Consider the following 144,179-nt stretch of genomic DNA (forward strand, 5'->3'; position numbering starts at 1 on the left):
AGTGGAAGAGGATATAAGAGGATATAATGTAATATAATATAATAAATCTACCCTACTGCCTACTGGTGTTGGCCAGAGGGGCCGATGGCGCGATATGGCAGCCTGGCTTCTGTCAGTCTGCCGCAGGGCAGCTGTGGCTACAACCGTAGCTGCCTCCACCAGTGTGTGAATGTGAGAGTGAATGAATAGTGGTATTGTAAAGCGCTTTGGGTGCCTTGAAAAGCGCTATATAAATCCAATCCATTATTATTATTATTATTATTATTATTATTATTATTATTATTATTATTATTAAATTACTTATGAGTTTAATTTGTCAGCAACTTTCTGCCAGCCCTCTCGCCTTGCTTTTGCAGCCTTTGCAGTGTTCCCTTGCGTTTTAATTAAACTCTGAAACTCCTGAAATCCCTCAATCAAGAGTTCTTGCTCTGCTGCCGAAGAATACCGAGCGCGCTCCTTCGACATTTTCGCCGACCAATCAAAGGGTTGCCGATCAATGTTTCTACTATCGATGCGTAGCCCCTGTTAAGCCACCCAGTGATCTCACATTACTTCATCCAGCTATACTAATCGTCAACAACAGGTGTGTTCGGAGAACCGGAATAGCGAGCTCAAAGTTAGCGCGATGATTTGATCTTGGATGTAGTAAGCGAGGTACGAAGAACGGACCCCGTAGCACAAGGAAGGGGGAGGGTGCAGCCAACCTCCTCGGCTTTAATTGGTCCAGGCCAGAGTCGACCATGACCAATTGGCCAATCCACTACCTTTCATTGTTTATACCGCTACAAAAAACAAACAAACAAAACAACAACAACCACAACAAAGCAAACATCTGCCCATCTGCCAACGGAAAATCACCATCGGCCCACACATCTGTTTGACCGTCCCCAGTTAATTCACAACGCCAGATAATCCAGAACACTGGCGCCACAGAACACCTGTCGCACCTCCATCAGCGGGCACTCCCGCATCAGGTGTACCAGCAGCCCACACTTCTAGCGGTACTCCTGCCCCAGTTTCTCGGGTACAGTACCGGTCACTTCCAAGTCCTGGGGAGGCAGAATGGAGGGAAACGGGTTAGTCGACTGCAACGGCGGTGTCCGCTCCACCAGAGCGGTGCCAGGGGGCTTCCTTCTTGAGTCCCCTTTAAAGTAATGATAGCCTACTTGAAAATAGGTTAGGTGCTGCATTGCTTCAGCCGAAGCCTGTTCGGTCAGCACACGCAGTCTGTGTAATATTTAAATAAAGGTTTTGACCTTCAGCTTAAAGGAGCTTCGGGTTTTGTTTGTTTGTTTGTTTGTTTTAATATCTTGCACACTGTAGTACACTGTACAGTGTAATTACTGTACTTTTATTTTCTGAAAAGCTACTCTAAAGCTTCAAAACCTTTTTGGACAGAACTGAAGTATAAAAGTACGCGTTCCAAGGTTTATGTCGGGGCCCATGGGGTCAGGGGTCAGGCGTAAATTCAATTTCCTCAGTGTCTTTGGCAAATAAATTTAACTTACTAATATGTATTTTGAAGATGTTCAGCTACTTTCCAACCTTGAACCTTCTTTTCGGTGTGAACTTCAGCTTTCAGGTGAATGATTCGGTGTATTTCAGTTAAATTTAACAAGTTTCCCAAATATTTTAGCAATTACAGTATTTCAGCTAAAAAATATTCGCGTATCAGCTTTCGCACTGCATTTTCTTCAGGGAACGCATTCTCTAGTTATGATGATGATGATGATGATGATGATTTCTCCAGCACGCAACAATGTGTTACCGATTGTTTGAAGTAAAATTAAATAGCTAAAAAGCTGTAAATAAATAGCTTAACCTTTTTGTAGGTCTGTGTCCCGGAGCTCACATGCTGCATTGCAAAAATTGAACAAATATATATCTAAACGTTTTCCTTATATTAAGAATGAACATAACGGCTTATGTTAAGTTCTAAATAAAGTTTTGTGAGAGTAAAAAAAAAAGAATAATCACTCAGGCACCTCTGCAGACAACTACAACCGGCTAGTGAGGGTCCTTTTCCTCCACATAGCTGGTGACGATTAGCAGCGAACATGCCGACTGTCGGAGTTAAACGGGATCTTCTATTCAAAGCTTTGGGTAGAAGTTACAGTAAGTCATATTTACTGTATTTTCCGGTAACCTTTAATCTGCTCGTCTGTTTTCTCTTTTTTTTTAATTTTTGCTCCTAAACGACAGAGTTAGGTCAGTACGTTGTGAACTCGCTGTCTGATTGTTAGCAATGTAGCAGCTGCTCATGAACTGTAGAGCTAATTTTAACTGCCTTCATTTCTAATTATTAAAGAAAGTACCACTTATTTGATGGCGAGTTTATTTTGGTTTATTTGTTAACTTATGTATTTTTTGCGATAAGGAAATAGTACTAGTTCATTTCTATCTGCCTGTTGACTGACAGCGTGATTGCATCATTTCCTCCGCTTCCTCCTGTCATTTAAGCCTCTGGGTTTGTTCAGAATCACTATCCTGTCAGCTTGTTCGTTGCCAAAAGTGTCCACCAACAGATTAAGTCTGCAGTTTTTATTATTTTTATGTTTTGTTGCTATTTTTACTGCATAAAGTCTTTAACATCAGTTTTTATCATCTTTTTTTATAAATATAAAATGGTCATCACGTTCGTTTGTACAATGCACTTGTTGGAGGACAACATCAAAAATGACCATTTCATATATTTGCAGTGCTGCTTGATTTTCTTGTATTGTTAATGGAGTCTGGGACATGTAATCGATTAGATAAACATTGTCATGAATTCCCTCTTACTTTCGCTGTTTTGCTTCCACCACGATAAAATCACACTTCCTGCACAGCTCTCTCACCGCGGTAAAGTGAGCCGTCATTTGTGAGCCGCGGTCAAGCCAGCCGCCTACTATCCGCCGCATAAATTTCCTTGCGCTTTTACACCAGTCTTTACGGTAGCGCCTTTTCGCTTTATATCCTGATTGAAAGCCTAGACTCGCACACACGTGCGCGCGCGCGAACAGTCACACGCGCGCGCGCACACACAAATTACAATGTAACAGCCCAATACAGCCATCGTGACAGTCTGGTTGCATATTCAAAAATTCATTAAAAATCATTCTTAAAAGTTGATGCCAAGCTTTCAACACAATCCTCTTCTCGGACACCTACTTTACCTCTGGGCCAGGTTTTACCCAGATTTACTGTAATATTACTCAGAAATCACAGTAAACTCATATTCAGTGCAATACAGTCAATACACTACAATTATGTTTATTTCAAAAATTCATTAAAAGTCCTCCTGAGTAGTTGATGTCCAACTTTCAACACATCGCTCCTCTGGGACACCTACTGTACCCGTGTGCCAAGTTTCAGCCAGATTTACTGTAGAATTTCTCAGAAATTAAAGTGTACTTGTATCTAATGCAGTCAGCCAATACAATATAATTATGTCAATTTTCAAAAATTCATTAAAAATCATCCTGAGTAGTTGAGGTCCAACTTTCAACAGATTCCTCCTCTGGGGCACCTACTGTACCTGTGTGCCAAGTTTCATCCAGATTTACTGTAGAATTCCTCTGAAATTAAAGGAAACTTATATTCAATTCAATACAGTCAATACAATATAATTATGTCAATTTTCAAAAATTCATTAAAAATCATCCTGAGTAGTTGATGTCCAACTTTCAACACATCCCTCCTCTGGGACACCTACTGTACCTGTGTGCCAAGTTTCATCCAGATTTACTGTAGAATTCCTCAGAAATTAAAGGAAACTTATATTCAATTCAATACAGTCAATACAATATAATTATGTCAATTTTCAAAAATTCATTAAAAATCATCCTGAGTAGTTGATGTCCAACTTTCAACACATCCCTCCTCTGGGACACCTACTGTACCTGTGTGCCAAGTTTCATCCAGATTTACTGTAGAATTCCTCAGAAATTAGAGGAAACTTATAATCAATTCAATACAGTCAATACAATATAATTATGTAAATTTTCAAAAATTCATTAAAAATCATCCTGAGTAGTTGATGTCCAACTTTCAACACATCCCTCCTCTGGGACACCTACTGTACCTGTGTGCCAAGTTTCATCCAGATTTACTGTAGAATTCCTCAGTAATTAGAGGAAACTTATAATCAATTCAATACAGTCAATACAATATAATTATGTAAATTTTCAAAAATTCATTAAAAATCATCCTGAGTAGTTGATGTCCAACTTTCAACACATCCCTCCTCTGGGACACCTACTGTACCTGTGTGCCAAGTTTCATCCAGATTTACTGTAGAATTCCTCAGAAATTAAAGGAAACTTATATTCAATTCAATACAGTCAATACAATATAATTATGTCAATTTTCAAAAATTCATTAAAAATCATCCTGAGTAGTTGATGTCCAACTTTCAACAGATTCCTTCTCTGGGACACCTACTGTACCTGTGTGCCAAGTTTCATCCAGATTTACTGTAGAATTCCTCAGAAATTAGAGGAAACTTATAATCAATTCAATACAGTCAATACAATAGAATTATGTCAATTTTCAAAAATTCATTAAAAATCATCCATAATAGTTGAGGTCCAACTTTCAACACTTTCTTACTCTGGGCGTCCTACCGTACCTCTGGGCCAAGTTACATCTCAATTCACTGTAATCTTTATCAAAAATTGAAAGAACAATTATATGTCAATGCTGGATGTGTGTCCTTTCAAAGTGACACTAAATAACAGAACTCAGGCACATCAGGGAATAATCCAAAAGGCGGATTTATTAAACAAAAACAACATACAAAATATCTCTAACCCATACTACATAACCTAAAAAGAAACAAAGGGACACTTAGAAGCACAAGAATACAATACTGAAAGGGCAAGAGACACAGCCCAAACATAATCCACAACTAAAATGCCCAAAGAACAAGTCATCCCACATAGCAGACGGGTCTTGCCTGGGTCTGGTGTCAAGCCGGCACTGCTGGCTGACTTCTGGCATGGTAAGATGGCACTGTTTATGTGATGGCATGCCACATTTGGCCTGATTGGGTGAATGTGACATGTTGTATAGAGCACTTTGAGTAATATGGGTGAGTAAAAAAGTGCTGTATAAGAATCAGTCCATTCACTGTCTGAACAGAGTTTCGTCATGTTACTTTTGCACTATTATGTTCCAGCACATGTTGTTATTACATGGCTTACATGGCTAAGGTACACATTAGGCTGACATCTGGGGCCAGAGCTGAAACTGTTCTGGGCCAGCACAGGGCCAGCAGTGTGTCTGCAACTGGCCTTGTGCTGGCTCATGTGTGGGCCACCTCTGGTAAACCAGATCTGGGCCACCATGGGGCCGTCATTCTTTGCGGTACGCAGGCCATGTGTAAGCACATTGTGTGGGACAGATCCAGGCCATACCAATTTTGCTATGTGGGAGGAATTGTGTAAAAATAGAAACATCATAAAAATGAAAATACCATACCACCTTTATTTATAAAGCACTTTAACATAAAACCAGAGTTCACAAAGTGCTGTACATGCTAAAAGCATAAGTAAAGAAAATTAAAATGAGATAAGATAAAATAAATAACTAAAAAGTAAAATAAATTGAAACATGTCAAAACAAATTGAGTCAACCCCTCTAATCAATGCCAAAGGCTTCAGCGAATAAATATGTTTTAAGAAGACTTTTAAATTCAGAGAGAGAAGAGGCCTGCCTAACATTCAAGGGTAGATCATTCCACAACTTTGGAGCAACTACAGCAAAAGCACGATCACCTTTAGATTTATACTTAGTTTTTGGTACCTTAAGGAGCTGCTGATTGGCGGACCTAAGGGAACGGGGAGGTGTATATGGTTGTAGTAGCTCCGAGAGGTAGGGGGGGGGCAGGCCATTAAGAGATTTAAAAGCAAATAAGAGAATTTTAAAAACAATCCTAAAATATACAGGTAGCCAGTGGAGTGAAATTAAAATTGGGGTAATGTGCTCAAACCTTTTTGTTCCAGTTAAGAGACGTGCTGCAGCATTTTGCACAACCTGCAGGCGCCTAATGGACGCATCACTAACCCCAAAATAAAGTGCGTTACAATAATCCAGCCTAGAAGTAACAAAGGCATGGATTACTGTCTCAAAATGCTGTTTCGATAAGATAGGCTTTATTTTGGCTAATTCCCTCAAATGAAAAAAGCTAGATCTTACAACAGCTCTGACCTGGCTTTCAAGTTTAAGATTTGCCTCTATTTTAACTCCCAGATTAGTGATGACTGGTTTAACATACTGTGCCAGTGAACCAAGATCTATAATAGTGGCCTCAGAAGCACCACCAAAAACCATCACTTCTGTTTTCTGTTCATTAAAATGTAAAAAGTTCAAAGCCATCCAGGCCCTTATATCATCAAGGCATCTGAGCAGCGGGTCTACTGAGAAGCCATTTATCTTTTTAAGTGGGAAATAAATCTGGGAGTCATCAGCGTAGCAGTGGAAAGAAATCCCATGTTTCCTGAAAATAGACCGAAGGGGTAGGAGATATAGAGAGAAAAGAAGCGGGCCTAAAACTGAACCCTGTGGGACCCCACATTGAAGAGAAGCAACAGAGGATACAAACTCCCCGAGTTTCACAGAGAAAGTTCGCTCTGCCAAATAGGATCTGAGCCACTGCAGTGCGGTACTCCGCATACCCACCAACTGCTCTAAACGGGAAATTAAAATATTATGATCCACTGTATCAAAAGCAGCAGTTAAATCTAACAGCACAATAATAACACAGTCACCTGAGTCATTTGCCAAAAACACATCATTAAAAACTCTTAAAAGGGCAGATTCGGTACTATGTAAAGCTTTAAAACCAGATTGGAAAACTTCTCAAATACCGTGTTCTTCTAGGAAGGACATTAATTGCTTGTAAACTACTTTTTCAAGAATCTTTGAGATAAAAGGCAGTTTGGAAATAGGTCTGTAATTCGCAATAATATCAGGATCAAGAGCAGGTTTCTTGAGTAGAGGCTGAATCACCGCATGTTTGAGATTGACAGGTACAACACCAGAGGACAAACTACTATTTACAATGGATTGTACAGCTGATGCTATAGTGAGAAAAACCTCTTTGAAAAATCGAGGAGGGAGAGCATCATAAGGGGAGCCTGAGGGCTTCATGTGAGCAATGAACTCCTGCAGGCAGAGCAAGGAAACTGGCTTGAACCTGTCAAAGACAGCAGAACTAGGGACAGGGGTAGAAGGGTCGAGAACGGACTGGGAAGTCTGCGCTTTGACAGATAGCACTTTATCAATAAAAAAGTGTAGGAAGTTTTCACAAATTTCCTGAGAAGACTCGACACCAGCAGTCTGTGGAGCGTGAAGGACCATGTCAATAGTCTTGAATAAGACATGAGGCTTACGACAATTTGCCTGAATAATAGCAGCAAAATGTTTCCTCTTAGCATCTTTTACAGTTTTCTGGTAAGAATTCCAGTAGTCTTGTAACATTTGATATGACACCTGAAGTTGATCCTTCTTCCATTTACGTTCAGCTCTCCTACACTTTCTTCTGGCAGCCCGGGTGTCTTCATTCAGCCAGGGTTCAGATTTGGCTTTTACTTGCCAAAGCTTAAAGGGGGCCACTGAATCTAAAGCAGTTTGGCAGACAGAGTAAAACCACGTACTCAGCTCTTCTGTATCATTGCATATGAAATCAGGAAGGCCGCCGTTCTGATTAAAAGCAATAGAGAACTGTCCAGGAGAGGAAGGGTTAAATATACGACAGCTCCTAGCAGCAACAGGAGGAAGATTAACTTTGGTACAAGGAAGGAAAACCTCAAACAAGACAGACCTATGGTCTGACCATACAACATCACAAACCTCTAAGTTAGAGACAGGTAAATTGTGAGTTAAAACAAGATCCAACCTGTGCCCATATTTTTGTGTAGGCACAAACACAGGTTGCACAAGATCAAAAGAGTCAATAAGATTTAAAAAGTCCTTTGCCATTGGCTTGTCAGGGCAGCACACATGAATATTGAAGTCCCCAATAATAAGGACATGATCATATTTTGGCATAATTTCAGCCAACAGATCAGAAAAGTCATTTAAGAAGTTCTTATTGTATTTTGGGGGTCTGTAAACCACAGCACAGAGCACTGTGTGAGAGCGACCTAGCTCAAACATGCTCAGTTCAAAGCTACTAGGTGAGGTTGATAATGGCAGTGGTTTACATTTATACTGCTTCTTAAAAACAATCGCTAGTCCTCCTCCTCTGCCTGATATTCGAGGAGAGTTTAAAAAGCAGCAGCCATCAGGTAAGAGATCTGTGAAAGCGCTGGACTCACCGGCCCTCAACCATGTCTCAGTTATACAGAGGAAATCCAGTCCTTGGGTCATAAATAAATCCCTTAAAATAAAAGTTTTATTACTGAGCGATCTAGTGTTCACCAATCCAAACCTGGTGGAGGTCAGCGTGTTCGTGGCTGACAGCGAGACCCGACGCAGCGGCCGTAGGTTCTGTAGGTTCGCACCGCGCCGACGAAGATGAGGGGAAATCTTTCGTGGCTGGGACATCTGATCCGAGCCAACAACGGGCACCAGCCAGGCATCGATGGGCTCCAGAGAGCACGGAGAAAAGGCATGACAAGGTACAGATCCACGTTCGTTCCACGGAGCCGGGGAAGAGCGCGCCAAGTACGCCTTAAGTTTCACGAGTAGACCGCTACGTTTGCCCCGGCGTCTGAAACGCTTTCGCCGTGAGGCTGGGGCCAGGGTCCGACAAAGGTTAGCTGGTATCCCAGACAGGAATGGAGGTAACGCCTTATGTCCATTATAAGTTGCATTGGTAAGATCACTGGCAACTCGGAGGTCCAACAGTTTTTGGCGATTGTACATTAAAAGAGAGTTGACTCTAGCAATAAAAAACAACATAAGCAAACACAACAGAGGAAGAGCCAGACGGCGAGCCACACACACTGGCGCCATCTTGACAGGCCTGAACAATACCTTCAGCAGAGAAAATGAACATAAAGTAAAATGTACTGAAAAGAACATCAGTATGGCCATCATTATTTGCTTGGAAAGTCTAAAGTTCCATGGCTTTGAACAGCCAGAGAATGCAATGCCCAGCTTAGAATGACTAAAAGTAACTTCTTTTAACATTCTGTCATTCTGCTTCTATATCAAAAATCCACTAAAAATAGTCATTTGAAAAAAAATATTCGCCACTTTTCATCAGTTTGGGTTCCTCTGTTTATAGCAATTTTTAGAAAAGAACCCAATACCTTTGTCACTATACAGTTGTACAGTGAGATACAGAGCATCTCCTACTCATTGCAAACATGCTGGGAGGGTGGCTCTATCCGCCTTAGTGCAGCTGCTGTACCATACTGTGATGCAGTAAGTTAGTAGGCTCTCAATGGGCGAGTGGTGGAAGGGTGAGCTGTAGTACACAAAGAGCATTCTGGCGTAGCTCTGCCGCTGTTCTAGGTGACTCAGCACCGAGTGGAGGGTGATGGCATCTTCTGTGAATCTGTTTGCACGGTATGCAAACTGGTGGGGGTCGAATTCTGGGGGGAGGTAATCCTTGGTGTGCTGAAGGACTAGTCTCTCAAAGCATTTCATGATTACCGGTGTGAGGGCCACAGGGCAATAATAGTTCAGGCTGGTGATGGGAGACTTCTTTGGTACTGGGATGATTGTGGCTGATTTTAGACAGGATGGGATGGCTGCTTCATCCAGTGAGAGGTTGAAGATTCTGGTGGAGATGAGGGTGAGCTGGTGGGCACATGGTCTTAGCACTTTACCACGTATTCCGTCTGGACCGGCCGCCTTCCTGGGGTTCACTGCTAGGAACACACATCTGACATCGTGCTCCGTTACAGTGAATGGAGCGGTGCAGGAACCAGGTGAGGATGAGGATGGGAGCAGGGCTGAAGCAGATGAATGCTGCTGTTGTGGTGTTTCAAAGCGGGCGAAGAAGCTGTTTATTTCCTCTGCTAGCTGCACACTCAGGTTTTCTGTTTTCACAGTTCTGCCTCTGTGGTTTATGATGTCTATTATTCCATGCCATGTGTTGTTGCTGGACAGGTGGGACCCCTTTTCAGGTCAGCTCGAGCAGACCTGTACAGAGCTCTGTCAACAGACCTACAGGGAGTGCAGAATTATTAGGCAAGTTGTATTTTTGAGGAATAATTTTATTATTGAACAACAACCATGTTCTCAATGAACCCAAAAAACTCATTAATATCAAAGCTGAATGTTTTTGGAAGTAGTTTTTAGTTTGTTTTTAGTTTTAGCTATTTTAGGGGGATATCTGTGTGTGCAGGTGACTATTACTGTGCATAATTATTAGGCAACTTAACAAAAAACAAATATATACCCATTTCAATTATTTATTTTTACCAGTGAAACCAATATAACATCTCCACATTCACAAATATACATTTCTGACATTCAAAAACAAAACAAAAACAAATCAGCGACCAATATAGCCACCTTTCTTTGCAAGGACACTCAAAAGCCTGCCATCCATGGATTCTGTCGGTGTTTTGATCTGTTCACCATCAACATTGCGTGCAGCAGCAACCACAGCCTCCCAGACACTGTTCAGAGAGGTGTACTGTTTTCCCTCCTTGTAAATCTCACATTGGATGATGGACCACAGGTTCTCAATGGGGTTCAGATCAGGTGAACAAGGAGGCCATGTCATTAGTTTTTCTTCTTTTATACCCTTTCTTGCCAGCCACGCTGTGGAGTACTTGGACGCGTGTGATGGAGCATTGTCCTGCATGAAAATCATGTTTTTCTTGAAGGATGCAGACCTCTTCCTGTACCACTGCTTGAAGAAGGTGTCTTCCAGAAACTGGCAGTAGGACTGGGAGTTGAGCTTGACTCCATCCTCAACCCAAAAAGGCCCCACAAGCTCATCTTTGATGATACCAGCCCAAACCAGTACTCCACCTCCACCTTGCTGGCATCTGAGTCAGACTGGAGCTCTCTGCCCTTTACCAATCCAGCCACGGGCCCATCCATCTGGCCCATCAAGACTCACTCTCATTTCATCAGTCCATAAAACCTTAGAAAAAACAGTCTTGAGATATTTCTTGGCCCAGTCTTGACGTTTCAGCTTGTGTGTCTTGTTCAGTGGTGGTCGTCTTTCAGCCTTTCTTGCACTGAACATAAGTTCCCTGCAATTTCTGAAGAATATTACAGTAAATCTGGCTGAAACTTGGCACACGGGTACAGTAGGTGTCCCAGAGGGGGGATGTGTTGAAAATTGGACATCAACTACTCAGGATGATTTTTAATGAATTTTTGAAAATTGACATAATTCTACTGTATTGGCCGACTGCATTGGATACAAGTACCCTTTAATTTCTGAGGAATTCTACAGTAAATCTGGATGAAACTTGGCACACAGGTACAGTAGGTGTCCCAGAGGGGGGATGTGTTGAAAGTTGGACATCAACTACTCAGGATGATTTTTAATGAATTTTTGAAAATTGACATAATTGTAGTGTATTGGCTGTATTGCATTGAATACAAGTACACTTTAATTTCTGAGGAATTCTACAGTAAATCTGGCTGAAACCTGGCACACAGGTACAGTAAGGTGTCCCAGAGGGGGGATGTGTTGAAAGTTGGACCTCAACTACTCATGATGATTTTTAATGAATTTCTGACATTTCCATAATTGTATTGACTGTATCGGGCTGTTTCATTGTAATTTGTGCTCGCGCATGCGCGTGCGACTGTTCGCGCGCGCGCACGTGTGCGCGGGTATAGGCTTTCAATCGGCACATAAAGCGAAAAGGCGCTACCGTAAAGACTGGTGTAAAAGCGCAAGGAAATTTATGCGGCGGATAGGAGGCGGCTGGCTTGACCGCGGCTCACAAATGACGGCTCACTTTACCGCGGTGCTCTACCCTCAGTGTACTTCATGACCAGTATCTCAAATCTGTTTTCTGCATTATTCGCTTTATTTGTTTATTATTCGCTTATTACGCACAAGTCATGTACAGTGCTGTCGGCCGCTGTTTTTTGTTTCCAAAAATGACCTCCGACAAGAAAGCATAATTTCTGCTGTTTAATACTGAAGAAATTAAAACTTTTTAAAATTATGCCAAATTGAAAAATGCTTGGCTGTGTCTCAAATAAAACCTCTAACTTTGCTGTGCTTCACTTCAGCAGCATCGGGTAATGTTCATATGTTGATTCATGGTTTTCTTCAGTTTTTGATCTACTGCAGAATATTTTTAAGGCAGTTATCTGCGATAAAAAGCCAGGCCAGGAAAATCTTCGCTGTGTTTAATCAGTGACAATACCCACCTCTAGTGAGTAGCCTAGGCCTGACAGAAGTGGACGTAGCTGTGGATAATGAGAAAAGATATAAAGAACGTTTGATTACTTTTTCGTTAAGGCCTGAGCCATCTGAAATTCATAGCTAGTGCTCTGACACGGAGCCATCAACCTCTCAGGTTATGTCTAACATTGGTCCGGAGACAGAATCAGATAATGAGCCTCATACGATCGACTCCGAGCCAGAGCCCACTGAAAGTAAAAGGGGGAAAGTGTATACAAAGTATTTCAAAGAGAGTGGCTTGACCAGTTTCCGTGGCTAAGATACTGTAAAGCTGACAACATGATGCACTGCATTTACTGTCGTGAGTGTGGAAAGACCATGGCCGGCAATACTGCATTTGTGACTGGTGCTAATACATTTCAAATTGAAATGCTGAAAAAGCACAGTGTATCCAGAAAAAACATTATATGCCGCGATAAATGCACTGCTCAAGTATCCCCTCTCCCCGCTGCCTTTCAGCGGCAGGCAGCAGCAAACAGGTCATCAGAGGAGGCTGAGAGGATGATTAAGTTTTAACATTATCTACGTTATTGGAATTTTACCTAAATTACTTGATTTAGTCAGTAACAAGGAATTAAAAAATGGGTTTCAGTTGGCCAAAAGTGGCCACCATAGAGCCAACAGGAATAACTGCATGTGTAGTGTATATTATTGATATAATTAAGGAGCTGAAGTTGGAAAATTAAAAAAATAGTGAAAAATTGAAGAAATTGAAGTGTACACAAATGGCCAGCATAGAGCCCAGAGGGTTAAATGTGAGCAGGCTGCTCTGCCATGTGCCAGTAAATATCTTCTAATGTCTGTCTGCCTTTTGTTTTAGCTGATGAGGAGTTTGACGAGCTTTGCTTTGAGTTTGGGCTGGAGCTGGATGAAATTGTAAGTACATGACATCAAATACGAACAGCTCGCTATTTGTGGTTAATAAAGTAATGCAGTAATGCTCTGTTATTGCAGAGATGTAAGTACAGTTCTTTGATTTGTCTACATTTGTGTCTGAATTCTGGCATGCTGAAGTTCCTCTTCCCCATCTGCTTTACAGACCTCTGAGAAAGAGATAATCAGCAGAGAGCAGGGTGACACTAAGGCCTCAGGATCATCTGATGTGATCCTGTATAAGATCGATGTACCAGCTAACCGCTATGATCTGCTATGTCTGGAAGGACTGGTTCGTGGACTGCAGGTCTTCAAGAATAAGTGCGTTTCTGCAATTTTTAACAGGCTTAACCTGAAATAAATGACAAGAGATTTATTTATATATCAAGTTTTGTTGCCGTGATTGACCAGGGCCCTGTGCTTCGTACGTCGCTTACTACATCCAAGATCAAATGAAACATCCAAGATCAAATCACCGCGCTAACCGTGAGCTCGCTAATCCGGTTCTCCGAACACACCTGCTGTTGACGATTAGTACAGCTGGATGAAGTAATGTGCGATCACTGGGTGCCGTAAAAGGGGATACGCATCGATAGCAGAAACAGTGATCGGCAACCCGCTGATTGGTTGGCGAAAATGGCGAAGGAGCGCGCTCGGTATTTTTCGGCAGCAGAGCAAGAACTCTTGAGTGAGGGATTTCAGGAGTTTCAGAGTTTAATTAAAACGCAAGGGAACACTGCAAAGGCTGCAAAAGCAAGGAGAGAGGGCTGGCAGAAAGTTGCTGACAAATCAAACTCGTAAGTAATCCAATAATAACAATAATAATGGAGTGGATTTATATAGCACTTTTCAAGGCACCCAAAGCGCTTTACAATGCCACTATTCATTCACTCTCACATTCACACACTGGTGGAGGCAAGCTACGGTTGTAGCCACAGCTGCCCTGGGGCAGACTGACAGAAGCCAGGCTGCCATATTGCGCCATCGGCCCCTCTGGCCAACACCAGTAGGCGGTAGGGTAGATTTATCATATCACACCATATTATCCAATATTATATTACATTATATTATAATATGTTATATTATATCCCCTTTCACATTAGAGCCACAACAGGACCCACTAGAACATGGGAACAAGTAAAAGTGAAATATAAGAATATTCTACAGAATGGTAATATTTATCACTTATATTGCTTGTCGTCTCTTGGAAAGAGACCCTGGAATACTCTGTTTGTTTGTTTATAACAGCAACCAAGAAAAGGGCAGAGCAAAAAAAAAGACAGGTGGTGGTCCTGCACCCCCTCGTCAACAAGTTGGTTAAGTGAATAATACCCTCACGGGAAAATCGATATCTCTCTATGAGCACACTGTCGCGCTGAGCTAAAGGATCCTGTCTGTCCCGCAATATACGCTGAATTCTGAGGACTCTCCTTATCAATCTTGCACCTTCCGCAATGGGTGGCTCGCGTAAACGGACAGGACATGGCTGCGACAGACTTCCCAAATCCACCTTCGCTTTTATAGCCGTGGTCTCTCATCTTGATTACACGAAGTAATCTGCAATTACTACTCTGAAATATGAATTACATCTGTAATAATCACATACATGTAATAGAATGTTAATAGTACATTTCCCTTTTTTAGGGAATGACCTGTATGTATCTGTGTGAAATCAATAAAAGGATCAAGTGCTGCATTATCTTTAGTTACATTGATGTTATTTATTTATGGTGAAACAGTGGTGGAATATCGCTGTTGCTTTCGTATGAATGACGCGGACATACCTGCGTGGCCACGATCTAATCCTGTTTACATAAAGTAAACCTGCTCCCCAGCAGGTTTACGCTTACGGCTCTGTTGCTATGACAGCAAGTCCCGGATGGGCTTCGGGGAACCGAACGATCCAGGATCACGCGAAATCGTCAACAATCTAATCCAGCTAACTCACTTAGCGCGGTACGAAGCACAGGCCCCAGCACTTTGTTTTGTGTACCGTATTTTCTGCACCAAAAGGCGCACTTATAATCCTTTAATTTTCTCAAAAATCAACAGTGCGCCTTATAATCCAGTGCGCCTTATGTATGAATTCTGGTTGTGCTTTCTAACCTTGAACCAATTTTATGTGGTACATGGCGCTCATAAATCTGTAAAAAAATGTTTTAGTACGACTTGTGTAAGCTACGAAGTGCTTGATGGATTGTCAGATGGATTGTTGGAGCATTACAGCTACCGTAGTCAGGAGCCTCGCAGAGTAATCTAGGTCCAAAACTCTGTCCGCTTCAGGTCCCAAAGTCAAACGAACACTGCGGCATCACTGAGAGTTAAAACTGTTCTTCCCTCTAACCGCAGAGATTGTTTTTGTTTTAGGTTGGAGGTGCCCCGATACAAACGTGTTAGCCCACTCAGTGGGGAGCCTCAGAAGCTGATCATCACTAAGGAGGTGTGTGGAGATGTTCACAATTATAAAATGTTTAACAAGAAAAAAAATAGTTTGTAACCTAGAACAGGTATCAGTGCGATTTGCCTGTTGACCCTATGTTTGCGGCGCTTCACTCCCCTCAGACGGAAGCAGTGCGACCCCACGCTGTGGCAGCAGTCTTGAGGAACATCACTTTCACACAGGAGCGCTATGACAGTTTCATTGAGCTGCAGGAGAAACTACATCAGAACATTTGCAGGTGAGAGCACATCAACCACCTACTATATATAACATGAATGTGTTTCCTTTAAAAATTTGAGTCTAAATGGCTAGCTGCAGCTACTTACAATGAAAAGACCAACACGATGCTGCCATTACCTCTGACACTTGTTACTGTCCTAAGTCACCTAGTTAGGTAACTAAAGACATAATATACTTATTTAAAAGTACTAAGAATGTTTTTGATTAGACCCAGTAATAAATCTTGCAGAACAACACTTATGTTTTGTGATGATAGTTTTACTCTCATGAAACTCACTGCAGAGCCAAAAATCATCAGGGCCTACGTTGCCTAAGATTGATTTTGCACATGCCTAAGGATGAATTTCGTAAGAACTTAATTGTTTACTTTTTATTGATACTAGATGCTGGATGCTATTTTTTTTTTTTACTTTGATGCTTTATTTACAAAACAGTGCTGTGGCGTTCTGTAGCCTTCATGGCAAGTGGTCCACATACATTTGCCAGTGAAACGGCACCTTGAGCAAAAACATCTAGGAGCAAGCTTGTCAATAAAAAGTGTGACAACATTAAGCCCAGGGAGCCCCCACTTTTCAAGAAAAAGACCGATAACACAACAACAACAGTGACAAATTTGCTGTCATAATTTAACATAGAGCTTTTCTGTACACATACAGGAATGAGCGAAAAGGCGGTGCTGTTAATGAGATGGTGAGCTCAAATAGATTTATTATAGTAACCACTATTAAACCCCTTTACTGTGAAAAAGTTGGCAGGAATCATTCATCAAACCACCTGATTACCAATCTCCAACATGAAGTAAAGCTAATTTTGTAGCTGCTCCCATTTCGTTGCAATTTGTTTTGGCAGAAAGCTACAGAAGTTCAAATAAAATATGCAGAGCTGTTAACCTTGTCTGATACCATGTTTTAATCAAGCAGCTCACTGAGGGCTGTCACAGTGACACCTGCAGCAAGCAGGAGTGAGCCTACAGGGTACAAGACTACATTTATTTAAAGGCTTTTGTGACATTTTATTTTGCAGATGTAGATTAATCTAAAATATGAATACTATATTGTAATAATAAAATTGTATTAACCTTTAAAAATAAACTAGGGTTTGGGTTTTTTTGCATTTCAGGAAAAACAGTAAAACTGAGCCACTGACCTGTGGCTGAGTTAATTATTCACATTATTAACATCTATACCATCATAACAGAAAACATTTCGTAGAATACTGATATGCTCTGTTTTCTTCATTGCAGCCACCACATGCTCCTATGAAGGCTTAGAGACGCACACAGTTATTTGCAAGCATGCTTAAATACGCAGACACACACACAAACAGAATCTAACTGAGTGTTTACCGAGTCACGGCACATATATCACATTAGAAAAATCACACGGCACACAACGAAACAGAAATGTCACAAAAAGCATATTGATAACTTTTCTCCGCGCACCAGGTATACTGGAATTGGCTCAGTTTGTCCCCAATATATCATTTTTGCTTTCTTCTGAATCAGAATACTTTATTGATGCCTAGGGGAAATTATTTTTCATTACAGTGCTTTATTATAAACAAACATTAACAAGGACAGACAATACACTAACTAAGAATAGCACAATATATATATATATATATATATATATATATATATATATATATATATATATATATATACACACACATAAAAGTCACTTATTAATAAATAGCTGAAAAAGGAAGAACATGTGCAAGAAGGGTGTAGCTGTTGCAGTAAACTGTGTGTTAAGTGGATGCGTTGTACAGGGAGATGGCCACAGGCAGGAATGATTTCCTGTGTTGTTCAGTGGTGCTTCTCGGTAATCTCAGTCTTTCACTGAACGTGCTCCTGTGACTGACCAGCATGTCATGGAGTGGGTGGGAGGTGTTCTCGAACATTGTCTTTATCTTGGACAACATCCGCCTCTCCGACACCACCTTGAGGGAGTCCAGATCCATCCTCACAACATTACTGGCCTTACGAATCAGTTTATCGAGTCTGTTGGCATCTACGACCCTCAGCCTGCTCCCCCAGCATGCAACAGCACAGAGGATCGCACTGGCCACAACAGACTCATAGAAAATCCTGAGCATTTTCTGGCAGATGTTGAAGGACCTCGGTGTCCTCAAAAAATAGAGACGACTCTGGCCCTTTCTGTAAAGTGCTGTGGTGTTTGTAGCCCAGTCCAGTTTATTGTCAATGTGAACTCCAAGGTATTTATAGTCCTCCACAATGTCAACACTGACCCCCTGGATTGAAACAGGGGTCAAGTGTTTCCTGGTCTTCCTGAAGTCCAGGAAACACTTGACCCCTTCTAACCACTACTTCATGCTAGGGCCTTCATCTGGGTCGGGATTTTCTCCAGGACCCAGGTTAGATTGACTACTTTTTCTTTTCAAATATTTATCTATTGCTATTACGTGCTGCGTTGTCTCACTCACAGCATGACTATTATGTACTTTCTTCAACCCATTTAATTAGAGCAGAGTAGTTATACTGCCCTCTAGTGGAAGAGAATGTAATTGTTCTGCCTGTTACTCACTGATCGCTTGGAATACTAATCAGGTTGAACCAGATAATCTTCCACGGCACACCTGATCATTTCTCATGGCACACCTATGTGCCGTGGAAGATTATCACAGTGGCACAGTGGTAGGGAAACACTGATCTAACTCATCCAGGCCTGGTTGTCTCGAACACGCCACATGGGCATCCACCCAACTGATTTTCAGCCTTTTTGTTGGAGATGAAAATAGAGGCTCCTTTGATGCCTAGGGTTTTTTTTTTCTTTTTTTTTTCTTTTTAACATTTATTCCTAACCATGTGTTACACTTCACATCACATCAGCTTTTGATTGCAAATGAGAGCAAAGTCCTTTCACAATCAGAACATTTGAAAACATTGGTAGTATTAATAAATGTTACATAAATACCAATTCAGCTCAGGTATCAATTTAATACTAGTTTTTTAATATCCTATCTTGTCCTGGGCTGTGGAACTCTACTGTCTAGTAGTTATTGAAACAAAGGAAATTGTTGTCTCGGGGCCATTTGTTGTTGTTTAATACTAGAGATGGCACAATATCACTTTTTTATATCTGATACCAATATCATAAATTTGGATATCTGCCGATACCGATATGAATCCGATTGTGTATTTTATCATCAATAAAACTGTTTTTTTAAAAATATTTTGCTGCATTTTGTAGAAGTTCATACTCAAGTATTAAAAGCAAAACATTAAAGCTATTCTGTTATACCTGTATGCAAAAAATACACTGCACACAAAATATTTCATAGTTCAGCAACACTGATCAATCTAATAAACTTAAACCTACTCCATCCTCACTATTCCTCCCTATTTTAGAGAGTACTTAGGTTGTTTAATATTTCCCCTAACTAATAGGGTTGCCAACTCCCAGCAAAAAAACATAGGGAACCACCGCCCACCCTCTGACTCATGATGCTTAATCGACGTAATCGACTTTAATTTAATGCACATGTAAAAAAATAAAATAAAAAATGCACAGAAATCAATTCTTTTTCTACAATAATTAAATAGATTCAACATCTTTCTTCAACAGAATTGCAGACTGCATAGATGGTACCTTCCTAAAGGAAAAGTACTATAACCTACTAACTATTAGACTTAATAGTTACTATATACAATAATGGACTTGCAGTTTACATCAGATGAAAACTTTGGTTGTAAGATTCAGATAATGATTTATTAAAAACTAGACATTTTAAATGAGAATAAGAAAGAAAAGTATTTCTTTGTACCCCCCTGTCTCTGTTAATGCCTTACCTGGCCCCCCTAACAAATTTTTTGCTAGACCCGCCCCTGCACAGTTACCTGCACTCAGCTATGTAAAAAAGGATCCTGATGCAGAAAGTAATATTAAATAAATTCTAACAACAGCTTATCAAGCTTAAATGTGCTGCTGTTGTTTATCCGCTCGTTTCCACTTTCTGGCCCAAAGTGGGCGATAAACCAACAAGAGAGACAGAAGGGCCAGTCAGCCGATCATTGATCAGTTTCGTGATTTCAAGTAGCAACAGGAGAGGGAAGAAGAGGCAGTCGCTCTATATATCGGTTGTTAAGCTTAACGTGAGAATGCTTTACAAACATTCAGAGATGAACTTACACACTTGCTTTACTTCTCTGGGATAGCTTTCTCAGAGATGAAATGCCGGTTTGGAAGCACATAGCGAGGCTCCAAATGCTCCACCAGACAGCCGACAGCTCTCGCACAACACAGCCACTCGATCATATGACGCATACTTCTCCGACATTCTAAGGTCATGAGCTGGGTTACACCATGTCGCAAGTTTTGTGAGATGCTTTTATGATATTTAATAGATTAATGGATTACATTTTTAATTTCTCTCCAATATCCGATCCAGTAATTTAGGTTTGTATCGGACCGATACGTAATATCGGATTGGTATGTTTGTGCAGAAAGAGGAGCCTGGTGGCGATTGGGACCCATGACCTGGACACCATCTCTGGTCCTTTCACGTACACAGCCAAACGTCCAGGAGACATCTCCTTCAAGCCCCTCAATCAGACCAAAGAGTACACGGCCACCCAGCTCATGAGCCTCTATAAGGTGAGCAGGTGAATGACTCATTGTGGGTCACACAGGCAGTTTGTAGTTTTGGCTAACTCACTGATGTTCTGCTGATTCCTACAGACCGATAGCCACTTGAGGCATTATCTTCACATTATTGAAGACAAACCTTTGTACCCCGTCATCTACGACAGCAACGGCGTTGTTCTGTCTATGCCTCCTATTATCAACGGTGAGCGCTGTGACCTCGCTCTGCTTTCATTTTCTTTTTTTTTATTGGAAAATTTGTGTTAGATTAGATTACACAGTATACAATTAATATATTTAGTTCAGAAATGCTCAGGGTCTATAGTTAGAGAAGATTAAAATCGGAAAGTAGTAACGCTTCTTAAAATGTTTCCAGTAAAATGAAGTGCCGTTTGTTTCAGGGGACCATTCAAAAATCTCCCTGAAGACTAAAAATGTCTTCATTGAGTGCACAGCGACAGACCAGACCAAGGTACAGTTGAGAGAAGAAAACAATAAATCTGTCACTTATCACCACTGTCATGAGAAACTGACTTTAACTTGATCACGTTTCCTACAGGCGAAGACTGTGTTGGACATGATGGTGACCATGTTCAGCGAGTATTGTGCTCAGCCTTTCACGTATGTCACGTCTTCCTGAAATGCTGGCTTTGCTGTTTGCAGGCAGACAGTAAATGGGATGTCAGGTCACTTATGCTGGTTCAGGATGGAAGTGGACATGTTGTTGACTGTGTAGTATAGTGTTGTAGAGGTTTACATTAGCAGTGAGTCATATTTTCACTTTTTACCATGCTCTGCTGTGTGATGTGACAGCAGCTGTTTGCCAACAGCTGTCACAGTTTACTGGATATCATTTTAAAAGCCCGTCTACAAGCTGTACTTTATTTCACCGACTTCTTGTCTGTCTGTGTTGTTAAATTCAGCCCGGCTTTGACTTCATTGAATATTACAATTAGTGTGATGTTTTCTTCTTTCTCCCTCAGGGTAGAGGAGGCTGAAGTGGTGTACCCAGATGGCAAGACCTGCATATACCCAGTACTGTATCACCCACAGTTATCCGAAATGTGACACATGTGACACTAATTTCTTGGAATGGCTCTTAATTCTTGTCTCTTGATTTTTGGTTTACACTTTAGGAGCTGGCTTACAGGAAGGAGAAGCTGTCTGGTAAATTCATTAACCAGAAAGTTGGCATCAAGTAAGTCATTTATGTATAAGTGTAATTATCAGAGTTTGAGATGCATATGAAACGCATGGATAAAATGCTTTTTAAAAAAAGGGGAAAAAAGCCTTTTTTAAAACTAATAATAAAGCTTCAAAATAAATATCACGTTTACATGTTTCAGATTAACAAAAATTTACGTAAAACAATGATAATCTGAATTTACATTCAGTTCTCGACCTTTACGGCCAATATAGGCCGGTACAGATAAACAGAAAGAAACCCCTCTTTAAAATTCTTTCTGATTTCTTTTCACACTTGCATGTTTCATATTGTCAGATAAATCTTGATATTAAACAACGATTTTTAAAGTGATGATTTCCTTAAGTAAGAGAAAAAAGCTTCCCAAACCTACCTTGTTGAATCACAAAAGTTTAGTTCAATTTCAGTAGTCACACCGAGGCCTGATTACTGCCAGATGTGTTGATGCAAACACTTTTTCACAGCACTGTATATTTTTAACTGATATATGGAGAGCAGTTACCTAAAACTGAACAATAGCTGCTGATTGGTCAGTTTTAGGTAACTCATCTTTGAGCAACTTTCCCAAGTTTAAATACTGTAATTTTTAGGTTTAATAGATTTAATAAAAATTAAAAATTGTCAGACATGTCACTCTGATCGCTAAAATGTTTAATACAGTGAGGCGGTGTTCCTGTAGCCCCTGTCCATTTAGTAAATATGTCTGGTGTACATTTATTACAATGGTTTAACTTGGCAGATTTACATATGTTCACATTAACCAAGTACAGTGTGTTAGTCTGAGCTGTATGTTCAGTGTGTTTTGTTTTTTTTTTACTCAGGATAAGTTTGATTTGAATTTTAAAGTAGTTTAATGCCTCAGAAGATGCTAAGATCAGTGTTTGAAGGAGACCGATTTGGAAAATTTTCATGACCGAAGCTCAAATGTAGCATCTCCCTTTCCTGGTATGATAAGTTGGTTAACCCTTGTGGGGCTGAGTTCAAAGATCTTATCAGTGATTTATCACATCGTACCAAATTTCAAACATATGTTTAACTATTGATGAACAGATTTGTTCCACTCTGTCAGACTATAAATCCATGTTGGGACCAGTGGGAACTGTCTGTAGCCACGTTTTTACTTTCCATTGAAAAGTTTCAGATCAGTTTATTAGTATATGTTCTTAAAATGATACTCACACTCTGCATTTGAGTCTTGGTACTAAAGCATTTCATGCTTTGTGTCAGCGGACGTTCAGTAACATGAAAAGGCTCACTTTTTTTTTCCCCCCTCTCCTGACAGTGAATCGACAGAGAAAATTGCTCACCTGCTGACCAGGATGTGCCTGCTCTCCCAGGCTACCGGCGCCGGTGATGAGATTGAGGTCGAGATCCCACCCACTCGCTCGGACATCATCCACGCCTGCGATATCATGGAGGACGCCGCCATTGCCTACGGTTTCAACAACATTACCCGCACCACCCCACGCACCTACACTGTAGCCAACCAGGTAGCTGCCTTTGCTTGTTTTCTATACATGGTGCATTACTGTAAGCAAATGCTGAGTTAATTAAACAATCAAGTGTGTCTAATCAAGCATGTGCATTCTTATGTATTTGTTCACAGTTCCCACTTAATAAACTGACAGAGCTGCTGAGGCAAGACCTGGCAGCCGCTGGATTTACAGAGGCCCTCAACTTTGCCCTGGTAAAAAAAAAAATCATATAACTTTTGTCTTGGTTTGGGTTTTTTTTGTTTGTTCAGGGTGTTTTTTTTTGTCTCTCTTTAAAAAAAATCCTCAAATTTTTTCATCTTCTCTTTCTTTAGTGTTCTCAAGAAGATATTGCAGAAAAGCTTGGGAAGAAGATCTCGGAGATGAGGGCAGTTCATATCTCCAACCCCAAGACTGCTGAGTTCCAGGTAATATACAGTCAAACAAAGAGACAGAAATGAAATGAAGTGTTTTGGGCCTTTAAAAAAGACAAGAGAGAGTCACATTTTTATCCTCAAAGTAACTTAAAGAGTAGATTTTTTATTTATTTTATTTTTTTTAGCATTAATTGGTCTTTTTAGATTATTATGTGATTGGATATTTACACTGTACAGTAAACTGCAAACAACAGGCTGCAGTGAAATTCGTAAATGTTCAGCATGTCATCTGCAGGTGTTCATTTCACTGTCTGTGTAATGATCTGTAAAAATGTTTCAACTCCAAATAATGTTTATAGGTGCATTTTAAAATGTATCTCCTTAAGTTTAAAATGAAGAAGGTAAAGACTTTTAATGCTGGGATGATTTTGAGAAGTTGAGAACTAATCAGAAGCACAATGTTGTACTGTGATTGTTCCATAAGAGGGCGCCCTCTTCCTCCATAAGGAACTGCAGGCCTGTTTCCAGCTTGACCCGTTTTTTTTTTTTCCCCACCAGGTGGCGCGCACCACCTTGCTGCCAGGTCTGTTGAAAACCATAGCAGCCAACAGGAAGATGCCACTTCCCCTTAAACTGTTTGAGATATCAGACGTGGTGCTAAAGGATGAGACCAAAGGTAGGCGTCAACAAATCTGAAGTGATGGAGACAAATTTATTACATGTAGAGCTGTACAGTTTTGGAAAGATGAAAACTTTCTTAAACATTACAAATTAGATCAAGTCGAATCGTAGTTGAAGTTGATAGATTTAATTAAAGAAGGGTCAATGAATGTTTTAATAAATATACAGGATTAAAAAAAACCTAAAATGTGGCATACTGAATTGTGTGTATTAGCTTTATTGTAGAAACTGTTACTTATGTCTCTCATCCTTCCACCCAGATGTTGGGGCGAGAAACAGCCGACGTTTCTGTGCTGTTTACTGCAACAAGAGTCCGGGTTTTGAGGTCATCCACGGCCTACTGGACCGAACCATGCAGCTGTTGGAGGTGAAGCCAGCCCGAGGAGAAGGCTACCACATCCAGACTGCAGATGGTAAGAAGCGTGGAGATGAAGGGGGGTGTGGGCCTATAGGAACGTATGTACTGCCTAGCTTTGTTGGTAAATAACTAAAGACTGGATTTGTAGAAGGCAGAGAAATCCCAGCCACAGATTTCAAACCACGTGATCTTTTGTTTCTGTACAAGCTGTTGAATGAATTAATCTACCTCGTGATGATAAAAGGCAGGTTTTGTTGACATTATGTAAATCCAGTCTTTGACTAGCAGCAACTGCATTGTTGTGTTTGCTATGAGAGCAGCATGTACATGCTTTATTGTGAGGGAACATTTATCATCGCAGTGAGCTACACAGTTCTGGTTCAACTCCACACTGGCTTGCATCATCAGTGGTGAGGGTAACTCCACAGGAAGGATATACAGGAGCTTGTGTATGTATACACAAGGTATAGGGGTGATGTAGTGATTGGCATGGATATGAAAATGGATTGATGGCTTTTTTTTTTTTTGAAGTTAGAGTTATGGATTGTGAATAATCGGTAGTTGCTTGGGCTGTTTAAATCAAAAAACACGTCAGGAGTTGCAATCATAGACGGATAACCACGGAGTAATAAATCAGAAGTTATGCTGTAACTTCAGCACATTGTAGGGTCTCTCTGTTTTTATCTTATGTTGTATGATGTTGCATTTTTGAGCACACCATCTGATTACTTGGAAGTCGTGGCCCAAAACTAACATTTAGATCTTTGAGTTATCATTGACAACATGGTTGCCACACATGTCGTCAGACAGGGTTAGGATCCTTTATTTTCCCCATTCTTCATGCTGTAGTGCCTGAGCAGGAAGAACAGGTCTTTGTGTGTGTAAAACTGACCACACACTTTTTTTTTTTCTCTTTTGCTAGCACACAGAATTGTCAAGTAGCCACCTTCGCTCAATAAAAAGTTAATGGAGAGCATGACCGGGTTTCCCCTCTGGTCTGGGTAGGACTGATCGTGGACAGTTGCTACAGTAGCTTATATTTTCAGTCTCTTCTGGAATAGACTGACCGGCTTCTATTTTCTTTTTCTTTTTTTAAAATGTATTTATTTTGGGACATAAAGAACTGGAGTGAAGGTCAACCCCCGCTTCCTTCCTCACCTCCAGATTGCTCACCAATTCCTGTAAGAAGAGGTTATGACTTGTGTTTTATTGTTTGTTTTAGAAAGCTGCAGAGTGAGTTGCATCCAAAAATCTGAAAGATGTGTGGGAAGGATTTTAGAGCTTCCTCACTTAAACATTCTGCTACAGCTGAAAATATGAACAGTGACCGATAATCATCAGATATTTTTATGTTTAGAAATCCTATGTTATTTCAGCTCTGTTATTGATAGTAGACTATTTAGTGAGAAGGACTTGGCTAACATTGTGAAGAGCAGCACTACAGCACATTTAGCCAATGATAACAGTAAAATTTTAACAATGTGGTAATATTAAGGGTCAATTGCTGAATTAAGTCACCCTCACAATTAGTTTTCTCCAGATCCAAAGTCTTACAAGCCCAGTGGCCTGCTGTTTTTGTGCGAAACTACAACTGTTAAGTTGGCTAATGCATCTCATTAGCCTACTTTTACCTTGTGTGTTTAACTCTACATGTGTAATATGTGTTTAAGATATGTAAACGTAACCATCCACAATGATGAGGTAGTTGTTACAGGACAACAATGTAACGGCAAAATGACATCATGATCGACAGCCTTGCTTTTATACAGGAGTGGAACCAGTTGAGTCGAGTCCCCTATTGTCTGTATTATAGAAACACTGCAGATGGGTGGTGCTCCTCTGTAAACCTTTGCCAAACTGTCTGAGAGTAACTGTTTGCAATTGTTTGCAGACAGGTGGCCTTCCACCTGGCCTCCTGTGCAGTCACCCAGAGGTGGAGGTGTGTTGCATCAAATGTGAAAAAATCTAATGAAATCATCAGGCAAGGATTCAGTATCTCTCTCCTTGTGTGTGCAGAGATGGATCTAACACACCACAGCTTCACTTTTTAATCTGTGCCGCATAATTAATGGTATAGTGACTAAAACATTAAAACAACAACGATTCTTTGTTAAGGATATCACTTTTGAAGTTGACTGCATGTAAATCATTCTAATGCACACCATCCAGACCTGGCTCAAATCCACCAGGATGTTTAAGCTGCAGTGCTGCCAATGCATCTACACTTGATGCCAACATTTGACATGTTGGTGTCATCCAGTGTCTCTAACACCTGGAAAATACCAGATACCATTTTAGTGGGAACTCATAACGTGTCATCACTTAAATGACAGTTTTTGTGACACCCTTATTTTTAACACGTGTTATATTACATTCCTTGGTCTACCTGCAAGTCCAGCAATCACATCCCATCACCCTAATAAATCAGTCTAACCCTCTTTCTCTTACATTCATATACATATGGCATTGAACTGTTCCTGTCATCTCTTTGCTCAATAAAAATAAAAGGTGTCACATCAGCGTTGGTTTTTCGGGGTCATGGACCCAGAACACCACTTCACTTCACTCTAATGATGAAATGCATCTGAGCACATTTTCATAGGGATTCTTTCTTAAGTCACTGTGAATGAAATTAGTCATATTGCATCAGCACTTGAAGCCTGTTGAGAATTCTGCTGACCTTTTATTCTGAAAGGTTCTTTTAATCACAGAGAGCTTGAAAGCAGTAAACTGTACAGTGTGAATGCATTTTCTTCTTCACAGTCCGCTGATATTAACATGTGGTGACACGTGACCAGCTTTGTCAAATTTACTGTAAAGCTAAGTTTGAATGGCAGGTGTGACTCAGTTTCTGATGCAGTTGCTCTGTTCCTATGAGATTGTTAATCAGAAATGTTCGACTGCAGGCCAATCTGTATGCATCTGAGCTGCCCCAAGTTTCCCAGAGGGATTCTCATCCATTCATTTCAGTTTTAGATTCCTCGCCTCTTTCCATTTCCCCCACCCCCAGACCCATATTTTCCTACCTATTTACCTCTCCACCCACCACTTCCGCCCCACCTCTCCTTTGGGCTTTGCAAGGTCACGCTGTAGGATATCTGCCTGTACTGGCCCATTCAGACTGCAAATCAATGGGCTCAAGTATCGGTGGATGAGAGATGAGTGCAGAGAGAGGAGTGGGGAGGATTGAAGGCAGACATGGGAGAGGAACAATGGGGGGGAAACTACAGGGTACAGATAAAAACTTGGGGGTGGGGGGCAGACGAAAGAAGCTAGGTATGAGAGCGTGCATAGGCTGCAGTGTGGAGAGGAGCACAGGAGTCACGTCACCCACTGCAGTGCCGAGCAACGAGACAGACTGGCACATACAGCACCCACCCACGGGTGCTTAGACTGGCCATCTGACAGGCATAAAGTAACACACATACTTCAAACAGGAGCTGAAATTGACATCCTCACAGTTTGCTCTCATGCACAACATACTGGAACACACACTCCCACTCACTCTACCTTCTCCATTTGTTTTTTCCTCTAGTCTCTATGCACCATTAGCCCCACACATGTCAGCATGTCCTTAAACCCATTACAAGGTCGTGACCCAGTCTCATAGCCCACCTGATGCAGACACATGTCCTCAGGATGTGTCCATCAGCAGCTCTGCTGCTCCCTCAGCATCGCTCCCCAGGAATACATGTCAGTCGTGTTTCCACCACTCAGTGCAGAAAGGCGATGAAATGACGAGTCAGGGGAACAGAGGTAGAGCAGAAAACACTTAAATGACAGATGCCCACGTTTCACTTAACAACTGTGTCCAATGCGAGGTCTCGGCCCATTTGTTAGTATCATGTCTTCTATGTTTGTTCGCTTTTTCACCTAGAGCGATCAGTCTGTGTGTGTGTGCTTCACAGGATGAAGGCTCAGTTTAATGACACTAAAGGACTTATTTTCAATCTGTCCTTTGGTTATTGTTCCTGTTTATATGTGGTAATGACACCTCTTACAAAGGTCCTGAGATTTAGGTGACGTAACTCGGTGTTCCAACACAGAAACAAGTGATCAGGTCTGCTTTATATGAAGCAATACATTATACAAAATTACTTGGGCGAAAACGGTGAGCAGTACTAAAAATAACCAAGTAAGCTGTTGTAAATGTGCAACATTTTACAAACCAGGCTCTTCTGTCTATACATACACAGCCTAATATTTTTCCCTCTGTGCTGTAGAGATTTGTCATTGGCATGAGCAAAACACATTATGCATCTGCTATTGACATTAGTTTTAATGGTGATAACAAAACTGTAGACCATCCCCAGCTGTAACTAAGCAATCTCTTACCTAGATTGAATTCATTTTAAGGGTAGAACTATATCATATCTCAGGAATACACACTGTTTATCATAATTAGCAGAAATGACGGCTGAAGCTATAAAAGCAAGACCTGGAATAAGATTCGGTGGATTTTTAACTCATTCACAAGTTCTCCTAAAATGTGGAATTAAAAGCAGGGAAAAGCCTCAAAGAACATAAAAGTGATTACTGAAATTCATTTGATGAAAGTTATATTGGTACTAATTTCAGATGTGCACCTGCTCACACAGTGAGGCATTCATTGCAGTTTGCTGCTCATTAAATTGATTAAGAACTTCTCTCTAAATAAAATAATGGTGATAAATTGTCCAGTTGGACTTGTTGATGATGCGCCGATCTAACCGCAGCTTCCGCTGAAAGCTCCACTGCAAGTTGGAGGAGAGGGGGCGGAAAGTGGCGGGGCTCAAGTGTGGGGTTTTCATTGACTGATTGGTTATTTAAGATGTACCCGAGCTATTTATGTAGTTGCCATGGCATCCTGTTCACGGTGCAAGAAGATGACGTGTGAACTGACGCAAGCACATTCCACTAATTTAACAGGCACTGAAATAACTGCTCGACGTTTTCTGCTCTAGCAGCCCAACACGTGTTTGAAAGCTCATGCATTTCTGTCGTAAGCCTTCGTCCACAGCAGTGATGGAAGATCTAAGCGGTGGGCTCTGGAACCCATTAGCAAGGCAGCGTGGGAAGAAGCGGTGCACGATGGGAGAATGCCGTGTCTGTGTGAGAGTGTGTGGGGCTGTAGTCATAGCAACCCCTGTATCTTGTTATCTCCTGACAAGTCCGTCTTTCAGTCAGTGTTTTTTTTTTTTTTTTTTTTTTTTTAACAAAGTGAGCAAACGCCTCTCACACAAACAAAAGTGTTTTCATATTTGTGTTGATGGCGAATTTTTCTTCCCATCTGGAGCAAAGTGACCTTTTTTTTTTTTTATTTTTTTTTATTTTTTGGTGAGTCCAGATGCTGACACACTTTCCGCATCATGTCTGAGGGAGACTAAGCCAATTATGGTCAAATGGCCTCCAGTGGTGGTTGTTTCAGAGTAATGACCCATCACATTTTCACATAAATGGTGTTCCTTTCTGTGCTTTATCATTGATCAGTAATAAACGGTAAGAGTCAAGCTCATACTCAGTCCAGAGGGCTGTTTTCAGTTTTTGAAGTGTTTTTTTTTTTTTTTTTTTTTTTTTTTTTCTTCTTCTCAAGGGAAAAAAAAGATGCACAGGAAGTAAAGCCCTTCGAGGTTTTGGCTTTATTCTTATCAGCTAACCAGTGATAATGAACGTGGGTGAACAAATTATGATCAAGGAACAAGAAAAGCTGCACAGTGTTGCCCACATGCTGCACTTGACTCATGATCATTGTAATGTAAAGCAGGAGAGACACAAAGCATGTCCAAGGAGCTGGCAAAATGCCTCATTTGGAGATGTTGCAACTATGGCACAAACAGGATCCAAGAAACACCTAAATCATCACAGTTGGGTGTTTAGATAGTAATACAGGTGGGGGGGACAAACAAAAAAACAACTGCTTCACAGTAAGGTACGAAAAGCTTGTGGAGGTGATAATTGTCCAACAAAAGAAGTTGCTCTCGCGGGAGCTCAAGAGTCTGGACTGTGGCAAGAGTATAAGTTGGTGCCAGGTGTAGGTGTTAGTAGCCAAGACCTGGGAGTCTAATTTAAGCTGTTTTATTTGTGAGCAGAATCCAATCAGGGCAGTGGACCTTCAAATCAGTTTTATTTATCTAACCCCACTTCAATCATTTTATATATTGTAATGTAACAAATGTTTCAAAAATACAAAGACGAGACAGAAGAAAGGAAAAAGTTTGACCATCTTTAAAAAATTTACCCAAGGGTAAAACCAGTGAGAGACTGGGACTAGGTGGAGGGCCACACTGATGAGCTTTCTTTAGAAGCTGCTTGGTACCGCCCTTCACAACAGTCCCAGTTGTGGCCCCTTGGGTAGATTAGTTGGCCACCCCTGCCCTTTAGGATGTTTCAGTAATTGTAGCTGGTTCGTTGTCTTGGGCTAAAAGATCAGATGCTCCATATGCTTCATTTTTCCAAGTTTTTTTTTTTTTTTTGTCATTGGACACAATCCTGCTTCATTGCTGCCCCCGGCCTCACATTTTTAACCATTGTCACATCTTAAGAGACGAGGTAGCCATTCTGGCCTAAACTCTGACCATTATTCTTAAAGCTTCCTTATGTGGAAATTCTCCTGCTTTTTACTTTGGCAGCTATAATTCAGAATTACTGTGTCATGAATGTCATGAACATTCACACTGTATTATGAACAAAATTGGCCATTACTAAAGAACACGTGTATATTCATGATGGCAAAGAGGGCCATTGTCTGTATTGAACACGTGGTCTGACTGTTAGAATCAGTCCGTTGGTTTTTATTAGGAGAAAGCTAAGCTGCCTTTTTCTAAAAGAAAAAGATAACTGTTGCAATGTTTTCTTCTAAAATAGCTTTAACAAGAAGGAAGTGGGGCCAAACTGTTAACTTTATTTATTTTTTCCCCCTTTCAGATTCCACCTTTTTCCCCGGTCGCTGTGCTGATATCTTTGTCCGTGGAAAGAACGTCGGGCGTCTCGGAGTGCTTCATCCAGATGTCATCAATCGCTTCGAGCTGACAATGCCCTGCTCCGCCCTGGAGATGGACATCGAACCCTTCCTGTGATTTTACCTTCCTAAACCTAAAACCATATATAGCTGTTTGTTTGGTGTATGTTACGGGGGTGTGCTGCCGATGATTGTTTTAGTTGGTTAATCAGGAGACAATACTGTGCGGAACTGTGTGGAAACATTGTTTTATATAAGAGTAACAGGGCTGTTTTTACTGAAGTCAGAATAATTAAAAATTAACAACACTCCACTGTGTTTGTAGCATGTGTTTGTGCGTCTGTGTGTGGGCTTGCGCATGCATGCCTGATCTTAATTTAGCCTATTTGTGCCTTGGGGTTAGTGCATGGTAATTAAACTGAGTGACTCATTACCTGTTGCTCTGTTGCCTTGGTTCTTCCAGTGGCCACACCGCTGAAACTCCCCTCACACGCGACGTTCCCATGAAAGAAGTCATCAAGCACAGGTTCCCCACACGAGATGAATCCCAGCAGAGCGCCCACTCCCGCCTGACTTCCACAAAAACTGTGTTTGGTGACGTGAGCACACAAGTGGGCCTCGAAGCTCTCAGTGATTTTCTGGCTGACAAAAGCTACATCGAGGGCTTTGTGGCATCCCAAGCTGACATGATCGTGTTTGACGCCATCCCCTCTCCTCCCTCACCGACGCTCTGCCACCTCTGGCGCTGGTACAACCACATAAACTCTTTCCAGACAGACAGAGCTCGTCTTCCATCAGCCAAGAGTCGGTATGTCCTCCCAGCTACTCCCCTGGCCACGCCAAATGATGCCAGCGACGAGGAAGACATCGACCTTTTTGGGTCGGACGATGAGGCAGAGAGCGCAGAAGTGGCCAGAATCAAGGAGCAGCGTCTTGCCGAGTACGCCGCCAAGAAATCCAAGAAGCCAGCTCTCATTGCCAAGTCCTCCATCCTGCTTGACGTCAAGCCCTGGGACGACGAGACGGACATGTCCAAGCTGGAGGAGTGCGTCCGCAGCGTCAGTATGGACGGGCTGCTGTGGGGGCAGTCCAAACTGGTGCCAGTGGGTTACGGCATCAAGAAGCTCCAGATAGGATGTGTGGTGGAGGACGATAAAGTGGGCACTGATATGTTGGAGGAAGCCATCACTGCCTTCGAGGAATATGTTCAGTCTGTGGATGTGGCTGCTTTCAATAAGATCTGAATCACTGAGACAGAACAGTGCCATCTGAGATTTTGTGGACTTGGTGTAAGCTGGGCGATAAATGCAATGTTCAGTTAATATTCCAGCATCACTGTATTAAAGAGGCTAATGCTCAGGTGCTTCATTTCTTTATCCTTTGATACAAGTCCAAAAGGGTTTTGCCTTCAGACACAATTAAAGCCATTCAAACTTGTGACTTGAGTGCTCTGAATCTTTGTTTTTTCCACATGTCATCTGCACCTGTTTATACATTACTAACAAATAAAAGAAATTTGTGAAGCCAGTGGACTCCTGTAAGAAAACAAGTCATGCAGACATCAATCTGCACTGTACATGAAGTCTGACAGGTGCTCTCACATTCTTTTAAACTCTACTGTAGCAAAGGGAGCTTAACTGCTTCATTCCTGCACTAGACAAAGTAACCAGGCCAGCATGGTGTAACAGATTGCATGCTCTAACCTGCTGAGAGGACAAAGGTGGGTTCGGCTGAAATTAACTTGTCAGGATTCAGTTATACTGGATTTGGTATGAGCAAATCAGGTTTAAGGTGTGGTTCTCCCAATTGCAAAAGTAACAAGAAACTTGGACCTGTGTGCTCTGAAATGGAAACGACGTGTTCAGCATGTGAAACAAAGCTTTTAAACACGAAATTTTATTTAAGCAAAATGTTTTATTTTCTTTCAACTCAGTTACAGGTCAGTCACAAGTACACAGTTGTGAATCATTCCCTCTGAGAACTTTTTCTGAAAATCTTGCAACGTATTACAAAAAAATGATCATTTTAAGAACACTGAGATAAATATGAGGTTCGGTTTTGTTCAGATCATATTGATCAGTCAGGTCATAACAGTCCCAAAAAAAGGAAAATTCTGTTGGCCAGTATAGAATTAACCAGCCCAACAGATGTATATGTGGCAAACTTAGAAGGCACTTCAATCTCTTTCCTCCTCCTGGCATTGTTGTCACTTTTCGGTACTTTGTACCATGAATACAACATGTGCAGGCTCACCGTTTTCACTATCTGCCGAGTTGCCAGCAGTATTACAGCCCCCACCAAGAAGCGGCCAGTGCCTAACGCTAGTGCGCTCGCTGTCAGTGTGGGCAAAGGTACAGGCAACATGCCCTCAGGCTCAAACGTCTGCCCCAGCTGCTGATTCACCCAGTACCCCGCTGAGGCCCCGGCACACGTTCCCAGAATGGTGGTCGTATCCCCCCGTGTGGTGCTGTAATGGTCCAGCTCTGGGTATATGTAGCAGAGGAAGTAGAACAGTACCAGCACTACAATGGGGGAGATGGGGTTGTTGAGCTGGAAGTGGTCCATTGTTTCCCAGTAGGGATAGGTGCCCCCTAACAGCACGGCAGAGATCAAGATCCCACAGATAACATCCTGGAGGCAGAAAAAGAAGAATCACTTATAAACCAAATTCCTAAAAAAAAAAAAGGGATGCTGCAATGCATCTGCATATGTCATCTACCTGCATTTTATTCACAAAAGACCATAGGAAACATATCAAATGTTTGAACTGTGACATTTCACTATTTCAAGAAAATACTAGCTCATGTTGAATTGGGGATAAAATGAAACAGCTTGCAACTAATTAGGTTACTTGGAAACTGCTCAGTAACGTGATTGGTTATAAGAAGAGCGGCTTAGAGAGACAGAGTTTCACCAATCTACAGAAAACTACAAATTTCAGAATACTGTTCATCAGACTTTAAATATCTCATCATTTACAGTCATAAAATCATCAAAAAATTCTGGAGAAATCTCTGTGCAAGGGACAAGGTGGAAAATCAATATTGGCTGCCTGTTTTCATCAGGCATGCATCATCCTCACACAGCACTGCACTAAAAACAGTCAAGATTCTGTCATAGAAATCAATGCATGCGCTCTGGAATACAACAAGTCTTCTCTGGATGAAAACATTATTTAAAATAGATTGAGGCAAAGAGGAAAACTGCTCTGTGGTCAGAGAAATTGAAATGTGATATTCTTTTTTGGAAAACACAGGATCATCTGGCTCGTTATCAGCACTCAGTTAAAAAGCTCTGATCGGATGGATGTGCATTACTGCCTATAGAAGTGGCAGCTTGCACGTCTGGAAAGGCACCATCAGTCTTCAAAGGTAAATGTAGGTTTTAGAGCAGCGCATCCTCCCATCCAGACAATGTTTTTTTCAGAAAGGGTCTTGCATATTTCAGCAAGACAATGATAAATCATATGCTGCATCTATTATAACAGCATGGCTTTGTTTTAGAGTGTGTGTGCATAATTGACTTGCCTGTAACATTTGGCATCAATCCATATGAAATGAGAAATGCAACCCAGGACTGTTGCACTATGCGAACACAGTCCCTGCCCTAACTTGAGATGTCTTGGTGCCATTAAATTCAAAGTGAACCACTATTTTTCACATTTTCCTCAGTTTAAACATTTGAAATGCTTTTTGCGTTCTCTTGTGAAGGAAATATGAGTTCATGAGGTCTGTAAATCATTGCATGTTTGTATTTACATTTTACACAGTGTTCCACCAATTTTTTTTTAAAGTTTTGGCGTTGTACAACGAATGCATCAGGAATAAAACAGAAAGGTACTGGTATTTTTTATCTTGACAAAACTCAGATAAGAAGACTTATCACCTTTGTGTCTACTCTGAAAATTTGACCCATTGTTAGCGCTCAGTTAGCTCTCCTGATGTGTTTCAAACAGGAACACAACAGGATAACAATGTACCACTACAGGCCGGTTTTGGTCATTTTGGATAAAAATCTGTTTATGTTGATTTACTGTAGCCATTCACGTGCACTACAGGGATACAATATAACAATATTTACTTTGAATTTATGCAGAAAAATGACAGGAAAATCCAAACTTTAGTGAACACAGACTTTTACCAACACTAAAATCAACATGTCTGACAGCTTTAAAGGAGTCCAGGTCTCAGTCTGAGGAAAGCTCCTGTATAACAACTCGTCTGTCTGAGGTGGAGAAAAATACACACTGTAATACACCAGTTCCTCCTGATCTGACCTGGTAATTAATAATAGACTTTAATATCAAATGAAGGCACCTTTTGTCCTCTCGTGTGTGTTAATATTTGTTGAATCCTGTGATTTGTTCTGCTATGGGCTATGAGTCTCATTCATAACCTCTCATTCAAGACTTTATGTACACTTCTTACAACCTAAGCAAGTAAACCTCTGTTTGTGTCCTCTGTGATGTTTCAGAGGACAGAATTGTGGAGACAGGTCTGATTCAGAGTAAATCTGACTGTGTGCACACCGATGCTTTTTCATTCAGGAATGTCTGGAATGAGATGTGTTTGGGCAGAAAGTGTGTGCTATACCCTGCAAAGAGTTGCAAAGGAATTATTAAAGATTTATGGATTGCAGGCATAAGTTAGATCATATAAAAACTGACCAGGCGTATATATTATTTATGATTTACAAGGTGCATTTATGAGGAGGTATGGTGTTGTAACAGTGGACGATGGGTAGTTTAACCTTCTTGTACTCCACTGTAAATAAAGATCAAATTTTACTATGGTGCTGTGCACAAATCTGAATAGTGTGGCCTCTGTGTGGCTGACCAGCGTGACATACGCCACTCGAAACCATAAAAGACGTCAACTACCATTCAGTCTCAGCGTGACTGGATATTAGGGTCAGATGTTTTGGGAATTTTCTCGCAAGCAAGAAAGCAGATGAGCATATTTCCCGTAATCCCACATTTTAAATGGCTATGGTCTTAATAAACGTGATAAAAAAATAACTGCATGAGTCATAAGTGCTGATGCTTCCCATTTAAACGAAGGCAGCATGAAGTGCCTGCTGAATTTTGAGTCTTGGATCAAAGCCTCAGATAGACAACTTAACCAGACACAATGAATAATGAATCCCATGTTGAGCTTTAATGTTTTATACTGTACTATGTGTGCATGTGTGTGTGTGCAAGTTGAGAGAATAGCTCACCAAAACCGAGTGCATGCCAGTGTAGAGGCGGCTCAGAGACACCAAGGTCGCCAGTGTCACTGCGATGGTCAGGCCCACCCCGAACTGGAACTGAGGCACAAAAATACCCACGTTATCAGCAGACATCACGGCGACCGTGGAGCAAAAAGCACACGCACATGATTACATGATAAAAGATTAAATCCATCAGCAGGCTCAGGCATGTCTGCAATTCTTCCTTGTGCAGTCATCTTTCAAGATAAAAACCCAAGAATTGTTTTTATTTGGTGCTTTTTTTTCTTTCCACTTTGCCTTCAAATCATCCATTCATCAATGCTCCTCATTTGGGCGTTTAGCTCGTCTCTGCCAGTTATATAGCCTGCCTAGTTGATGTACTGCCTGTCGCTGCTCCTTTATTCCTCTACAGCAGGGATGTCAAACTCATTTTACATTCTGGGCCACATACAGCTCACTTTAATCTTCAGTGGGCTGGATGGGCAAAGCTTCCCTGTCTGTCAATGAAAAGAAGTTTTTACTGCACAATTAATTCTTGAGATATTTTAATACAAGAAAAAGAAGTGCAATTCCAACAGCACTTCTCACTTTTTACACACGATAACGAAATCCTGGTGTAGAAAATGAAGGCCTCTCAGAACGACTGTTTGAGCTTAAAATTACTTTGGTGTAGTGTAAATGGGCATAGAGGAGGTCTTTATCAGTAGAAAAAGCTGTGGCACTTATGAGAGTACAGTTTAAAGTCCAAAATCTCCATCCTTCTTCAAAGCCATCCAGTGGGCCGAATTGGAGTCTTTGCCAGGCCGATTCTGACCCCCAGGCCTTATGTTTGACAACCCTGCTCTACTGTCTCTCCATCTTTTACCTATAGTGGCAGGTTTTGTTTCCTTCGTCCATTTCAATAACAGTGAGAAGAGAGGCCTCCCTCCACTCCTGAGCCCCCTCTTATCCTGCCCTCTGCCTTTTTTCCTGTCTGTTCCTGTCCTCTGCAGCTGGAAGCCTATTCACTGCTAGTTCATGAAGAGAGTTTTTTTTATGAATGGCCACAAAGGATGTCAGAGAAAGGAGGGGGGAAAGAGTCACTCTGTGATTGACTGTCGTGACCTCTGACCTGCTTGGGGAGAAGTTGCCCCAAGGCCTTGTGGCTATTCAGTGGCCTCTGCAACAGCCTGCTACTCATCTATAGTGATACATGCTCTTTTCTTTCAGGGGATTCCTTGAGGAATTTCGGGACACGTTTAAGGGCTCTACTGTACATGCACGTCCCTGGGGTGCTGATCTGATTTCTCTGACCCTGAGAACAGCCACTGCAACAAAGTGTGACACAGAGCTAGCCTAAACGATCCAACCACAAATCAGTCTGACAGCTCCGGAGACTGTAAACTACTAAACTGAAGGGTTTAGCATTCATTCAGCTCCTCAGTCAAACACACTGCTTGACTAAGATAGTCTATGATTGAGCCCCTGATTGCTTTATTGACTCGACAGAGGAGTGGGAAAGATAAAGAGAGGAAGAGTCAGGAGGAGGAGGGAGGTGGAGACGTGGACTGACAGTCATTGACTCAGCGGAGTCCATCAGAAGACCAAACAGCAGCTCGACGGGTGTGGCTGATGGTGACTGATGGTGACTGATGGCCCCGCCCTTCCCCACCCATTGTCCAACAGCTCAGGCACGACTCTGTGATGGACAGCTGGGCCACTCCCTTCATCCCAAACCGCCATCCTCAGGATCCCAGTGACGACACTTGGATCTGAGAGAAAATGATCATTTAGCTGGGATAACTCAACACCCAATCTTACTGCGGTCCATAAAATCCAATGGCAGTTTAATAGCACATCTAATTAGAAACCTAGTGTCTGAATTACAGTTCAACATCCACTTAGCCAACACTTCCCAGCTCTGATAGCAGCTGAATTACATCATCTCTGGTAGGCAATGGTAATGAACCATGGCTATTCAGTTTCAGTAATATTATTTCAGTAGCAAATCAAGAAACAGTTTGTAGAACCACATGGAAAATGTCTGATTGATGTTATATCCTGATCATCTTATTGTGTTAGCCCTGGGATGCCCTGTCAGGGGCGTAGCCTGTGACCCCAAGCTTGATAAACATTTAAGAAAAGAGATAAATGTTAGAGCCTGAAGTTATTTAAGTTGATATTTGTCAGGCTTTTCAGCATTGCAGAGTAAGTGTAGAATATCATAGTAAAATGCTGTTTCATTTTCCTCTTTCTCATAAGTCCACATGTACAAGGCCTTGAATAATCAGGCCACACAGACCTCATAGTCCTGTATCACTCCATTAGAACACTTCGCGCTTAGACTGCAGGTTTATTTGTGGTGCCCAGGATATTTAAAAGTAGAACGGGAGGCAAAGCCTTCAGCTTTTCGGCTCCACTTCTGTGGAACCAGCTCCCAGTTTGCATTCTAGAGACAGACAAGCTCTTTACTTTTAAGATTCAGCTTAAAGATGTCCTTTTTAATAAAGCATATATTTAGAGCTGGATCAGGTGACCCTGAATCCTCCCTTAATTATACTGCAATACGCCTAGGTTGCTGGGGGCTTACCACGATCCACTGAGTGTTTCTTCTTCACTCACCTTTTTCCCTTTCTACGTGTTTACACATCACTCGGTATCAATTGCCACATCATTCTTAATCTTTAGTTATTATTAATCTCTGGCTCTCTACCACATCATATGTTTTATCCTGCCTCCCTCCCCTCAATCCCACCTGTCACAGATGGCCGCCTCTCCCATCGTTCGGCTGGAAGTTTCTTCCCATTAAAAGAGAGGTTTTTTTTCTTTCCACTGTCGCCAAATGCTTGCTTAATCCTCTGATTGTTTGGGTCTTATCTGTATCTTATAATATAAAGCACCTGAGGCAACTGTTGTTATAATTTGTTTGGTATATAAATAAAATTGAATTGAACTGAACTAGAAGAAATATTTAGAAAAAGTCCACATCATGTCAGCCATGAAGCTGATTATGATTTGTTTATATTCCTAATGTTAAGCCACACTGAACTTAATGCTGACATTATTATGCTAACAGTTTGAATATTCGGAGTTTATAAATATGTCCACTAGTCACCTGACATTCTTACAGTGGAATTTCTTTTTTTAAAAATGGCAATTTAATGTCAATTTTTACTGATCCTAAGTGACCTATCTACAGCTCTCACTGAAGCCAAATTATAAAAACAGGCAAGTGGTTAAATAAAACCAGTGATGGAAATATCGAAGTTTAAGTTACAGTTTATCACAGACATACACTGTAGTGGCTAAAGTCTTATCTCTGAATTCAGGTGTTTAGTCTCACTGACACATTTGTGAAAAAAATTCACGCATGAATTCAATTCAAGCATGAACTGTAATAGGATACCAGCATTAAAACAAGTCAGTTTGTGAAATTTCTGCTCTCCTAGATATTCCTCAATCAACTGCTAGCAGGATAACTGCAACTTCAGAGCTCCAAACCTCCTCTACTGTTAATACCAGCACAAAAAACTGTGTGCTGGGAGCTTCATGGCATGGATATCTATGACCGAGCAGCTCCTGTAGGTGTAATGTGTAGTAGTTCAATCCTTTTGTCTAAATAGTGTAATTTTAGGTAGCAAATTTTATGGCAATCCATCCAGCAGATTTTGATATATTCCCCTTAAAGCTGCAGTGTCATGAAAACCCAACAAATTGTATGTGACGTACTTCAGTTTTATACAGACAGACACTGTAATGAAGTTCCAGATGGACATGGCTGAAGTGTAATGTGCAAGGAGGGTACAACTGGTGTGGTTGCAAAATGAAGACCTGTTGTATACAAGTCTATGTAAAAACACGGCGTAATTGCAGGTTTGAACACTTATTGAACAGAACATGATATTATTTTGTAATTATGGTCCCCATAGTGCTCATAGTGTGATAACGAGGGTGAAATTTTCTGGTTGATAGCTTTTTCCTTACTGTTGCTGTGACTCATTTTGGATGTAAGCCAGCTTCATTTACTGGTGGAAATTCTGGGATGATGTTGAAAACTCCGGAAAGTGAATCTGAGCCAGTTTGGAACAGATATCATTAAGCTTGCTTGCTGTGTTTCATGTTTCTCCTAAATGCTCACCTGTATTCTGGAGGTGGCGCTTAGTAAAAGTGTGAAGGAGATGGCAGTTGCTGCCATAGCGTGGGTGGAGGGCAGTCCGTATTCTGCGTCTACACGTGTCTCCAGCTTGACAACAGGGGGAGAGAAAGGGCGAGGCAGCTTCAGGACGTCCTTCATCACCTGGCCGACGTACATCACTAACTGCAAACGATAGAAAAGCACAGCTTTAGTAGTGCATTATGGTACCGTGTTGTTAGCTTCAAATGGTATATATCTGCCATCCCTTCCACTATGGCGTATTATTACAATAAAGCAATAAGAAATGCTGCAGGAGTGTAGTAAAGTATGCTGGCCACAAAAGCAAAAATTAGATGATAAAATAATGCAAAGAGGAAGCAAGGATCCCACTTTAAAGCTAATCACACAATCTCATAAATAAGTAATCATCGTCCCCACTCAAAAAAGAAAAACTGCCCAAGAGCAGAGACTCACACTTGTATAAAGTGCAGATGCTGCAGTAGTATGGTAACAAAATCTACTACAAGGAACAGACGACTGAAGAAAGTGGAGTTTGCTGATGCAGCGTCTCCAGCTGGTATAGTGAGACAGAGGGGTTCTGACACAATGACACAGTCGGCGCAAGGTGTGCACGCTAGCTGTACCGATGTGTGTATCCTGCCAAATGTGCTGCCTATTCTTTTTCATGAGATCCCCAGTGGCCCTCGATGGGGCAGCCTGCTCCAGCTCCGGGTTTATTTAAAGCTCTGCCTTGTATATTTAATGAATGGCTGTCTTGGCAAGAAGCAGGGAGGCTAGTTCATGGAGAGAGAGATAGGATACTAATGTGTGTGTTTAAGGGAGAGAATAGAGAGGTTGTTATTACCGTCTCCACTGACACTGTAATCAGGAAACGCTTGTAACCATGGCAAATGATATAAGAGGACATCTTCTGACCCGCTGTTAGTGCAGCAACTATTTAGAGAAACGGATGCAGATAGACATTGAGAAAAATGATAGGACCAATTGTGTGAGGACACTGAACATCCGTCTCAAACAATATAAATTAATATGCTGGATGAGGCTGAAGTCAGAGCTCGGACTGATAAAACCTCTTCTTGAGGGTTGCTGTGTTCATAGGTGGGATAGAAAGAGTCTTTCCTACAGAGATAGCCCATCATTGTCTGGTTCATCATTGCTACACAGACTAGAATTAACACATGCACACTTTAACCGAGAGTTAGATGAGACGATTGATACTGTCATTTCTGTCTTTTAGGCACAAATCTGAACCAGTAGATTTAATTGAGGTTTAAGACTGGAAGAAATAATTACTCAGACTTTAAAAAAATACCTAAAAGCACAAATGAGCTTGTGAATATGTTTAAAAATCGCCAATTCATTTAATGCAATGTTATGAAACAAACATTGCTAATTTGTGTGAGGATAACTATACATGTAAAGCTAGTGTGGTTTGAGTAACATGTTCAGCTAAGTAAAAGATCCCCAGGTTGATCTTTGGAGGAGACACAAATCCCTCTGGGTTGAATCATGGAGGACATTTGGTGCCCAAATCCAATAAAATCAAATATGTGAGCTGCCCGCTGTTGTGACCCTTTGTGCCATTCCTAGACTGTATGTATATATATATATATATATATATATCTATATATATATATATATATATATATATATAACATAGTGTTAAGTTTGACTTAGCGAAAAGTAGTGAATAAAGAACAAACCTATTAGGCCTAGAGGCCAGTTTGGGACCCCTCTGGGAACATCCAGTCTTATTCTGCAACCAGTTGCGCAGTGGTTGCTGGGGGCTGTTGCTAGGTAAAATTGGTTGCAAAGATAGTGCTGGTCACTAAAACATTCTAGCAGTCACCCATAGTCAATGTGTCTGCAAACACTCACTAACTAATTTTGAGTGGCAGTGAAACTTGGGAAAGGCAAATGGAAACCAGAAACGAAGAAATTCCGCCTTTAAGGTACACATTGTACTTAACTGCCAAACCAACCAGTTCCTAGAAATTGGCACTGGGGAATTAGGTAAGTGTGTACTGACATCACAAATCAAGTGATTAATAGAGACCTTTTTTCCTAGACTTTTATATAAACCCCTTAAAGGCCAGAAGAAAGATTTAAGGCACTTCTGCAATGGAGAATTGCATTGGATATGGACAGTATCTCTCACTGTGAGCTCTGGTGGTAAACCAGAGCTCCCAAACCTCTTTGTTTTCCTCATCCAAAACTACACTGTCCCTTCTCTCCCTATCCCTACCCTCTGGTCATGACTGAATATGAAGTGTGTTATTGCAATATTTGCGTCTACACTGACTGTACCCACACAAACTGAGACAGACAGAATAATTGGCTCCAGGAGGTGAACAATAAACTGAGGTCAGACAATGGCAAACCCGACCCCTTTCGTACGTCACAACTGTGTATTCAAGCAATAATCCATACTAGTGTGCACCCCCACCGTCTGCCTTCACACAATGGATCTGCATACCAGTTCAAGTGCTTGCATGATATGATACCCCTCCACCACGCTCTGAACTCACCATCCACACAAACATCACATTCAGCTGCCTCCAGTGAAGCTGTCACCCCAGTGTCTCATCGTAACGGTCACATCAAACGGGTTGACCCAGGGACAGTCTGGCCACATTAGGGGAAGAGTTAAAGATAGCTCACACATGCTCTGAGTGATCCTGTGAATAAGTATATTGATCGAGGCCAGAGCAGCTTTGGACTTTGATCTGTCAACATGTAGATGAGACTCTGTGCAAGCGTGCGTGCATATGTATGTGTCGGTGTGAGTACTTGTTTAGACATCTTTGTGAGGACAGAAAATTGACATGTCACTAGACTTGTGGGGACCAACAGTCACTTATGGGGACAAAATGCCCATCCCCACAAGTTTAAAGGTATTTTTGAGGCTCAAAATGTGGTTTAGTGTTATTGTTACAATTAGGCTATGGTTAGATTTAGCCTAAGGGTTTGGGTTAGGCATTCATTTTTGATTGTTAGGGTTAGTGTAAGCGGCTAGGAGAAGCATTATGTCAATTAGATGTCCTCACTAAGATATGAAAATGAGTGTGTGTGTGTGTGTGTGTGTGTGTGTGTGTGGAGGAGGTCCCACAGGCTACTGTTTATAAGTCAAAAACACAAGAATGTTAGTTCATGGTGACATGCTAAGCGGGCTTAGCTTAGCTTAGCTCAAAACTGGGTGGCTAGCTCATATATTTTTCTAATATATGACCTCCAAGGTGCTGTAAAATACATGTGTCATCAGAATTATTGTGATAAATCATGGTAGGACCCTAACCCTGTTAATGAATACACACAACAAAGTGAAGTATCAGTGAATATAACCACCGATATCACAGCTTCAAGAGGTTCTATCATGGATTTCCTTAAAACTGAGCTTATACACCAACATAATGTTCAGATAACATGCAGAATCATTAAAACACTGTGCGGTGCCTTTTTCCTATAATAATAACTTTTTGGATAATTTTATGTTTGAATTTACGTTATTATTTTGTCTTTTTAAAGTGTACCTATCATTCTTTATTTTATTTTCTCTCATAGTGGCTGCCACTATTAAACATGACCAAAGTTTCAAAGGTCAGTGTATGTACAAATAATCTCTCTGATCCAGCTCTGACTGCTCGGAGTCTGACAGTTTTTATATAGTGTTGGCTCTACATGATGTCATATAAAATGGTCATCACAAACAAAGTCCCCACCCACCTATTACTTAGATCACTTTGCTCCTCTAGTAGAGTCCAGGATAAAAAAAACCTTTGTGTTCAGATTGAACATCACATGATTCCTTTTACAATAAAGCCTTGAAACGTTTTTTTTTTCCTGACTTCATGACTCCTTAACTACAAATAATAGGGGCTGGGTTTGTACAATGGGCATTCTGGGAGTCACGTTCCTCCATAATATGGCTGTGGAGCCAATATGCCAGGTCCCCACAGCATGGTTTCTGCAATTTACTGCAATAGCTTTAATAAGGAAGTGGAAACTGTTATTCTTCTGGGCACAGTTTTAAGCAGTTCTTTTAACTTTTATGATTTAGAGTACGATCCTCTGGCGCTCCTTTGTAAGTTTCTATAGAATTGTCTTTGCTGAGCGGGCCTTTACTTTTCCATTTGAGAATAATCTTATTTGTATCAAATGGTTTGTTCTAACATTTCGTTAGAAGTGGCTTTTTCTGGGAATAAAATTACTTTTTATCACTATGTAGGAACATCATATTAGAACACCTCATGTGGTTAAAAAAACAAAAACCATGCAATTGTGCGGATGTAAACCTGAAATTTTTGATATTCTAAACAGCACATGTGATTTGCATAACGCTATGTTACAATGACACCTGTGTAATTCATGACCATATGGTGAGGCACAGTAACTGTTTTCTAAGTCAACCAAAGTCATTGTTTAAGTAAAGCCAAGAGCGAGCAGTGAAGGACACAAGGGTGCATGTGGCATCCGTGCTGCCAGCGCGAAGATTTGCTGTTTATGTGCGCGACAGAAGAGAGGACGGGGGGTGCAAAGCCCTGCATTAACCTCAGATAACTCCACCAACACAATGGCGGGGCGCTTTGAGAAGTTAGAGGTGCGGGTTGACACGCCCCGAGGGCTGACAGACCAAATGGTAGGTCCAGAGAGAGAGAACACTCAAATGCACCGACGAGGCCAATAAAACACTCTGCTGGTAGAGCAGGGCACACAGCAACGCTGGTAATGTCTAACTAGAGGGAGGGCAATGAGTGTGTTTAGCAAGTGAGATGGGGACTGCGAGTGTGTGTGTAGCTGTTTATGCGTGTGTTTGAAAGTTCACACAGGGGCATGGTGCAGCCAGGATTCCAGAAGAATGATATCTATTCCACCCCGCCCCCAAAAAACACAGAGTTCAGATACAGGGCATCCACCCAGCATTCGGGGCAGGGACACAAAGGGCATGAAAACACACTGCCCATCACACACACTGCAAAGAGTGAGGCCGTCTGTGTGTGTCTACATCTAGACTCCTTCTGGGGTTTGACATGTTTTCAGGGTCATCATGCGCTCGATTCTGCCAGAATACACATCTGAAGGGGAGCTCCTAACAGTACTTTCCCACTGATGTGTCCTCATGTGTGGCCTTTCACCATGTCAGGGGTCCTGGTCAGGCTGGCCCCTGTGCCCCCCACCCCAAGGCCTGGGGATATATGTACATGATGGTGTCAGAGACAGGTCACTGGAGAGGGGGGGGGCAAGGATGAAAGGAGGTTGAAAGGTGAAGAGAGAAGAAGGCAGAGAAGCAGAGAGAAGAGATGTGGCATTGTGAAGGAAAAAGACATCAGACTGGAGGCTTGTGCACGCTAATGCAGTCTGACTGACATATACACACACACTCACACACAAAGACACACTCTCTCCAGCTGCGACTTACGGCCCACATGTTGAGAAGGCGGCGGCACAGGAAAGGGTCCACGCTCCAATGTATGTTGGGCAGACAGGTGATGTAGAAGATTTCATGCCCGAGGCTGGCCGACAGCAAGAAGAGGAAGTGCAACGGCCAGTTCCTCACCTCGTAACGAGGCCTACCACAGTCCTGCACATGAAATGCAAACATCATGGAACAAGCTGCCTACAGATAATGCCTGGCTGTCTGTCAGATCAGATCAGACCAGACACACCTTTTGTTTGCGGCATATCACTTTTCTTTTAAAGCTTCCTCATTTAAAAAGCAGGCAGTTTGAAGCCTATAGGATTCCTTTAATCAAGCATGACTATCATGAAACCAGTGGATTCACAGAGACACCTAAATTGCAGTTTTAATCTCATGGGTCCAACATCTCCCATAATGCAACTGCTTAGACTCTCCTATTAAACCTCACATTGCCTAGTAAATCCCCACTGCTTTCAAACCCGGCACTTCCACTTTATGTTATAAACATTTCCAAGACACACTTACAACATCACTGTGGCATAATGGGGGGAAATTAACCTGGCAAAGGTCCTCTAGAGTCACAGAGGACATCACAGCCTTTTCTGTCGGTATATAAGTCTCATAGAAGGAGATATACTGCAGTTACTGAGGTTTAGCCTTTAAAAACATCCATATCGCTTTGTGCTGATCCGTTTATCAAGAAATCTTTCATTCTTAAGTCAGAATGTAACCTGACTACATCTTCACTCAGTGACGTTACTTAGAAAAACAACAAGGCCACTGTTACATGTGAGTGTGTGACCCAACTTGTTATAGTGCACATGGCTATCTGCTGGCTGCCAGAAGCAGCCAGTCAAACGGGAAAAGCCAGACAGCTTGTTTTGCATAATCTCAAATAAATCTAATGAACCCGAAAGTGAATTCTCAGAGATTCGACACCAACTGTGCTTTATCCTACAGAATTTAATGCCACACAGCAGGACTGAAATAAATAAATAAATAAAAATGAACACTTTGCTTTGATTGAACTAAAGGAGAAACCTTACACGTGAAGCGTATCCATTCTCCTTGTATTTATAGTTGGAATTGCGGTCCTGGTGGTCCAATCTGTCCCTCACCAGCTGCCCACGTGGTCTCTCGGGCTTGAGATGCGCGCTTTCGACGAGGAAAAGTCCGCATCGCCGCTGGAACCGGGCCACGAGCTCTGAATCGTGGAGGTAAGTCAGGAGCTCCATGCAGCGCGACAGGTGAACCGACATACACACTCACACAAAGACGCACACACACACAGACACACACACACAAACTACGGAAAGGAAGTAGATGATGAGGATGTTCCGGACAAGAGGAGTAGTGGAAAGTGATATGAGCCCAAGCAGGGGCGCATCCCAGGGGGCAGGTTGTAGAAGGGCGGACAGGTGCGGCTCGCCGTGCGTCACAGGTGTGCGAAGCGAGGCGGGGCTAACTACAAAAGGAAGGTTGACCCGGTAGTCTTTAGTTGCTCACCAGTAGCTAAAAGTTAGTGCGACCTTTATACCGGGCTGGTTCAGGTGTTATCATCAAGTATTTATAGCAAGCACGAGGAAGATTTATGGCATGTCCATGATAGCAGGGCTTTTGATGGGGCTGTATCTTCATGTTGCTGACAACCGCACAACAGAAGTTCAGTGGTCGAAGGCTGCGCTCATAGAAGGTTTTAAGTTAAATCAGCATGTCACGGGGATTCTTACTGAGCTATTACTAAGGAGTGTCTGAAGAGTCAAACTGTGTGGCTTTTTGCAGTAAACTGCCATAACTGTGAGCATTTGTCTCAAAACACAAGTTTCCCTTTTCCACTAATTGGTTTATCAGATTCAGTGATGTGCTTCTCCCACAGGCTCAGACCACACGCCTGCTCTAAGAGGTTTAACAGGCTTTTCTGAAACTTTATGTTTTCTTGTAATGACTTGTCTTTTCTCCCGAGCTTAAAATACAGGCAGGATTTACCCCATCAGACTTCAGTCTATAATATTCAATTTATTTCTAATTTTTCTGGTTTTTTAAGCTTAAGATTTATTTTATGATTTCAATGCTTTGTTTATTTGTGTCATGTGTCAGGTCCCTAAGTGGAAACCTTTGCCAGGGTCACATTTCTACATCATATTCTGCAGGCTATAGGTATTTTCTTAATAATAACTATTTGTTTTTCTATCAATAATTAATTGATCATTGATTTAAAATAATAATAAACATTATTCCACGAAGCCCAAGTGCACATGTTCAATTCACCCTCAAAAAATGTTTATTACGTAAATCAACATTTTATGGTCATGAGGTGGTTATCCACAAAATTAATCTGCCTGTGATTTTTCACCACAGCAGAGACTTAACTGTACAGTACAGCAGTGAGCTTTGATTGGGAACAGCTCTGATGTGGATACAGGTCAGTTGTGACCATTCTGTAGACATTATCATGTTCACTTTTATATGTGCAAAACCTAAACTCATTGTTGGTGCTCATTTTCTCATATCATTGAATAACCAAACAGTAAACTAACTTACCCGTGGTTACTTGGGACCTAATACAAAAATCGGTTATATCATCCTGTTAGAGTGCAAAGTAAATTGTGATTACAAACAGAATGCAGTGATTCAGACATAATTTAACCTCTTCAGATGGAAAGGGTACAATGAAAACTGACATGTTCAAATATTTGCCCATTTTAAATATGATAACACAGTGCTTATTACTGTGTTGCATCACCTCTTCTTTGTGCTTATGCTGACATCACTAATATTGCAGGTTTTTGGGAACTCAGGAGGTCAGTTGCTGTAGTTTTGGAATAAAACTTTTTCCATCTTGCTCAATCATATAATAGGAGGTTGGCTTCTTAACAGTCCGAGGGTGTTCTTTGCTGTGTTTTTCACTGCTTATTGTTCTGACTCTTTTCAGTTGATCTGGGCAGCAGTTAATCCACACTATTCGTCTATGGAACCATCCTGCTATAATGGAAGGTACCGGCTTTCTGAAATACGCAACACCTTCTTTGAAAAAGACGACTCTGCGTGGCAAAACCTGTGTATGACATTCAGCATTCATGGTGCTCTCACACATTCTGCAAATGCACCATGGATGCTTCTGGGCAGTTGGTCCCTTGCACAAATAAACCAGAGTTTGGGCCACTGTGGACCAGGTTTACTAAACAGGGTGAAATAGCGTGTGAGTGCTTATAAGTGTGGTTAGTTCTACAGGTGTTTACAAAAGTTCCACAGTTTTCTAAACACAGGTGCAGTCAGTTCATTTCAATATTAAATGCAAAAATAAGACACACTTAGGCCAATTAGCAGTAAATTGCGTGCTGCAAAATGTTAATGAGTCAGTTTGGCCTTCCTGTATTTTGCGGTGTGAGAGAGGAACTACTAGAAATATATATGTATCAGGGTAGGTCATAAAAAATCTCTGAGTTTTCACCTTTTATGCCTGATTTAGACTTTTGTGGGAAATCTGCACTGTAACGACATAACTGGAAACTCTAACTCTACAAAGTGACTTTCTACTTAACCTGAAGTGCAGCTCCCTAGAAATGTCAGGCTGACACAGCCCACAGCGACTTGATGGAATGGAAGGTTCCGACATCAGGTGAAAAGGGGTGTAGGATGCATTTGATTGCATTAGTATTTGCCTGCCCTACAGCAACTAAAACTCTGTATGAATTAATGCGTTCTTTCCTTTCACGTTTGAGGGACTGCATAAGATTCTAGAGAGGAGGCGTCACTGGCCTGCGAGCTGCATGTTGAGAACCCTGGCCTTAGGTCAAACCAAATGTGTGTCTCAGATGATTCCAATTCTGCTCATTCTTTAAAATACCTCTCCAAAGGGTTCTCATTTGAGAGCTCATGTTCATACTTTAGAGTTTAATTTGATAACCCAACGGCTAATTGGATTTGCCCTAAATGTTCAGATGTTATGCTTCAGCTTTAGTCCCTCACTTCCTCTGGGGCAGGTATGAAGTTCGAAACGACTATGACCATGATTGTTGTCTGTCCTCCATCTACAGCCTACACCAGCTATGTATTTTTCAGACTACAGGTGTAAATGATTCTGAAGAGCCTCCTTGGTTCACGTGAAACTTGTTGATGCTCACTGTCGCTCTGCACTGTCACACACCGCGTTCTGTCTGCCAGAACACCGTGTGAGTTTTGATGTTTCGTGTTACAGGAAACAGAGAATTGACGCCCCCAGTTGACCAAATAAGCGCATCCTATTGTGAGCCAGGGTCTACGTAATTCCCAGCCAGCATGGCTGTCATCATAGGCAGCCTGCTGCACTACCACAGCGGAAACAGCAACAGCAGCTCTCTAACAGGACTCTAAGACGCAGAGTCCCCTCTCTCTCTCTCTCGCTCTCTCTCTCTCTGTTTTGTGGGATTCTCGGACTCTCTGGATGGATGAGCCCCCCCCCACCTTCCCACCGGAGTCACCACCATTACATCATCTATTCCCACACAGGCGAACAGGAAACGAAGGCTTCTTTTGAAATATTTTACCTGGATCCCGAACTGCGTCCGTGCGGCTCCACATGAAAAGGACGCAGAGGGAGGATTATTATTATTATTTTTTTTTAAAGAACCAAAAACAACATTAAAAAAAAGAAAACACATGAGCGGTGATGTCTGCACACGGATGATGGCGTTTCAATGAAAGGGGAGAGGAGAGGAGGGGGCAGAGAAGGAGAGACGTGCACCGTCATCAGCATCTGTCCGCCAGCTCCCTTTGTGTTCACCGGAGAATGTGAATGGCGAAAGATGACATGGCAGAGGTAGATCTGGCATCGAGTGGAGCGGAACCCCCCGGCGAGGCCTCCTCGGCGTTTCCCTACGAGGAGTACGAGTGCAAAATCTGCTACAATTATTTCGACCTTGACCGCCGGGCTCCCAAGATCCTAGAGTGCCTGCACACGTTTTGCGAGGAGTGCCTGAACACGCTTCACCTTCGGGAGGAGCGGCCATGGCGCATCAGCTGCCCCGTCTGTCGCCACCGGACCCCGGTTCCGGATTATCGGATACAGAACCTCCCCAACAACACGAAGGTGACGGAGGATTTCCCGCTCTACATCGACTCGGACCCCCTGCCTCAGGACGCTTTGCCGCCGTACCCTCCCCCGCTGCACCCGGCTCTCGTCGCCCTCCGCCGGGAGGAGGCGTCGGGGGCGTCCAGCGCCAGTCAGGCGACCCCGTCCACCACCGTGTCCGCGGCCACAACCCTCTCCCAGGACTCGGTGCGCTACGACAGCTGTCAGAGCTGCAAGAGGGTGGCGCTGACCACCGGCTGCGTGTGCGTGATCTTCTCCTTCCTCTCCATGCTGGTGCTGCTGTTCATGGGCCTGATCTTTGTGCACAGCCACAGCATTCCTCCCTCGCCGGCGGGACCCATTTGCCTGTCGGTAGCCAGCATCTTGGCCATGTTCTCGGTCGTCGTCACATGGCTCATCTGCTGGCTCAAATACAGACCGGACCATGAGACAGGCCGCTCATCCGCCACCAGTAACTCCCGGAGAAACGCCTGATAGGCTGCCGCCTCTGACTTTCGATGGAGATGTTGCAGGCTGCTGTGGGTGTGTGGGTGGTGATGTACATAGTACTGGCAACTCCTGCTCCCTTTACTTTTCTAGGAATAAATCTCGCCCAAAATGGCCTTTTACGAGTATAGCAAACACCCGAAGGCCTTCATGTTGTTGGAGCAATAGGCCGACATGATCCTTGATATGTTGTTTTTTCTTCCCTTAAGTTATGCACTTGAATTTGCAGTCTGGGCATCTCCATGAGTGAACTCCAAGTCTTAGACCCTCTGCCTGGGCCTAAGTCTGTATTTGGTTTGTATATGGCTGAATGTTGAAGTGCTTATTTCCAAGGTTTGACACCCTCACCACCTTACCCTGCTGAATAATATGCATATCCCACTATGCCAATCACTGTATGATAACTGTCCACGATCGTTCACTCATATCTCAACAAAGCACTATTGTAATGTACTGATATTTGCTGATATCTCATCTCAGTTATGAGATTAACTGAGTTTCCAGGGTTCTTATGAAGGGTTGCTTGTATATGTTTGCATGGAGAGCCTCTAAGATGCAGATGCAGGTACAGTAGAAGATGCATCCACAATCTAACCTTGTAAATAGTTGACAGGTGCAGAGATGTGGGAGTGATCAGCCTTTCTTAAGGACACTTCATGAACCTTGTGCTTTAACCTCGCCCTGCAGGGTACCACTGCAGGAAAACTGCAAAGCTTGTGATTTTGAACCTGTGTTTTGCCTCATTTGTGCATGTTTGGCTACTGAAAGGTCAAGGCTTTTTTAATAGGTTTATTTTATTTTTTTTCTTTTTAATTGGAAGAGACGGTGCGTCTCCTGACTCGTGTGCCTCACCTTGTTGCTGAATGAAGCAAAACGTCACTGTTATAATAATGGAAATCTTGCACGGGCCTCCTGCTGCAGACAGCACCCAGCTGTGGGTGCTGGAAGGGATTTCCCTCTCCCATCACATCAATGAGAAACAGGGTTTCCAATGTTTAGCACACTTGCTCATGAAAAATGTGTGGTTTTGAAGAAGGAAGCAACCTGCCCTTGTTTGCTAAATGATCCAGGCTCCACTCCCAGCTGCTTCCAAACCCGCCCGTTTTCTTCCTTTAAAGCCATGTGTGAAAAGCCAGTGATACATCTTTAAAGCTATGAAGGAAAACTCCTAAAAGGATACATTTGGTGTCATTCTGGCTCCTGAGACATCCTGTGAGTCATAATTACCTCTGGATACATAAAGAGCCCCGTGAGCTGTGTGTGGCTGGGATTAGGAAGAGGCATTCAAGAGAGAAAAACAGTACAATATGGTCTGAGAGGGTTTGTGCTATTCCGGTGCCTGGAGTAAACTAAAGCATAATATAATTTAGATGATGTAATTTATAGCTCTGAAAGGCATTGCGGGTCTGCATGTAATGCACTAGGATGAAAGAGGCTGAAGCTCACAGGCTTTATCATGAGTCAGTGGTAAAGTCTGTGAATGTTGCTGTTGCTATAACCTATACGGTTATTTATTAGGGGTGCAGTGTGAGACCTTTACACTGCCAAATGTGCTCCATGACAAATGTGAATTTGAATACTGTGATATCTTCTAACTCCGTGACAGCATTTAATATAGAATTTGAATTCAATCTGGACACCAAAGTGTTTTTTTCTTTCTTTTTAAAAAATTTATAAGCACTAGTATCCCTACCTCACTGCAGGGGGAAAGAGCAAAGCAATTTAACCTGATTATTAAACACCCCCCCCTCCCCTTCTAAATCTGATGTCGCTTTCAATCATCCTGCTTGACCTTTTCCCAACTTGTATTTGATGCACTTTCACCCTCTTATTTGACACAAGTAAAGGGGTTTACCTTTGACAGATGTACGCATATTGTATTTACTTCAGAGGACCTAGAAAAACGTTTTTCTTTTTTTTTTCTGAGATTCTGTGGTTGTTGTTGAAGTACCAAATGTATTTGCACAGAGAAATGTTCTTTATGTGCTGTTTTACATACATAAACACATTTCAGTAATAAAGGAAACATGAGCATCTGCTCCATTTTTCATTTTCCTCACTAGGCTGAAGACAATGGTCTCTTCTTCTCGCTTACATAATGAGTGGTCATACACTGAATGCTGTATGATCCAACTTGACACATTTAGCTCCCTGCTGTGCGTCAAACATGCCCCCTGCTGGACAAAGGATGCTACACGCAATAAAGAAAAAAAAGAGTACAAATTTCATCCCTTAGTGTCAACATGGTTGCACTTCTCATGTAGGTCTAGTTATGCAAACGTTCAGCGGCTAAACGCTGATTAAAAGTAAATACATTTTTGAAGTATGAGTTGGATGCTGATGTGCGCGTTAATATCACAGCCTGAGATTTGTCATGCGTGTTTACCTACTCATACAAGGCTTCCTTTTAGTTCACATAAATTAAGCCATTGAGCATCAAGATTTTTCCCTTATAACATAAACCCAGCAGAACAGATTAAAAATAAAAACAACAGTGTTGACTGTTCACCGTCTAATTGCTGGTTAGATTCAGCTCGTGCATTCTTCCGATCACGTGTTGACCAGAAGTTCCACACCCCATAAATTGATGTTCTTACACAGCGGATTTCTTCGAGGAATACGCACCTCTTTTGCTATCATTAGAGCAGCATGCAAACGAGCGGGGGTTCACAGGTTTGAGTGTGCACCGGCCCCCTAAGTGCAGTTACAAAGATTTCTGGTAAATAGTTTGAGGCACATTTACAAACATTTACAAACGATATGTTCTTTTAGCAATGCTAACCTTACGAAATTTAATGCTTGCATGTATGTCGCTTTACATAGTTTCTTTTTATTTATCTTTAGTTTCCACCCATTGCCTATACATATATAATGCAGCGCATGCCCAGCTTACTAGTTTTATTAGCTTAAAATACAGACCAGCTTACATGTTCTTTGTTTCCATTAGTCATTGTAGACTAAACATCATTTTGGCAGAGCACAGTGACATCCTATGTTTCTTCATTTAGTTCTCATTGAACAATACAATATAGAATAGGATGCTTTCAAACACTCATCGAAAATGAAAGTGTCTGGCAACAGCAAGGTAAATGCATATATATATATATATATATATATATATATATATATATATATATATATATATATATATATGGGTCTTATATATATATAAAACCCATGCAGTCGAGTAGAAGTAAAGATAAATACAGATACACAATTAAACAATTAAACCATAGCTACATCGTAAATGGTATTGTTCCATAAAGCACTGAAGCAACAACTTTTAAATAACAAAAAAGCAGCAAATTATACAATAAAGCCTTATTGTATAATCATACACTTCCTTGTGTGTGTGTTGCTCTTAAAAGTGATGGATACAGAGATGGACGAAAAAATTTAAAAATAAAACTACAGTAAACAGAAAAACTAAAACAAAACGTCAGCTGAATCAAAGACGGTAGGCAACTTTAGTGAAACATAAGTAAGAAATGTTAGTGTAAGAAGTAAAAGAGTGGTCTATAAAGTTATTAGGCAATATCTCAACAACGGAGAAAATGTTGCTTTATATGCCATTAAAATATACAGGCTATAGTGGTAAAAATATATCCGCAAAAGAAACAATTACACAGTTTAACTTAAAAAGTGGTCCACAACTTTAGCCTACTAAAAATAGCCGGCCTAATAAACTTGAAGAAATAAAAGGACCCTACAGTCAACATGTAACAAGGCCAAATATAAATTATTACTATTTATGGTGTGTGTTAATGTATTGTCATGTTTTAATTTATTTTGAACAACTTTCATACAGTTGTGTGTGGTTTGTGTAAAGCACCGAGCTTTGTGAAGTTGAACTTTCTTTCACCTGAAAAACTCAATCCTATCTCAAATCAAATAATTAGCCCGCTCCTCTAATACACTGATGGAAAAGTGTCCTGATTGATGTGACAAATATACGTGTTTGTGAATGCCGTCCACGCATGATGCAACTAATTTATTTCTCATCGGGAAAGATTTCTGACTTTGAATCTCATCCCCCGGTAATGGATTGGACACGGAGATTCGATGTCGCTTTAAAAGAAAAGGGTCGAGGTATGCATCATGCCTCACTTTCTGTTTTCCATTTGCCCCTCTGTGGCTTTTTAAAAAATTCGATAATATCCAATTTCAACGGGATCTATCCCAAATCGTCACATCCGTCATCGAAAAGAGTGATGGTTCAAACTTTAGAAGAAACGAAAACACAACGCAGTTTAACTCCCAGCTTCTTCTACACTTTATTGTACTACTCAGATGGGGTAAAACATTCATTTGCATAGTAACACTGTTCCCTACAACCTGAAAAATCCCTGACCTTACTACTCATGATTAATTTGGCTTTAATGGCTGAAATAACGCTCTGCCACAGCATAGAAATGAAATCACTCTTTACGCGTTTTCGGTGGAAAATAAACAGTTTTCTCCTCTCTTTGAAGCCGCCTTATGAAAACCCGCAGGATTCATTGGCTGATGATAATAAGCTTCAGCCCGCAGATAATGACACCCTCATTAGCAGGTGAAAGACCCCCGTTAGTCCTGCTTATTTTAAAGCCAGCTTCTATCTTTTGTCTTGGCGCGTTTTTGACAGTAAGGACAACATTTGAAGCGACCCCCCCCCCCTTTTTTTTTTTTTTTTAAAGACGAGTGCTAATTGAAACCTACTAAGCCTGTGGGGTATCTCTTCCCTGCGTACATGAAGGTGAATGACAGTGACCCCCTCTGTCGAAGTCCCTATTGCTCAGTGGAAAGCCCATAGGTGAGTGGACTGAGACGTTAAAGGGATGATCAGGTGCTGCAGGGCTTTTCAGTTTTAGTTTTGCGCGAGTCACACGAAGATTTCAGGACTTTCGGTCCAGGCTTTAGACAGTGTACATCTCCAGCTGGCGTATTCATCCATGTAGGCCCACCACTCATATTTGTCGCTTTGATTTGGTCCAAACTCAAGGATGTAATAATATTAATGAGAAATGCATCAGTGCCACTAAAAAGTCAGTGAATTGTAACCGCAATTTATGATATTTTCCAAAGTCAAATATTGATAAGTTCATCTGATGCACCAGTCCGAATATCCACTTCGATTGTCACTTAGGTGATGATGGCGTCGCCTTTCTTCATCTAGACAGTGAAGGAAAGCGAACCTTCGCTCACAATTGAGTCTCTGCCTTCAGTGACTGATCACAGGCTAAAGGATGCTATGGCCCACGACACCCTGAAAAAGGAGAATGGATGCTGAATATTTACAGAGTCAACTCGTCTCCCCCCATCGTCTTTACTGAGTGGTGGACAATATTGGACAATAACCTCTGTGGTGGTGGTGGTGGTGGTGGTGGTGTGTGTGTGTGTGTGTGTGTGTGTGTGTGGGGGGGGGGGGGGGGGGTATACAGCTCTAAAGTGCCTCAGAGCTAGACTAGCTTTACGGCCGCCCTGGCGTCGTATCCTGCTGTGGCGCACGTCCCCTTTCAGACTGTTCTCTGCTGGTCGGTGCTGCAGTCTGAAAACCACAGTAAATTCCTAGAGGTGCACACTTTTTTAGCACCATTTGAGTCATATGTGAGGGCATGGGGTGGGAACAAATTGGAGGTCATGAGCCATGACGTGCGTAAAACACACTGGAGACGATATTACGCACAGTTGTCTTGTAGCTTTGCTTTAATAACTGGTACTCAAAGTTCTGAAAACGCTGAACTCATATGTTTTGCGTCAGACTGAAGCTTTTTCTGAAGCAAAATTCACCATAAAATGTAGTCGAAAACAGAGATGACAGAAAAATGTATGTCTGGACAGACCCAGTATACAGACCCTGTTATTTATCATTAAAACTGGGTCGAGAAAAAAAATTATTATGTTTTTGGTGCCAAACCAGTTAAATCAGAAGAATCTTTCTACAATGCAACACATCAGGCTGTCAGGAATTTGTGGAGTAATCGTTAGGACGCAAATGTTTCACAAGAAAAGCTTACACATATCTGAGATTCAGCGGGCTAAGCTGCAGTGGGGGGCCTTATGATTTTAGTGCAGTCCTAAATATTAAAGTTTGTAGCACATCAAGTCTTTATTATTAATTTTTGGCATTAAAATAATGTTTGGATATTTTTTACTTGACAAGGCAAAAAAAAATTAATAGACGCACTTTTTTCAGGACCGAGTGTGTAGTTCTGTGAAAAATAGTTCTGTGACCTGCTAATTTTAACAAAAATAATTATTCCTCGTCAATCATCTTTTGTTGCCTCACTTTTCACTCAGCAGTTCACTCAACACAAGAGTGAATCTGGAGATGTTTCTGTCGTAGCTTTGGATTTGGTGAATTGAAGCCCTGTCCTGTCCAGTCCGAGTGGAATTGTGACAGTCTGTGATAGGACGAAAGTTTTCAGTCTCAGCCAATCCGCGCGCCTCGCTGCCTACTGAGTGCAGACGCTCTACCAATCAAAGCCGGGAGCGCTGACCAGGGGAGACAGAAGAGCTCCGCTACTTTTGACGGGCTGCTCTCACTTTGAACCGGTGTCAACAAACAACAACAACATATTTCTCCCGGGCTACACCGCCTTAGCACCCGCGTTTCTCAGAAAACCTCAATACCGGCGATTAAAACCAACAGAATGAGAAACATACTCTTTTAACGACCCCCAAATCACGCTCTGCCTTTTTTCCTCGTCAAATTTGCCTCATCAGAGGCTCGTGGTTGTCCCGGGACGGTGCTTGGCTTTAGCACGAGCACGGCTAACTTTTCTCCGAAGCTACACAGGATAAATTTCGGGGAAAATTCTCACAGTCGACGGGGAAACCTTTGTAACAACGTCCACCTGCCGCTCGGTCGGTGCTAGAGCAGCTGGAGGAGGAGGTTCCTGCAGTCGTTGGGGTGTCGGTGGTATGACTGCGTTGGCGGGGTCAATACCCAGGATGATGCGACCCTCGCTGACCCAGAACTATCCCCGCAGCGGCTTCCCTCTGGAAGGTAAAAGGACGCATTAGTGGCTGAAGATTTTCTGCGTTTGAGAGCTAGTTAGCAAAAAGGCACTATTGTTTTTATACAGTCATGTCCCAAAGCTCAGCTCCAAGACAGGAATTAGAGGTTATATACCTATAAAATAGCCCCACATCTCAATTGACAGATATTTAACATTTGTATTAGGTTTTATTAATTATTTTTAACAATGTTTTCACATTTTTGTACTTTTTTGTTCAAATTTATCCTTTAAAAAACTTTAGGCCATTTTAATTTTCATAAATATTTGCCCCACTCCGATAACATAATCAGCTCTATTCTTTGTCAAGTGGAGCATTTGTCGCCTCCCCTTTTTTTTTTGCTGTTTATAGCCTATATAATTAATGCTATATTATATATTATTTATATATTATTTTTGCGTCTTTGCTAAACTTGCCCTCTCTGTGGTGACCAGTTCTCGTAATATTTTGATTCAATCCAGTGTCTACACCGCTGGGTCAAGGCCGAGTCAACCAGCTCGGAGGAGTTTTCATAAATGGCAGACCTTTGCCCAACCACATCCGCCATAAGATCGTAGAGATGGCCCACCATGGAATCAGGCCGTGTGTCATCTCCCGACAGCTCCGTGTCTCCCACGGCTGCGTGTCCAAAATCCTCTGCCGGTACCAGGAGACCGGCTCCATCAGACCCGGGGCCATCGGAGGCAGCAAACCCAAGGTAGGGACCGGAGTCTCTTTGATCCAAATTCGTGTAAGGGTGTTTGACGTAGATTCATTTTAGTAACCTGTTGATTTTTAGTGATAATAGAGTCATGTGCCTTGTGCCCCAAGGGCCACAACAAGTGAATAAACACAGCGACTTTTCTGACCTTTGAAGCAGGGGACATCGCCGGACGTAGAGAGGAGAATAGAAGAATACAAGCGGGAAAACCCGGGTATGTTTAGCTGGGAGATTCGGGATAAATTACTGAAGGATGGGATTTGTGACCGCAACAACGTTCCGTCAGGTAAAAAATAAAAATAAAAAGTCAGAAAAGAACAGAGTGTGCCTACTAGCTACACTTTTTCAAAAATTTTACTTTATTATTATCAGTTGTTTTTATTTGTATTTTCCCCCAACATTTAATTACTAAATCTACATCCTGATAAAAATATTTTGAATTTGGAAAATAAAACAATAAATAAACGGCAACTTTTCAACTTTTTAAGATTTCTGACAAACCAATTTATTCCAGATTGTTGTTTTTGATACTTTAACTATTAGTTATTCATTTATTCCACTTCTTAAAACAATTCATATCATACATTAATTTTACTTCCAGACTTAAAAATATTTACTGTAATTATTTAATTATTTTTACTAACTGCTTTCCTTTATCTTAACGTACTTTCACAGTGAGCGCCATCAGTCGCATAATGCGGAGTAAGTTTGGGGGAAAAGGCGACGAAGAAGAGGATGAAGATGAAATTGAGAAGAAAGAGTTGGAGGACAACGAGCGGAGGGCCAAACACAGCATTGAAGGCATCTTAGGAGACAGATGTGAGTGAACTCTCCCAGCTGTTATTGTTTTTGTTCTTGCGAAAGAAAATAAGTGAAACGACTTATCTTTTTTCATATCAGTGAGCTCGATTAGAAACATTAGAGCTCAGCAGAATCCCGTTTGATCAGATACGGTCTCAGTTTGCTGCAGTCATTTCAAGATGGGAAGTTGCCTATCAGTGTAGTGAAAGTGGAAACACCCGCCTATATTCTGTGTTGTTGTAATTAAAGGGGGCATACGCTATCATGATCTCCACAACAGCCTCCACACCTCCAACCTGTTGAGCTGTGTGTAAAATAACATTGCTTCATTTGGTGGTGAACTGGCCTTGTCTGTGAAGCTGCTGCTTGCTGTAAAGTTGCTGTGTGTGGGTGGAGAAAGTGTGTGCGTGGAGCTTTGTTAGGAATTCTTTATCGACCATATCTCTTCGCTAATGCTTTTCCTATGAGGCCGTACCGTAAATCAAACAGCAGGTGATGGCTCTGTGCGGGAAAAAAGTAAGAATGTGTGTGTGTGTGTGTGTGTGGTTTAAAAGCAATGTGGGGCTCAATAGCCGCGTTACAGTAACTGCATATTATTATGCACATATTTCAAAAACTCCTGTGTACTTATGGAGCGTCATAAATCCACGCAGCACTTGTAAGAGCAGTGTCTTCATGCAATATAGAAACATAATTGGAGTTATGCAGTAATTTGATCTTTTTTTTAATAATGTAACCAATCGATCTTTATTGGTGCTGCAAAATGCTGTCGACTATAAACATTAAATAAATAAAGAAGAAAAGTAAGCACCTGTTGGAAAAGTCTCACAATCTGCGGAGAAATTCGAGTGTTATGAAAATAATTAATAAATAGATAGTTTTTTTTCTTTTTGAATTTTTTTTTTTAAAATTGGAAGTTAATTACTTTTATTACTTTTTTTAAGTAGTTGTTAAGTGAATGAAACATGGCATATTCCCCTGCCTGCAGTCGCACTCAGACAGAAGCCTAATTGGAGATTAGTGACGTTTGAAGTTTGGGGTATCATTACTTCATAGCTGCATAAGGTCCAGTTAACTACCTCATTTGCAATGTCATCACTTTACCTTTAAGCTGCGTCATTAGAGTGGAAATTCGTTTTATTTGGTACCTTCCCAACTATTACTGCGCATATGCAGCTTCACTCCTAAAAAGGCCTGTAATGTGGTAATGTGCGTGTCAGCCTTTACTCGGTGAAATCACTTTAAACATTTTCTTCCTGGAAAAATTCATTATAATTTTAACTATCGCTCAGAGGGTCGGTTAAATTGAAACGAGGCATATAATTCTGGAGAGAAACACTACGAATGATGGATGTCCGCTCCATTTATCCCCATCTTTCTATGGAACTGGCGGCATTATAACGAAACCTTTATTTACCGGCTGCTTTCATAATCAAGCTATTACTATCTATCAGCCGTTTGGCACCAAATGCTAGAATGCGTTGCTTATTACAAAAGTACGACAGTTTCCATTGCCTTTCCTACCACTTATTAAATCAGTTTAAGCCGCCAAATGTCAACATTTAACCCACTGTTTCCCTCTAAGCACTCGCTCGCTGTCTGCGTCGGGGGAGGACAGATAAAGGTCTCTGGTTTGAGGAGACAAAATGTCCCCCAGATGAGTTGATCAAACATTTGTTCAACGGTTTCCATCTCCTCACAAAGGCACGCCTCGCGCGCACAACGGGACGCTCAGGGATGAACTTGGGAGACAAAGGCGTGAGAGTCTATTTGGGGCTCACGCTTGGGCTGCACGAGGACAAAAGGCCAGCTTGGAAACAGCTTTGGCCGGCGCAAAAGAAGTAGAAGGCAACCTGCTTATAATTCAGCCCGAGAAAGAAAAAAAATGTGGGGGGAGAGAGGAGAGCTTCTGCACAGAAAAGCCCAACGACGCACATTATGAGGCCGCAATGAAGGATGAATTATTCAGGGAGCGCTCCGGCGCGGTTTAGAGGGCCCGTTCACCGAGAGAAAATGGCCGTTTTCACCTACAAAATGTTTCCTTTTGGGGTCGGCTAAAAGGAGCCGGCTGCCATTCAGAATGACAATTAAGGCCTCTGAAATCCGCTCACGTATCGCCCGAAGTTGCGCGCTCGCTCCCAGAACCCGCGCGCGCACGCTGCCGCTCGCGTGTGCGCTGAAAGTGTACATTAAACATTTACAGTCGGTTAGCCACTTTGAAAGTAAGCTAACAAGTGGCACGCAGCAAGATGGAGCTAGTAAACCCGTAAACCAAAATAAAAGCGCATTAAAAATGAAGACGTAAAGATGCTTAGTTACAATTTTTGTGTTTAAATTATTTCTTTAAACTTTTGTTTCTTTTGGTCTGACTACAGTAAACTTTGAAGAAGTTTCTTGCTGTGTGCAACCCCACGCGCTTAAAGCAACATTGTCCCATTAAGCAGTATTTGATGAAGCGTAATCACCGCGTTTGTCATAATGTTCAGAATGTAATTGGTCAACAGTACAAAGTGGCCTTCTCCTCCTCGACGCATGAATTCCGTGTCCAGCCTGTAATACGCCATCCATTATCGATTCTTTGAGGAGTGCCGGCCTTGCCCCCTCGAACATCAATAATGTCTTCTAAATGATGTCGATATTGTGCTATGTCACATTTAATGATGGAGGGAGTGTATTAAAGAGTGTTTGCGGTGAATGGGGACCAATGTTCTCCCCGGAGAACCCCGATCTGGCCCGGAGCGCAGCTTCACAATGGTGCACCCCCCGGCCACCCGTCCTGCTCTGCGCACAGCTCCGAAAACCCTCCGCACCCCACTCCCCACCGCCCCCACCTCCTCTTCTACCCCCACTTGCTCCCCAAATCTCTTCAAGCAGATTAAATCGACCCTTTTATTTCATCTCACTTTCATCTGGAGAGCAACACCGCCCCTCTCCCTCTGTTTCCTACTCCTCTCTGTCTCTGTCCCTCAGCCCGCGGCGCTGAGCTCGTTTCATATCTGAGCCGCATCCTCCGGAGCGCACAAAGGAAAGTCAGTCCACTCTCTAAAGTTTTCTAATCAAGCTCTGTATTAACCGTTTGTGGGGTGATTGTGTATGGATTTATTGCAATTTCAAGCCTGATTTTAAAAGTTCCCATTTGTAAATGTCGCGGCTGCCCAGCTGTTTAAACTGGAGCAGCACATAGTGTCTTCGATCTCAGTGAACTGACATAAAGCGGTGGCAATAACACCATCACTGCCAACCGCGTTTTGTCCTTTAAAAAAAACCCCATGTTTCAACAAAAAGTCACATTTGTTGAAAAAGGTAGCTTTATTGCGTTAATCCCCTATTGGTAGTCATAGTCACAATGAAGGATTTAGACCTAATTTTAAAAGGTGAAATATATAAGCAGCCTGGTTCTAAACTAATTATATAAGGGCTTAAACACTAAGGTAAACATTTTCTTCCAAATTCCCATGCAACAAGGAAATTGAAACTAAAAGAAAGGTTCCCCGAAATCATAATGCCTCTTCTCTTTCAGAATAAATACATCCTTGATAGTAAAGTTGGCCATGCAGACCTGTCACTGGGCTGCACCAACCTCTCAGCCTCATAGTAATTAACCCTGGAGACAAAGTTAATGATTAAAACAGTCACAGTGCCCCCACCTCCTCCCTCCCCTGCTGCACATTTTCACAGTATATCTTTTGGAGTCCATACTTAGTTAGGTGAAATTAGCCAGATAATACAGTGGAGCCTTGTTGAGGGCCAATACATTTCCATTTAGGCTGGCCGTGTGTGCGCGTACACAACATGCATGCATACACACACACATTCCACTCTGCAATGCAAACAGTCAAAGGGATAACTTTATTTGGTGAAAGGGGATCCTGGAAAGGGCTAATTGAATAAGCCCGGGATCTTTGAAAAACCCCTACCATGGTGAGCGCAGTCATCATGTCATAATTAGGTTTATTGAGGCGCATTCCTTCAATCTGCCTCCATTCTGCCGGCCTCATTGTATCCGTGGCCTGGGCCAATGGCCGAGGGACAAAAGAGAACCGTGAGCAGACAATACATGAAAGAGCCATAAAGATTTAGCTGGCTTTGTCACAGAAACGGAGCAGGACTTTGTTTGTGTAAATAATGCGGGTGAAGGAGGGACTCGGGGTTTCTCTGCCACTTGGGGTGAAGATGGCGTGCTGCAAATGTGATACATGGGCAGACCCTGGACCAATGCCATGACTGGAGAAAACAACAGATCGAGGGGGAAGGAGTGAAGGAAAAAAGTGAAGGAGCTGAAGGGGAGGCAGAGGATGGGTCGAGAGGACATAAGCCTAAGGCTTTAGCTCAGGCAGACTTTTAACTTGAACTTTTGTATATAAACTATAGTTATTATCTAAAGATTATTTAAACTATCTATTTCAGTTCATGCCTATGCACGTCAGAACACTTAAGGCAGTGGGTGTGTGCTACCTTACGTAATAGACTAATTTCTTTCTTATTTCTGGCTGTTACAAAAAGGGTCAAACAACAAGCCAGTCAGTCTGTAAACATACCTCAGATTCTCTCTTTTTAGCTTCACCGATGTGAGCGTCTGATGCTTTCCTCTATTTTGTTTAACTGTATATTAAACATATTTGTGTGTCTGGGTATAGATACAAATAAGACAGATGTGACCTTGGATTTTTCTAAAATTTGTAACGCACATGTTCTGATATTTCACAGACCAAAGTCATTAATCATAACTGCGAAATAATCAGTAAATGAAATTGTAGTTGTGAAATGTTAAAAACAAATAAAGACTTCAATTATAAAAAAAAGTAAATGAAATTGTAATTAAAGTAACTGCCCTAATAACTTACCAGTTGCTGTTTTGTCATCAGATCTGACAAAAGCAGAACCAATAAGATCTCGATAGATCCTGTAGCTATTAGCTGTTAGTGGCCTGAGCCAAGTGTCTGGTGAAGAGGGCTCTGTCTGTCCACTGAAAGAATGAATGTGTCACTCAGTGAGTCCCTGGGCACGAGGGCAAAGGGGGGCACGAGGGCCAAGTGGTCGAGCACCAAATCACTCTCTTCTGCCCCGGGGCTCTCTCTGTCTCTCTTCTCCTCTCTTCTCCTTGCCCCGTACTCCTCCCTCTCTCGTGAGTTTTTTCTAATAAGCCCATGCATGATGACTATCCAAGCATGAAAACATAGTTATCTGCAAATGAATGGCCGCTCTATGCTTCATTAAAGCCTCTTTTTCCTTTCACACTCTTATTGTGACACTCTGATATCAATTCAAAGGGCAATTAATGAATGCACACCAACTTTGAAGTCAGGGTGATTTCTTAAAAGGGCGGGGCTTTTGAGTGTGTGCGCATGTATGTGTATAAGGGGGAAGGGGCAGTGGTGTGTGATGGGGTTTATTTGGGGTATTCCCCCTTCAAGACCCGCGGTAGCGCCCCAGCCTTCACCCGTGATGGACTAGCCACATTGAGCTGAGAGTGAGCAAGCCCCAAAGACGATTTGAAGGGAGTGAAAGAGTGAAAAGGCCCAGCGAAGGTCAAGTAGAATGGCTCGCCTTAGAATAAGGCCCCTCTTTATCTGCTGCAAGTATGCACTATAGGCACAACAGCTGGGGGGGTGAAAGGGGTAGAGAGGTTGTTTTTTAATGTGCATGAGTGTGTTAGTGTGCATCTCTGAGAAAATAAGGAGGAATGTGAGTGCATGTCTGTCCCTCTCATATATATATCTGTCTGTTTGGGAGATTGGATGTTTTTTAATGTGTGTGAGTCTGTGCATGTGCGCGTTATGGGGTTAAGGGTTGAGTGTCAAAGATGGCAGAGGCCAGTATATGCTGCTGATGGAGGGACAGGCAGCTGTCAATCACCTGACTGATGAAGCTTGACTTCTTCTTCACAGCTTTGTTAACTAATTAGCCCATGAGCTTTTGTGTTTGTGTTGGAAAAGAGGCTTTAAAATTGTGTTAAGGCTGCGGTCGTGCCCTGTGGGAATATGTTTTAGGAAAACTCTTAAACTTGAACAACTCGACACAGAATCGTTGAACAGATTTATCAGTATTGTCCCGTATACGCCCTGTGGCCTGCTTCGGGCCTGTCAGGGATTTAGTTTCATCACTTTGTATCTTTGAATCTTTGCCTGTTCAAAGAGTATGAGGAAGGCTTTAAAAACTTCAGTTATTTATGTAGAATCAAGATTTTGTTATTTTCCTGATTCAAATGGGTTAAAAATTAACTGCGTTTTCATTTTAAACATTAATATCAGTGTAGAATTTCATAATCAGTATTTTCCTAAAAAGCTATTTTGACTATAGAATTCTGTGTTTATGATAACTTCTAAATTCTTGGGATATAGCCAAAGAAAAAACACATTTTTGCTCTGCATCAAATGCCAATATTATTTCAGAAAATCAACTTAATTGAGAAAAAACTTTTAAACTCTTTTTTCTTTTTGTTTAGCTCTTCATGACACTATTCAGGGTTTCTGGAAGCAAAGTTGTTAGACTCGGCAGTGGTAACCAGCATGAGAGACATAATTTATTTAACACTCTATCTTATTCATCTTATTTACCCTCTATCACACACATTGCTAACTGTGTGGTGGCTCAGATAGGACAGCGGGGCTGTGTCAGGCTTAGAGGGAGACAGAGAGATAAAAGAGGTTTTATTTGTCCTTTCCAGCACGAAGAGAAGATGTGTAAATACATTTACTTAACCCTTGTTCACGTACAGCCGTGAATGAATTAGCCTACCTTAATTAGTGGACAGTGATGTCAGCTAAACAGGTCAAACAGAAGTCATAACATCTACCTGGGTCTTTATTCCTGTTGTTGTTTATGTGAGAGACAATAGTTTAATAAGGTACACTAGCTAACTGAACGGCTGTAACTTTTTCTTAATTATAAAATTGTAAAACACTGGCAGACACTCTTTGAGCACAAATTCGGCACTATCGAATCTACCGATAGACCAGACGGTAAGACATCATCTAACAAGGCCGATACTGGCCAGTACTGGTTTTAAATATGCAAATATCAGTGCATTTCTACAGACCGTTGTAGAACGTGTTGATTTCCAGCACAAGTTGCATTTGAGCAACATTTATGATGAAAAGAAATTAACCATATATAAGCTGTCTGAGTGAATGTACCACTGTGTAGAACCTGATTACAGGTATGTCCTTGTTCATACAGGGATTCACTGCCAAACCCAGAGTTCCTCTGTAATATTTACTATCTGAGGTAAAAAGTTGGAAACTCATGTCCACGTTCTCCCATAAAAAATGAATCAGTGCACAATTATGCAGCCTGTTGCTTCTAATCCATAATCTCACTAGATTTTATTATTCATGTTTTTTATACTTGAATTAAAATACAAAAACAACAGTAACACATGTCCATGGATTGTTTCTTTGCCTAATTTCTGTAGAAGAAAAATAGTTCTTGTGGTCTGCTTGTGCAGCGATGAAGATACTTCCTTGTCAGCAAAACAAAATTAATAAAAAAAAATTGCATATGGCTGTGAGGCCAGCTTACGTCCCCATTGACTGGAGCTGAGAGACATTTTCAAAAGTTAAAAGACAGAGAAGGAACTGCAGGGTCAGCGGGCTGTGGAGGGTCGCTCCCCCCTAACGTTACACAGGAAACGGGGTTAGAAACACATTTAGCCATAAATGACAGGTAGCCACTTCCTGATCCCCCCCTTGACATCCACAACAGCTCCCGTAAGTGTTGACTGACAGCATCTCCCTTTATTCCATTTTTCTGCACATAACAAGGCAGTGATTGATGACTGTTTGTCCTCGTGTGCCATTTATCTGTATATTCACATTTTAGCCAACACACACACACACACACACACACACACACACACACACACACACACACACACACACACACACACACACACACACACACACACACACACACACACAGAGCTCTGGCTCATTTACAGGGCATCTGTGAAGGTTGAAACCTCCTCTTAGCAAGTCAAGTGAGATCATTCTCCTGCCACCCCTCCCTCTTGACTACCCGCATACAAAAAATACACACATGCACACATGCACAGTTTTTCTCAACCCATCAGAAAGAGTCGCAGATGGGTCCATAAGCTGTCAGTAAAGCCATTATCCATCCCAGCATCTGCCTGCCTTGACTTCTATATACTGTTTAATGCAGTCGGCCAGTCACTTAGTCCCCCTGCCGCTGAATAGGAGCAGCATGGTCGGCCCGCCCAAATAAATGCTGCGTTTGTCTCCTCTGCCTTTTGTTTTGTGGGTTTTTTTTTTTTTTTGGTGAGGGTGATGGGTGGGGGGTGCAATGTGTCAGAAGCTCAATTTACCCTCACTGTTAACCAAAGCCCCAGAAGAGCTATTGGGATGTCCAAAGAGGGGTGTAAATAGCCCACATATGGTCAGTCAAATCCCCCAAGTCCCAAAATCCACATTGGACACATCCCCATCAGCTCCTTCTCTCTCCGTCTCTCACGCACACAGGCGTGTATGCTCAGTGTGTACTGTGTGATGTCTCTGTGGACATATTTAAGCCTTTGTGTCCCCATCTGACTATCCCCCCTCCCTCCTAGAAATCCAGCAATGCTGAAGTCTTTCCAGTAGTGTGTTTCAGCTAAATCCCTCTCTTCTCCTCCTTTTTCTCCTCTTCTCTGGGATGGCGTTGCACGATGGGAGCCATTTTGGGGGGTTTTTTCCTTCTTTTTTTGGCTCTGAAAAAGTTGTTTTGGCCCGGAGTGCTGTGCCCCGTGTGCCTCTCAGGGCTTCAGTTTGGTTAAATTAAACAGTTTTCTTTTCTCCTCTAACCCCTTCCCACCCACACTCCCTCCCACTCCAACTGCTCCTCTCTTATTTTGCAGCTTAATGCTCCCCAGCTCCCAGACAAGCTCGCAGAGGCTACTTTTCCAGGCCTTCTACTGCTCAGATAATTTTACCCTTTTAAGGCTCGTATTTTCTCAGATTTTGATGAACTGACAAGAGCTGGGACCGCATGCCTGTAGCCTTTAAGCCGAGGTGGAGCAAAAGTATACAGAGAGAAGTCAAGTGTTTACAGGGGCTATAAATACTGCATTTCAAGATATAGCATATGCATATGTACAGGGAGTGATATGAGAGTTAGAGTGGATAATTTGATTGGCTAAGGCTATTTGACGGTGCCAAAGCGATATGATCAGATCTTAGGGATAGCGAGGCGATGACGGCAAATGGGGCACTCCAAAACCACAGGTTTACAAGGTTGGAAAAGATCCGGGAAGCAGGGGAAAGGTTTCTCACCATCTAACCTTTCCTTGCTTCCTCCGTGAGTAGGAAAGGTAGGGTACACTATGTAGTGATGTTGCTCCGGTATTTTATTTTGTAATTACAAAGATCATGGTGGACTTGATCGGCTCTTTTAAGCCATGTGAGAAGGGCGAGTAATACTGGACACTGGATTAGGGACGCCTCAGGGCTGACAAGCTTGATTAACGTAGCTTTAAAAGCTTAGAATGAGGAGCGTACATGTGTGTGTGTGTGTGTGTGTATGTATGTGTGTGTTTAAGAGCTCTTTAACCGAGCTGCAGGGTGTAGAGAGCTTTAGTGGTGGTTGGGTGACTGGCATCGTTCTTGGCACAGCTCTGCCTACAACAACACATGAACTGCCATCACCTGCCACTTTAATTTGCATGACATTACATTTTTAGCATTTAAGGGATGTGTTTGATTTCAGATCGTAAAAAGTGCCAAGAAATACATTTTAAATTTGAGATTTTTTCTTTCTTTTATGACGAACACGTCTCTCACAGTCAGCCTTTATCACCTAGGTGTTGTGGGTTTTATGACAATTATAGAATTGGTATATTTAACATGAAGTATACCTTAAGTAAAAAACAAAAAATGCAGGAATTCAAATCTGCTTTTGGAAACCGTTTTAATTATTTGAAAGGCAAACTAAAAGATAATGTAATACTGACTTCTGATTCTTTAAATTATTGTTGTAAATATATATTTACATGCAAAACATTTGTAATAATTGATTGCCACAAAGACTTTATTTCTAGACACAAAAGTCGATTTGCACTAACCATCCCAAATAACAGTATAAAAGGCACTGACTGTCGTTCATTAAATTTATAACGTTAATGCAAATTTTATTGCTAACAAAACGTAGCAAAGTTTACAAACTGTAGTAATTATGTCATTGTCAGATGTCATTAGTGTGTGAAAAAAATTTGCTTTATGAATTTTATCACAGATGATACGCATCAAGAACAATTACATTCTGATGACATCGGCAAACATAACATTTTAGATACACTATGCCTATAACCAAATGTTGTAGTTTTGTTATAAAGGATTTATTACTGGTCAGTGAGCCCGTCCTCTTTCCCTGTGCATCTAATACTACCTGATGGTGTTTTAATGGGACCAGTCTTAGGCTTAAATCCTCATATGTAAGTGCAGCAGGAAACCTTGGTGTCATATTTTAATATGATGAGTGTCCTGGTAATTTTTTAGCCTGCAGAGTTAATGTTTGGAATGGGCTTTTTAACACCCCAACCTGACCAAAATGATTAAATACATAAATAAATAACAGTTACAATGACAGCAGAGCGGCCATAACTGACATTTTACTGTAAATAGATATCTAATGTTTAATGTTTGTTTACAAAAAAAATCCGTTTTAACTTGACAATAACCATCCAGACAATGCAAACCATTTATTTACCAGTCAGAAAACATTTATACATATAATGTTATTGTGAAAGAAACAGCAATCAAGTAAAGTTTAAGTTCACAATGACAATATGCCACGAGTGTCTTCTCCCAAATGTGTTCACATTGTTGTTTTTCACCACTAACATTCACAGTAAACTCAGTTTAAAGTCTTTTCCAAAGACATGTCATAAACAAACCTCACACAGTTGATTTCCATCTTAAGAGAGAGGCTCCATTTTGATTTCAAATGACATCTGACAACCAGCTGCACTGTTGCTTAAAACAAAGGAGACCTGTGGGAAGAGACAGAAGAGGTTTGGATCTTTTAGAACACATAAAAATAAAATCTGGGGAAATTGTTCGAAAGGGCACACCGTATTAAAAGACAAAACTGTGGATGTACTTTGCGTCTACCAACAACAACCAAGCAAACACAGATGCCCAGACAGACTATCCCCATGGGTACATTTACAAGCACAGCAACAGCCCCTGTTGCCTCCACTTCCCTTCTCACCCCCTCAGGTGCTCTTACAGTTCCCTCTGGAAGAAGGGGTGTTCTTTGGGGGGTGGGGGGGTTAGAATGCCCCCGGCTATACCCCCATCTATCCCACCCCAACCCCTCCAGCCCTCTGAGAAGCCTTTTCATGCCCCTCCCCAGCCCTTTCCAAGCTCCCCCGTGGGGCAGGTGACAGCCCTCCACTGTGAAGGGCTGAGGGAGCCATGACGGATTCCACAGATGGAGCGTGGAAATTGCCGGCAAAGACCTCAACTCTGTGGAGCAACAAAGAGCCCGAGAGTCAGAGGGAGAAATATGGGTGGAAAAGACAGAGAGAGAGAGAGAGATGGGAGACAAAGAGAGGGTGCGAGAGAGGGTGAGAAGGAGGGAGAGCGACTGAGAGAGAAGAGGGAGGAGAAGGTGGTGCTTGTTTAAGGAGGTCCGAAAAAGTGTGTGTTACGCTGCTGTGAAAAATGCTCAAGTCCGATGTTTTCTCAGCACTTTTTTTCACCTGTCACTACATGGTGCTGCTATTGTTTTGTTGCACTGACCAACACAGTTATCTCGTTGGATCTTAAGATCAACTGATACTACAATCCAACGAATCGAAATGAAACGAGCCAGCTTTGGTCCTCTCTGCAGGATTGTATCTCGACTAGATTCCCGAGACTTAAGAGGTGCCACACTGTCGCTTCTTTTGAAAAGTTCTTGAAACCCCGGTAGCGCTCATAACCGATAGGTAATTCCAAAGTGATTAAGGATTTTCCCGGGCTGCCTCAGCTTTCCCAAAACCCAAATCCCTGTGAAATGCCGAGGAACGTGCATGCTGGGGTGGAGTGGGGGAGGTGGTGGTGTTGGGGGCATTCCTTGTGGCCCTCCTCCACGCAAGAACTGGAGGGGGGAGGCTAAAAGAAGGCCTCGTCTCTTGTTTTTCAGCCGTCCTGTCCAAAAAAACTCCAAAGTGCCACATACCCCACACCCCGAATTCCTTCCTCGCCATCTGAAGCACAAAGTCCTCTAGTCATATAAAAAAGTTGGCCCTCAAATCCAGAGAGGTTTCGCCTCCAAAACTGTGACGAGCAAATGTAAGAAGTTCCAAAAACGGCTGTTATCTGAAACCACAGTTGCCGCAGTTTCGAACGATCGTGTCTTTGAGAAGTGCTGCAGTCTTTTTACGATGGCGAATTTCTAAACTCACAGGCAGACTGAAGAAGAGCTGGAAATCATAGAGAACAAAATTGCAGAAATATTCAGCAGCAGCTTAAGGCAATGTCTCCATTTCTCTTGCTGCCTCTTTGAAAATATTTTACTTATTGCCTCCCTCATGCTTGAATGTTTCTTTACCAATTTGCTCCTAATGCATGTTAAGTTGACTCCCACTGCTATTGGTGTTGTGAAGAGAAAATCGCCAAAGGGGGGCAGAGAGGATCAGTTTCACATGAGGGGCCCTGAGCTATTTGGATTCTCTTGTATTTTATTGTTGCTTCTGAGGGGGGAACTAATACAGTGTTGCACACAAAACTTCCCCTGTGCTGAGGGGGAATTAATTAAGTGTAACACAAAAAGTGGGCGCTTTGGCCTTGGTGAACTTAGAAGGGAGCCAATGAAGTGTTTGAAGTAAGTGTGTTAAAAAAACCCCAAACTGCTGGCTTATAGAGCGCAGCTCACAATGGAATTAATACTAATCTGAGACAGTGAGGAAAAGTAAAAACACACAAAAGCTGTCAAGTCACATGATATCACCAGGCTCAGTCAGCCTGAAGATCACAGTGGGTGAAAAAGCAAAAATTTGCGTACATTTTTAGAAATAAAATTGTGTAACATATTAAGCAGGAATGGCAAACAGTTCAGTGATCAGAGCTTCTCTAATGGGAGGATTTGCAGTTCATAAGGTTTAATGTTTGTTTTCGATCAACAGTGCTGGGCAGGATTACTTAAAAAAAACCAAACAACTAAAAACACCTGTTGAATTCAATGATTTTGTTAAAAAGTATTGAGGAAAGTAACCCTTTGCATTCAGTTTTGTCCAAAGAACGTGTACCCTGTAGTCGATTTACCTCTGAGTTTATTGATTTGATCTAATTCCATAGTGAGTTAATTTTGGTAGCGTCTCCTCGATCCCAGAATGAGAGCTTTAGCTAAAAGCTACCTGTTGTATTTCCAGGACTCTGCTTCTCTGCTAAAGAATATGAAGTAGAGCTAATTAGCAACTAACAATATTATTATCAAAAAGTAATCTGAATACTTTGACAGTGTGACGCCCATCTTCTCTGCTCTCTTACTGGCTGACCTGACTGACACAACTGTATGATTGGATACATTTAACTAGTTTCCAGCTGCGGACCAAGCAGTCAGATGAAGACAGAAATACTTCCACACAGTCTATAGTCTTTTTGCCACAACAAAAATAACAAGGAAACGTGATAGTATATTTAAAGTAAATGATTAATTTTGAAAAAGTTCTCCAACATGTTTAGTCAAGGAGTAACTTTATTTATAAAAGAATTATCTGGTCCCATTTTTCACAGGTTGGCATGTTGACTTAATAAGACACCTGCTACTACAGTGAGTAAAACTGATGTTAGATTTATCGTGCTTCATTTCCAACTGCATTAACTTCGATAGATTGTGACTCACACGGTCATTGTTATATATGCTCACTCTTCTCTTTTCATTCATAAAATTGTTACTTTTGACCGATGAAAACTGGATTCTCTAAATGTTTCTCATCCATTTTGACTTTGTAGTCATGAAGCTTTTACTGAAAAAAATCTGGGGATGCTTTTGCAATAATACATTTCAAACAGGCAGATTATTCATTGAATGAGTCAGTGAGTAATCTATCTGTTGTTCAGTGAATTACGTCACACAACCAGGCATGATACACATTCACATTTTCCTCCCAATATCAGTGTTATAAGTGCTATATCCAGCCCTGTTCTAATTATAAGTCTTTTTATGGGTTAGTTTTAATCAAATCAACACATGTCATCCAATGTTTTGTCACCATTATAAAATCACACAGCCTAGTTTACAGCAGGCACTTCACTGACTTGTATCTGAGGGACTTGTGGAATTGTAGTTTTGTGCATGTCGACTGACAGGAAAAAGGAGACATTGTTAACAGCAGTTGCTGCATAGCGTCCCTTTGGATCATAAAGCGGCAATCACCTGACTGAAAAGACAGTTTGCCTTTCATCGAGTCAGCTTGCTTCTGGCCATTCAGGCTACTGTCCATACACTCACACCCTCACACACTCGAAGAATGGCCCCTGGATCCAAATTAGCCTTTTGTGTGGCTTTTAGTACACCGGTCCCCCTGTGGTGCTCTGGGAATCATGTCCGATGGGATTATTCCTTAGGCTTGGAATATTCCTTCTGAATGGAGGTCTGTTTGGCTGTTTGTGTGTGTGATTGTGTGGGTGTGTAAAGAAGTTGAACCCCCCCAACACACACACACACACATTTTCTATAAGCAACATAAACAAAGGACAACAGATGGCAAATAAGTGAGCATTTCCCAATCCTGCTGAAGGTGATATCTCTTCCTTATCATAAATAAAGGTTTTTAGACTTTAATCTCAGTTGGTTTGTGCAGCAACAGGAATTCAGGTGTTCACTTTATGTTTTCTAGAGAGACCATAATTCAGCTTTCAATGTGTCATAAGGTAAGACTAATGGACCTGTTCTTAAGGCTGTCTTCTTTTATTTTCTCCTATGTCTGAGCAGCCAGTCACTCAGATGAGGGTTCAGATGTAGAGTCAGAGCCTGATCTGCCGCTGAAAAGGAAGCAGCGGCGCAGTCGGACCACCTTCACTGCAGAGCAACTGGAAGAGCTGGAGCGGGCCTTTGAAAGAACACACTACCCTGACATCTACACCAGAGAGGAGCTCGCTCAGAGGGCCAAGCTCACGGAGGCCAGGGTGCAGGTATGAGCAGGCACATGCGTGCACGGTCAGGATCTACAAAAAAAAAATTCTCTCTCTTTTTCAGCTTTTCAACCCTACAGAACCATGAAAGCCACGACCTAACATTGCCATACATTAAACATCCCTCTGAAACAGACGTAAACTTTGTGGCTTTATGCACTCTAACCATTTAAAGGCAACCTGCTGATCTCTCTTTGCTCCATACAATAGCACAAACTTACCCTTTGCTCCCAGGGGCCCAATCTGTACTTTCCTATTTCTAATGTGAAGTCCAGTAAATTCTCCTCCATGGGCTCCATATGTGAAGTGTAAACACTCCCAGCATGAGCTCCGTCCATATGGGCACAGTATGTCAGCTCAACCAGCCGTGTTATACACGCACACACAGACTTTTTCTCTCACATTGCTTCCCACCTTCGTTTTCAACTTCACACCCTGAAAATGTTTCTCCGTGTATTTGTGAATATGTTTGTGTTTGTACCATTCAAAATATTTGTAATCATCACAACAGCTTGTAAAGGTGTTACATTATTACCTTTATAAGGTAGATTCTACTGTAGTAGATGGGTTGTGTAAGATTGCAGGGCTAAATACCAAACTGCAATCATTAGGGAAGACACACACACACACACACACACACACACACACACACACACACTGACTGAACATCATCATTGTGATGTCTTCTAGGTGTGGTTCAGCAACAGGCGAGCAAGATGGAGGAAACAAGCTGGAGCCAATCAACTGATGGCATTTAATCACCTCATTCCAGGGGGTTTCCCACCATCAGCCATGTCCAGCATCCAGCCCTACCAGCTCTCTGACAGCAGCTACCCCCCCTCATCCATAGCCCAAGGTATTGTTAAATTTTGAATGCAGTGCTCTTGGTGTTGGGTTGTTCTTTTGCAAATTAATATATAAAAAATGTTGTTTTCCAAAATTCCTATATATTATGTTGGTATTAAAAACATACTTTACATATCTTTTATTCTGGCATTTTTCACGTGGAAGGTTATATTGACAGCATCAGTTTTGCTTTTACTTAAGTGAAAATTCAGTATAGATCTCTGAAGTCTGCCTGGAGGATATGTTATAGTTTTAATTTCACTTTCAGGCATCCAAATCACTTCTCCCAAACAATGTTTACTCTAACTCCATCTTTCCTGCTTCCAGTAGTGTCAGAGCCACCCAGCACGGTGCACCGCCCCCAGCCTCTGCCTCCCTCCTCGGGCCACCAGGCCTCCGGCGGACAAGGAGAAGGAGGCTCTGCTTACTGCCTCGCCTCCGGACGCCACTCCTTCTCAGGCTACTCAGACAGCTTTGTGAGCCCTGGAGCACCAAACAATCCCATGAATGCTTCCATAGGGAATGGGCTCTCTCCACAGGTGAGACACAAGGTAGAAATATTTGGAGGTATGTGTGGTGATTAATTACTGACATTAAACAAGAACTTATATCAAGCAGTGTAAAAAGCACCGACGTTCTTGGATTCCTGATTTTGTTTTTAGAGAATAAGGAACAAACTAATCAGTGAGGTAAGACTGCTTCACTCGTGCTCATTATACTTTATCATATTTAGGGAAAATAAAAACCTTGACTCTTATATTAAATTACACATAGTGACATTTAGTTTGGGATTAAATTAACCCATAAGAACCCACGGTGTCACCGCCCCTTTACACATTGAAAAAAGTTCCTGTTAAAGTTTGAACTTTGACCCTCCATAGTTTTCCTGACAGTAAAAATGGGTCTGCGCTGTCATGGGTTAGTTCAAGGGAAACAGCATAATTAAGAAGGTGCTTCTTCTGACTTGATGTTTTTAGGTTGGGAGATGGAGATCGTGTTACATACTGTATCTGGGGAGAATTAAATCTGAACATGACTTCAAAGAGTTGAACTCAAGTTGAGAAGCATGTGACGTGAGCTTTAAAAGTCTCAACCAAGTTGCAAAAACATAAAAAAGCAGCGTTACTTCTTTCTGATTCCAGTTTGCACCATAGCTTCAAGGCTCTCCGCTCAGTGGCTGATGGGTCACTTGCTGCTGAGGGAGATAAGTGCGAAGACTCAAGAAGCACAGAGGACAAGTGAACGTGTGACAAATGAGAAGTGAAAAGACAATTACAGTCAATTATCGGGCATGAAGTCCCAAGGTCTCTGCATCTAGACAGAGGGCGCAGCAGAGGAGACAGAGGAGTCAGAGAGCCTAACAGGCATAAAATGAGATTTTAGCCTGGTGGAGGCTCAGAGAACAGGCCACAGCAGTGTGAAGATGGAGACACTCGCAAAGATATACACGCAGATTCACATAATTACACACACACACACACACACACACACACACACACACACACACACACGGTGTAGATAATTGATCAACTCCATAACATTCAGAGGATCACTTAAGGATTTTGCAACATCTTTTACACAAATATTACATGTCATGGTCAAGTGGCATGTCTAAGTTAACTCTTCAATCTTGTGTTTAGATTGGAGGATTTATTACTGCATTTTTTAGGATTTTCAAATACATCATGCAAGGAACTAAAGCCAATTTATTCGCAAATGACTCACAGTAATTTTGCTAGGAATGCACAAATTATGTAATTCTGGGCTGACACGGACACCAATGTTCAAAATAATCATTTGGCCGTTATTTTATCTTTTAGTTTAGATTATATTTATTATTATTATAATTTCCAGCTCCGTGCCAAGGAAACAAAGACACGTCAACCGTTAAAGAATACTGAACTTTTTAAAACTTTTTAGCTCTTGATTCTAATATATTTTAACATTTAGCCAGAACAAGAAGGATGCGATACAGCAAAGAAATATCAGCCACTGACATCAGTAAATAGATCAGTGCTAATATTTGGCTGATCTCAGCATTGATAGTAAAATGATCTGAATATACGCAGGTAAACTGAGGGAGCATGTGGAAGAGCTTTTAGTTTTGCATACATCACACATACTTTTAGATGTTTAGCCGTTCTCCTGCGTAGATAAGACGTGCACAAAATAAAATACTGTGCACACGTAGACAGCGTGGTCATGTGTGCATGTGCACGCACCGAACCTTAAACTACAGCTGCAAGGAAGCCTTCTCATGATTGCATTCTTAAAATGTTTGCTTCAACATTCTTCCGCGCGAAAGCAAAGGTTCTAATTTTATTTGTATATATTTCGTACGGACGGGAAGGAATGCCCCATCTTAGACATTTCCCCCATCCTGACATTCTTCCCTACTAAACCCTGATTTAGGCCGCTGGCAACGGCAGCGCTCCAAAATAAAACACCCTGGATGGGGCAGCCCCCTAGTGAGGTAGGGAGAAAGGGGAAGGATGGTAGCTAGAAGTTTGGTTAAAACAGCAAAAGCATGAAAGTCATCAGAGTAGAATTCATTCACTCACCGGGCAGGTATTCCTGCTCGTTGTGGTTTGATTTGGCCGTGTTGTCTCCCCGATCTCTGTGTGCTTAAATCGAACTTTTCAAATGCAGGTTAATTCTTTAGGAAAATGTTACCAGGCACAGGAGGAAACACAACTCCCCTCTCAAAATCAACTTGGACTCCTCCACTCACCTCCCCTACTTGGGAAATGATTTAAGCAGGACCATGTGTGTATGTGAATGTAGAATAATATGTCACTTAGAGGACCAGGAGGACGCAGAGTGGTGTACCTGCTTCTGATTAGGACAACTGGAAGAGCCTTGAGGCCTTTGCGTGGTTGAGAAGGAGGTGGGATATGATACATTTAGAGGTAGCAGGTTCAGTTAGAGTTAATTTCATAAGTGATAAGGTCAGTCTATTCCTTATTTATGGTTTACCATGGATTTTGTTAACAAACAGGTAAATTCAAAGAGTGAGCGAAGAGAGTCGTGATATCAGGTCTGTTTTGAAGCCAGTTGAAACACTTCGCCCCGCAGCTCTTTTCCATTCTTTGCTGGCCAAGGACTATTCCCCCCAAATTTGATTATCTGGTCGCTAATAAAGACCAGGTCAAGAGCTAACGGAGATCTGAACCTGGAAATCTATTCGGAGGGTTTGAACGGAGCTGAGCTCACACAGACCTTTCTTTTGTGTTGTCTTTGTCAGCATATCTCTCTTGGAGATAAGTTGTTATCTTATGCCATGGGTTTTGGAGCAGTGTCAAAAAGGAATTTTAGAATAAGTAGAGCCAAAGATCAGAAACAAATTGCTTAATTCTTCCTTTCTGGTGCTATCTCAGTATGAGACAGGCTCGCTGGCAGCCTTTTGATGTATGCGACAGGGGGATTTCCTTACTTTGGGTTGGTGTTGGTCTTAGTGTCTGTGGTGTTTTGTACTCGAGAAACTACAGATATTTAAGCTGTTATAGTGGTTTATCAGAAACAATAAAAGAAAAAGAAAACATGTCTTCCACCCCTTTGGTATTAGAAAATAGGGGTTAAGGTGCTAATCACTGAAAGTTTGAAAATCACTTTGACATTTTAAAGTTTGCCATGCTGATAACGCATTATGTTCCAATGATTACACCTATCTGAGCAAACCACTGGGAGGTGACACATATATGGTCTTCCGCTTATTACCAAGATGAATAATCTGCCACACTAACATTTCATTATGGCCGCCCCTCCCTGAGCCTGGTTCTGCTGGCGGTTTCTTCCTGTTAAAAGGGAGTTTTTTTCCCCCACTGTCGCCTAAGTGCTTCCTCGTAGGGGGTGATATGATTGTTGGGTTTTTCTCTGTATGTATTATTGTAGGGTCTACCTTCCAATATAAAGTGCCTTGAGATGACTGTTGTTGTGATTTGGCGCTATATAAATAAAATTGAATTGAATTGAATTCAGATCCTACCAACGTTAGAGGCGGTCTCAGTACTCGTATTTAAAAATGAACACATAACTAATCTGATTTTCATTCCTCTCCTCTTCTTTGCATTTTTCTAATCAGGTGATGGGTCTTCTGAACCCAGGCGGTGTGCCGCATCAGCCCCAAAGTGACTACGCCATCTCTCCACTGACAGGCGGCCTCGAGCCGCCGGCCGGCATGGCTGCCAGCTGCAGCCAGCGGATGGATCACATCAAGGGCTTGGAGGGTCTCACCAGCGTTCCCTCCATGTCAGCTCTGCCCTCACTGCCAAGCTCCCAGTCCTACTGCCCCCCATCCTACAGCTCACCGGGCTACACCGTCGACCATGTGGCATCCTACCAGTACAGCCAGTACGGACAAAGTAAGGTCAATAAACTTCACCTTTTTTATTCCTACCTTTTAGTTAATAATGCATTAAAATGCCATTATTTAGACATGGTTCCTGTTTTTGCAGTTTTTTTTAATGCAATTGCGTAAAAAAAAAAGATAACAATAACACAAAGACAGACACACTTATGTGTTATGGAAAAAGTATTCAGTCTTGACTCTATTACAAGTAAAAAGCCTGTATTTCCAAAACCCTGATTGTGAGCACCGGTGCAGCAGTCTTTTCTTCCCTGCTTAATTGTCTAATAAAGGCGTAAAAGTAAGCAGTATTTTAAGATTATAGATGCATACATTGACAGATCAGACTTTAAATACTTTGTAAAATCTTAGAAATTAGTTGTATTTTATAAAGTGATTTTGTGTTTCGTGTGTACAGCATTAAAACATGCAGAGTCAGAAAAGTATGAATAAATAAATACAGAGGAATGAAAAATACAGTATCCTGCAGTAAAATATGGTGTATTTTCATGTCTATGCTTTTCTTAGGACTTTGAGATCATGTAACTAAAGAACAACAAAAACCACAGAGTTGTGTTTATTTTGAATCTAGCGTATGGCTTTCAGTAACTCTCCAGTTTTCTTGTCCAAACTGCTGACTGGTTTTATTGTGGCCTTTTACTTACATATGAAAACATTTGAGCCAAATCAGGCGTTACAGTGTATGATTATGGAGCACGCTGGTAGTTCAGTGGTCTCAGGTCTACCCTGTAACCACAGATTGGTTCCTTTCCTTCCACAAATGGAAAAAAAACGCTCTTGTACATACAGGACGCAGGTAGCTGTAGCACTGCTTGTTAACATTTTGCGGGTCCAGTTATGCAGTTTCAAGTGTTGAGGTTAATTGTGCAGATCTGATTCCATCTAAGAGGAGATTGGGCCGGTGCTGAGACTGAACTCTGCGGTGAAGTACACTGCAGAGTCAGCTTGCATCAGGGTAAAGGACAGCAGCAGCGGAGCCCTCCTCAGACTGTTAGTCCTCAGAGAATACCTGGAGTGAGGGTCTTTTCACTTCGCATTACTGTTACCTGAAGGGTTAAAATCAACTTCAAACACATCTCCCTCTAACTTTGGAAGGCAACATCGTTTTCCGTCACAGCGTGATTACAGCGGCCGCCGTTTCCAATTTTGCTCCACAGGGGGTTGACCAATCAGATTCATCCATTGACCTTGTGGCAACCTCAATACAACTGGGTCCTTCAAAGAGCATGGCAACGGTCCAACAAGTCTGACTCTGTGTAGCTCTGTGGGGCGGCGGGTATCAAATGAATATCTAACTTAATATCCGATAGCAGCAAATGTCTAATGAAATATCTCGGTCTGATATCTTAAAGCGGACAGAATAAAGAATTAGTGCGACACACATGATGAACTGCTAACATGTAGCTCTGTGCGCTTACATACACACAGACCTCCAAATGCAACCCCCCCCCCCACACACACACACACGCACCTCGGCAGCGATACAAGGCTGAGCAGTCCATCTTGATGTGATTAATCAGTGTGACTGGATAGCCGGTGTGTGGTTGGGTTTGGATCTGCAGAGGAAAGGTCCTTTCTGGGGGTGGACGGATCCTAATAGCCTCTGGCAGGGCGGCGATTAGAAACAGGTGCTAGGACTGAGGTCAGCTGGGGAAGCAGTGTTGAACAGTGCTGCTCCAGGTTCCAGAGCAGTATGAAAAAACTGGTCCACACACTGTTGCACATTTTGACAACACGTTAGCTCTCACTGGACCGCCTCACGGAAATTACAGCGGTAATCCATGAAGCACTTGTTTGGTTTTATTTATGTAATGTCTCTGTTGCTAAGCAGACATTTCTGTGGTGCTTTTTGCAAAGGTCACCTGTCATTTTCTTTACCTGTTAGGCTGTGGTGCCAGTTACAGCTCACTTTGGGAAAAAATGGACACATCTCACATAAAACATCTCTTCCTGTGTATTAGGAAAGGCCTCCAATCAGAATTAGTCTGAAAACTGTTCCATAACAAACAAGTCACGGAGACCCAGGGCGCTCATCGACCCATAAAAACGTCTTTGTTTGTTGAACCGATGACATTTCTCAAAAATCTTCAGAGCTACTGTTTTCTGTGCTCTGTTCATTAAGTCTTATTTCCATTATATCTTTCATATGTAATCGGCCCTCAAAAACAAAGCCAGTTTGTTCCTTAGCGTTTGGTTTTTAACATACATACTCGGTTATAGAGGAGCCTATACACACAGGTGGTAATCAATGACAAAAATTAATGATAAAATTCTATTATAACAAAAAGCTGCGGCCAATTAGACATTTTTGATTTTCATATAGATACATATAATGCTGAAATACTGGTATTGCAACATAGCTACCTGATTCCGCTGGCGGCACATATCAGTGTTTTCAATGAAACTTGCAGCGGCTCTAAATAGCCTCTCCAAACAATTCGACTTATCAGAATCACTACTTTATAATTCTCTGTGGGCACGCTCGTCCGATGAGTGAGTGTGAGTGAATGGCAAGGACAGTTGACAGGCTTACAGAAGAAAAGAAAAAACTACTAAAAAGATCAGAACACTGGAAAAATAATCTGAGAGCTAATAAATGGACCATTTGGTTTATGTATGTATACAAAATTAAAGACATTAAAGTGACAATTCTAAGGCCTTTTTTATAGTTTCTAAGATATTGGGATATATATTTAATAAGTCTTGTAGTGTATTGAGTATTACAACGTCTCTGTGTCACATTGATAACCACATATTGTAACATTATTGCGAGGTGCTCTGGGATTCTCTGCCCTGTTTGTACATCACACTCAATAAATAAGTGCAACACAAATAAAAAAAAATTCTGCTAATTATAAAATGTCGTTTCTGGGAGTCGGAAGAAGAATTTAAACCAGCATGCTATTATTATTATTATTATTATTATTATTATTATTATTATTATTATTATTATTATAATAATTATATTATTATTCGCCTCTGTCAGTGTGCCCCAGGGCGGCTGTGGCTACAATGTAGCTTGCCATCACCAGTGTGTGAATGGGTGCGTGAATGGGTGGATGACTGAATGTGTAAAGTGCTTTGGGGTCCTTAGGGATTAGAAAAGCGCTATACAAATACAGGCCATTTATTATTATTATTATTATTATTAATAATAATAATAATAATAATAATAATAATAATAATAATAATATTGGTGCTTAAATACATGATCTACATGTAAATTCTTCCATTAAATTTCACTTTAATAATTAGTTTATAGTTTAGTTTCCCTCTGCACATACCTACACTTCTCACATCTCTCTGCGCTGACCCAACACCACAAACCACTGTTGTCACATGCGATGCTAACAACAGCCATATGTTGGCAGAACTGGACGTAAAAACACATGCCCAAAATTTATTGCAGCCATATATCTCTTTTATTGTATTTCCACTTCATTTGTTTTTTTAAATTCACTTTTTCCAGGTAATAATTCAACAACTGTTTCATCCTTTGTTTCTTTTCTTTTCTTTTACAGGTACCCTTCCTTATCTGAGGCCTGAAATCACCTGATGAGCAGCTTCAAGATTCACTGAAGGCCCCACAAGAGTGTGTGTGTGTGTGTGCGTGCGTGTGTGTGTGTGTGTGTGAGGGAGAGAGAGAGAGTGTACGTAGTGACAGAAATATTTGAATATCTGGACCAAATTTGTTTTACCATTTACTGTCTACTACAGGATGTTACTTAATTCTCTTTGGAGGATGAATGGACAAAAAAACAAAAAGAAGGGACCACAAGAAAGAATACGGGAGCAAAAACTCTTTATGAACCACAAACATTGCTATTTTAGATGAACGGCGGAGCCTCCAGTGCTCGCTGAGTTCGGACCATTTGCTGTGTTACGAGGATGAAGTTGTACGGCCAGCTCTGCCTGTAAAGACAGAGAACCTCGACCTATCATCACAGACTACCATGTTTACGTATCTGCACCACATGAGCGCCTAGAAGATTCCCAAATTAATCCTTAAATTGTATGGGGGAAGAAAATGGCTTTGTTGATTTTGTTGCATTTATTTGACATCTCAGCATCCCACGCATGGAAAGAAATTCCAGAGAGAAGGAAAACAAACTCGAACTAACGAATCCGTGGGTTTTTATTGTGTCAGAAAGTCTAATGTACACCACAGCTGTACGGCAGAGAAAGTTAATTCAAACATTCCTCCCGCCTCCCTCCCCCTCTGCCTTCTCTCCCTCCTTTCTGTCTCATTGATGTCTCAGACGGTGAGGCCTTTTGTCGTTTTAAAGAGAAACTTTAAAGAGGTCAAAGGGTGACTTTAAGGAAAGTGACAGATGAGAGCGCAGTAGAAGAGGGTGGCAGAGAAGTGGCTTTAAAAAAAGGCGTGCGGAACGGGAGGGGGGACGACAAGCTAGATCGATCACAGTGTTAAAAAAAAACCTCTAAAGATCTTCTCCTGGCAAGAAAAATCCAGCGGGTCACAAGTCACGACCAGGAGACACTTGAGAAAGCAAGAAAGCAAAAGAGTTTAGACTAAAGACAGCCACTCTCCCAGCTGACCAGAAGTGCAATATCACATAACTTAGAGTCAACCTCAGCATTAAAACAATAAGAAAATCAAATGTGCCTCTTGAAGTCATTCTCTGGATCGAGTTTGGGACTCTGCAAAGGAGCAACACATGTGCCTTTGAAGGCTTTCGGGTCCAAAACAAATAGGAAACACTGCTAATATAGCTAAAAGAGCACTCTGAGGGGACCACATTTGTTAGGGCTTCAGGGCCTTGAAAGGACTGAGTGAAGGGAAAGCCAGTATATAGAGCAAACGAAGGAATGACAAAGCCAAAATTGTATTTTTTTATTACTTTGTGTTGTTTGAAACGTTTTTTTTTAAACTTCCGTCTTACAAAAGCAGGAAATGCTGATTAGTTTTCCGATGCATTCCAGACATATTTATTGTCACGAGCGTCCTGTGTGTCAGCAACGTCATTAAAAAAAAAGCAAAAGAACTAAAATCCTTTATCCGTGAAATTGTGAATAGCAGAGTGTCGTCACGAGCACTCCTGCTTTGTCCTTCTGTCTATATTAGAATGAAGCAGTCCTTTCATTCATTTGATATATTTTTTTTGTATTATTTGACAAAGCGATATGACATAATGTCATGTGTACGAGCGCATTATCACTCCTATTTATAATGAAATAAAACTTCCAAAAATAGCTGCTTGTTTTCGTCTCTTTTTTGTTGTTCTGCTAAATGGGAGTCTTTGTGTTTATTTTTTGCCACAGCTATAAAAAAAAAAGAGAGTGACTGTAATTCACTGGCGGAAGAATACTAGCGCACTCGGAGACAAATGTGTACTTTTCAAGGGGGCTCATGTGAACCCTCCAACCAAAATAGGCCCGGCCAAATGGGGATCACCAGACATTGGATTTGACACTGAACACAACAGGCTTTCTCACGGATGGCTGTAAATGCTCAGACATCTGCATTGGTGTGTATTAATACCCCCCCGCTGGCCCCCCGCTACTGTAACAAACTCACTTTTGTTTAACAACCTCTCCGATGAAGAGAACAAGCCTCAAAGCGTTTCTGGACAAACAGCACGCCGGCCCAGCCGCTCCGAAAACCTCTGCAACCCATCCGGCCTGCTTACATACACAGGGCCCCCTCTGTGTATGTGTGCGTGTGTATATGTGTGTGTTTGTGGACCACATGCATTCATACATTATGTTCATGTTCACTTATAGTGTTGTTTCTGTGTGTGCGTGTGTTTTCATGCAGCCTGAGGGTATTAACCCTAATTATAACATTCTTCTGATTAATCGTGTCTGCTCGCGGGCCTCGGAGGGGCGGCGCTGTGTGCAGCTCATGCAGCAGGACCACACACTCTATAAATAAAGTCTGAGTCAATAACAACGTTAAGGATCACTCATAGTCTTGTCAGCTCTGTTTGCCAACACACTGAGACCCACACAGAAACACAACCATACACACATATTCTGGAAAAGGGTCTAATCACCTGCGGCGCGCACCAACACTACTGCGGGTACACACAGATGCGCGTGCATGCGTGTAGCCACATTTGGACTCTCTCTCACACGCACACACTGTTTGCTTTCTTAATCAGTGCGTACCATTAAAGATGAAGACAAATCACACCTGCACAGTTCCTAAACTAAGACATTACTTTTATTAATGAACTGCTGCCCCCTGCTCTGAAAAGGCTATTATTTCTTTAATACACCCCAGAGTGTAGTTACATGGAACTATTTTAATGACATTTCATACTGCCAGATAATGATAAATTTTTGGACGGGTCTTTTTTGCTCGACACAAGCTGCCGTATTCAAAGAAATCCAAATGAAATAACCTGATTTTTCCCCTCAAATTATTATTTTTTTCCGTCTTCTTTTTAATGCTCCTTTCTTTTCCACAGCGTGAAACTGGTTAGTGCTGCAAGTGTATTTATCGTACCACAGACACATTTTATGATGATCTTATTGTTCTCACTGACTCCTGGCCTGGATTGTTTTCTCTTGGTTGCAGCACAGTTATCTATAGTGCTAAAATCTTTCCTGGTGCCGTCCTTCAGATAAAACTTTTTACTAAACCCAATCACACACACTCTCTTTCGTTGTTACTCTCAAAGAGACCCACAAACTGAGGCAAACACTTGCAGCGTTGTATCACCATGTGATCCAGTAACTCAGATCTGAGACAACCCCCCCGGGTTAAAGAATTTGTTTTTTACCTCAGTGTTGTGATCTAACATGACCTCCAGATCATGCCAGCAGCTGCTTCTGTCATTCTCACTATGTTAAGCGTGTGTGTGTGTGTGTGTGTGTGTGTGTGTGTGTGTGTGTTGGTGTGTGGACACTTTCTGATTGTCTCTACCATGTGTTTCGTGGTTCTTGAGTAACTTTTAAAGGATCATATAGTCAAAGAGAAAGCTGTTGGCACACTAGCTCAGTGGTTAGCACAGAGGGGTTTTGGTTTGAATGTGATCACCAGCTGGCTGGTGTTAGCATGGCCTCCTTCTGTCTGTGTGGGTTTAGACCAGATGTACTGAGGCCAGTTTCACACAGAAAGACTTTGACTATGGCTTAGGTAAAAGAAACAGTCAAACCTTCGATAGATGTATAAATTAATCAGTGGCACAAGTGGCACCACTAGAAAAAAATCTGTCAATTCAAGTATAATGATAACACTCTCGCAGCTTATCTGTTCTCTGACTCCTCTTAGACACGTTAATCTGTTGATCAATCTGAACGAAACTTCCTATGTAAACTGTCTATGGTACCAGGATCATATATACAACATCTATATAACTTCTGGGAATTATATTTACAACACTCAAATCCTTACAAGTATATTTTATATGTATCTGATCTCAGAATGAATGGCATGTTATATAACGTGTACGACATTGCCTGTATTATGTGTATGTTGCTGTTTGTAAATAACATTTTTAGTGCAGTTTATCACTGTGCATATCTGTAAATAAATGTTCAGAACACAATTGAGCTTGAAAACAACAAGAGCAATACATATATGTTTTATTAAAAGTGCGAGACCCAATGGCCTTGAAAAAATACTAAGAATTGCTAGTAATAATAATAAAAAATGAAATTACTAGTAATATTTGTGGGGAAGAGGAAGCACCAGTTAACAATGCAGTTCATTAGTGCTGGGAACAAGTCCTGATATCTGCCACAGACAGTAACCTTCTCTGTCTCCCTCTGATATTTGTCAAAAACAGGCATTGTAGACTTTGTACACATTTGTACACATATCTAGACATTGAGAGTTCTTTTAGCTACAACAATCTCGGCCAGTCTTTTACTGTAACGATTTAATGTTTTTGCTTTTTCAAATGGTAACTGAACTAATCACACTGGCACTTGTATTTTGTCTGAAACATCATTGAAACTCTTGCTTAGCAAACACATGAGCAGCTGTCAGTAATGTTAGACCTTCAGCTTCCTTTGTAAGTGATTGATTAACAGTTTCTTGGTGGTGCTTTTATTTGTGAATTGTTTGATATTTTCCTTTATGGATTACGTTGTCAATTGCTAGCTGATCATGCAGCTATAGCTGATTTAGACTTCTAGAGTGAAAGTCTATGATGTAACCTATGCAAGTGGACAGCATTTATAGTTGTGCTGGTGCATTACCTTTAAGTTAAACGTGTGGTCGTGTGCCGGTTTGCACGTCAGGTTATTTAAACTGGCTCTGGTAATGTGGTAAAGGTGTCTGTTCAAATCCATTTAGAAATTTATCAGTCATACTACAGTAAAAACAGGATGACATTGTTCGTTTAACAGGTAAAATCTGTGATTGTTCAGTGAATGCAATGAATTTTCTTTTTTTTTTTTGCATTTGGTGACACATTCTCAGTCATTGGTGATTTCCCAGAGGTTGAGGGTGTTGCATGCTCAACACCCTAAGGATGGCCAATGCTAAGCGATTGCACAGGTCACCTGGTGGGAGCCAAACGGTTTCCAAACAATTGTTTCCAAATAATCGTTGTCTAATTCATAAGTGCAGACTGATTGGCAACATGTTGCAATCAGTCGGAGTCAGTCTGCACTGAGAAGCACAACTTGTCTGTGTGTCTCTTTACAAAAGGCGACCCAACTCATCTGATTGTATTGCTTTTTTTAAAGTAACTATGCAATTATTTGTGGGGAACTTTCTGAATTTCTGTTTCACATCTATGAGGTTCTGGCCATTTAATCTTGCAAAGGCAACTTTATTGCTCAAAGTAGAAATTATTTATTTATTTATTTGGCATTTTTGCATTTTTTTGATAGTGACAGGAAAGGAGTGAGAGACAGAGGGGGAAAACATGTGGCTGGGTCGCACTCGAACCCGGGCCACTGAAAATCAATACTGGATACCTGTAATTGAATACAGTCATGATTCTGTTGTGGAAATCACTGCATGGGCTCAGGAACACTTAGATAAATCACTATCTGTGAACAAAGTTTACTATTTTTATCCACAAATGCTGTATCGTGCAAAAATGAAGCCAACATGATCCAGAAACACCATTTTTTGAGGCCATTTTGAATGAGTCATTGAGCTTATTTAAAATTTTTATTGAGCCATTGAGCTCATTTAAATGGACTAGGGCAAATTGGAAAAATTATTGGACAACATGGACACCACATCCTCTGGACTAAAGAGGATAGGGAGTATCCGGCTTGTTATCTGCACTCAGTTCAAAGGCCTGCATCTCCGATTGCATGGAAATGTGCCATCCAGGATGACTTTTTCAAGGTAGGCCTTGCATATTTCAGCAAGACAGGAGTAAACTGCATGCTGCATCTATTATAACAGCATGTGTGAGCATAGTGTAGTTGCTGAATTGGCCTGCTTGCAGTTAAGAATTAAAAAGAGGACCCCGGAATATTGAGCAGCTACTATGCTATACCTGAAAACAGTGGAACAACATTCCTCTTCCAACAGTCAACTCACTTCCCAGACATTTATGGACTGTTGTTAAAATATAAGGAAATGCTACATAGTGGTAAACATGATTCTGTCCCAACTTTTTTTTAAAGACATGTCACTGCTGTTCAGTGTTCAGTTGTTTTTCCCTTCTCTTCTATGTTGTTTTGTGAATAAAATATGTTTTAGGAGATTTGCAAATCATTGCTTTCTGTTTTTATTACATTCTACACCAGCGGGTCCCAACCTTTTTTTGGAAATTCAATATGATAAATTTCATCAGTAAAGAGTTGCTGTATTCTTGGCATTTGCATTAAAAGGGCTTCAATCTATTTGTGCTATAAACCATAGATGTTTGTAGCATTTGTTCAATATAAATATTGTATTTGAAGGGAAGCACTCAGAATCCAGACTACAGTTAGCCAAAATATGAATTACACCACAGATTAGGTTAGCTGCAGTGGACTAACAGAAATTACAAACTGACATTAAATCTACATGAAAGGTTGTAAATTGTTAGAAATTCCAGAAGTCAGGAAAAATCAGGTATCTTAAATCCTCTAATTAGATCATTCTTAACTTCGATTCAAATTTTGTTCATATGTAAACTCGTTAAAACCTGTTATCAACCCTGTCCTGTCTGAACACCAGGTGAAAAGAAGTATTTTGGGGTGTATACCCCAGCTCGCCATGCAACCTGTACACACACTTAACCCCTGACACTCCCCAGCGTTCACACACTCTGTCATCACAGGTTTTGACTGTTGCTGACCTGAGTGCTAACACATGCTGGGGACAACTTAACCTATGAACCTCCGGATGGAAAAACACATCGACACAGGAGAAGGAAGGCATCTGAGAAGGAGGAGGAGATGACGGGAATAGGAGGATGAAAGATCACTGTGTGTGCAGATTATTATTTATTGAATGTTGTCTCCGCCCCCCCCCCCCCCCCCCCCCCCGCCCCCCTTTTAGCATCCTTGTTCCTATTGAATGTATCTACTTAATCTTGCCTGGCTATCTTAGGCTCACTGTATGACTCCAGGACTTTGGAGCACTTTTCAAAACCCAAGAGTTGAAAAGAAAAGAAAGCCATAAACAGCTGTTTTTACGCTTGAAAAAGCTGACATGATGGTACAAATTTTATCTCCTTGATTTGTCTCATTTCCTATGTAAAATATCCAACACATCTAAAATTGTGCATCGGTTGGTTTGGTTTGTTGAGTACTTGCAAATCCAATCATTGCACAGTGACAATCTTATTTTGTGTGATTTAACAAACTTTCTATAATTATTACTTTTTAAAGTCAGAATGTTCTTAGATTTTTCAGCAAAACACAAAGCGCCAGTGTTGTAAACATGTATAAGCCTCTGTTAAACAATCCACTCTGTTTCCTTCATCTTCAACAGTTGACTATTGATTTTCTTAATGGCTGACTTTGTTAACGAAACTGTCCAAAGTCAGAATCCCTAGTTTAACAATTGCTAGTTATTTTAGTCACAGATCTTACTTGGTAAGGGTTAAACCAATCATGGCTTGTGTTAAACACACCCTCTGTTACATGCACCACATGTTCGAGAGCGCCATTAGGGTTGTGCTGATGGACGGTAATCTCGGGGGAAGGTCGGAGTGAGCCAGTAACTTGACAGTCAAGGTGATATTTAGCTTGTTTCCTTTCAAATGTTTTTTTTTAATTATACTAGCTTCATATTAAATCTCATCTCCCTTGTTATGATGTTATTGCAGAATTTCCGCATTATGATGACACCTGTCATCCGTCTAGCTTCTTTCAAACAAATGTGCATGTGACAAACAGATCCATCATCACCTCAAGATAAGAGAAAACAGAAGGAGGACGTTTCTCTGTGAGACAAATTGGACCACTACCATTTTTACTGTGCCCATCCAAGCTGGGCGAGTGTTCTTCTACTGTTCATTCATATATATGCGTTCTTACACCAACTTAGAAACCTTGCAGGCTGCCTGCTGTTTAACTTCTAACTCGTAGGAAATAGCATAGAACAGAATAGCCCTTTGTTGTCATTATACATGTACAACAAAATTATGGAGCCTTTCACCTGCCAAATGCTAATAAGCTAACCCACTTATTGCTAATCCTACTTGAAGTTTAAGAAAAATAATGTACAGTTGCCTTTAAGAGCTTTTGTAGCTTTAAGCTGCTGTTGGTATAAACCATGCTAATGAGTGGGTAGAGAATAAACCCAAAAGGGCATATAAAACCCAAATAAAAGAGGTTAAAGGATAGAGATGAGAAGACTTTAAGAGTCTGTAAAAACTGTATACACTGTTTCAATAGTTTGCCACTGTTTGAATGAGCTGGCATGACTGCATTGCAGTAGTGGGAAAGTTTGCCTTCAGGGCTTTCCGCCAGAAAGGCTTGCTTGCAATCACGAGTTTCATAGGGTTTAGGCACCAAAGCTACATGGAGGAGTTTAGAAAAATGGCTTTGGTTAGGGTTAAAGTAGACCATTTAGCAAAATTAACTACATGTCAGACCGCCCCTTTGCCCACGTGCCCCATTTGGTTAATAAATGCTGTTTAATACAGAGGATGAAACTATAAACCTCTAACAGCTACTTTTTAAGACAACAGCTGGTGAATATTGGACACCCAAATGACCCATTTTGTGTGCAGTATCACAGCAGCCAAGAGACTGTTTTGATAGTGAGGGAGAACAGCAAAAATTGGGACTGTATTGACCCGTTTATAGAATCACATAATTATGTTGGGGAAAGAGAGAGTGTGTGGGTGTCTAGTACCACTTGTGTGTCAGTGGAAGCTAGGTGCAGTATGTACGCTGTAGCTTACATGTGTTTCTCTGTAAAAGCAAAAGACAACTGGCAGACACAAATCAAAGAGGAAGAGCTAGGGGAATGAAGTCAGGCAGGAATTTCTAGGAAATGACGGCTAGCAAAACAAGATCAACGTGACTGCATCAATAATGGTGCTGTTCTACTCTTTAGCTATGCACTAGCGCTGCTTTTAGGGCCTTGCTTTGCCCAGAGAAAATGTCACGTCTTCTGTGTGTGTGTGTGTGTGTGTGTGTGTGTGTGTGTGTGTGTGTGTGTGTATTGTTTTGGATGAAGAAGCTGTTGGAAACTGGGCAGTAACGTGAAGATCTATTCTGTGTCAGAGAGAGCGTTAATATCATGATATAATAACATGCCACAAACGATTTTAGTGCAGCTAGATAATGTTATTTAGCACAAACATTCAAGCTCTAAAAAACACTCGAAGTTAATATGGGCTCTCTGGCAGGACTTATTTCTGTCTAATCTCTCTTGACAGTCATCTGGACTACAAGGAAGACATCTGTGTTGGCAAACCCTGTCCTCATGTGGACTTTCTTATTTTACTCATCTTAAAAGCTGTTCATCATTTTTTTTCGAACGCACTTCTCACTGATATCGTTTCCTTACCCGTTTGTCAGTTGTTAGGTCAATCCTGAGGAAAAGGAAAACATCTAGGAAACAGATGGAAGAAAATTAAAATAATGGCATAAAAACTATGTTGGAGAAAGAAAAACTTGCGTCTTTCTAGAGTCTTGAGATCAACTTTTTCACCATTGCCCGCTTAGTTTAAAAAAAAACAAAAATATATGACATGTGATATGACAAGGAGGTGGTGGCCTGAGTGTTAAACCAGTTGGTCATTAGTTTACAATTTGTCAATAACAAGTTGATACCGTGAATAAAACTATTTTGGCAAATGGACTGGTGACTGACTGAGACCATGAAATCACCAGGAAAGTGTTATCAGAGGTCAACCATCTATCACTGTCTGGCAGCCTTTAGGTAGAATGAGGATTAAAAGGACTTCTGCATTGGCTTAATCTTTCCAACCTGGAAGCTATATACATGTTTTATGCTATCAATAGATGGTACTCTAAGGTCAGCATGCTAAAAATGATAATAAACCGAGCAGCAGACTAGCTTAGCATAACATAAAAACTGAAAAAAGCATTACTTTTTAAAGTCATTCTTTACAGCATATAAACTCTGTTAAATGAGAAATTCCTATTGTTTCATTTTGGTTTCAAAATAAAAATTAAAGTGGTTATAACAAATTTGATAATAAGCTTTAGAAGAACTCTTTGGTGGTTTTATTTGTTTTATTTTTTGAAAGAAAAAATAGTTTGTCGTCAAAAATATATTTCTAAAAACTAGTTACAACATTTTGTGTAAATTAGCTGAATGGATGAAATTATTTTGCATCTGCCACACATATTGATACATTTTATTTTGGGTTATTTTCTTCCTCTTTTATGTATCTAGAGTTGTCACAACACTAGAATTTCAAACTTATGACACCAATACCCAGGGAATTACTTGATGCTCAATAGCACTGACATACTGGTACGTATCTGAGTAATATTTTAAGATTCTCTCAGGTAGTGCAAAAGGAAAACCCAAAAAAAGACAGTAGCACTGTGCCTCTGGTGACCTGGCACCATATTTTTTGGGGTAGGGTAGGATGATGCTGTTTTTGTCTGTTGCTGGTACACTTTTCTCACTTTTAATTTGGGTACTTGAGAAGTGCAACACTTTTTAGAGACAAATAATTGTGTTCTCCTATCAAAATAACACTGTCCATTAACGTTACAGATGGGCAGGACTCATAAAGTTCCCTAGCTCGAGCACATTAACATTATTATTTTAATATTATCCATAGCTGCCAGCCACAGCCCTACTGACAACTTCACAGACAGCTAATGTGGCTACTGGGTAATTGCTATAAGCTAAAAGCTGTGTTGGTAGCAGACCGTACGAACTGGATGGGGAACCAACTTTGACAGGGGCATTTGGCTCAAGTCGGTTTTCACTCACATAATTACAACCATACATGCATAGTACTCACAACACTCACAGTTGTAAAAGTGCAAAAATATGTGTCTTAGATTGCAGAGGCAAAGCAAACAAGACACCTTTTGTAGGTGCAGAGGTAGGTCAGTGAACCAGAGGTGGGAAGTACTGAAGTACAAATACTGATACTTTCATGTATCTGTACTTTAATTAAGTATTTTTTTCTCACAACTTTTTACTTTTACTCCCTACATGTTTAAACTAATATCTCTACTTTGTACTCCTTACATTTTCAAAAAAGGCTAGTTAATTTTGGTTTAGCTGATTTGAATGGAATTATTATTTCATCACTGCAGACCTTCAAATATCAAACCAATTTGAGTCTGAAAATTAGCACATGGAAGGCAGTCCTATTCAATTATTAATAACCAGGATATGTGGCACAAAAAGAGATGAAGGAGCAAAAACTGTGTGACATAATGTAATGAACACACGGCAGACCCTTCCACACATTCATGCTTTTCAGCATCTTGCTTTTATTCACTGGGTGCTCTTCACACGCACCTGAGGCTTTCCAGTCACCAGCCAAACATACACGCCAACAACAACACAATCTCAGGACCTAATACAGATTTTAAAGCCGGCGAGGCACGATTGCAGATCCCTTGAGCAGGAGAGGGAATCAGCCCCGACCGTTGGCATCCCCAGTCCATGGCCTAGCGGCAGGGGCGTGTTGGTTCAGAGGGCCGCCCGCGGATCCACCGGTGGTGGTGATGAGGTGTGTCTGGGGGCCACCCGTGTGTCAACCGGTGGTGGTGCAGCAGTCGTGGCAGTGACTCCCAGGTGGCTTGGCAGTGGAGGTGAGGCTGGTCTGGCCAGCACGCCGACTTAGGCTTGGCAGGACCCTCGCGCCCCTCGAGCTCTGTCTCCGGCTTATGAGGTCCCTCGCGTGCCTCGTCCTCCACCTACGGCTGGTGAGGTGAGTGAGCAGGTGGTGGGCCCGGCAGTTGCTCAACGGCCCTCCTCCGGGGAGCAGGAATGGGTGAAGGCCCCTGCTGGGCACCAGCCAGTCCACCTGAGGAGTGGAGATGGTTGCGGAGGCAGGCTGCGTCCTGGCTGGCCTCAACCTGGGGGCCGGCATGGGCGCCGGACCAGTATGGACCGCAGTTGCTGTGCAGTCGAGGGTCGCGGGTGGGAGTGGCGGCAGTGTAGGCCAGGAACTGACCCGAGCTGCCAGACTCACGATCAGCTGCACCTGATGCTCGGATCGGTCCTACAGTTCTTCCCACCAGGAGTGAGGCATGCTCCAGCTGCATGGCCGCCAGCTGGTGATGACGCTTAGATCCACTGACCGAATTCCACATTCATACCAACTTCATACTATCTAGAAAAAAGACATAAACAGGTACTGCCACTGTAGAAGAAGGAAATCACCCATGACAACTCACAAAACATCTGCTCACATCTTGTTTAATTCAGTTGTGTACATCCACAAAGAGCAGCAGGTCAGCTGATCACAGCCTGTACATTTAGAAAGTCTGCTGGTGCTCTCAATAGAAAGTATTGTTCCCCCCACCTCCTGAATCCCACTTTAACCTCTTCCCTACTCATTTCCCTATTTAGAAGCAATGTAGGCAACAGAAAATAGGGCTTTTTTAAAAATTTTCCTTTTCTTCTCTGCTCATCTTTTGCCTAACTGATTCAAGCTTAGTACCTTTATTAGAATTAAAATTTAGACTTAAATAAAGTCAGTATTCCTATTTGCTAATATTATTTTATTACTACATTTATAAAAATAGGTGGCAGAATTGTCCTTCAAGGAGCTCCTTTTTACTTTCTTACTTCAGAACCAGTACTTTTTCACTTTTACTTGAGTAAAGAAGTTGAATCTGTACTTCAACATTTACTGGAGTATTCTTTTACACTTTCTTTTACACACTATCTGTACTTCTACTTAAGTACATAATGTCTGTACTTTTGCCACCTCAACAGTCAACTCACCGGACATTAGGACGGTTAACTTATATTCTCAACAGTTTTGGATTTGTTTTGGGAACTTGACCATGTGTTTGTTTCAAAGAGACACAAGCAGTACTGCCCAAAGTGTGACCTGCACAGCCCCGTCTGCTCAGTGTCTTCCTCAGTCATTATGGTTACCACGACTGCTGCAGAAGCACTAAACTACTGTGAACCAAATAATTAAATCGAGCTGGGACTAAGCAATAAGCTAATGAAGATTTTTCATTACCAAATTATATAAATAAGTGTACTTTGTATGTTATATTACTACTTACACATTTATAGAATATAGTTTTATAAAATTAAAGCCTGATTGTCCCAACAAGGCGTCAATATTGAATTGTAGTCATCAGTTGCCAATGTCCTTTGTCTTGTTATGTGTCCTGGCATGAAAAAGGTGTATTAAAATCATACAAGAGGCCCCACCTTGAGAGGGAGAGGCTTCCTCTGTTCACTTGTCTGCTCCCCACACCCTCATACATTGCTGTAGTTCTCTTGCTGGGCTCCACCTTGCCAAGGAGTCTGAATGATGTCCTGGCTCATAAAAATCCCAACTACACTTGTAAACATCGCTTGTGCTAAAACGTGTAGTAATCTGGTTGCTATAGCAAACAAAGCCAGACTGAAGTGCTGTCTGACAACACGATGCTCACAGCAGGTGAGGAAAAAGTAGAAAATTTTAAAAGCACAGAGGGACTCTTATTTAGTGGCTTGGCGAATGCAGGGCAAGAATCTGCACACAGCAACGAGCTCTGCCAGCTAACATTCTCCACATCGACTGCAATAAAGATGACAGAAACACGGAAAATTCAACAGTCTTCCTGTCAGCCATAATCCAGTAAACTGCACCTATTGTCTTGTTACTTACTACTGAGTATTGCCTTAGGATACCTGTAGAAAAATTAAATTAAGTATGCAGGCTTCTCAAGAGAAAAACCCGTGGCTACTGCACACATTTTCTAAGGACATTTTCCCTTTGTAAAACTAACAGCCATGACCCGCTCAATCCGAAGAGCAAACTATAAACCTTTAACAGTCACATCATAAGCCAACAAGGGAATTCTGTCCGGTTACAGAGGCAAGCAAAGGGTGGTTTCAATTTTCTCTTGAAGATGTGTGATGGACATTAGGCCTGTCACAACAGCAGGTTTTCACAACATCCTTACCATGGTGAAAATCCTTCATAGTAGCAGCAGTTTTGTGATATGCATTTGAATTAGGAAATTAATAGAATGAGCTGAATTTGTCTCTTGCCCGAGTATATAAGGGAAATCTCCGCAGAGTCAAACCTGTGAAAACAAGAAAGAGGAAGTTATTCAGCTCTAAAGTTTTAAAAAGATTATTTTCTTTTCTTTGTGGGGTAAAATAATGCATAATTATTTTATAATGCATGATAAAAAAAAATAAATTCTTCCCTTCCCCCAGTTTTTCTTTATCATAGGTTGATTGATATATTCTCTCTATGTATGTCTTTTTGATTATTTTTGATTTTTTAACACACACACACACACATATATATATATATATTTAAATGTATTATTTATTATTTCAATTATTTAAGTATTTATATATTCACCTTTTGCCCTTTTAACTTGCATCCTTTCTGTAGAGGAGGGGGTGAGCCTCAGCTAAACCTCCCTGCCCAGGTGGAGTGTCGGATATGGCGACAGCAACCAAACCCCCATTGCCAAATTACTGGAGCCAGCATCGTGGCAACAGGATGCCTATTTTCCCTTATCCAACTCTAAATTCTGATTCTTCTTCCAAGTCCCGAATCAGTAAAAAAAAAGAAAAACAACACTCCAACACACATCAAAAACTTTTGGCATGTTTTTCTCCAAAGAAAATTCAGTTTTGCCCTTCTCTAAAATATAAGATTAGGGTAAAGTTAACAATTACGATGGCTTAGACCTCAGAGGGTTAACTAATACTGAAAGGGTAACCAGATGTACTGATAAAGAAGATACAAGGCCTAACATCTGCTATCCATACAGGGTCAGCTGAAGAAAAACTAGTGGAAGCAGGTGAAGGAGAGCTAATGTGTACTGTATGAGAGAATTCATATCTACTGTGATTTAACCCTCAGAGACCCTACAAAGAAATCAGAGAAAACCCGAACAATCATATGTCACCCTGTGAGCAAGCGCTTTGGCAAGAGTGGTAAGGAAAAAAATCCCTTTTAACAGGAAGAAATCCAGAGTTGGGAGGGTGGGAAATCATAATCCTCTTTAGCCTTTCTCCAACATATAACATCACCTATGATGACTTACACCTCAGAGAACTGTGTTGTCCACTGAACATGTCCTTGTATGTTTTTAATTCTACCAAATGTTTGCTTGTGGATTTCTAATATTCACTTAATATAACTATTTTACTTTTTAAATATCACAACTAAGATTATCATAGTTAAAAACATTCAAGTGGGCAAACTAAAAAAAGCGCATTCTGTTTTTAATGACATTTCACACAATATGCTACCTTTTTTCAGAAGTGGGGTGGTAAATATGCACCATTTAAGCACTTAAAATGTGCATTTGATCTTCTTAATAAGTTCTAGATTGCCTGCAGCCACTGGCAAACCCGTAGAGTATGTGGAGCATTTGAAGTTGATACCACTACACTTGCATCATTGTAATGTTATGAGACAAGTCCATGTGACTCATCTGAGACATACAACAAAGCTCTTATGTGAAGCTGAAATCAGGTTTTCTGGATACGTTGAAATGCTAATGCAGTGCATTATGGGTATTAATAGAAAATATTAGGAACAGGAGAAAAATTGGTAGGGTGTTTACCCACCTTAATACTCAACTCATGACTTCAGCCATTAGTTGACCTGGAATAACATGACAATTGATCTAATTACACCGAGCTCGTAAGAAAATAGAACAGTTTATTTAATATAACATTGTAACATGTTGAATTTAAAAAAGAGCTTTTTGAAAAGAGTTGATTATTTTCAGTTTAATATTAAATTCACCTTAAAGTAAATCAGTAACTTGACTTGTTCATAGAATGTCAGCAATTATTAACCCTGATAAAGTACTGTATATGTTTTATACCTCAACCTCAAATTCATAAGAACGCTACCAGGCAAGTAACCAGGAAATTAGTATGCTAAACTGCAGTCAAAATAATGCAAAAATCTGTCCTGGGGTGTTTGGTGAACAGCAGACTGTATGTAGTAAAGCTATATGCAGAGGTAATGCATCTCCCTGTGCAGCATGTTAGAGGTCATATCTTACCATACTGCCACATCAGCAGAGGATATGAATCCAATCCAGCCGTCAATATCCATTCATAATTCATGCAATTTCTTTGCCTTTTGTCTTTTCATGGACTCTGTGGTCTTGTGATGTGATTGACAGGGAGAGTTCCTATGAGTGCATATCTGAGACTACGAGTGCCTCATGGCTCTGGATTGTGCAACAGAATCGCCCGCGAACTACACAGTCCATACCATGAGGTTTGGCCAGCAGTCTGAGGACAAACTAGCAGTCTTGCATTTGTGGTTACGTCATGGTGACGAGTGTGAAAGCTGAAAAGACAAGAGAAAGAGAGCGAGCGATTAAGATGCAGGGTAAATTAAGAAAGGGAGAAAGAAAAAACAACACAGAGAGGAAAGTTGGCTGTAATTTGCACACTCTTTCTTCCATAAGGGCATTGTACAATGATTTTATGACAACTGAGGTAAAACTGGAAATCCTTGAGGGCAAGCAAAGGAGAGGAAAAGGCAAAGGTGGCCGTGCGTTGGAACTCCCAGGTCAAGAACAAGCGGGGATTTCGCAAAGCAGATGGACAGAAGCAGATGTAAATGTTGGCCAACACTTTTTTTTGAAGGATTCTACTTACTCAAAGAAATATTGGATCTCTGCAGAGTTTGTCTGTCAGTGGGAGAGCAGTGGGAACTGGGAGGTATGCAGACTATTTTTTTTTTTTTTGCAAAACGGTGGAAGTGGGATAGCAGCTGAAGCTGTCCATTGCCCATGAATCAGGCTGAGGCACCGTGAAGAAGTGGCCCTCACTGGAGCCAGATGGGCCCTTGGCTCGACGCTGGACAGGATGAAGGAACACACAAACACACACACCGAGCAGGATAGGAACAAACGGCCCCTTGTGCTCGCTGCAGATACTGATGCAGAAAAGCAGGCTAAAGTGCCCACGTATACAGGGTTTTATATAATCGATTCATAACCATATATGCATATATATGCAAGTAATTACTAAATTGTATGGAACTGCCACAAAACTGCTAAAAAGCAGAAATAAACAGTTTGTCCGAAAATACATAAAAACATTAGCTACACATATCAATACAAGTTTTCTGATAAAAATGCATTCAGATAACAGCGCTTTTATTTTTTTAGCCAGCTAATGCAAATAGCATCAGTTAACTAACTTGTGTAATTTTATTAGAAACAAAGATTTAGATCACACACACAATTTCAAGTAAAAGATAACTTCTTTTGTTATTTCCATTCCATCTTTGAATTTGAAGATATTGATAGAAAGGCAAACGTATGTGAAGTGTTTTCATGAACACTGAAGTTTGTAAGGTTAGCGAAACTGTGCTAGTTAACATTAAATGACATGCTGTGTCGTGGCTAGCTACAAAACTATGGTTAGCCTATTATAAACAGTTGCATAGAGAAGATGTAGGGTTAAATTACAAATGACAGATATTTTTTTAAAGTTACGGAAAGTTCTGATCGTATCCATAATATGAAGTTATTATTGTATAATTTGGATAAGGTGAAAAAAAAAACTGATTGAAAGAAAATAGATGGATGGTTGCAGTCCACACTGAAATCCTAATGGACAGTGGTTTTTAAACTATCAGAACAGAAACACTGTCTAGAATGGCCTTTTAAAAATGTACCTTAAAGGCTTGCTACACATTAAAGTGCTTATAAAGGCTGTAGAGTCCTCAAATGGCAACTGAATAGTTTTTGATAGCTATTCAAAAAACAAGGGACAAAGCATTACACCATGTAGGTAAGAGTCTCATCCAGTGCTGTGGAGGCTTGGACCCAGAAACAGTTGCTATATTCTCACTTATCAAATTGATAAAGTATGTATTTCTATGTGCACTATATGCTGTTCCTGCTAAACGCTGCTAGCAGAGAACCATAAAGTTATAGCTAACATGTGCTCATTTTTTAAGCAGAGATTTTACTCAACCAGACACACAATTACTTAAAAGAAACAAACTTCAAGTGGAGTTTTAAAAAAAATCCACATTCCATTAAATTTAAAAGGTGGGGTAAGCATAACAAAGACAAGTGAGGGAGCAGAGAGCTGTAAGTAGAGAAGATCCTCTGCCCTCAGATCATTTCAGCAGGTCACTCTTTCAATGAGGCCTGAAAAGTGTACTTTTGCTACAATGAATGGTTTCCTAAAGCCCATCAGCTCTCTCTGGCTGACTTAACTTAGACAGACAGTAACTGAGCTCAACCCAATTTATGGGCCACAGAAGAGATGGGTCGAGGATAAAAAGCCACAGTTTAGCGACTAAGATCATTATTCAGTTTTATGTGATGGATTTCCCTTAAGTCTTTTTCTTAACATAAAAAAAAGGCCACAATTTAAATGTTCATTAAATAATTTGCATTGATTTTTATTCTGTACCAAAAAATGGGTTAAGAGTGAAACCTTCCATAGTTTAAACACAAGTAAGAAAAAAATTATTTTCTAAGTCTATCTTAATGAAATCTTCTTTTATAAAAAAGAAGGAAACCACAGTAAAGTACACAGAATATATTTTAAATCTTTATACACTGCATTAATTTGGAGAGTGCTTGACTAGAATATTTTCCCTGGGAGGTCTTCAGATTCAACATATCAAAACAAAACACACAAACCAAACTGACCACTGTTTGTACATGAAGAAAAATAATCGCTCCATAAACATCTGAGGCCACTTGTGATCATGTTCATAAACATTTCCATAATTTTATCCACTGACCTCACAAAAATCCACAGGCTTGTGCCAACGGTTTCATACAGTGACAGCTAATCATAAGCTGCTTTGACATATGGCCGCCCCGACATCGATCAGATTACTGTGGCAGGATTTGGTTTTTGTGGTATTGGCTAGCCAATAAATCCAGTCCTGGTGAAGGCAGAACACAAGGCTGTAATTATTAACAGATAGAAAACTCAACCTGTGAGCCATGCTGAGCACATGCTCAGCCTACAAGACAGAAAACTACAGAAAGTGTGTCAAAGACTAAAACTGAAATCATGCAACACCTTCAGATGCAACAACACAGACAGAATTGGAGTGTTTGGTGATTTATCTATAAATGCAATAAAAATATAATAAGTCAAACAAGAAAAACTCAGTTAGGTTGATTAAAAAACAAACAAACAAAAACAGTGTCCTAGATTTCAGTTAAAATTGTGAAAAGAAAAATTATGATTGAAAGCAGTTTAAATTTTGTTTTTGATAAATAAGTTGTTAAGAATGAATAGTCACCCTGTTTCATTTTACAAATGCAAATGGAAAACAGATTAACATTTGTTCATAATTGTTCTTTTGGCAGGTCTTTTAACTCAAGTCTAAAGTAAGGAGGCAGCCTTATAATGACAGCAATACGAAATCCATCTGTAATCAAAACAACTGAAGACACGCGATTGTGCAGCACATCCACTGAGTTGTAACCTCCTTAAAACTTACTTGATATCAGCATTATCCAAAGCCTGCTGCTGCCGGCTTCCTAAACTACATTTACTACTCAACGCTGACCTCTGCTGGCCACTTGATGTAAAACAACTTGAATTCACAGCAGCATCACACAATCAGGGGATGGATCTAGATTCTTTTTTTTAGGGTGGCATGGAAATCAGATGGGCTGACAAAATCAAAGCCAGGTGAGATAATGTAACATATTCAGTTTTAAAATTCAAAGCATCAATCCTAGCTTATTTTAATAAACAAAACTGCAAAACTAGGGTAGTGCTCAGGTTGGCAACAGATTATTTTAGGGTGGCACATGGCACCACAGTAGATCCACCCTGGTGAACGTATCTATACATTGCATGCTGTCTTGGATAGCTGGGATAGGCTCCAGGCCCTAGGGGCATTTTGGAAAATACATGGATCGATGGATACGTTCACAGATATATTCTAAGGGGTTCTGACAGGAACAGATACTTTAAAATACAGCTCTGTTGGAGTTTTTCTCTTTTTTTTTTGTCATGTTGTGGAAGCAGTTTTAATGTTTTATTCTGTTTGTTTTATTAGTTTGCATTTATAGTTGAATGTTTTTATATAATGTTTCATGCTTTTATTTTGAAAAGTTACCACTTCAAACTCACATTTCCCTAATCAAGGAAATTATCAACAAGTGCTCAGTCACTGTATAAAAGAGGGAAGTCACAATCAAGGGGGCAGATACACAGCACAGCAAGCGGAAGGAACGAAATGGACATTACAGACAGATGTCGAGGAGACCTGGGATTGGCTACCAGAGTTGGCAAAAGTACAGACAATCTGTACTTAAGTAGAAGTACAAATACTACTGCTAAAAAATAAAGCTGAATTACTGATTCAACTTCTTTACTCAAGATAAAGAAAAAAAGTACAAACTCTGAAATCTCCTGAAAGTAGGGAAGTAAAAAGTAGCTCTTTGGAGGACATTTCTATTTTTGTGCAAAGCTAACTAAGCCTTGTGCTATATTAACATAATGATAAAGTAATATCAGTAGAGAAGAGTGGGAATACAAGCTTTAGTCTAACTTTTTAAAATTCTAATTATATTCAGCTTGAATCTGAAAAAAAAAGAAGGGAAATAAAAAATATATCTGTTTTTGTTGCCTACACTGTAGAGGGGTTTAACAGTCAGGGGTTAAAGTGGATTCAGCAGGTGGGGGAACCCTAAAATTGGTTGTGATGGCTCAGTGTGGGGAAAAAGAATCATAACTCACAATAATTTCTATTGAGAGCTCCAGTATGTTTCTTAGTGTACAGGCTGTGATCAGCTGACCTGCTGCTCTTTGTGGATGTACACACCTGAATTCAACCAGATGTGACCAGATGCTTCACGGGTTGTCATGGGTGATTTCCATCCAACACTGGCAGTACTTGTTTATGCTGTCTTTATAGTGTACCCTATACAGTTGGTATGAAGGTGGAATTCGATGAATGGATCTAAGCATCATCAGCTAAAATTTGTATGAGTCTCTGCTACACTTGATGTAACCTACCTCTGACCATGAAACCACAGCCGCTGTGCACCAGTCACACAATGTTCTTTATTTTAAACCCACCCCTGCAGAAAACCTGTTTGTCCTGCACTAACCTGCAGAGGAGTTTGCAGCCTTTAAAAAACAGTTAGCCTACCTCAGTTTGTTTTGCAGCAGGTTTCACAATATGAAAAAGCATAGTGTCACATGTACAGACCCAATATCAGATTTAAAAACATGCCACTGACTAACCAATAAATGCCATGCAGTCTGTTGACATCTCATTTTAGAAGCGCCTCAGATTGCTTGGCATTCTGGCCGCGTAGGTACTAAAACAGTACCTGGTGCCAGGTAATACCACCTAATGAAAAACCCTAATCCTAGTAAAAAGATTTTTTGAAAACACCAAATAGGGTATACTATTTTTGACCTCTTAACAGAATTTGCATTAGTATTAACATTTAAATAGTAATACATTTTCTTCTGATTTGCCTTTTATTATTTAAAATGTATAAATGCCTCTGCATCTTATAAAGGAAAATTTAACCTGTGAGACTGTATAGAATACCAGCCTTAAGAATCTCATCCAACATGAAGCCTTACAAACACCGCAAGAGTTATGAACAGAACTGATTCTCCAAATGAGAAAAAAACCATTTTTCTCACTACTGCACCTCGCAGTATCCACCAGATAATGCACCCCCTCTGTTTACATACCCCCATTATCTCAAAGCAGGGTAGATTGTCATCCAATAATCCCACTAGGTGGCAGTAGTAGCCTGCTGTTGACTTCAGTTGATGAACCCATTAACCCCCACTTTCCACCCCAGAGCAAGAGAATCCTCAAGCTCCCAGCACTGTAACAGAGATATGAGCCTGTCTCATGCTGTTTCAACTCTGACATGCTGTGCTGCCAGACTAGACTATGAGATAGTTATGTATGGATGTGCACGTTTGTAAATATGTGAGTATGTCTGAGGGATGAAGTAAGTTGTCAAGAGTCCACCACAGTTTCCCTTCCTAGCTGCTTAAAGCATGCAAAACCTCCACACCTCCTCTTTGCATATTGCTGGTTAGAGCTGCATGTATATGTGTGTTTCTGCTGTCTCCTGGGCGCTGCCACTCTGCCCAGACTACTAATGCTCTACCTGCTCCTCATTAGAATGTCCCGCTTGACTCTAGCCATCTGCACCAGCTGGTTGGATAACCCTCTGCCAAGCGTTTGATGTCATTGAGGATCTTGACGAGGTGTACTGCTGCCAAACTACAAAGCAAAAAAACCTTTTTGCTTTGTAGTTGTTGTTTTTTTTCCCATTTTTTGAAAAACCTGAGAAAATTCTCAATGTTTTCATCTGGCAGGCTCACAGGGGGCCAAGGTGGGTTTGGATGGCATGAGTCACAGGTACTTCACTGAGGTTTGCACAGATTGGACAGCCTGAGACGCACTTGTCTTGGCAGATGCTTTAACAGAGGGTGGGAGAGGTGAGGCGGCGTAAAACAGAGAGGAGGGGAAACTAGACAGAATGTACAAAATGTGTCCCTCTCGGTGGGTTTCAGTGGATTTTACAAAATCAACACCACAAAAATTATTAAATGTTTTTCAAACTCCATGTTTTTATACTTGGGGTACTTTGCATGTTTCACTAGTTTAAATTAATGCCTCTTTAATCTATGCAGCTTCTCAATTCATTCTCTGTCTGAAACTCTTATTATAGTGGTGAACTTGTTTGAAGCATGTTTATCAAAGGCGTATCAAACTGGTTGCCAGTCTGTCACAGGGCTAACACAGAGAGACAGACATCCAATCACACCTAACAATTAGAAAAACGAATTAACCCAACTAACAGGATGTCTTTGAGCTTTGTTAGGGTGCTGAAATACCTCGAGAGAACCTACAGACACAGGGAAAACATACAAACTCCACACAGAAAGGCTCTAGCCTGATGGTAGATTTGTACACTGCTGACCCCCATTCCACCATGCCGTCCTGACATGACTATAAATTCAGCACTCACATTGGATAGTCTATTTGCTATCTGTAATTTCTTCAAGATTTACTAGCTCAGAATGTCTTGAAACACCTTTAGATCAATGAAATTAAGCTAATGGCAACCTTGTTTCAGTCAGTACCACTAAACATAAAGAAGACGTTTTATTTTCATCCACATCCACCATATTTTGTGGGAAGACTGTGTTCTCCAAACTCTCTGCTCTTCCACATGGATACCCAGAGTAAAGGCATGGATGACAACAGATGAGGCATTGGTTAAGTCAGATGCAGTGTGAATTGGACGTAAATTTGCAAAGTGGCTTGCAGATGTGCAGCAAATGTGTGCAGGCTGAAGCATCTGAAATAGTGGGTCCTACAAGAACTCGACTCCACGGCGTGCCGGATATGCTAACATTTTTGTAATTAAGGACTGTAAATTGCTTCTTTCATAAACACTGTCCTTGTTACTCTTGATACTTCAAGTCCACAATTTCCTAGAAAGTAGTTCCTGTGAAACGTGCTCAGTTTCAATTGTGAGGATTATGCGAAAGAACTATTTCTTTCTGAAGTCAAGCGGCAGTTTAAAACTAATATAACCAGCTCCGTACCTGTTCTCTTCCCCTCTAATAAAAAGATGAGTTATATGGATTTAGCTTCAGTAAAAAGCATTCCCTGGTGGGTTTTCACCCTCCCGTATCTGGATCAGCGATTCCTCTGCCCAGAATAACAAACAGTGAGTGGCTATTCGGGCCTGCTCTGATGTCAGGCTGGCCTGTGAGGCAGGCAGAGACGTCTACTGTCGTTGCTTTCGGATGCCTGCGAGGTGGGTAAACATGTGTTTGGAGATACTGGATACGGGCAAATACATTCACAGGCACAGGCTGACACATGGCTGAGCTAATCCTGCTCTCAGTCTCTTCATCTGCCCCTCTCACCCTCTCTCTCTCCCTCCCCTGGCTCACCTCCTCTTCCTCTTCTCTAGCATCATTTCCCACACTGAAAAACAAAACTACATAAACCTGAGGATCTAAATCAGGAGCCAGAGTGAGAAGAGGGGAGGAGGATGAGAACAGTGCTTTAAACACGATGATGAAGCCCTTCACCATCGTGAAGGGCTTCTTAAAGCTGGCAGCTACCATACCCGGGCTTCAAGTGGTCCACTGAAACATAAAGATAAATGAATTGTTGGCTTATCTCTTCATTCCTCCCCTCCTCCATGCCTGCTCTCTCTCACTTTCCTACAGCTACTCTCTTTGTCAACGTTGTCTGCTTGCAGCATCTCTGTCTTCCTTTCTGCACTCTCTCTTACCTCGTTCCCATCGCCCCCATCTGTCTCTTAAATCCTACCCTTCCTCCACTCCAGCGGGTTGTGCTGATGTGTAATGCTGACCCACTTTATCTGACAAGCAGCGAATAAGGAAAAAATGGCTAAGGGAGAAGGAAGATGGAAGGACTTTACGTCTCTCCTCTGCTCCCCACTGCCACTGCTGTCCCACTGTGCTTTGTTTAAGGTAAATATTATTGCAGCAATGCTCATAGGAAGAACTTCCAGCCCAGCCGCCCCTGACTTTCACCTACCATCCCCATCAAAACCTCTCTCACCATAAATTAAAATATTTCTCTATAAACATATCTCTCATGCACCCTCATGCACCCTCCTCATCTTTCTGGTACTCAGTATGCTTAACCCCCACATCGTGCCACTTCGGGCTCCATAACTCCCCCACAAGCTTTTTCATCGTCACCCTTATTTTTTTTCCAACGTTCACCCTAAATATGTTCCACCATTTCCATACTTGAACTCTCACATCCCTCAGTCTGCTCACACGCTCATGAGCAACATCACTCGCAGCCTACGTAAGGTATCGCTTTCAGCATGACACGAGCCTGAAATGCACGTAGTCACATGATCAGATCGACATGCTCAGCTACGAATGTGCATGTCACTCATGTGCCTGGGTAGTATTTTTGAGAACAGCAGAAACAGCAAAAATGGCCCGAGTACACCGAGACAACTTGCACTTGAAATGACTGATTTATCACAGCAGCAGAATACACTTACAAGTTTGGCATCTAGGCTCAAAGGACATTTGATACTCCCCTGCAAATATGATACACTGGACTAACACCACATAAGTATGTACTTATGATGGTAAGAGTCTACAGGTGGATGTTGGGTGGCGGAGGGGTTGAGAAACCTGGCAGCAATATTAATTAAGTAGACTGGGAGATACTTAAACTATAATAAAAACTAAACTAAGTGTATTTTTTGTATTAAGCAGGCTTTAGAGAAAAATGAACTATTTGATACTTACAAAAATAATGAAACAGACTAAACATATACATCAGTCATCCTAGTTATAGTTTTTTATGATTTGGTCAAATTTGTCATCACAGTCAGCATCAGAATGCTTTGGCACATATGCTTCCTGAACCAGGGATGTCTACATCGCTGTGACTAAGATATCAGTACTGTGTACTGTACCAACCACATTATAATAACAATTAAACATGACTCTAAAAGTAATAAGAGAACAAACTCAGTCTGGAAAGCATAAGTGAATCTGATCTGCAGTCAAAACTTAATGAAAACAAAAAAACTTTAATGACTTCGGTGTATGATATATGGCATATGGTATGTGAGAAGTGTGGGGCATGTTATGGGTGTATAGAGTGCAGTTCAGCTTGAGTCACTTGCATGACCTAACTAACTAGCTTCACTCTATTAAGAAGACTCACTTTGTAAGAAAGGAGTGAACAGCGAATGTCATTCTGCCTGATTTATAATGAGCTTATGCTGCTGCTGTACCAAATGTGTCTCATTTTGTAGGTATTTGACATAATCAGAGGGAACACTTCTACCATGTCAAATGTTGAAGTCATAGTCTGCGTCAGTGTTAATGAACCGATGTGGTGAAATGCTAAAAAATGTTCAGATTTGATTCTGTCTGTCTGCACTTGTATAAAACATTTTTCTTTAATAAAGAGCCTTTGAGGCCTCCTCTTATTTGGCATGAGATTTGTTTGGGCAGCATGAGAGCGTGAGACTGAGAGACTTGGCAAACCTTAACGATGTACTGTCCAATCTTGTGCATATGGCAAATATGGCACATATGGTGTGGCTCTCCTTGTCACTGTCATGGGTACGTTCAAATGAAGCCGTGAAAAATATTCACATAAAAGTGAACATTCTGAGCAACAGAATACCATCACTTTAACAGACTGACAATATGAGCAATGTTACATATCCTTCTAGAAAGCGGCATAGTGTATGTTAGGATAGACGTATAGAGTATAGGTGGAACTTCGCATGTATTTAACACATTAGGTAGAAGCAATTTGTGGTTCCTGGTTTCATTTTTTTTGACTGATGTAGGTTATGGTACAGTAGCAGTTCAGCACAAATGCTCACTCTGCCACATGATATGCATGCGAGGACAAAACAGCACTGCTGGATCATACTGGAGGCTGAAATCTGAGAACAGCAGTGTAGGAGTGAAGCATGCTAAGTTAAAACACATCTTCTCCATGTCTTTTCTCCTTCCTTACTTTTAACAATACAGTTTAACCCGTAGCGAAACATGCACTTTCTCAGTTTATCTAAATACCAAAAAGCAATCAGAGAATATGTTAAATAACCTAGTAGTAAGATATGTACAGTGCTTCTTGAAAGGAGTCGCGGCGCTTCACTTGTCTCACATTTTACTGATTTTACAGGCTTTATTCCAAAATGGAAATTAAAAGTTAATTTTTGTTTCAAAACTACAACACCCCATAATGACAAACTCGCTCAGATTAGCTGGGCCGCTCTAGGAAGAGTACTGGTGGTTGCAAACTTGTATTATTATATGAATAATGGAGGCAACTGTGCTCATTGGGACCGTCAATGTTGCAGAAATGTTTCTGTCCCTCAATGAAATCTTGTTTCAGAGGTCTACAGACAAGTTCTTGGACTTTACGGGTTTGTCTGTGCTCTGACATACGCTGTAAACTATGGCACCTTATACAGGCAGGTATGTGCCTTTCCAAATCATGTCCAACTGAATCAGGTCTTAGAAACATCTGACAGATGATCAGTGGAAAGAGGAAGCAGCTGAGCTCAGTTGTGAGTGTCGTCGCAAAAGGTGGTGAACACTTTTGTACAATTTTCAATAAATTAGCAAGAATTTCAGGCAAACTTTGTTCACGTTGTCATTTTGGAGTATTGTGTGTCGAAATTTAAGATGAAAAATGAATTTAATTCATTTTGGAAAAATGCATAAAAACTGTGGAACAAGTGAAGTGCCGTAAATATGGATGCCCTGCATATGTTTGCTATGTTCTGTCATGAACAATATATGGCTGTATGAGATTTGTAAATCTTTTTTTAAAATTTATATATTTTTTAATTTAACAGTTTTACAACTTTTAAGGAATTGGGGTTGTAGTTGCTGGGTGTTTGCAACATTTGCAATACCAACATAATGCAATGACATAGGTTCGAGCTTGTGCTGAAGCAGCATGTGCCTTAAAATATTTAATAAAGCTTTACTATAAGGAAAACATGGCAAATGCACAATGCAAACAAGGATAAAAAAAATCATACAGTTAGTATTTGCATTACTTTATGTACTTTACAGTAGAACATACGGGTATGTATTTGTCTTTGTTCTTTTCCACGTCTGTGCTTTCAGGAGTCCCCACAGATCAAATCAACAGGGACAACAACAGGAGAGGGCAAGCAGGACAGGGAGAGAAAAAAATGAGTCAAGAGGATTTAAGGTGCATCTGAAGAGAGGGATGTAATTCATATGGGTGGTGGGCAGAAAAGCACGTGGCAAAGCTGCCTCTCTTCCTCTATGAATATTTCATACAAAGGACTAAAACCAGCGTCGCGAACTCTGAAAAAGTGTGACAGCGGAAAATGCTCGGAGGAGAACAGCTTACAACAGCCATCTAGAAGCAAAATGAAGGGAGGGCTGCTACTCTGAAAGACATCTTAGAGAGGGAGGAATAAGGAAGAAGAGAGCACGTGAGTGTGTAGTAGCATGGCACGGGCTGAGTCACCGCAAAGGGTACTCTGAGACACTGACATCTCTATTATCAGCAACCCCAGAAGAAATAAAAGGGAAATATCAGTGTGTTTCTGAAAATCACATGCTTTTGTTTATTGGCGGTGGTTTTCTTAGGAAAATAAGAATTTTGCCTATCTTTGTGAAGATGTTTGTGCCTACAGAATGTGCAGGAACACACATGGTAGCACTTGCACACACTTGTGGGCAGGCCCATTGAAATATTGATGGAAGCATTCCCCTTGCCGTAATGAAAAATCATCCTCCGATAAATGTTTCATCCCTCTTGATGCATCACCTACCCATTTTTAACAGATGAGGCAATTCGCTGCAGAAACACAAACACTGGGGAAATGGGTCGCAATTTGTTGCCTTCTGCATTCAGCTGAGAGGGACAAGCTGGGGGGCTGGCTTTAAAACCAAAGAGAGTACAGGAGCAGTGCTTTAAATCAAATTCTCACCCCAATTAGTCTAATTTAATAGTCTTTTTAAGATTATTTACTACCATCCATCCTACAGAGGTTGTTCAGGAAGACACAAAGATGTCCATGTAGACGAGATTAATTTAAATACAAAACTGCTGTTGTTGGAGGCAACAGACATTTAATCTGGTTCAAAAATCACAGCTAAATATTAAAATCTAATGCTTAAAATCCTGGGCATTTTCCCCCCTCTTAAAAAGGACAACTGTTACACAACATACACTGTAAAGGAATAAGCGGTATCAACACAACAGCAGAACGAGATTGCAGGGCAGTCAAAGATGTGCAGAGCTATGAATGGGAGGTGTGGCTGCTTCTGAGAACTAGGAACTTAACTGCCGGAGTTGGAGCGTATTGAAAAGCCATCCTCAGAGGTAAACTCTATCTGTTTACTATACAATGCACCGCACCATTTTTAGCAGAAACCTGATCATGTTGGAAGGCATGAAAACTTTCAATCAAACTTTTGCCTACTGCTTATATTGTGTCAACTTAAAAGCACGCATAGGAAGCTGCAGCTTATAATTTCTTTGTAATGATGCTTCCAAACAGTGTCGCATCATTTGAGAGTGAGTCAGGAGTGATTTCATCTCTTGGAAATGACAAATGCGTCAGGCAAAGCAAACCTTCAATGAAGATTCAAACCCCCAGACAAATGAGTCTTTTCCCAAAAGGATACAGTATGTGTCTGATAATTGATTCCTCTCTTAAGAGTTGCTTTGCCACAGCATTATATATTACCCCAAGGAAAGCACAGAAACTAGAGTTGAATTCAAGCTCTGTGACTTGAATGCCCTCCCATCATTGCATGGGAATGTTTAATACCCCTTAGATGTTGAAGCTAACTCAACCTCTAGAGTCTGAAGATAATAAATAAATATATACAGACAGCTAGCCTGTGTAAAAAGTATATGGTTCCTTTCAGGGTGAACCTCCAACCCACTGACCCATTTTATACCATACCAATGGCCCATGGCTGAGCCATGCAATGCGGCATCTGCTGTTCTGCTCACAGCACCTGCTTGCCTATATCTGCACTCTCTTCATATCCTATTTATATATATATATATATGTATGTATATACGTGCGCATGTATCTCGCATGCCACATGTCCGCTAAAGTGCAAACGCTTTGGCTGAAGTTTGCACGCAAACTGTTTCTAATGTTCAACTGCTCTAATAATGTATGAACAGTTTAACTTGAGTAACAAGGGCCACACGCACCCTCCCCTCTGTGAACACCGGCTTCCACTGATATACAGTGAGTGAGTGATTGTCCACGGCCTGATATGTCATCTAAAGCATGAAAAATCGCATGAATGTTTTGATTGTTCTTGCATGGTGTGGCTGGGCATGGCTGCTCTGGGTTTGATTACAGCAGAGACTTGTTTGGGCTACATTTTGCTGCTCAGCGTCTGTAATTAGAAAAGCCTTTCTGCTCCCTCGCTCATTCAGCAAAGCGTACTGTAACTGGAACTCCTCTGGGCTATTTTCCCCAAACTCTTTCCAGGCTGTAAATGACTTGCAACTTGTTTGATTGGCAGCGCGTGAGAGCTCGTCATGGAAAGCAGGCCCGTGGTTGTATTAAAATGCGCCCATCCTTATTAAGATTCAGAAAGGATTGGCTGATTCTGTCTTTATGGTACTCTCTGTCGCTTCATTGTTATTGAGCGAAAAGCCATTAAAGCTGGGCTAAGACTTGGCAAGCGTGCGGGATGCCGCCAATACAACTTCGCTGACATTGTCTGTACCCTTGATACATCAGCCGTTTTGCCGGTCTTGTGCTGAATGATAGAAATATTGGAATTCAACTAATTTTCCATTGGCAAAGCTGAGACACTTTCCCAGCTGCAGTTAAACACAATACGAGAGGTGAAACCGCTAAAATTGAAATGATAAAACACTTACAGCTGGTGTTCTTAGAGACAATAATATCAATCAGGAAGGATCCTAAAGGCTTGAATGGGGAAAGAGTCATGTCATTGAATTCTTGTACAATGTCCCTGTGTGTCAGGGTGCTGGGGGGAACACAACAGCAAAATGGCCTTACAGAATCCCTTTTAGCACTGCAGTCATGCTTATCCTAACAATCTCTGTGACTGTTGGAAGGTCAAAATGACAAGCACTCCAGGGAAGATCACCTGGTCCTTGAGTTTTTGAGGCTAAACTGTCTGTGCTGTGGTTAGTTAGTACTTTATTCATCAACAGCTGCTTCGCTTTAATAGCTAGCTAAGTCACATGCTCTTTGGCTGATCTCTGCTGATCACCGTAGTTCATTCAGGCCCGTGCTGGGCTGGTCACCAACACAAATACACTAATCACTGGTGTCAGTGGGCCATTGTTAGGCAGGGAAATGGTCTTCTTTATACTCCCCGGGTTTGTCCATGTACAATAATAAAAGAGGTGTCAATAAAAGATGCCGAAAAATCCTCTACAGTTAATAATTTTAAATGTTTATGGGTCAGAAGGTTTTAGGCATGATCATGTGCATAAGTCTGATCATGCTAAGACATTTGTTCTTTTAGTTTCTATAGAGGTTAATTTACAAATAAACATGCATGTAAATGTATGAACATTTTGTAAGATGTAGACTATTTATATCGTTGAACTATTAAAACGCAATAGTTGGGAATGGGCTTGTTTAGGTGTTGCAGCACTTGCTAGTTTTGCAACACTCTAACACCAGTTGTGTCCAGCTCCAGGCCTCAAGGGCCAGTGTCCTGCAGGTTTTAGATATCACCTGCAGGACACCTGAATCAAATGATTAGTTCATCACCAGGCCTGAGGAGCCGGTACCGGTCGTTTGGTACTGGGCTGCGAGATTTGAGGCTCGGGTGTGAAATTTATGGTTTTCAGGGGTTTTATTGTTAACTTGGTTTCCCTGGGTCTTTTCCTGTGTTGTAGTTGTGTGTCTTATTTTGAAAGAAATATTTAAGCATTACCATAGCAATCAGAGAGCATTAAGGGGCAGAGAGGAGGATGTTATGCTCAATGTTGTTGGGGCATTTCAGGAGCACGCTGCAAATAAAGTTACACAATTACACAGTGAATTCGCATGTATTATAATATTTACAAAATACCGCAGTTTTTGTCTTGCTCGTATCATTTTATTTTGTTGTATTTATTTGCGACATCTTATACTGTCTGACATCAAACCGGTCCATGGAAAAAGTTGGGAACTGCTGGTTTAAAAGATTTGTCATGGTTCCCATGTCTGCCCGTCCGGCTCCACAAGGCCACATGTGTTTCTGTTTACTCTCTCCTCTCACCTCTCCGCCGGGGCGGAGCTCATTGCAGGCTCCCGCCCTTGGCTCACACACCTGCTCCTCATCAGCCTGCAATTATGTGTTGGATATTTAAGGCCGGGACACAGACAGTCTCATTGCTGGATGACTGTGTGAGACACATTAGTGAATCTCTAGCTTTGTGAACTGCCACCGTGTGAACGTGAGTGAAGAGGAGAGCGAGTGTGAATGAGATTCCCTTCCTTGGAACCCCACAATTCCCCCACTGTATATATTTACACTTGGTGATTGTGTAAACTAACGTCATTCCTTGTATTGAACTCTGCTCTGCGCTTGAGTCCCTCCCCTGAATGTGACAAGATTTTTTTCAAAAAAATCATTGCTTGATATGTGATTTAAGCTGCTTAGTACTTCGGTGCCTCCGTTTGTGCTATGGAATGATTGCATGTGGTTTGACATAGTCTTGCTGTAATAAGCAGGTATTTTCTTTACAAACTCTTATTTTGAAAGGCAGCATATTGCAAATACTGCAATAATCATTTAGCTTTAAGTTAAATGTGTTTAACACTGCATCCCAATTTTTCAAAACCGGAATTGAATAACAGAAATTTTTGTGTAGTTTGTTTTTATCGCGCTTTACCACATATGTTTGCAAAGATTACGTTGAATAAATATTTCATTACAAAAATATCTTTCATTCCACAAACAGTTTTTTTTCTTTACAAAACATATTGCCGCTTGACTACAGTGCAGTCACATTAGAAGAGGCCAATGTTGCCTTGAACTTTTTTTTTTTTTTTTTTTTTTACTTACTCACTCTCTATCAAAGCTTACTCAAATAAGCTTATATGTAGTCGACTAGTACTTCACAACCACTCTAAAGACATTTTTATGTCTAAAATCAGAACAGCTCCCTTTAAAACGATGTGTTTTGAAACGATTAAAACAATAAATGTTAACAGTTACCAGATCCCAGTTACCAGAGCCTTGGACTGACATGCTCAGACAGCACTCTACACAGACATCATAAATAAGCTAAATGCATAATCATTATTTGGTCTTATTCTGTTCCTCAATCAAAATAGTCTCTATTTTGAGTCTTCAAGAAGAGCACTGAAATTGAGGCCTGAGTATTGTTCTCACCAGTACATAAAAAAGATGACTTTTTAATCAAGCCTCTATTAGCAGCTGTAAGGACTAACAGTTTTAGACAAAAGTGTTTGAATAATCCTCTTAAGCTTACTGTGTTTCTACTCCTAAGGGGGGGATTTACAGTTGACCACTGAGTGCGTGAGGTGACCAAAGTCGCCTCCAGGGGGTGACAAGCTACAGGTCACAAGAAGAGGGAAGGAAATAAAAAAAGAATTGAACAGCTCCCGCTGGGTTTGGAGAGCTGGAAGAGGATAAACTCTGGAGAAAAATAAAAAAATAAATAGCAGATTATGAGTCAGACTTGACCTCGTTTTCCATGGTTGGGGGCTAAAAAGGAAAGAAGCACAACCTTGTAATGGGGAAAGAGGGAAATTGTGTTAATGGGAATGTATGTATTGATTGTAGCTTTAAAGGGAGTTTTTGTCAGTCTTTTTCTTTTTCCAGCATTGATCTTATCTCCCAAATGCACAGTTGGACTCCTTCCTATTTCATTTAAATCGCTGCCATCAAGGTACACCATTTACTCTGCCATAGCTGAACATTCAAGGTAAAAGCTATTAAGCCTTTATGTATTACAAACCTGCACATTCTCTGACTTTCCACTTTCTACTTTGTCAGTCCAATTAACAGCAAAGAAACTGAGGCAGCCTTTTGTGAAATACATTGTTCAGGCAGATAAATTGAACAAAGATCGGTGGTTCAGTGATACAATTTCATGCCTCAGCAGATAAAATTGTTTAACAATATATATAGTGAAATTTTTATGGTTTTAACACTATTAAACCTGTTGCTGTTTTTGTTTTTACTTAAATTTAAAAGGAAATTCAATGTGATTCCATTTTCATATATCACAAACCATACAACTGATCATTTTTTATGACCATTAGGGGACAAAAACACAAATCTTTCCTTAACTGTATCTATTTATGGGACAATTCTACCAAGAATTTTTGTGCAAAGGCGACTGAATCTTGAGCTATATTAATATAACAACAATATTAGTACATAAGAATGCAAATATGATTCAAATCTATATTTTAGCTCTAATGAATGTACTCAGCTTGAATCTGTTATCTAGGACACATGCACACATTCACACCTGAACAGTAAAATGAGTACAGTCAAGGGTTGCAGTGGGATTCAGTATCTGAGCTTCAGTTTTATTTGAGTACAGACTGTGATCAGCTGTCCTGCTCTTTGCCGATTTACACACTGAATTCAACCATATGTACGTAGTTTACTCGAGCTTTCCTGACTAATTTCCATCGCCTGCACTGGCACAATATAGCATGTACTATCTTTATACTACGCTGTATAAACTTGGTATAAAGTTGGCATCCAGTGAATGAATCTAAGCATCATCAGCTTAAAATCAAATTCTCTGCTACACTGACCATCACAACCACTGTGCACCAGTCCAACACAGCGCTTTACTGTAAATTCACCACAGTACTGCAATATGTGAATAAAATGATGACATTGAATGTAATCTTTAAATAAATTTGCAGTTTATCAAGCGTTGATGAGCAGTCCTTACCTTTGAATCTAACCTCTCTTCTTTCTCTCCTGTCCTCTCTGTCTTCCTACACCTCCCTTCATCTCTGAATGAAGTTATCTCACACTATTTTGTCTTGAAATGTTTGTACTTTGTTACTTTCCACCTCTGCTAATAAAACAGGTCAAAAACAGCAAGAAATGGGTTAATTAGTGCATTTATCCACTTCAATGTTAGCTTTAAATTTTTAGCTCACCTAGCTTAAAACATGCCACAATATAGCCTACATGCATAGCAGCTTATGAAAAACGTCTCTGCTGTTGCTTTATTACAGAACAGTTCAAGTGAGCTTGGTCAAGCATTATAAAATGACAAAGCCAAGCAGCAAAATTATATTAAACTAATTTAATCTACTTTTCTGAAGGTACACTACTGATACTGTCTTTGAAAGGCTACATGTTAATGATACCAGTTGACGTACTGAGTAAGATGGTGGAAATTATGTGAGAGTAAAAATATAAATTAAAAAATGAAAAAAGACGTCAAAATCTGTGGATGTCTGTGTGTAAACTGTAAATTAAAATATCTGAATTCATTTTACAGTTCACTTAAACTGATGTAACTCCTACATATTAAAGAACTTTTACTATCCTTCGTGACCGCTACATTGCTTTACACAAAAACTTGAAAAAAATTAAGGTAATGAATTCAGTAAGTAGTGATTATTGTAACTGTAGATGGACCCCTGATTAACATATATGAATCTTTTAGGCACAGTTTTACTATTGCAGTAGCATGACAGCAGCTGCCCATTAAGTTTACACTCTGTATAAATTACTAGAAGTGCCATGTTTTCACATTTATTGCATATATTATTAGAAAATAGTGATGTGTCAGTTGCGAACGAAATGGCTCTTAGAGCCGACTCTTTGAAGTGAACGATGCGAGTTGGTTTTTGTATCTTATAATTAATTTATTACATTTTATGTGGCGTTAAAAAATCAAAGTATATTTACGGTGGCCCCTAGAGACAAAGCACGTATAAACTACCAAAACACAACAGAAGTGCTCCAGGATGCTAGGGTTAGTGTTAAGCTCTTGTTACTTAGTGGCTACACAAGCCAGGAAGTACCAACAACCTGATTTGGTGTGCGGTAGTAACAGGTGAATTAACTTTTTTTTTTATTATTTGAATATATTTGAGTGTTTGTGTATAAATACACAAACAATACACATATGCTTTCAATTGTGTAATTTAAGTGATCTAGGTAGCTCTGTACGTGCTTTGGAGTTTGTAGGTGCTTTGTTTCTAATGGCCACCGTATATATTTATGTATAAACATATATAAATAAAACCACAGTTTGTTTTTTTTTTACATTAGTAATTCCTTTTGTGCATAATTTTATATGTTTGTTGATATTAAATTAATTAAAGCAACAAAACAACCTGAAGAGCTGGTTGGGAGCCGAAAGAGCCAGCTCTTTTTAGTTAGCCGAGCCGAAAGAGCCGGTTCTCTAAAAAGAGCCAGAATTCCCATCAGTATTAGAAAATGACCCATTAACATTACCCAATAATATAATACTCCAAATCACATGTCACTTTTCATTTTTGAACCTTTTTTCCTCTTTAAACAGTGAAATTAAATTCAAATAAAGTAAATATCTCTGTTTCTTGTCCAGCTTTCAGTGAATTTTTAAACAGTCTGATCTTGCTTTTTTACTCATGGTCTGGTTAACCTCATTAATACAAGGCTAACCAGGCCGATAATAAAAGCACATGTACCATCACGTGAGGAGGACAATTATCTATTAGTGAATATTTTGAAAAAACAAAAAAACCTCTTTGTTTCTCCCTAAAATGCAAATTACTTCATAGAATGACCCTTTAAAATTACCTATGGAAGGTAGTAAAAATGTGTTTTTACCTGAAAGCCCTCCATCTTATTTCTTAACATCATCTGTGTACAGTACACTGATTGATTTACAGTAGGAGGAGAGGTTAAAGATCATCACTAAACAGAGTGTTTTGCATTGACAGAGACAATTCTACTGTGATTTGGCCTTTTGTTCCTCTCTTCCCTGCACTACCCTGTTGTCTAACAGCCTCTGGTCAGCTTGCAGCTTGGTACTACCGAGGACAGAGGAGGTTAATTGCAGTGATGTGTGCCTAGCACTTTGCTGAGGATCTGAAAACAACTGCAATAAAGAAGAAACAGCAAAAAGCAAAGGATGTTTTAGTGGTTTTGAATTTGCCCATGAAGCAAATGTCCCTTTGAAAATCCCAGCTGTGAAAACTGTGCAGCTAAGACAAAAGTGCTGGCACCTCTGATGTTGGAGGCCTTCCTTTACCTTTGAATTACAGAAACAAACCTTTGTCAATAAAAACATCAATCATGCACATTATGGACATTATGCATTTCTTCTTTCGTGCAAGGAATTTACTGGCACCAGAATGAGAGAGGATAATTGCAAGTGGTTGGAACATCGACTGGGATTCCCAGCAGGCTTTTAGAGCCTAAAAGCGCTGCTGTATGACAGCATCAGACAGCACCCATGCGTCAAAATGATGCAGCATTGGCACATTCAGGACATATATAGACACAGCATATCGCCAAGTTGGCAAGGTGACAATCATGCCCACACACTGGTACGCCTGGCAGGAACATGAAGAAGAAAAGCTGCTTTCTGGGGCCTCGGGCATAACTGTTGGCACGCCTTGGCATTTATAGCGCCGGTGTAATGAGTGTGTGATTGATTGGCACCACAATAGGGGCTCATGTACTCAGAGTGGTATACAGCACACACACTCACACAGGCTGGCACTCCTGGATTAGAGGCCCCCTGGGCTTCCACCCAGATTAAAGGGTTACATTAAACAGCATGAATAAAAGATTGAAATTATTCTCTTTGGAGTGTACCCGCAGGAGAAAGAACCAGTTTCAAACCGTGCCTGCAGGGACGGAAGCTTTGGATGAAGCTCTTTAACCATTTTTTGTTTGCTTCCGAAACACAAAGACGTGGATATCAGGGCCGTATCTGTCGCTTCATGCATCCAAAGGGCGCGCAGAATTTAAATATGTAATTAACAGCGACAAATTGTACAAATGGGACACCGACAACGTGATTATGCAAGAGTTAAAGGTTACCTCAGTCATTTGGATAATTGCATTTACACGCTTGGGGCCGAGGCTCTCCTTGAGGAGGAGAGGGCACGGAGGGAAACGAGCAGTGCCACCTGAACTGTTTTGAAAGGATCCAGGAGCTTAATGTTATCATGCTTTAATGAGGGCCTTTGCAACCGCCGTCAACATAATTTTGCTTAAACCTTGAGAGGTAGGACAGTTCCGGGTGCTTTTACGACTTTTAATCTTTGTAATTGGCCCTTTAGTTCATGAGTTTATAGCATAAAGAAGGACAGGGCATTTTAAATGCAACGGTAGGTAAGCCTGGTGAGCTCTGACTCCCACGCCCATGCCATGATATTTCATCTCAAACTGATCACTTAACCAAATGAACTGACTGCTGCACATGGTGAAATGGTGATATTTCACATGTTTTTACCAGCATCATAAATATTACAACCATTTCCGCCTTACTGGGCTTTGGTAATTATTTATTTATCAGCAGCAGTGCTTTACAGTTTTTAGCTTTCTAATGGTTCATACCTGGCTTCGCTAAGACGGAAAGGGGGGCAAAGAGCCATACTTACCATGACATTAGAATAATTAAGGGGGGGATCTGCATTCTGTGCCATTCTGATTGGATATTCTTCAAACCGCTCGTATTGATCTGTAATTCATCATTCAATCCAGGGCAATGGGCTAACGCAAGTGGAACAAGCATTGGCTCAGGTCTCAGATGATGGCTCGCATATAATCAATGGCTGATAATAAAGAGGCCTCCTTTGTTATTGACAACCAAAGCAATGCTTCCTTCTGTTTCACTCTTTATTCACACAGGGGTCCATTAAATTGCCGTTTTGGCCTCAAATCCGGGCTGTCCAGTTGGTCAGTGCAGGCTGGCGTCCTGTGGGAGGCAGAGGTGATAGGGTAAGGATGAAGGGGATAAGATCCAAGAAAAGATTTACTTATCTGTCACCTCATCAGCAAGCAGCCGCAGAATCACAGGTGCTGCTTGACAGAGGATGGACTCAGGGTGAAGACACAAAATCTACAGGGTGGGCCATTTATATGGATACACCATAATAACATGGGAATGGTTGGTGATATTAAAGTCCTGTTTGTGGCACATTAGTATATGTGAGGGGGCAAACGCCTCAAGATGGGTGGTGACCATGGTGGCCATTTAGAAGTCGGCCATCTTGGATACAACTTTTCTTTTTTCAATAGGAAGAGGGCCATGTGACACATCAAACTTATTGGTAATGTCACAAGAAAAACAATGGTGTGCTTGGTTTCAACGTAACTTTATTCTTTCATGAGTTATTTACAAGTTTCTCTTTGTTCACAGCCATTGACATGTTGAAGAGGTTAACACGTGAGGAGCGGATCGAAATTGTGTTGATATCTGGTGAACGCAGTAACCGGGTCATTGCAGCAGATTTCAATGCAAGACACCCTACGAGACCACCCATCTCCCATGCTACAGTTAGCAAACTGCTTGCTAAGTTTCGTGAAACTGGTTCAGTGTTGGATTTGCCAAAATGTGGACGCAAGAAAACTGTCACTAATGAAGAAACATCAGTGGCTGTCCTAGCTTCATTCAGCAAGAGCCCACAGCGTAGCACTCGCCGCATGTCACTGGAGAGTGGCATTAGTCGAACATCCCTTCGGCGGATATTAGCTACTCACAAATGGCACCCTTACAAACTCCAGCTACTGCAGCATCTCAACGAAGATGACCCAGATCGGCGCACAGAATTTGCAGAATGGGCAAAACAAAAATTGGAACAGGACCCTCAGTTCACGCAGAAGATTTTGTTCAGTGATGAGGCAAACTTTTATGTGAATGGTGAAGTTAACAAACAAAACCACTGCTATTGGTCTGACGCTAACCCACATTGGATGGATCCCTCCAAGACTGTTGGAACAGCAAAAGTGATGGTTTGGTGTGGTATATGGGGACAACGATAGTGGGTCCATTCTTCATCAATGGAAATCTCAAGGCAACTGGATATTTGAAATTGCTACATGATGATGTGTTTCTCTCTTTATGCACTGAAGCTGGCACGTTCCCTGAGTTTTTCCAGCAAGATGGTGCACCGCCACATTATGGGTGCCAGGTCCGAGCATTCCTAGATGAACAGTTTCCTGGAAAGTGGATTGGTCGTCGTGGGCCAGTTGAATGGCCCCCAAGGTCTCCCGATCTGACCCCCTTAGACTTTTATCTTTGGGGTTATCTGAAGGCAATTGTAGATGGTGTGAAGATACGAGATGTGCAGCACCTGAAACTACAGATACTGGATGCTTGTGCTGGCATTTCCCCTGCGGTGTTGCTATCAGTGTGTGAAGAGTGGGAGAAGAGGGTTGCATTGACAATCCAACACAATGGGTAGCGCATTGAACACATTTTATAAGTGGTCAGAAACTTGTAAATAACTCATGAAAGAATAAAGTTACGTTGAAACCAAGCACACCATTGTTTTTCTTGTGACATTACCAATAAGTTGGATGTGTCACATGGCCCTCTTCCTATTGAAAAAAGAAAAGTTGTATCCAAGATGGCCGACTTCTAAATGGCCACCATGGTCACCACCCGTCTTGAGGAGTTTGCCCCCTCACATATACTAATGTGCCACAAACAGGACTTTAATATCACCAACCATTCCCATGTTATTACGGTGTATCCATATAAATGGGCCACCCTGTACAATGACTTAAGGCAAGGTTACAGTCGCAATGTTATTCTTTATTTTCCTTCTCAGCGTCTGCTTGAGAGACATTAGGTGTGTATGTGTACATGATATTAAATGAACGTTTAAGTGCAGCATACTTAGTGCCGCATAGTTGGAAATATTTCTCAGGATTTAGTGTTGGAGAATGAAAAACGGGCCTGTCATTGCAAGAATTTCACATATTTCTCTGTCCCAACCTTGAAAAACAATTCTAGCATAGGCTGGAAACAAAACAACACACATTATCTTGTTTTTTCCCATGAAACACACCAACTGGGCCGGTAGGTGATGCTTGCTGGTAATTCAGGATATTAGGTGTGGTGAGAGTGTGGTTTGATATTTCTCCTTCCACATCACAACACTGACACTGATAAAGCTGTGGGAAAATGGATTTAGCTAGCGACAGCTGCCCTCTCCTCTTAGCCACAGCTTACTTCTTTACGCAGTCCTTCATGTATCCCATTTCTTACAATAAAGATCTGCCAGGCATTTCGGAAAAGCTTACTGTCATTAGAGCAACTGTGTTGTTCATTTGTGACACACGGTTAAGTTGACCCCATAACCATCTATTCTTATCACAGTGCAATCATTGTTGCGATGCATGAATGGTCATCACTGACAGGTTGCTCATGTCTTAAAAGAGAATTAAGTTGTATTTTTTTAAATGTATCTTTTTTAAAATTATTATTAATAAAGTTCCTCTATATGTAACATGTCTTAAATTAGTAGGGCACTACTGCTGAAAAGCAGTTAAAGGGCATCTTTAATGTTATTAGAAAAGAGCTGTTATCAAGTAGTGTAAGATAAAAAACTGGCAAAACCAATGGCAAAGTGAGGATTTGCTATGGAAGTGTTCTTTGTTCCTTTCTCAGAATTAATTCCAATGAGAAATGAGAAATCAGCTCTTGTATGAGTAAACAAGTTATAGTGCCTTTAACTTCAAATGCCCTTGCAGCAGCCTAGCAAACACTAAAAGATTTCTTGCAGAACAGATAATCTTGTAATCTTGCTTCCAGTGTGGATTCAGCAGCCAAACTGTCTTCTGTCTTGGTTCTTTCAAACAGTGTTAGTTGTTTCATATCACATAATATGGTATGAAATGCAAATTATGCTTTTCTGCATTAGCATTGACTGAAACCAAACCAAAGTGTCTTTATCATCAGTAATACAATAAAGAAAACCATCTTCAGTTAAAACAGGGAGTTAAATCAAAACCTTTAGATTTATGCAGCTATGCTGATCAGACACTTTTTCAGTCCCTGAACCACATGCAGTAGAGGCAGTCGACCAAATCATCTAGTACTTAAAGCAGCATTACTCCATACATACAGGTGTATGGAGGGCCATCATACTGCCCCTCTATACATGTGGACAAGAAGCAAACTGCTAAAAGAGCAGCTTTGTTATTAAAGTTTTTGAATTCGGACAAACAATCTTTTATTGTGTGGACTCAGCACAGAGCATTGTGTACCCTAATTCAAAGAGTTTGTAGTGTGTCACATCAGTGTAGTGGCAGCCATCATGGCAGCCATTTTTAGAATCCCATAAAATACTACGATTCATATCAGTATGTTATTTATTTTGTGAAAAATAATTCATGTTTTTCCACTGAGCTTAACTATCTGCCAACATTCGATCACCTGGTTCTTTCTGCTTTTCTACAATCTACTGTCCTCTTACTTTCCACATCCTCCTCACTACTTCTTTGCTCTGACAGTCACACACAAACATGTATTCAATGACACAAAAACAGAATCTTATGAGAATGATAAGATTCTGCTAATATTCTGTCCACATTTGATAACCCTGCTTAGTGATGTGAAATCATCATCAACGTGTGTGGGCAAAACAGAAGCTACTTTGGATTTATAACTACATATCCACTCTCCCTTGTTTCTTTTTGTCGTTATTCTGCTCTAAAAGTTGTGGACGTAACAGTGAGACGTAACACACATATTACAGCAATATTCAAACATAATAAAAGCTGCTGCTGGCCCATGACACGTAACATCATTTTGACTTGAAGTCATATGGAACTGTAGCTGTGCTGTAAACAAATAATGAAGCCAAGTGTGACCAGAAACACAACAAAAATCTTTAACACACTAAAATAATAATGTACACAAACTCTGTTGAAGCTAGGGCCTGAGGGACCCAGGGTTCATAAGCAGTCTATGGACTTGTTTATTTGTGATGGCATGAGTGTGTATTGTGCTGCTGTCCCTGGTTTTCCTGCTTGCCTCCTTTGGCTAATACTCTCTTTTCAGGTTCAGTGAGAATCCTGTCTGAAAAGTTCTTAACCCATTTCTCCTGACTGACTTCAGGTGTGTTTTCTTCTCTGGGTTGTGTAGGTTCGGGATGAGGAGTGTGTGTTTTTGAAAGCAAGGTGTGAAATTTCCTGCGTTGTCTTTCTTTTCCTTTAGAGTGTTGGGCCCGCTGAGCCTTGTCTACAAACTTGTAAACCTCTTCTAAGATTGGAGAGGGTAGAAGGGTTTCCAGTTCCTGCAGGGTCTGGCTGATCTTGATCTGGAGGGCATCTATAGTGAAATGGACCTGTCTTATCCTTTCACTTAAAAGGTGATTTTGTGCTCTCTGTAGAATCAAGTCTGCTCTGTATCCCCTGACAGTGGATCCAAGGCACAGGCTCTTAGGAACAACTGTGCTTTGTCTACATCTTAGGTTGAAACGGAGATGATTCCTATAATCCGCTAGTTTCCTTGATTCCCTTTCATACTCCCGCACCAGTTGAAGGGTGTTCCTCCCAAAATGTACGGCAATATGTCTGTGAAGGTTCTCAGTCATCCAGGTCATCGTAGTCAAAGGAGCTTGCAAAGAAAAGCGTCTGGACTTCTTTAAGTTACTTGAAGACGTTTCACCTCTCATCCGAGAAGCTTCTTCAGTTCTAAGGTCAAATGGTGGAGAGTCCCAGATATAAACCTAGTGGGAGTATCCCCCCACAGAGGGACAAAGGACCCCCTGATGATCCTCTAATCGCCTGAGCCAAGGTGTGAAACTGGGTGTGGGTCCCTCAATTTTGCCATTTCTCCACAACAGTTGCCCATGGTGGACCTCATCACAGCCACAGAATCTGCCATGCGGATTAATAAATTATCACAGACAGAAGCAGAGCAAATCAGGATGAAAGTCTCAGCCACGCTCTCCAGTGCCAAAGTCCCTCCATCCAACCTCACAATACAGGAAAAGAAGGCCGTCGCTTCCCTGAGCAAAGACCACAACATCACTGTTTTACCAGCTGATAAGGGGAGATGCACCGTGGTCCTAAACACTACAGATTACCATCCTAAGATCACCACTCTCCTCAGTGACAACAATACCTACGAAGCCTTAAAGCGAGACCCCACAAGCAGCTACAAAAAGAAAGTTATAGCTTGCCTTCAAGACTTTGAAAAGGACAAAATTATTGACCGCCTTACATATCACCGCCTTTACCCAGGGGATGCCATACCCTGCATTTACGGACTTCCTAAAATCCACAAGGAAGCTGTCCCACTCAGACCCATAGTCAGTAGCATAAACTCAGCCACTTATAACATTGCTAAACACCTTGCTACCATCCTTGCTCCTCTCGTGGGGAACACCCCACACCACATCAAGAACTCCACCGACTTCACCGACTAGGTCCAGAAACTTACCCTGGATCCAGATGAAACCATGGTGTCCTTTGATGTAGTCTCTCTCTTCACTTGCATACCCACCACGGAGGCCGTGGAGACGGTCAGAAAACGACTACAAGAAGACAGCTCCTTGGAGGACAGGACCAACTTCACACCCGATCAGATTTGCACACTGTTAGACCTCTGCCTCACCACTACATATTTCAAGTACAACGAAGGCTTTTACAGGCAAAAACATGGCTGTGCCATGGGCTCCCCTGTGTCACCTATTGTAGCCGACCTTTACATGGAGGAAGTGGAAAGGAAGGCTCTTGGCTCTTTCAAAGGAAGAGTACCCAGCCACTGGTACAGATATGTAGATGACACCTGGGTCAAAATCAAGACACAAGAAGTGGAATCCTTCACTGCGCACATTAACGCTGTGGATAAAAACATCAACTTCACCAGGGAAGACACAAAGGACAACTGTTTGCCTTTCCTGGACTGCGCTGTGCACATTGAAAAGAACGGCAACCTCAACGTCGAAGTTTACCGGAAGCCCACACACACGGACCAGTACCTCCTGTTCGACTCCCATCACCCTCTGGAACACAAACTTGGAGTAATTAGGACCCTACACCACCGGGCAGAACATGTTCCCTCTAAGCCTGAAGGAAAAAAGAAGGAACACACACATGTAAAGGAAGCACTCAAAACGTGCGGCTATCCTAAATGGGCATTCTTAAAGTCAGCAAAGAGGCACAGAAAAGAAGATCAGACACCAGCGAGGGAGGATAAGAAAGACAGATGCAACAACATTGTCATCCCCTATGTAGCCGGTGTATCAGAAAAACTCAGGAGAGTTTTCTCCAAGCACGACATCCCAGTGTATTTCAGACCCAGCAACACGCTCAGACAAAAACTGGTTCACCCGAAAGACAAAACTCCAAAACACAGACTTAACAATGTGGTGTATGCTGTACAGTGCAGCGAGGAATGCCCAGACCTCTACATTGGAGAGACCAAACAGCCACTTCACAAGCGCATGGCACAACACAGAAGAGCCACCTCCACAGGACAAGACTCAGCAGTCCATCTGCATCTTAAGGATAAAGGACACTCTTTCGAGGATGCGAATGTTCACATTTTGGACAGAGAGGACAGATGGTTTGAAAGAGGAGTGAAAGAAGCCATCTATGTCCACTGTGAGCGACCATCTTTGAACAGAGGCGGTGGTTTACGACACCAACTCTCTGCCATCTATAATCCAGTTTTGAGATCCCTTCCCAGACGCCTTAGCGCCCACTCACATCCTGGGCCATCTGATCTCAGGAATTCGCATGATAAGGTGGGGCCAGGTTTCACAATGAACACACCCGAAACTCTGGCTGATTGGGACCCACACCCAGTTTCACACCTTGGCTCAGGCGATTAGAGGATCATCAGGGGGTCCTTTGTCCCTCTGTGGGGGATCACTCCCACTAGGTTTATATCTGGGACTCTCCACCATTTGACCTTAGAACTGAAGAAGCTTCTCGGATGAGAGGTGAAACGTCTTCAAGTAACTTAAAGAAGTCCAGACGCTTTTCTTTGCAAGCTCCTTTGACTGTGTGTAGGTTTGTGTGTGTGCATGTGTGCTGGTGTATCTGGTAGGCCGGTTTACAGGCACCATCAGGCCTGGTGAGTGTACCCTGCCAGGTGGCTGACCACACCCAAGGACAATGATACACACCTGCAGCTGATCAGCCTCGTCGGGGGAGCTACTTAGCAGTGTGGCTGAGCTCTCCTCGATGCTGGATCGTTGCGTGAGACTTCCAGTCAGTTTCCCAGCTAGAAGTCAGTGAGCGTGAGTTTGTAGTGTGAGGTACTAACAGCTGCCTCTGTGTTTTCCCTGCAGGAGTGTGGAGACGAGAGGGCAGCGAGCATGGGTACACGGACACTTGGAAGTGGAGTTACGGAGCACGGACACTGGGAAGAAGACACGGCACGGGAGTCAGGGGGATTTATTGTTGTGGATTACTCTGTAAATAAACGCACTGCTTTCATCGTGAAAGTCCAGCATTTGAGTTTGCGATGGCAAAACATGACAACCAAAGTCTGATTTAATAATGACAAACCAGCAGTAGAAGCATCATAACATCGAGAAAACTGGACAGTTAAACATTTTTTCTTTATAACATTAAAAACAATAATTGTTTGATGATCTGAAACATTTAAGTGTGACAAACATACAAAAAATGGAAATCAAAAAGGGGGCAAATGCTTTTTGACATTAGGAGGCTGAAGGGTAGCACTGTATTTATGAAGAATTACAAACAACAATTAGTTGATGCTTAAAGCTGGTTTATTTAATTAATATCCAATTTATTTCCAATTTGTGTCGAATTTATCTGTGTTAACATGTTGTTTTAGGTCTGATTGAAGGGCTAATGTGATGGTAAGGTGTCCGCGGCTCCATTTTGAAAAATAGTAATAACTTGACGCAGATTACTTGATGGATTTTAAGCAAAATTGTGCCCAAGTTCAAGACCATATTCATTGGTTGTTTTTGTTGTTGTTACTTTTTTGGGGGGGGGGTTCACAAGAATTGCTACTTCCACGAGAATTTTGGCCACAATTAGACAATTCCCTATGAACAAGCATTTAGCAACCCCCCATCTAGGGAGTTTGTTCTTGATGTGATGACCTCTGGTTGATTTATAATGTAATTTCTACCTCTTTTGCAGACTATTACTAGATTCCTGCCCTTGAAATACTTCAGAGGCACTGCGGTTCCAGAACTCCCTCTATCCCTGCATAGTTTATGGTTCATGATGATGATGTCTTTTGAAAACATTATCTCAGTCACCTAAATTTTGTGAGCCATTCTTCATCAAAAAAGAGTTTGTCATTTGGCAGTTTTTGGGTTGGTTTTTTTTGTTTGTTTTTTGCCTTTCCAACATTAAATTAAAAGTTTGGGACTGTAGTGGCATGGGGCAGCCTGAAGGATCTGCTCTTTTGAGAAGTTAATCTCAATTAAGTCTTTACTGTTGACTGAACTGTTGATTATCAATGAAAGCAGAAGGACTGAGTTTGTGATATATGTGCAGTAAAATATATTTTTAGTGACATGGTTCTATTCTGGGAGCTCTCCAGTCATGCATGCATGGAGAGACTAAGGTGGCAGGAGCAGCATATAAACCACAGCACAGAACATATGACCAGAAAATTATGCTTAAGTTCCTGGAGGTGGGTTACAAAGTGGCTTGCAGGTTGCTGCACCTGTGGACTGACTAAACCGGCATTAATGCCTTTCCCAATGTAATAGTTGCCATTTGGATGAGTATCAGCTTGCACAGGCAATGAGGTTAGCTCACTGTCAATGATTGTGGCTGAGCCTGCCTGAACCAATGTTATGACTGATGGTCAGTAAAAGCTTCTTTTTAGTAGAGCAGATTTCTTTGCAGGAATGTTCCAAACTATTGAACAGTACAAAATAATCTGTTTTCCCACAATTTGTTTGAATGATTTGTTTGAATCTTTTTTTCCCCTCTGTGCACACAAACACATGCACTGCTACTACCATACCTATTCCCTCTGCTCTCCTGGTTATTAAAATTCATTTGACTCACAGCTGTCATAAAAGCATGTTGTCACACTATGGCTATGTAGCTGGTTATATAAAAATGACTTACATCCTTCATTCTGTTCATTGACGCCATAGTGGACCAGCTTTTATATAGTATGTAGTATATACCTTATTTTTTATTTATTAATTTCTGGGTTTGTTCGATTTTGTTTTTTTCCCTACATTAGATAACATCAAAATAGCATTGTGAAAAATAACAATGTTGCCATTTTTGTTATTTGCGTGTTGTAATCTTTATGAAAAAACTATAAAAACACATTTTAATCTTTCCAGTTTGTGATTGCGTAGAATTTTCAAATCAATATCATGGTTGCATCTACTGAAATTCTCTGTTAGGTTTAAATATCAGTGACCTTGACTATAAAGTCAGAGGTCAACTTTTCTGAAAATCAGAGGAGTTCCACATTTATAACATAGGTATGTCTACTAGGAGGCTGAAGGGTAGCACTGTATTTGTAAAGAATAACAAACAACAATTATTATTCAATTTATTTATTGATTGGTTTCCAATTTCAAATTTATCTACGTTAACATGGTGTTTTAGGTGTGATTGAAGGACTAATGTGATGGTAAGGTGTCCGCTGCTCCGATTTGAATATTGGTAAGAACTTGACACAGGTTTTAAGCAAAATGTGCCAAAGTTCAAGATCATATTCTTTTGTTGTTTTGGTTATTGTGGTTTTTAAGGCTTTTTAAAAAAAATTTTCACAAGAATTGCTAGTTCCGCTAGAGTTTTGGCCATCCCATCAATCAGACAAGCAAGCATTTAGCGACAGTGGGAAGGAAAAACTCCCTTTTAAAAGGAAAGAACCTTCAACAGAACCAGGCTCAGGAGGGGAAGCCATCTGCCGCGACTGGTTGGGGTGGGGGGAGTGAAAATAAAAACAAAAGCCAAAGTGATCATTATTGGAGCAGCTTAATTAGTTTTTGCAGTGTAATTTGCTGTTAATATCGTTTTCCAACCTCAGTTTGTGTTTTTGTCACTTTTGCCCGGGGTCAAAGAAGCAATGCTGGAGATTGCTTCTGTGTTCTCTTTTAGTGTCAATACACGGGAGCCTCTTAGAGAGGCCAGGGTTAAAAAAGGGATGCCGGAGAAGCTCCGAGGGTGTTATCCGCTGGTTTGCATCCAAGGCCAACATCTGTTTAATAAGGGTGACAAATAAATGTTGGCCATTTTCAGGTCCTCTTCCAACCTTCATTATCTGTTCGAGGTCATCAAGACGCTTGAGTTTAATACATCAAGTCTCCGGGGATTGATATTCTGTCTCGTATTTAAATTGTCTTTCGGTGTTAAATGTCCAGCGCTGTTGGTTGTAGCTGTCTTTAATGAAATAGTCATCAGTGTAGATACTAAAGTCAAGAACAGAATCTGGGAGCTGAACCTGAGTTTGCATGATGAATTTCAATAAATCATAATCACTATTTCCAGGGTAAAGTGGGACCCCTGTAGCAAGCTCCACAGCTACCAGCCCCAGAGACCACATATCAATTGCTTCATTATATGGAAGGCCAAGCACAACCTCAGGTGCATTACAACCAGCAGTACCCACACAATCATTAGGATTCACCTCAGACGCAGGACATGCGAGGCCAAAGTCAATAAGTTTAACTTTCACTCATAGCGGTTCACAACCATGATTTTTCCAGGTTTGAGTCAGCGTGCACTATTCCCAGAGAACCCAGGTGGGACAGAGCATTTGTGAGTTTACGTAATATTGGCCTGAATTCTCTTTTGGGGAGACCCTGGTTATTCTGGCCATGTATGTAGTCCCACGGGCATTGATCAAGGAGTCCAAAATTTAAGCAAACCCGCTCTCCGTCTTGGAAAAAGCCGTTCCATTTAACAATGTTGGGGGCATCTGGATCCAACCTTCGCACCTGCTCCAGGATGAAAATCTCCAGTTCTATTCCATTCTATAATCAGCAGACCTGTGAAAAGTACACATATGATTGTGGAATTTGAATAAAATATTTTGATATGTGAGTGAGATATTTAACTTTCTGTATTCAAAGTTTCATCAAGATCAGTCTTCTCATCTAGGATTAAATAAGGAACACACATACATAAAATCCTTGTAGTATGACGATTACTCTTAGAAAAATGGTCCAAAGGCATAACACTGCATGATGATATTTCAGTTTAAACATGGATAAAAAAAGACATTAATCTCATGCAGATTTGGGTCTTGAACTAGAGCAATGATGCTGGAGAAGACTAGCTGTTGGCCTGCTCATTAAGAATTATTGTGGAAATTAAAAATCATAGTGATTTAATGGTCATGAAAATGTGATTGGAATGTGACTGGAATTTATAAATCTATATATAATATTTTAATTTCACAGATCATGAAAACCAAATAAATTGATCAAACATGGAACATATTTTTGTAATTCCAATCTAATGAAAAGGTGTCAGAATATATTTTAATATAATGTTTCCTGTTTTGTATCCATGAGGGCATCATTTGATGGATTGACTGCAATGGCATTCATCTATTCTATGAGAAACATTTCCATGCCATTCCAATGAGATGTCACATCTCACATTCAGCTTGTCAGCCTCTAATTGAGTCTCTGTGATAAGAAGCGCAGAGTGCAGACAGAGGAGGAGCAATCGATCTCTCCTCTGTGGTCACAAGTGTAAATGTTTAGATGTATAGCCATGTTACTTCCCATGTTAACTTGCACATCCATTAGAAGGAGCCAGCAGGTCTATAGACTCCCTCTGACCTGTTGGGCTTTTATCAGTGGGAGACTCTGCACCTGGACTCACATGTTTGTGTGTGTAGGTGTGATGAGTATGGATCAGTTCACAAGTGAGGGGAAAATTGTGCATTTTCTCTATTACAGAGTGAAAACTTTGATTTGTTTTACAGAATTATGGGTGTATATCCAAGTGTGACTTCCTTTGTGATTGTTTTTATGTCACAGGTCAGAACTGGGAGACACTAGAAGGTCGATGGGATCGTGACATAACCACCACAACCGTCTCCCAACACACACATGCGTACACACACACACTCCTCTCTCCCATAAGGAATGCCATTTTTCAGTCTGATGCTGACTTTCCTGTTTGAATTAGAGGTGCAAACATCAGTCTACTGTGATAAATTGTGTTTATCCAGGGCCAAAGGATCAAGGCGACTGTAATATAGTGTAAATTGATGAAGAAACAAAGAGAGGCACAACAAATGAGAGTGGAAAAAAATCCCAATGAAGTCAACATTGTATTTTGGCTGCTACAGAGAAAGGACAAAGAAGCTGAATGTGAAGCAGAAACAAAGGGATGGATGGGTTTTAGCTTGAGTCAAAGAAGAGCAAGGCATGGGGGCATTAAGAGTGTCTGGAGGCCACACTTATCTCTTTCAGTGAGAGGAATGTGTACACTCACAGAGAGAAAATTAAGGTGTGCCTTTAAGGAGAAGCACGAACAAATCAATGAGCAGTTTAGCACCACTGGTCAAAGGGGTGCAGGATACTTTTGGGGTAAGACACCGGCTCTCGACTGTTTTCAAGTGTCACTTTTTGTACATGTGCATGTGGGGGTATGCACTATGTACTCTAGCTGCAGGGGGGAAATTAGGTGTGAACATACACCCACACACATGCTCAATCATCATCCCCCATCCTTCAACCACTAGAACACCCCACCTCAGCAGGTCTGCCTGCCCAACTGCCTGGAACCTATTTTATTGGGGAGAAAAGAGCATGTAGGGGGTGTTTAATGACTGAGTGGCAGGGTGTCCTTAGGCCACACGTGGGTGTACGTGAAAGATCACCATCCCCCTGAATGAGGATTTGTCTTTGTTTCAGGGAGAAGAGGTGAAGGATTCTGGTCTTTAAATAGTAAACCGCCTTCAAACAATCCATACAGTTCGCAGCATTTTACACAAAAAAAGAATGAATAAAAATATGAATAAAAAATAATATGAATATATATATATATATATATATAAAGAAATAACAAACCATCAAATCATCCTGTTACCTCTCAAAACCACCAGCCAATTTAAACTTAACTTTTCCTCTCAAACCATGAACCTTTCTTGCTATCTTATATTCAGACTGCACTTCTACTTTTTTTTTTTTTTTTTTAATAAAGCTGTTTTGTTAAAGAAGAAGAGAACTTTTAGTAACTCTGCCTACTTGGATTGAATTGTACTGTGAGCTTTGTTAAGGGGTCCACTGCAGCACTACAGGATTAGAGTCAAGCTAAATGCTTCCTTCACTAATGTAATAATTTCTCTTACTTCTGTTTTCAGTTTGAGCATTTATTACAATATAATTAGGCATAAATAACCTATTGCAATCATAGACAGTGAGACAAAAATGCTTTTGTCTTCCACCATGTCAAATCACTGGCGTACCTTTTTGGAGTGTAAACAAAGTGTATGCATTGGTGTTCTTGGCTATGCCATAAAAGCAGGTCTTTAATGGGGCGATCGTGGCTCAAGAGTTGGTAGTTCGCCTTGTAATCGGAAGGTTGCCGGTTCGAGCCCCGGCTTGGACAGTCTCTGTCGTTGTGTCCTTGGGCAAGACACTTCACCCGTTGCCTACTGGTGGTGGTCAAAGGGCCCGGTAGCGCCAGTGTCCGGCAGCCTCGCCTCTGTCAGTGCGCCCCAGGGTGGCTGTGGCTACAATGTAGCTTGCCATCACCAGTGTGTGAATGGGTGGATGACAGGTTGTGTAAAGCACTTTGGGTCCTCAGGGACTAGAAAAGCGCTATACAAACACAGGCCATTTAATGTTCTTATAAAATTCCCTTCACATTACCACATTTATTGTTGTATTTTGAGTTGTAAGGTTATGATTTGATTTTGGACCTCTCAAGTCTTTATTATCATGAACATAGATCACTCATTTTCTTAGCTATGAAATTATGCTATCTATATTTATTTGTTGTTTTATACATATACATATACATATAAAAAAATTTCCCCACACGCCCCTGTGGGCAGTCAATCCTTCAAGCTCGGGTCCTCTACCAGAGGCCTGGGAGCTTGAGGGTCCTGCGCAGTATCTTAGCTGTTCCTGGGCCTGCGCTCTTCTGGACAGAGATCTCCGCTGTTGTTCCCAGGATCTGCTGGAGCCACTCGCCTAGCTTGGGAGTCACTAATGCTCTGATTACCACTGGGACCACCATCACCGTCACCATCCACATCTTCTCGAGCTCTTCTCTGAGCCCTTGGTATTTCTCGAGCTTCTTAACATCCTTCTTCCTGATGTTGCTGTCATTCGGAACCGCTACATCGATCACTACAGCCGTCTTCTCATGTTTGTCTACCACCACTATATCCGGTTGGTTAGCCACCACCATTTTGTCCGTATGTATCTGGAAGTCCCACAGGATCTTAGCTCGGTCATTCTCCACCACCCTTGGGGGCATCTCCCATTTTGACCCCGGGACTTCCAGGTTATACTCGGCACAGATGTTCCTGTACACTATGCCGGCCACTTGGTTATGGCGTTCCATGTATGCCTTGCCTGCTAGCATCTTGCACCCTGCTGTTATGTGCTGGATTGTCTCTGGGGCATCTTTACACAGCCTGCACCTGGGGTCTTACCTGGTGTGATAGACCCCAGCCTCAATGGATCTTGTGCTCAGAGCTTGTTCTTGTGCTGCCATGATTAGTGCCTCTGTGCTGTCTTTCAGTCCAGCTTTGTCCAGCCACTGGTAGGATTTCTGGATATCAGCCACCTTCTCTATCTGCCGGTGGTACATACCGTGCAGTGGCCTGTCCTTCCATGATGGTTCCTCGCCTTCCTCCACTTTCTTGGGTTTCTGCTGCCTGAGGTAATCACTGAGCACGCTGTCAGTTGGGGACATCTTCGTGATGTATTAGTGGATGTTCCTTGTCTCATCCTGGACTGTGGTGCTGACACTCACCAGTCCCCGGCCCCCTTCCTTCCGCTTAGCGTACAGCCTCAGGGTGCTGGACTTGGGGTGAAATCCTCCATGCATGGTAAGGAGCTTTCTTGTCTTGATGTCAGTGGCTTCTATCTCCTCCTTTGGCCAGCCTATTACCCCAGCAGGGTACCTGATCACGGGCAGGGCGTAGGTGTTGATAGCCGGATCTTGTTCTTACCGTTCAGCTGACTCCTCAGGACTAGCCTGACCCTCTGCAGGTACTTGGTGGTTGCAGCTTTACTAGCGGCCTCTTCATGGTTCCCATTCGCCTGCGGGATTCCCAGGTACTTGTAACTGTCCTCTATGTCTGCAATGTTGCCTGCTGGTAGTTTGATCCCCTCCGTTCTGACTACCTTCCCTCTCTTTGTTACCATCCGACTACACTTCTCCAGCCCGAACAACATTCCGATGTCATTGCTGTATATCCTGGTAGTGTGGATCAGTGAATCGATGTCTCGTTCACTCTTGGCATACAGCTTGATGTCATCCATGTACAGGAGGTGGCTGACAACTGCTCCATTCCGTAGTCGGTATCCGTAGCCAGTCTTGTCAATTATCTCACTGAGGGGGTTCAGGCCTATGCAGAACAGCAGTGGGGACAGAGCATCTCCTTGGTAGATCCCGCACTTGATGGTGACTTGTGCTATGGGCTTGAGGTTGGCCTCCAGTGTTGTCCGCCACATCCCCATTGAGTTCCTGATGAAGGCTCTCAGGGTCCTGTTGATCTTATATAGTTCTAGGCATTCCAGTATTCAGCTGTGGGGCATTGAGTCATAGGCCTTCTTGTAATCAATCCAGGCAGTGCACAGGTTGGTCAGTCTGGTCCTGCAGTCTCGGCTGACTGCTTGGTCTGCCAGTAGCTGGTGTTTTGCGCCTCTGGTATTCTTGCCCATCCCTTTCTGTGCCCCGCTCATGTGTTGACCCATGTGCCTGTTCATCTTAGCCGCTATGATGCCTGACAGGAGCTTCCACGTGGTGCTGAGGCAGGTTAATGGTCGGTAGTTGGAGGGGACCGGTCCCTTCTGGGGGTCCTTGAGGATCAGGACTGTCCGGCCTTCGGTTAGCCATTCCGGGTGTCTCTCGTCAACTAGCAGCTGGTTCATTTGTGCTGCCAGGCGCTCGTGGAGTGCAGTCAGCTTCTTCAGCCAGTAGCGGTGAACCATGTCAGGGCCTGGTGCTGTCCAACTCTTCATACTAGAGACCCTTTCTTGGATATCTGCCACTGTGATGGTTACTGGACCCTGTTCAGGGAGGTCGCTGTGGTCTGCCCTCAGATCCACTAGCCACTGAGCATTGCCGCTATGGGTTGCGTCCTTCTCCCATATGCTCTTCCAGTATTGCTCCGTCTCCAGCCTTGGTGGTGCTGTTCTCTTATTGTTCCCTTGCCACTGAGAGTACACCTTTGCTGGTTCTGTGGAGAACAGCTGGTTTATTCTCCTGCCTTCTATCTCACTGGTGTATCTCTTCAAGCGGCTGGCCAAGGCTGTGAGTCTTTGCTTGGCAGTTTCCAAGGCCTCAGGTATGGACAGTTTCCTGTACTTCTTAGGCACCTTCCTCATCGCGCCTTTCTGCATCTCCGATAGTTGGCTAACCTCCCTCTGTGCTACCTTGATCTTAGCCTCTAGCCTCCTTCTCCATGGAGGGTACTTCAACTTGTAGCCAAGCATCTCACTGATCACTGCTGCCGTATTGTAGATCAGCTTGTTAGTGTCGGTAATCGTGGCTGTAGGTATTGTCTGTAGTGCTGCATTAACATCATCTAGCAGACCTTCTGAGGGTACTTCACGTAATCTTGGTAACTGGCTACGGGGGGTCCAGGTTTCAAGCTTGGCAGCTGGATAGCGTAGTGGTTAGACTACACGCCTATTGTCCTTCAGACCAACTGAAGGACAAAATAGCAAAGATATCTTTTCTATTACTTCTTGGTCTTGACTGAATTGCAGTATTTTCAACTGCTCTAAAAAGCAGTTTAACTTACAGTGTTAACTTAGCATTTCAACATTTTCATATTTCTGTATATTGCATTATTTTCAAATGCCATTTTGTTCATGTTAAACTCTTATTCCTTTTTTCTTAGCTGTAGAAATGAAGCTTCCCTATTGAGAATAATTAATGTTTTAGTTTACAGCATCTAAGAGGCCAGATTTCAAAGTCAATATATTTCTTGAACGTCACATTCTTTTATTCATTGAAAAGCAGTTTTGTGGTTTTACAAACGGCTCAGTTTGAAAATGACATTTATTGGAATTAGGTCAGGAGAAGTCAGAGCACGGGGGTAAGAAGTGCAGCAGAGCGTCTCATTTCTTAGATCTGGCTTGTTTAACTCTGACATTTGAACAGAACATATTTCAGATCAGTGTTTTGTTTTTTTTACGTGCAGCTGAAATTATAATATGGAGGAAATTAGTTGATAAATTGTAAAAGAGACACTTTCTTCCCTCTTTCTTTGTTTCTTTTTCCCCTCTCTAACACTCATACGTACTCCCACCCACACACAGATACACACACGCGTACACAGCCTGGCTGACCCTGGTGTTTAATCATCATCCATTAGTAATTAGGAGCTGTTTCCTGAGTGTGTATCCAGAGGCTTGCTGAATAAAGGCTTTAGAGGAAATAATAATAAATAATAATCAGACCGAGCCAATTAAGACTGATTACCTTCCCCATGATGTTGGGTGCTACACACAGCTCTGCTCTTACACACACACAGAGCCTGTTTATAGGGCTGTGCTGATATGTGAATATTTATGTACAGCCTTCAGTACCGTACACACACACATATATATGTCGGATATTCACATCTCGTGGGGAAATCTAATTGAAATAATGCTTTCGCTAGCCCCTTTCCCTAACCTTAACCATAAAAAATGAATCCCTAACACTTACCCTAAACCTAACTATAACCCAACTGCAACCCTGTCACTAAAACCACATTTTGAGTCTCAAAAATGCCTTAAAACTTGTGGGGACCACAATTTTGTTCACCATAAGTACAGTAAACTTCCAATTTTTGGTCCCCACAAAGATACGAATACACGCTCACACACACACACACACACAGCTGGGTTTTGTCCTAAAAAAGCCAATTCTGTGCTCCAGTAAATAGTGGCGCAGTAATTGGGAAAATGTTCCTCCTCACAGAGGCTCAGTCTGACTCCAAGAGATGAGGCCTCCGCCTCTCAGGATGACTCTAAGCCCCTTTAAGTCTCAGTCTTAGCTGAAGACAAAAGCTAGGTGGCTTGGGGAGGATTAGTAATACGGGTGGAGAGGGTCGACATCCCAAAACGTGATTAAGTGTTTGGTAAGTGACTGAGAAGGACTCCTGAGATTTAAAGGTACGCACCGAAGACGTGGGGGCCTTTCTGATGTTAAATAAGGCTGGGAGATGCAGAGCAAGAGGGAGGGGAGGGGGTGACAAGTAAGAAGGAAGACGCGGAAGTTGTCAATAAGGAATGCTACGCTTCTGATGACAAAGATGCGTCCGCTTTTGTTTCTCTGATAGCCTAAGGCTGGACCACAGGGAGGTATCAATACACAGATGCACCGAGGAACTATTTTTTAAATATATGAAATATATATAAGTTCTTGATGCTTATGAAAAAAATGACAGAGACACACTCTTTTTCATGTATTTACTCAATTTGAATCCACTTTCATACTTTTGTAGCAAACAGAATGCACAAATTTGTCCATAGTTTTCCCCTGAAAATTAAAGAATCATTCTGTTGTTGCCTCTGTCTCTTTCTTTCTGTTTCTATCAATGGATTTTTAATGGCGTGTAATCGTCATCTGTCAGTGGCCTGTGGGCCCTGTCCCCAACGGCTGGTTGGAATCCGACACCCACGGCAAGTCTCTAAGAAGTGCCATATGGCCACAGTTAACACTGATATATAGGACTGTAACACAGCCTCATGGGAAGTCAGTGACAGTTCTTGTGGAAACGGTGTAATGTGTCTGTTGTGTGTGTGAAAGCGAGTGAGCGCAAACACACAGTAACAGATTGGCTTTAAGAGATATCACTATCTCCGTTAGATTAGATGATTAGAAGAGTGGCTCTGATTTGTGGAGATGAAGCCCTTGTAGATTAGAACAAGGCCAGCGTGGATTTAAAATATTCTGATAAAGCATTTCAAATTACTCTGGAGTGTGATTGGACATAGCTGATGAGAGCAGACAGGAGCAGGAAAATCAAAGCATCATTGCTTAAAAGAAAAAAAGAATCCACAATAGGCATGGCATATTACAAATAGTTGTAATTATTCTCTGATACCAGGACTCAAAACGCTAATGATATCATACTCCCTTTTCCAATAATTATAGCACATTGATGAAACCTGAATTTAGTAAATTATTTAAAATGGCTACTGTCAAATATGTCTAATAAAAAAAACAACTTTTTTAGAACAGCCTAAATTTTTATGTTTTAAGATATGTTAACAATAAAATTCTACCTTCAGTAGTATGTAGTTTAAAAAACTAGATAGAGCCACATATCTAATTTGGCACAGATGTTTACACCACACAACCTTTCATTTATGCAGGCTTTAGATCAGCAGGGGTTATCCACTACCCCGTGACTGGTTTAGCATCACGTTTCCTACCAATTGTGAACCAGGAATTATTCCCTAGACTATAGAAACACATCATGCTTTAGTTAACTTTCAGCTTTGTCCTGTAGACACAACATGAATGTCTTTGAAATATTCAGTGCATTTTGATAGTTTAGGCGTTAGCATGTTTGTCTGACACATCAAATTTGCAACTAGCATGATGCACAGATCCAATCTTGTGTGGGGCAGTCACAAGTTAGTGTAGAGGTTTGTGAGGAAAGGTGTTTGATGTAAAAATCTGTGTTAAACTAAGAAAAGTAGAAACTGATAGGAACATGGCAACTGATTAAATAACAGCATTCAAACTTCCAAAATTCTTCTCCCAATGTGAAAATCTTAGCAAAGTTAACAACAGAGGTCAAATGATGAGGAAATTCAGACAGCTATTGTATGGAAGCTTGTTCTCATCATTGACAAAAAAGAGCCATCCATAATTTGGCACTTCAAGTAAATAAGTCTAAATCCTGAGAAAATAACTAGAACCTTTGAGATGGCTCTGCCAGTTAGTAAGCTCTCTGAAGCTGTTCAACAGTTTGACATGAACACGTTGCATACCTTTTATACAGTTATCATTCGCTAGAATGCAGTCAAAGAACCTGAAGAACCTGCGAGAAGTTTGCTCACGTTTGCTATACATTGGCAACTCACTGTTGCTATCGCTACCCATTTTTGAGTGCACATGCGTATGTGCCATCTACCTCCCGGTAACAAGGAAATGCTGTCGTTTATGGGACTTCTGATTGGCTGAGCTAACATGAAATTTCAACTTGCTAATTTTGAAAACTTCTCTCTAGAAAATAACTCAAAATTTTGACTTATTTGCTGAAAATTTCTGCTTATTAACTCGAAATTTTGAGATACCTATCTTGAAATTTTGTCTGAAGCACATTCAGTTTGAGAAAGTATTCAGTCTTACTACTCTTGGGAAACCATAGACTGAAGCTACAGGCAAGTTAGCCAGCTTCTGATGCATCACACATTGCATTTAGTTTAAGGCTCTCAGTGCCAGTACTGTGATAGCTCACTGCCATGTGTATATGACACATGAACTGAAGCAGAGCTTTTCTTATTTTCTTATTTTCTTATTTCTTATATTTTTATTTGTCTCGTTTAGAATTATCCCACCCACTCTTACCTGAACAATACACCATAAAATACACTGCATGCATTGATTTAACAAAATAAAGTCATTTTATGTGACTCTAGGAAACAAAGCAAATAAAACTGTAACATTAACAAATAAAAATGAATCAAAAGTCTGGGATACATTACAACACTCCCAAGATAAGAGAGCAAGATAAAAAAACAGTAGGGTTAATATTGATGTCTGTAATTTTAACAGTTACACAAATGAAAAAAAATTTTTTTTTTAGAGTGGGATGATACATTTTTCAGATGTGTAAGCAGCACACTGACATACTTCTGGACCAGGTTGTTATTTCAACAGCAAAATTAGCTTTTAACAGGAGCAATTTATTGCAACAGCTCTGATGAAAAAAAAAACTCTATTAAAAAAGCAGCACACACTGTGAGCCATTTCCTGTCTTACATGTTACAAGCACTATTCCTGCACTGATTATTTACTGAAAAACTGTGCTTGTACTGTATGTTCTGGCCTGAGTCATTTACTATTGGCTTCGTGTGATAAATATGACCTGTCTCTGCTACTCTGGGTTATGTGCCATTGAGGGATGGAGGCTGTGTTTTGTTACTGGGGAATGAGGCAGGAGAACTGGCCTAGTAAATGACTTTAACCCTGGGAGAGAGTTAGGTTATCATTAACAGAGGCGCAACACCGTTGGGCTGCTGTCAGAGCTCTAACCCGTGACATAGACGTGACAAGGACACGAGACGCTTCTCTACAGTTTTGACCTTGTGTTACTTTAGAGAGGTTGGCAGCTCAGCTGTTTGGCTGGCTGGTTTCCTTATTTTTGTGCTGCTTAGCTTTATGCACCAGGTACGTCCATGATTTTCAGGATGTCAAGGAGTGCAAGTCCGAGAAAACATGCTGAAACACA

At 41.3% G+C, this 144,179-nt stretch overlaps 4 protein-coding genes across 10 annotated transcripts; 3 read left to right on the forward strand and 1 right to left on the reverse strand.

The window, feature by feature from the left end:
* The first annotated feature begins 2,015 nt into the window (after positions 1-2,015).
* Positions 2,016-32,942, forward strand: farsb (phenylalanyl-tRNA synthetase subunit beta). Its single transcript, XM_085479209.1, has 18 exons — positions 2,016-2,115; positions 13,140-13,195; positions 13,359-13,513; positions 15,560-15,632; positions 15,755-15,870; positions 20,338-20,488; positions 20,573-20,681; positions 20,878-20,948; positions 21,036-21,097; positions 21,460-21,511; positions 21,613-21,674; positions 22,963-23,170; positions 23,287-23,367; positions 23,488-23,580; positions 24,088-24,205; positions 24,471-24,623; positions 31,472-31,619; positions 31,969-32,942. The coding sequence occupies exons 1-18, from the start codon at positions 2,058-2,060 to the stop codon at positions 32,747-32,749; spliced, it is 2,547 nt and encodes an 848-aa protein (XP_085335335.1). The 5' UTR covers positions 2,016-2,057; the 3' UTR covers positions 32,750-32,942.
* Positions 32,943-33,371: 429 nt separating this feature from the next.
* Positions 33,372-49,791, reverse strand: sgpp2 (sphingosine-1-phosphate phosphatase 2). Its single transcript, XM_085479210.1, has 5 exons — positions 47,314-49,791; positions 46,268-46,429; positions 40,834-41,013; positions 36,723-36,812; positions 33,372-34,136 (listed from the first exon to the last, which is right to left on the reverse strand). The coding sequence occupies exons 1-5, from the start codon at positions 47,524-47,526 to the stop codon at positions 33,591-33,593; spliced, it is 1,191 nt and encodes a 396-aa protein (XP_085335336.1). The 5' UTR covers positions 47,527-49,791; the 3' UTR covers positions 33,372-33,590.
* A 756-nt stretch (positions 49,792-50,547) lies between these two features.
* rnf228 (ring finger protein 228) lies at positions 50,548-53,862 on the forward strand. Its single transcript, XM_085479211.1, has one exon. It carries the CDS (start codon positions 51,042-51,044, stop codon positions 51,810-51,812), a length of 771 nt encoding a protein of 256 aa, XP_085335337.1. The 5' UTR covers positions 50,548-51,041; the 3' UTR covers positions 51,813-53,862.
* Positions 53,863-58,330: 4,468 nt separating this feature from the next.
* Positions 58,331-85,863, forward strand: pax3b (paired box 3b). 7 transcript variants are annotated; one of them, XM_085479216.1, is made up of 9 exons: positions 58,331-58,812; positions 59,285-59,520; positions 59,680-59,809; positions 60,199-60,342; positions 75,241-75,440; positions 76,131-76,296; positions 76,614-76,825; positions 80,368-80,652; positions 84,174-85,863. In XM_085479216.1, the coding sequence occupies exons 1-9, from the start codon at positions 58,728-58,730 to the stop codon at positions 84,189-84,191; spliced, it is 1,476 nt and encodes a 491-aa protein (XP_085335342.1). In that variant the 5' UTR covers positions 58,331-58,727; the 3' UTR covers positions 84,192-85,863. The 7 variants fall into 7 exon arrangements, with proteins under 7 accessions (XP_085335342.1, XP_085335338.1, XP_085335343.1 ...); XM_085479212.1 differs by having other exon boundaries at positions 80,368-80,647; XM_085479217.1 differs by having other exon boundaries at positions 76,617-76,825.
* Positions 85,864-144,179: the final 58,316 nt, after the last annotated feature.

This window comes from Copadichromis virginalis, linkage group LG14, assembly GCF_057382275.1.
Source record: "Copadichromis virginalis isolate Kocher_CV1m ecotype Utaka linkage group LG14, C_Virginalis_male_GT1.1, whole genome shotgun sequence".
NCBI lineage: Eukaryota > Metazoa > Chordata > Actinopteri > Cichliformes > Cichlidae > Copadichromis > Copadichromis virginalis.

What these genes read in the sequence shown, in the direction of transcription:
- farsb (XM_085479209.1), top strand. Translation starts at nt 2,058, where the DNA reads ATGCCGACTGTCGGAGTTAAACGGGATCTTCTATTCAAAGCTTTGGGT. An exon ending in CTGCAGGTCTTCAAGAATAA is followed by an intron (nt 13,514 to 15,559) that starts GTGCGTTTCTGC and finishes TTTTTGTTTTAG; the next exon opens with GTTGGAGGTGCCCCGATACA. An exon ending in GCAAGACCTGCATATACCCA is followed by an intron (nt 21,512 to 21,612) that starts GTACTGTATCAC and finishes TTTACACTTTAG; the next exon opens with GAGCTGGCTTACAGGAAGGA.
- sgpp2 (XM_085479210.1), bottom strand. Translation starts at nt 47,526, where the DNA reads ATGTCGGTTCACCTGTCGCGCTGCATGGAGCTCCTGACTTACCTCCAC. An exon ending in GCCTTCTCAACATGTGGGCC is followed by an intron (nt 41,014 to 46,267) that starts GTAAGTCGCAGC and finishes TATCGTTTGCAG; the next exon opens with TTAGTGATGTACGTCGGCCA. An exon ending in GCGCCACCTCCAGAATACAG is followed by an intron (nt 36,813 to 40,833) that starts GTGAGCATTTAG and finishes TTTGTGCCTCAG; the next exon opens with TTCCAGTTCGGGGTGGGCCT.
- rnf228 (XM_085479211.1), top strand. Translation starts at nt 51,042, where the DNA reads ATGGCGAAAGATGACATGGCAGAGGTAGATCTGGCATCGAGTGGAGCG.
- pax3b (XM_085479212.1), top strand. Translation starts at nt 58,728, where the DNA reads ATGACTGCGTTGGCGGGGTCAATACCCAGGATGATGCGACCCTCGCTG. An exon ending in CAGCGGCTTCCCTCTGGAAG is followed by an intron (nt 58,813 to 59,284) that starts GTAAAAGGACGC and finishes GATTCAATCCAG; the next exon opens with TGTCTACACCGCTGGGTCAA. An exon ending in TCGGAGGCAGCAAACCCAAG is followed by an intron (nt 59,521 to 59,679) that starts GTAGGGACCGGA and finishes TGACCTTTGAAG; the next exon opens with CAGGGGACATCGCCGGACGT.